The sequence below is a fragment of the Tasmannia lanceolata genome, unplaced genomic scaffold, assembly GCF_043159265.1.
Source record: "Tasmannia lanceolata isolate RefF3 unplaced genomic scaffold, GAP_Taslan_0.1 ptg000002l, whole genome shotgun sequence".
Lineage (NCBI taxonomy): Eukaryota > Viridiplantae > Streptophyta > Magnoliopsida > Canellales > Winteraceae > Tasmannia > Tasmannia lanceolata.
Genome location: NW_027518679.1, coordinates 21009785 through 21153963, shown reverse-complemented (window position 1 = coordinate 21153963; position 144179 = coordinate 21009785). Strand labels below are relative to the sequence as shown.

Genomic DNA, 144179 nt, shown 5'->3' with positions numbered 1-144179 from the left:
TCTGGGCCCAATCAATGGTATAACTTTTGATCTATCAGTTTAAGCCCGCAAATGCATCTGCAAAGTCCTTTTCAAAACAAACATAGTTTTTCAAAACCTTTTATAAACAGTTTTATCAAATTGGATGGGCAACCTTTTACTAAAGGGCTTCGCCTAGATCAAAACCGTAAATGCAATTCTTCTCCAAGAGAGGTGGTGGATTCCTTATTAAGCATCACTATTGATCCCATGGGTTTGCCCGACGACACATTACCACCCATTGGTAATCCAATTTGGATTACGATTAGATAGGCCAAAGCCATAAGACTTGCCCACGGATCAAAACAGCCCCATAAGGTCTAAGGATATATCTAAGGGTCCTGTCTAACAGAACAACCTTACCAAATCCTTGTCCACATGCTATTCCGTTAAGTGATCCATTCAGTGCGTCTAATAGAACAACCTTACCAATCATCACACTCGTTCCACTTGCTTGGGTCAACTACAGTAGTGACCGAGATATGCCACCCCAATGCATGTATGGAAGCAAGATTGATGGCGGTTGTGTACAGGTAGGAGGTATCTAACCTCGACCCCAACCATGAACATTATAGATATGTAAAGAACCAGAAGGCTGTATCTCTCTGCCACATAATCTCTATGTGCATGGCCTATCCTACGATGCTATGTAGGCACCCCATTTTTTAAGATCGGACTAATGATAGGTTGCCGCGATGATGACTCCTATGTTGATCCCCAAAGTTCTGTCTCCTTGAATGAATTGCTTATTTACCCTTTTTGGCATGGAAAATGAGTGATCCCCAATGAACCTTGTTGAAAAACTATCCCTTGCAACGCTAAACCTAGCAGAACCAGATTGCAAACAAGGGGTGCAACTCGAGTCAGGTTGGGTTGGGTTGGGGCTAACCTGACCCAACCCAAAGAACTCATTTTATCCAACCCAACCCGAGGAACAATTTTCTCAACCCGACCGAACCCAACCCGACCCGACTTCCATTTTGAATCATGTTCAGACTGCCATGAATTTCTTTTCCTGATAAATCAGAATCTCCAAGTGGGGATGAGGGTGAGATGGCTAAAGATCAGGAAAGAAGATCCTGGAACTTAGTGTCGCTTTGGCTAAAAATCAGGAACCAAAAAACTCTACTCAAAATCGGGATGACATTTTCCCTACTTTTAGCGCCGGAGACACTAGTCGTCTGGAATTTGTAGCAATTTCACCCTCATCTTCACTTGGAGATTCTGATTTATTAGGAAAAGAACTTCATAGCATGCCCAGAAGAAAAAAAATTCAACAAGGAAAGAGATGTGGAGATGAAGGTGAAGTCTTGATTGCAAAGCCCTTTACTTCCCGTAGGAGGAGGTGAAACCGTGGAGACGTGGAAACGAAGCTCTGGAGACGTGGAGATGTGGTGAAGTTAGGGTTTCGTGGATGAAGAAGTCAAGAAGAAAAAGATTTAGGGTTTCTACTTTTTAGGGTTTTCATTTTCTGATTTTTGGGGAAGACAAAAAGAGCCGAGCAGTATTTGTGACTTTCTCCAAAACTCTTAACTATTAAAAGTCTAAAAGTAAATGACTAAAAGTCTAAAACGTAAATATTACTAAAATTTGAAAAAAAAAACTTAGCAGAAAATGGTAGGGTTACAATTCAGGTCGGGTTGCCCGATACCCCAACACGACCTGACCCTGATTTTCAGTCGGGTTATAAATTCCCAACTAGCAACCCAACCCAACCCGAAAAAATTCAACCCAGCCAGCCCAAATATCGGGTTGAACCCGACCCTTATTGCAAACCAAGCCCCAAGCTTACCAATTTAAGATCCCAGAGATCGAACTTAGAAACCGGAAAATGCCCCAGACAATCCCCAGTTTCTAACTATTTTGACCACTTACGATTACAACCCAAGCTTTTAATTGTGAGTACCCTCCATAATCATATCCTACGATTATGGAACCTCTTCATAATTGTATCTTACAATTACGACATCTGGCTTAATCCTAACAGTAAAAAAAACTTTAGTTCCACTTCAAAAGTTGCAGATCTTCCTCTTTTTCTGCCCATATAAAACAATATCTAATCGACGCATTAGGAGAAGAAGCTTCCCGGGCTCCCGAGAGCACTTGTGTGGGCTACCCTTGACCCACTTTAGTGTTTTTTTGGAGTTTTTGGCAACCTTGGAGACCTCGATACCCTCCTGAAGTCTCTCTGGAACCTTAGAATCGGAGTGGCGCCCACCTTTGCAGCAGGGGAAATTAAGGAATTCCTCAATTCCTAGGTACTAACTGTTTCGCTTTGTTTTCGTCATTTTGTTAATTAGTTTGCTTCGTTCTTTTAATTAGTGTCGTAAGTCGAGTAGGTTGGGAGTATCTATAGGGTTGGGGATCCTTCGGCCCCAAATTCTATGGCAAAACCCCCCAATTTCACGTTAGAATGATGGCTTAATTGGGTCCTCCTTCCTCCCTGCCATCCCCTATCCCGGGTCCTACCATAGGCCGTGAGGGATAGGGTTTGGAGCTTCTATGCCCATTAGGGTAAGGAAAGTAGAGGTATCCCTAATTTTCTCGTGTTTTCTTCTATTCCAGGTCTCTCGATTTGACCGTGTTCCTGTGGACCCCGATCCGAGAGAGAACTGGGGGACGAGCCCCCGGCGGCCTCTGGATCATCCACGTGTGAAGGAGAGCTCTGGCAAGGAACTCTCGAAACGGATGCCACCCTCATAGCATAGCACGAGTGGCGATAAATGAGATGCCTCTTGATCCAAGGATGAATCCCCAAACCAGGATGTGCCTAAAATAACTCAGAGTCGCCATCCATGGATAGGCCATGGAACCCCAAAATCAAATCCTCTGTGCAATGGATAACCAGAAATATATATGCGTTTGTGCCTGGTTACGAATGGAGAAGGTCCGAAGAGCAACCCCAATTCGTCCGAGTGCATTCACTTGGTCTCTTATGCCATTTTCATTAACTTCAAAGAATTTTGGGCAAAATCATGTGAAATGGGAACAAAATATCCTCTCGAAGACATCTACCTAATCATGCATAACCAAGGGATAAAATAATAAACACACAAAATAAAATAAAAGAAGTGTCGCCTAAACACAGCTAGGTTATGAGTAACATACCTAACTGGTGTCTAAGTTCTGGTGGACAAGCACATGCATACTACAACTAAATGTATAAGGTGTACACAGAAAACTAAGAAAAACACAATAAAATACACAACATGACAATACAACAAATCCTAAGACTCTAAACGATTTAACCCGAGTCTTTGGATGGTCTGATGTTCATCCAAAGAAGCCTACGTATCCCCGCCTCCCCAAGAATCAGAGTCACGTAGTTCTTCGCACCTATTCTAAACTATGATGCCTAAGACATTTAGACCTCTATCATAGACTCGATCTAAAAGACCGGACTAGTTATTAAAGCTTTTTGTGCGATTATTTAAATTCCAGTGAATTGTGGATTTTAGGGTTTAATACTGAAGGGAAATAATTTAGCTCCAGTGTTTTGATAAAGGCGCCCTTAGTTGAGTCCTATTAGTGGCGCTGATATATTCCCTTTCTATTCCTCGGGCCACCCCCTATACCTCCACCACAAAATTTTATTACAAGCTAAGGTAGGTAACTCCTAAGTCTAAATTCTCTCAAATTACTATATTCCCCTTCTTCCCACCCATATTTTTCAAAAGAACTGTAAGGGTTCATCCTATGGTGAGGACCTTACGGTTCTTTTGAAAAATATGGGTGGACCAACCTTGTTCAATGATTTTAAACATATTAATTGTAGGGCCCACCAATTGTTCATGTTGTAGAGAGAGAGAGAGAGAGAGAGAGAGAGAGAGAGAGAGAGAGAGAGGTTTAGTAATGTTGTACTGGTTGTAGAATAGAAGGAGAGAAGGGAGAGGGGGGTGATCTATCACTGCCCTTAATAAAATGTACTCCTAAGACTCTCTCTCTCTCTCTCTCTCTCTCTCTCCTGCTCTGGCCTTGTGTTGCTTTGGGACGATCAGTTTTGCGACTGGCACTCTTAGTTAAAACACTTTCCAAGTCCTTGTTTGCACCCATTTTGGCCACTAGAGACTGAATCACTAGACGATGGCTTCTTCGGACCAAGTCAAAAGGATAACTGCTCACACCTGTTTCTGAGTTCGATCGGTCAAGAGGGACCGAGTTACTAAATGATGACCCAGTCGGGCTAGGTCAAAGGAATGACACGCCAGATGTCACTTGAGGAAGGTGGGGGGATGATGGAGGTGCATCCCTCAATAACGGGGTCCGTGTATCCCTTCTCAAGACAACCACCTTGGAGCAAGGAGGACATGCTTGTAGTGGAGCTTGAGATAAGCAGTTATCGGAAGGTCCGTCAAGAACGGGGTAATGGGGAGAGGTTACCTGAATAAAGCTATATAAGGAAATGTTCGTCTCTAGAGAAGAGGTCCTAGAAGCAACATCAAACATGTTTCGGCATTTATCTTTTATCATTTACTTTTCTGTACTGTCTTTAACTTTTCGTAGTTATAGAATCCCGGATTAAGGAAGTAATGAATCCATCTTCCCAAGTGAGTCTTTCTCTTTAATTCACTATACCTCGCATCGGCGTTTGCTTTCACTGTTTTGTCGGTTAGTTAGATCGAATGGTTGGTCAACCTTGAAAGTTGTTTGCGTGCTGCGTGCATCGGTGCTGCTGTTCACATTCTATGCACGTCGGTGTTTTAACCCCGCAAGTCGTTCACATTCTACGTGTGTCGATGTAGACACCCCATTTTGACCTAACCCTAAATTCGCAAAAATTGAATAAAGTTCCTGAAATTGATCCCTGAAATCCAATTTAAAATTCCCCAAACTTAACTTTCAAGTTTCTGAAACCGATTCCCGAAGTGTCTGAAACCGATCCCCGAGGTGCCCTGAAAACTGAGTCCCGAAATTTCTAAAAATTGCGGTCCAATTGCAAAAGAACCTGAAAAATCCGAAAATGACTGCTTTAAAATCATTTTTTTGAAATATTTTGAAAGCCTGAGTATTCCTAAACCCCATTGATATCCTCTGTTCAATCGCCCCGACCTTCCCTTTCATTTTTTCCAGAATTTACAAAAAAATTGCAAAATACCCTTGAGTTTTTGGTATTGGCACTCCTCTATTTGAACCCCCATGCTTCAATGTATATTGGCACAGTCGTATTTTGATATTCTCGCTAACCCAGCTTGTTTTGGGATTTAAAGAATTATCAAATGGTGTTTACATTTTTCCAAAGTACTCCACAAGTGAGAAAAGACAAGCAGGGAGAGAGTAACTATCAAAAAATGGTTGTGTCAATATCATTTCCCTAGAAAAAAAACAATTCGCTCTTCCCCTGTTCTTGCATAGACCACCCCCTCTAGCGTAGAAATCACGCTAAAAAGGGTTGTCCATGGAAGAAAGAGAAGGCAAATATATGATTTTTCTTTATAAAAGGGGGTGGGGTAGCCAAGCATGGGTGCCCATTAAAGCAAAAAAAGGGCAAATAGAGATGTTGATAAAAGAGTAAAATCTTCCTCTCAGAAGGGCATTTTTGGAAGCTTGCATTTCTTTCTTCACAAGCAATGAACATAGGCCATTGGATCAAAAGGGTGAGGTGTAGGGCTGGATTAAATTAGAACATTCTAGGTTTCTAGGGTTTCTAGGGTAGTATTAAAGCAAAGGAAAGAGATGGACGGTTGAGATCAACTATGAAAAAAAAAGCCCTAGCTACTTAACCCCCAAAAAAAGAGAGCTCGAGGAGGAGGCGATTCATTTTTCTGGTGGCTGAGAGAGAAAGAGAGGGAGCACCATAGCAAGAGGGAGAAGAGAAAAAAGGCAGCCGCCATCTTCGCCTCCTCCGGCCAGAATCCGGGAAGCCCATCCCACTCCGGCCGGACATTGAACTGAGCTACACACTCCCTCACCTTCTACACCTATATTCCCAAACCCTTTTTCAAAACCCATCATATCCCACGACCATCTCCATCTTCTCCGGCCAACCACCTCCACCATTAACCCATTTTCTTCCCTAAGCCACCACCGACCATCTTCTTCAACCTCTACCAACTTCGGCCAACCACCATCACCACCGACCATCTTCTTACAATCTATTTTAGCCCAAATCGCCATTAATTTCAGCCATTTCCCAAAACTCATCCATCATCATCTTCTGTTAAAAAAAAAACCTTGAAAAGCTAAAACAAAGTGGGAGAGACAAAGGGCAGAGAAGAGCATAGAGCGAGAGAGAGAGAGAGAGAGAGAGAGAGAGAGAACTGAATCCGGTCATTTTCTCTAGTAGATTTTTCCGAAATCCGGCAACTCTCGAGTTGATCTTGAGGATGTTGAAGGTGTGAAGCAACGGGTTTCATTCCTGTGGACCCCGATCCGAGGACGGTGCCGAGGGACGCGAGATCCCTCCTGCAATCCTTTAAGATCTCCACAACGTGAAGGAGAGCTCTACCAAGGAACTCTCGAAACTGTTGCCACCCTCACAGCATAGCATGAGTGGCGATATAAAAAGAAAGAGATACATCCTGATCCGGAGCCAGGGCTCGAAACCAAGATATATCTAGAAATAACTCAGAGTCGCCATCCATGGATGCGCCATGGAACCAAAACAAATGCTCTGTTTGCAATGGATAACCAGAGATACAAAAGGTCCGTGCCTGATGACGAATGGAGAAGGTCCGAAGAGCGCCCCCAATTCGCCCGAGTGCGAACACTTGGTCTCTTATGCCATTTATTATTAACCTCGAAGATTTTTGGCCAAAAATCATGTGAAATGGGAACAATCCTCAGGAGTCGTCTATCTAAGCATACATTTCCTGAGAATAAAAATAATAAGCACACAAAAAAAATAAATGGAAGAGGTGCCACCTAAATATTGCTAGGTTATGAGTGACATACCTAACTGGTGTCTAAGTTCTGGTGGACAAACACATACAAGCTACAGCTAAAGGTATAGGATCAGTACAAGAAAGTAAGAGAACATATCAAACATACAGTAACAACACCACAAATCCTAAAACTCTAAACGATTTAGCCCGAGTCCTCGGATGGTCTGATATTCATCTAAAGAAGCCTACGTATCCCCGCCTCCACGAGAATCAAGGCAACGTAGTTCTTCGCACCTATTCTAAACTAGGATGCCTAAGACACCTAGACCTCATCTTAGACTCGATCTAAAAGACCGGACTAATTATTAAAGCTTCTCGAACGATTATTTAAGTTCCAATGAATTGTAGATTTTAGGACACCCTATATGCCCTAACTAAATGCAAGTTAGCCCTAAGCTAATACAGGTGGTTCCTACAACCTATGTGTAACTAGGCTATATTTCATAAGGAAAACAAAAGGGTGACTAACGCATCCTATTCTAGTCATCAATCGGCGATGTGGATCGCCAACTGACCGGACGGAGGCGCTCCTAGCTAGGACAGACCCCTAACTCTAAAACAAACACACAACAAGCACACAACAAATCAAAGACAAACTCCTAACCTTAAAACTCTCTATCTAGGACAAACTCCTAACTCTAGAGGAAGATCTTGTTGAAAACAAGGTTTTGAATAAAAAGGGTTAAAACATTTATTTACAAAGTTTGGCTGGACTTGGGACATGAATCCCAAGCTGCACTACGTACCTCGTGGAAGAGGATCAAGCCAACGTAGTTCGAAACGAACTTTCCAACTACGCTACTAAAAACACTCAACACTTTAGATTTTTTTAAGGTTTTTTATGCTTTCAAATGTTTTTGACGTTTTAAATTTCTAATGTTTCTTTTTTTTTTGAGTTTTCAAATATTCCAATACTTTTGGACCTTAAAATGTTTTCACTCTTAAAGGGAACACGCAAGCAACACCACAAACTAGGGCAAAGCCCTAAATCTAAAGGGGAAACCCCGAACAAGCAACTAGCGTCTCAAAGAGACGAACCACAACACGAAAGATAGCGTCTCAAGAACAGAGAAAACAATCTAAGATCCCAAGCAGGGAAGGCTCTATATGACTGAGTTAGTCTCTAATGGAAAAACTCCTAACTAATAACACTAGGGAGGGAGTACAAATGAGTCAGAGACTCTCTAATAACACTGCCAAGTCAAAGACTCGCTCTAAAAGAGGAGGCAACTCAACATGAGGCTAGGTAAGCCTCCTAAAGGGGAAACTCTCTATATGAGACAAGGCTTGCCTCTGAGACAAATGACGTAAAGAAGGGTTCTGATGAGACTGGACAAGTCTCCTATATACAAAGGAGGGGAGCGCTACTTGGACTGAGCAAGTCCCCTAAGGATGGGCTTGGGCTAGCGCCTTCATCGCCCTAATCTGAGAGGGAGATTTTTGAAAACCCATGGAAAGATCAAATGCTGGAGACAATCCAAAACTCTGATGAGAATCACGCATACGGGAAGAGGCTCAGAAACAAGACTCAGATATCAACACAAAACTTGAGGGGAGAGCAGAAGAAGAAGAGAAGAGTGGGGCTCTGAGCGCGCGGGCTAATGTCCTTATAGAAACATGGGGATATAGACACCAATTTTCAAGAAAAGAGACATTTCCATCAAATATATGTTAAGAGCCTCAAATCCAAACCAAACTAAAGCTGCGAAAGTTAAGGAGAATTGTTTGGGAAGACAAGGTAACCATGGGACAACTCTCATACACTACTGATCATGACCATCATACCTTGAACAAAACACTCAACAACTGTAAGATCTAAAGACCATCAGGCATAGTTACTATCACAACATCATCACTATCGATCCTCAAGATGAACTTAATAAAGTAATATCCAGGAAAAATTATGATTTTTCAAAGAAAACAATCATAGACCAATCAGTGAAGGGAGACATGCGATCCATTTTTCATTCACTCACAGCATTTGGTGATAACAACATGCTTTTTATTTTTAGCTTTCAAAAGAAAAGGCATTCAACCCACTATGTTGTGAGGCCATTACAAATCCAAAACAAAAATATTTTTTTTTTCAGTAATATCATATCCGCATGGATTTTTTAAATCTTCCAAGAAAACAAAAATACAAATGATAGATCTAATAGGGGAATAACCATCCAAATGACAACACACCCTATCATCTGATAATTCAAACATTTATTCCTTCGATATGAGGTAAAGAAACGAGATCAAATAATGAACACAAACAAACCCTCGACATGGGGTCTCCTGTGAAATCAGATGATACTTGTATCATCTGATTTCCTACATCAATTAGGCATACATCACCTCACCCTCCATTCACCACATAAACTTATATTTTCTTCTTGCATTCAAAGATAAAATTAGCATCCAAACCCACGAATCAATGCCATATTTTGAGAGAATTAGAGCAAACAAATTTGCAGGTTTCAGCAATACAAGATGGTAGAAATGTTACCTGTTACCGATGTTACCGAAGGCTTCAGTTCAGACTCTTTTCGCCCAGATCCTCCTTTTCCATCCAGCCACGAACAAGGGCGATGATGAGAGAAATGAACAGATCTAATGTTTGGGGATTTGCAGAGATGGAGAAAAGTTTGGGTGGTTTTAATGGAGGTGGGCGGCCGGAGTTAATGGAGGAGGCTGAATTCCGGATGGAGGAAGAGAAAATGGCGACGATGAAAATGACAAGGGTTTGGATGATTAAACGAAGGAGAAAATGGCCATAGGGGAGGTGAGCATGGTCAGACCTCCGGCAAAGTTGCCGAAAAAATGGCTCTCTCAATCTCTCTTCCAGTGACTCAAACTCTAGCCGATCTCCCCTTAAAACATTTCTCCCTCCTGCAGATCTGATGGGGGTGAAGAAGAAGAGGCCGGATTCCGGCAATCCAACCAGAAAATATGGTGGTCGGTGGTGGGAGGGGGACAAAGGTGAAGTTGGAGAAGATGAATCAAGCTCTCTCTCTCTCTCTCTCTGTTTTTTTTTCCAGAAAATGGGTTTGATGGGGTCTGCCGGAGAAGGAGTGGCCGATGAAGGTGGGTTTTATGGGTTATTCAGATCTGAGAAACGGTGATCGGAAAAAATGGAAGATGGGTATGGATGCTCAGATCTGATTGTAGAGGAAAGAAAAGTGAAGTGGGTTTGAGGCGGAGATGGCGGCTGCAATGGTGATTGGATTCCGGTCGGAGGTGGAAGATGGAAGAAGGTGGTGGTGAATGGGTTTCAAAATGGGTGGCGAAAATTGGAGGAGAATGGTGGTTGGAGGTGGACAGATTTCGAGGGTTTGGTGATGGCTTGGTGGAGGAGAACAGAGGAGGTGGTGCGGCTGAGATGGTGGAGGTTGCAGGAGGGGAAGAAGATGGGTTTGAGGGGTCGAATTCCGAAGGGAACGGTTGGAGAAGATGAAGTGGCTGGCAGAAATGGTGGTTGAATCAGATGGGAATGGGTTGGGGTTTGGAAAATGGGTTTAGGGTGAAGATAAGAGATGGCTGAGAGAGGGGGTTGATGGAGATGGCCGGATTTAATGGTGTCCGGTTGGATTCCGGTGGGTTTCCCGGATCCCGATTGGGGGTTGGTCGGATGCGGCTGGTAAGGTGGAGGAGATGGAAGGAGTGGGTTTGGGTCAGTGGCTGAGAAGGAGGAGAAGAGAAGGGTTTGAAAGGGTGGAAATAGAGGTGATGGTTGGGTTGGTGGTCGGAGGTGACACGGCTTGCCGGAGACGAGGCCGGAGAAGAAGGCCGGCCGGAAACTCTTTCTCCTCTCTCTCTGTTTCTGTTTTCTCAGATAGAAAAACCCAAAAAATCCTCCCTCCTCTCTTATGCGGCTATGAAAACGAGGTCTCTCTCTTGGGGAGAAGAAAAAAATGAAGACCCCCTTTCTAGCCCTAATTCGTTGGATTATATAGGGAGATGATAAATTCGGGCCTTCTTTTCCCCTTAGGACAACCCCCTATACAATTGATGCACCCCCCTTTTACAAACTCATCTCCTCCATGCTTCGTTATTTGCACCCCTTCTTGGATAGTTTACCCTCCTTCAAAGCTTCTAAAAAAAAACATGATATATACTACCCCCCTTCTCAACAGACAGCCCCTCCAATGTATTCATAGCTACTCTTCTTACACTATTAAAGGGGTGGGCTTGATAGAAATTGGTTCCCTTCACCTTTGCTAAAAGAAATGATATTGGCACTACTACGCCTTGATAATAGCACTGACTCGACTCGTCTCTTCTCCCATTTTCCGCCTGTTCTACCTGAAATGCTTGGAAGTGGGAAAAGCTATGGGCAACCTTTTAGGCACTAAAAGCGAGTGCGGTCAACGGAGATTGATGGGGTTTTGGATCGTTCAGGCTCCACAAAGGCTTCAACTAGGGTCTGCAAATGGGCACATTCGAGTTTTTTCGCAATTTAAGGCTCAAATCTTCAAAAGATCTTGGACTTTGATTTCGAAAATTTATTCATCTATGGGGGAAAGGGTTCGGTCAAAATGGGGTGTCTACAATTCCCATTGTTTGTTGATCCGTGTGTAGATCTCCACCCACAAGGCAGATATATCAGGTAATTGCCTAATCCTTTCAGATCTAGATTTTGCATCACAATGTTTTGATAATTGCACCAAGTCGTCTTGTCTTTCTTGTTATTCTTGGAATTACCATGATCTTTGATGACTACTTGTTTTTACTTCCCATGGTAACAGGAAACAAAATAGTTTTGGTACAATTATAACATCACAATAGCACTGTCATTAGCACTATTGTCTTGACATTAACATTACCAAGGTTTAATAATTGCACATGATCATCTCGTCTTTTCATCTAAATTAGTTCTTTGTGTTTCGTTGCTTTGGAATGGGTTATCATGATAAAAGACAAGATAAGCTAGCATAATTTTCAAAACATGGTGGTGTTAATGTCATTTCCCTAAGGTATAGGAGGCTGATATTTGTATGATTCGATGGGTATACCTTGTTTTGATGAGTGCGCAAAACTCAGCTAATGTGTTCAAAAGAAAATAATTTGATATGGCTGTGCTGGTAATATTTCATGGAATGAGCTCAATAGGTAATTTCAGTTCTTCATGTAATCAGTAGGCTAAGAAAATAGCTTGATATATTCCTGCTATTGTCAATACGTGGGATGAATTTAATCTATGCAAATGCCAATCAAGTTGAGGGGGCTGATATCTATACTCTTCTCTTTAATAATGGCACTCTTGCTATCACTGTTCTCTTGTCCTTTCAATCGGTTCAAGAAGTCTATACCCTACTTAAAATGTCAAAAGAAAGTGTGTGAGCCCAGAGGCAGCAGAAAACGTAACCTGATCCTGTCAATGTGAATGTGTTGATCTCTTCCCTTTTCTTTGTGTAAACCATTTTAGTGGTTCTCTACGTGATCTTGGAGTGTCAAGTTGCGGAGCCCCTGTCAATGGTCCAATAGCCTATCCTCTCATTTAACTTTCTTTGATAAAGGAAATGGACACGTTTAATCAATCACTCAACCAGTTTTGTATCTCAACAGTTGCGTTGTTCCGCGTCATTATATGAATCGTGTTGTTCATTAGGTTTGGAATAGAGATTGAGTATAAAGTTATGCCTTTATTAAGTGTTGCAGTGCAGATATCAGCCACTACTAGTTGACATTGGTGCTACCCAATTTCAATGTTCGTATGAGGTTACCTTGTCCTTTTAACCTACAAATCTAATATAATCATAAAAAGATGGTACACCTCAATTTTCTTAAGGTTTCATTCATTCTTGGAAGCTTCCCTTCGGCTCAGGCTATGACGGAATGTTTCGTGAGCCAACCCCTTGCCCTTCCTATCATTTTTCCCATCTTAGGGTCTTCACAGGGTTTGAGGGGTTCCCTTTCTTTTCGGAACTATTCTTTGCACGTTCCTCGGGATCCTTTTCAAGTTTTGAGATTCCATCGATTTTGGGAAGACATCGTCGGGTTAAGGCGACGACGGACGGAAACCTCTTGAGCTAAAACCCCCTTTCAATCAAAGGGATAAAACAATAAAAATCTAAAAACATCAAAAATATTTTTCGAAAAAACTGTTTCGAACTACGTTGGCTTGATCTATTTCCATAGAGTACGTAGGTTGCTTAGGTCCACCCAAGTTCAGTCAAACTTTTTAAATAAAATCTTTTGAAACTTTACAAAACAAAAACAAAAATGGGCAAGGATGGTGACTGCCAGGTCACTCGGAGTCCCCTCTCATTCCATTTCCGATTTTGATCGTGGTTTTCTGGTTTTCATATGTTTTCCGACGTTTTATCGAGTTTTAGGATGGGCGATGACGTATCATGGCTCATTTACAGGGATTGTCCTCGATGAGCCCAACGATAGGTCATGATAATCGCGATACTTGCCCAATCTTCAGCGAATCAGGATCGCTGAGCTTGATTCCTTTAGAATCGCTCCCTGAGCCTATCGTATGTCCCCCTCTCTTTTCCCTGACATTTCTAGTCCTTTCATATCGTCGACTTTCTAATTTCTTTCTTTTCGTGCATCTTTTAGCGTGTTTGTCGTTAGTTCTTTTTATGTTACCTTTGGTTTGCTTACTTCTCTAGCACGTGATTGATTGCTATTTTCTTAACCTTATCTCTCGCATAGGTTCGCATGCTAGTGTGTTTACTTTACTGCTTCGGTTGCTTAGCTATAGCGTTTATTCATTTGTCTTATCCTGATTATTTAGATATAGCTCTTTACAGCTTTCCCTATCTCATTTTATTTGTCATTATTTGTTTAGTCATAGCTCTATATGTGCTTGTTTACTGCTTTCTTAGATGTGATGAATTAGGATTTGTTTGCTTCCTTTGCCTATCCTCGGGTCATGCATGCTTAGATAGACGTTTTCTCGGGGATGATTGTTCCCATTTCACATGAGTTTTGCCCAAAACTCTTCAAAGTTAATTAACAATGGCATAAGAGACTAAGTGCTTGCACTTGGGCGAATCGGGGGTGCTCTTCGGATCTTCCTCATTGGTCACCAGGCACGGACCTTTTGTATCTCTGGTTATTCGTTGCAATAGAGTATCTTATGGGGTTCCAGGGCCGACTCCCCTAGATGGCAACTCTGAGTTATTTTAGGTACGTCTTGGTTTCGAGGCTCCTGTCTCCAGATCAAGAGGTATCTCATACATATATCGCCACCCATGCTGTGAGTGACATCATTTCGAGAGTTCCTTGGTAGAGCTCTCCTTCACATTGTGGAGATCTTAGAGGATTGACGGGGATCTCGTATGTCCCTCACTCACTGTCCTCGGGATTGGGGTCCACAGGCTGGCTGATCCTGGTTAGGATATATGTATATATATTTATTATTATATTAGGGCTTGCGTCTTAGTTATTGCTTCCTTTTTATTCTAATCAATTATTCCTGTCTATCCATTTTTGGATTATGATCGGATCATTGGTTCCACATCATTATCTTTCTAGCCATGATCTATCTTCCCTGAGCCTGATCCTTTGATCGATCCTGATCAAATCGCATTCCACATGTCGATTGTGAGTCTATCTTGCCATTATTACTACTAGAATGTGTGTTCTTGCTGAGAGCCCTACTTTATCTTGACTATGACGGCGTACTCTTCATGTTTAGTTGCTGAGACCCTCCTGATACAGTTGTTATCCTGCCGGATTTTCTCCAAAAACCTTGAGCATAATCATTATCCTTTGGGTTTGTTGACAAACCATGTGCTCACCTTACCACATCTCCTAGTATAGCTGTCATGCTGCCGAATTTTCTCTAAATACCTCGAGTATGGTCATCATCCTTTTAGGCTTGTTAACAAACCACGTGCTTACCTTACCACATCTCCTAGTATAGCCGTCATGCTGCCGAATTTTATCTAAGAAACTTTGAGAGCAATCATTATCCTTTAGGGTTATTGATAAACCATGAGTTTACCTTACCACGACTCTTTTGTGAGGTTGTTATGCTGCCGAATTTTATCTAAGAACCTTGAAAGTAACAACTATCCTTTAGGGTTATTGATAAACCATGAGTTTACCATTCCATGATCCTTTAGTAAGGCCGTCATGCTGCCGGATTTTTTTATCTGAAACACCTTGAGTGTGATGGCTATTCTTTTAGGTGTGATAGGCCGTCATGACCCTTATCACGATTGTTATGCTGCTGGTTTTTTTTTTACCCTGGAAAGGGAGGCATTTGTATCGTCTATTGTTTCAACTTGCATGTAACATTGTCATATGATTACCTCTTACTAAAACACGAGTAAGTCTCGCCCGATCGCTTAATCATTGCTCCGCGAAAAGTTACCGCTCCTAAGCTTGTCTGGTCTCGTCAAACATCGACACTAAGTCGTTATTCTGATTCACCAATATCTTCTGATCCTGACCTAATGGTTGAGTCTACTGAGAATAGTTTCATGGCTGAAATGAGAGAAATGATGATGAACCTTACCGCACAGGTGTCGACCCTTCTGAAAAAGTGACACGTCTGGAGGGTCAAGCAAATGAGAGGTCTGCAACCTCCTGTGGTCCAGAATCCTTCAACTGGAGTCCATATCCCAGTCAGATCAGTGCAAGCTCCTGCCTATGATTACGATGATGAGCAGTACGCTGAGGAAAATCTTCTGCCATCTCCTGCTAGAGCTGGAAAAGAGAAGGAGTTGTCCGAGAAAGTAGACCAGTTGGCCCTCGAGCTTCTGAATTTGAAAAATCACAATCCAAGGAAAATAGACATGTCTGAATTCTCAATCTTCCTTAGAGTCACTCTCCCTCCCAAGTTCAAAATCCCTAACTTTACCAAGTATGACGGATCTGGGAGTCCTAGGAGTCACCTGAAGATGTACATCAATGCGCTTGAGCAGTACGGTCTGAATTCTCAATAGATGGCTAAATTGTTCCAAATGTCTCTATCAGGCGTGACGTGTAAATGGTTTCTGACTTTGAATTCAGCTTATACTAAGACTTGGGAGGACATTGTTGAAAATTTTATTGAACAATTCTCTTATGATGACGGAGTTGATGTCACTCGTCGAGATCTGAAAATGCTCAAGCAGCAGATCCATGAGCCGTTTAGTACTTTTGTTAAGAAGTAGAGGAGAAAAGCAGCTAAGATGACTAACCACCCATCTGAGGAAGACCAACTCAACATTATTGTCAAAAATATCTTCGGCCCTTATGCGCAGTATATGGCTACACAGTAATATCTAGATTTTAAGCATTTCATCCACACTGGGAACATGACAGAACCTGCTTTAGCACATGGTGTAGTTCATCCCTAAGCCTGCGGTGGAATTCCTTGGAAGCAATATATAACATAAACATTTGATCCCTTATTCGAATTTCGAGATCCCTAATTACAAGATTTCGATGGTGATCAAAATAAACACATAAGAGATATCCCGAACGGTAGTCTTTGCTTGATCTACTCCCTGCTTGGCTTTGTTTCTTCTCAAGAAACAAATGCCTCGTAAATCGGAGTGATGACCCCTCTTTGATGGCTTGGACAATAAAAGATTAGAGAAGAACACGTCTTCTCAAAGTGAAAAGTAATAACAACAAAGGAACTTCAAGTCTTTGTTTTAATAAATTTAAATTCCTAGTTGGGAAACAAGAGGGGGTGAATTGATTGTCTTTAAAGAATTTTACCTTTTAATTTTTTTTTCCAATCCTACCATTAAGTGATCCCAAGCCAGAACCATAGTGGGTAGATCAAAGCAATAGAGTGGGCCCACAGATAAATATGACCCCCTGGGTCTAAGTGAAAGTTGGTGGTCGATTCTCTACACACGGTAGAAGCTAGTTTGCTCGCAAAACAAAAAAAAATCAATTTCCACCAACCAAACCAAGATCCTAGTTACTAGATTCATATTGGTGATAAATTGAAAATACAAGAGTAAATGAAAAAATCAAAATTGATTATCCTCTCTTCATAATCTATGCTTGATCTATTTGGCTTCTACTACGTGCAAGGATGAAGGAGGAGGAAGAAGAACAACTTGAAATCTCAAAGGTTACTTGATTCTCCAAGAACCAAAAACAAACTTGAACTAGAACTAGAACTAGAACAAGCGCTAAACTAGAAGGGAGGGAGAGAGAGTTTTGGGAGAGAGGGGGCTGGACAAATTTCACTAGGGAGTGGAATGGCCCGTGGTGTGTCAAAATTCGTCTACCCTAGGTCCCTTTATATAGACCTCCTAGGGGACTTATTTTCCCTTTAGGAATCCCTCTGTATTTTTTAAATTATGTTCAAATAGAACTTCCCATAATGTTACTGATATAAGCACAATAAACGGTGAAAACGATTTTTGCTTACGATGGAAGTGTGTAGAAAAGCTTTCCAAATTCAAGTGGGTTTCTAAGTTCAAATACAACTCTCCTTTTCGTCTAGAATTCCCACCAATAGGAATTCACTAACCTTGTAGCCAATAGGATTTCACTTAAATCCCAACCAATAAGATTCAGGCATTAAGTACAAACACATGCACAATAAATCAATTAAGTCCCAGCCAATAGGATGTAGGCTTTTAACTTAAACCCCAGCCAAGAGGATTTAAGTATTTAGTGAGCACATGTTAATTAAACATAAACCCACCATATTATGGTGTGTCTCTTCTTCTAATAAAGTTGTGTGCACCCTATGTATGGTGCGTCTCCTTCCTGCATCACCTACAGCGGATCTAATACATTCCCCGTCTGCACTAAAGTTTGGAACTTGAATTTTCCAACAATCCTTTAAGTGTCTAGCGAGTTGTGAGTGGGATCGTCTTAGGGATCCAATGGTCATTCCTACAAGGCCCACCATGGGCCTCACTGCGATCTCATGCAATGTAGGAGAACTACGACCGCATTAGGCAAGTGGCCCACACCAAGACATTACTCTGAAGAAGACCATCGAATCTAAAAACTCAAAGCACATCCCATGTGCTTATCCTTCCTCCAATCCTGCATTTACCGAGTTGGGTCCTACGGGGGATGGACTTCAATTACCTATGGGCCCAATCAATGGTATAACTTCTGATCTATCAGTTTAAGCCCGCAAATGCATCTGCTAAGTCCTTTTCAAAACAAACTTAGTGTTTCAAAACCATTCATAAACAGTTTTATCAAATTGGATGGGCAACCTTTTACTAAAGGGCTTCGCCGAGATCGAAAGCGTAAATGCAATTCTTCTCCAAGAGAGGTGAAGGATTCCTTATTAAGCATCACTATTGATCCCATGGGTTTGCCCGACGACCCATTATTACCCATTGGTAATCCTATTGGGATTACGGTCAGATAGGCCAAGGCCATAAGACTTGCCCACGGATCAAAACAGCCCCATATGGCCTAAGGATAGGATATATCTTAGGGTCCTGTCTAACAGAACAACCTTAGCAAATCCTTGTCCACATGCTATTCTGTTAAGTGATCTGTTCAGTGCGTCTAATAGAACAACCTTACCAATCATCACACTCGTTCCACTTGCTTGGGTCAACTACAGTAGTGTAGACACCCCATTTTGCTCTGCTGTAATCAACAAAGAAGTTAGTGTTCTTGTTATCAGTCTTTTTCAGTGTTTCCCATTCCCGTGTCCGTCCCTTATGCTTTCTCAATCTTTCCAATCATTTTCGCATTGTTCCGTATTTTTCTTTTCGCTAAGTATTGAGAATGGTTATGCAGAAGAATCCAAGCCAGGGGAGAATTCGGACCCATTCGGTGGGCCCGCATTGAACATTTATTGAAATTTGGACCCGTTTGGTGGGCCCGCATTGAACATTTGTTTAGATTTGGATCAACGGGGGGCCCGCGCATTGTTTTAATGAAAAATGAGTGTTGAGCCTATTTCAATCTAATGCATAAAGATGTCCAGCAAATTGGACAATTCAGATTAAACCAAGGGAATGATTTGGGGTTTAACCCATGTTGGTTTTAGCTCAATCCAATAGTGGCTCGGATTATCCCATGAAAAATGATTTGTGGGCCCAACCCATTTGTATTGCGACACACTAATTGGGCGGATTGGCTCATCCAATGGCTGATTTGTGGGGTATGACCATCTGTGTTGTGACCCATCAATTTAGTAGTGCAGATCATCTTATGGAGCTAATTTCAAGGGTGCAACTCATTTGCGTGGCGGCTAAATTAAGTAGACTGTTTAGATCATTCCAAATGGGCTTCGTCCCAAGTTGGGCCACCATGTGTGGGCCTTATTCGAATATTCCCAAATGATGAGCTAATCGTTTGGGATTGGGTTTCCCAAATAGAATTCTGTCTTTAGATGGGAATAAGAAGTGACGAGGGCTCTCTCGGTTTGGGGGACAGAGGGTGGTTTTCTTTCTCACAGACAAAAAGAAAAGAAAAGAAAAGAGCCATTCTTTCTCTCTTCTCTGGTAATTCTCCTTCACTCTCATCCCTCTGTGGATCTCACGCTCTATCAATCCCTTTCACAGACTCTCTCTCTCAGTTTTTTCCATCCCTCTATCTATCACTCTCGCAGGATTCCCCTCCCTCCATTTTTCTGCCCATCTCCCCCATATCTTCTCCCTACAGCATATCTCTACCTCTCATCTACACCGAACCTTGAATAGCCCATTAAGAAAGAAAGGAAAAAGCAGCCAAAGAAAAAAAAAAAAAAAAAAGAACGAAAGAAGCAAAACAGAGTATCTCATACTCTGTTTCTGTTTTTTTTCTTTCACGGTCTCCCTTTCTGCATATTGCTTTATTCATTTCGGTTTCATCTCATCTCTCTCCCTCTCTCACTCGTGCATGTGGTGAAAAAATAACAGAGTGTTGTTTTTTTCGCACATATCACCCTCCCCATGGTTCCCTCTCCTTCTCTCACTCTGTTTTTCACATACTCTCACTCACCTTCTGTTCTCCCCCTCTCGTTTTGTTCCTTTGTTCTCATTCTCACTCTCCCACTATTTCTCCATTAATCTCACCCTCTTCAACCCACTCACATATAGAAGATTTAAAAAAAAGAAAAGAAAAAGAACAGAAACAGAGGATCATTTTTCTATCTCCACCTTATTTTTCTATCAAACACAATAGCCTTTCTACCTCTCTCTACCTCTCTTATACTCTTTATCTCACTCTCACCTTATCCATTAATCTTTCTATCTCTCTCTCTCTCTCTCTCTCTCGAATAATCTCCCTCCCTATCTCTATCTTCCCATTCACAGTGGAAACAACAAAGAAAAAAAAGCAAAAGAAAGAAAGAGAAGGAAAAGTATCAGATCGAGCGTCGGCGGGATTTTTTGGAGTTTTCGGTTCTTGGATTCGGCGAGGATCTCAATCACAGGTAGGTGTTCAATTATCAGATTTTTCCAGGATGATTTGGTATTTTTTTTATATTTTTCCATGATTTTTTAGCATTTATTTGAATTTAATTGAATATTAAATGTATGTGCTTAAAATCATGATCTGCATGGGTGTTTCAATTCTGTTTCGTCCCGAAATTTAATGCAATGATCTACTTACATAGACTAAAATAACTATCGGATCGGATCGGACATTGGATCAAAGGTTTTTTAGAATTTAAGTGAAGAGCGAAATTTTATTTAAAATAATGGCTGAGAAATTACGAAATTTGAAAAAATAGCCATCTCAGGATGATGTATTTTTTGGAATTTAAATTTTTTTTTGTGTTCATCATATCAGAACAAGATTAAAGGACGTTTTCCGGAGTCGTAATTTTCTCGAAAATCGTGTTTTAAAAATAGAAAAATCTTCAAAAACATCTTTTTGACGAAGAAAAATTAAATATATACTAAACAGATTCCAAAATTAATGAAATTTCGTGAAAAACATAATACGATGCTGATACATTCTTCCATGAATTTTAAATATTTTTGGACTTTGTTTGGTATATTATTTAATGCTTGCTTTGAAAATTATCAGATTTTGTGAGAATTTTTACTGACCTCAGATCCCCATTAAAATTCTCAAAATTTTTAAAGTAATCTTATATTTCATATTTCTTGCTGCTGTAAACGTTTCAAGTGATTTGGATCCTGTTTCATAAGGGATGTAGTATTAATTCATAATCTGGTCTTAAAATTAAAAAATCCGAAATTAGTAGTAAATAGCCTTTACAATTCATGAAAATCTCACAGCATACTATGTTTACTTATATCTTATTACTGTAGAAATTTCAATGAATTTAGATTTCTATTTCTAGTAGTTTCTGTGTTATTTTTGCAATCTGGTCTTATTATTGTTAAATCAAAATTAAATATGAGCTTAATGTAAAAATCTTCAAAACTCTTCCAGTAAGCTACATTCTATCACATCTTATTGCTTCAGAAATTTCAAATCATTTTGAATTCGTTTGCAACAATTTCACCTGTAAAATCACTCATATGTTTAAAATTGAGAAAATCCATTGAAAATTCGAAATTAATTAAAAATCATCATAAAGTTTCTAAAGAACCTTGATTTTTTGTCACATGTTCACACCTAAATTCATTGAAATCAAAATTTTAGGATTTTTAGATTTCCCTGGAAAAATGGCCAGTGCATCCATAATCGTATCCCTATTGCACTCGATCTTTGACAATTTGAATATTTAAGCTATAGCATGTTGTTGGCTCCGAGGTTACTGTCCACGGAAATCCTGAGATATGCCAAGTAATAAGATGCTATAACCTAAGTATTAAATTGCACAAGGAAAGAGCGCACGATTCCTCCCTTTGATGCCATTCAAGGCCGAAATTGGTGAACCCTAGAACCATTAGTATTCCTTAAATGTCCAGAAATCGAAAATCCTCGAAATCTGAAATTAATTAACTTCAAGAAGTGAAATCGATTCATCTCGTGTCTCTCGGAATCGTTGGATTACGGTTTCCGTCATAAGAACCATTAGAGCCCAATTTAGGAACACTGGTGTCGTGTCTTGTCCTAAGTTTTAGGGAGTCTTAGGTTTTAAGGAGCCCTAGAGTTAGGAGTCCAGCCTCATCACGGACGTTTGCTATGGATAGCAACCGTGCCATAGGTCTAGTTACACTAGTCACCTAATCTTTCCCTAGGACAAGCCTAGTAAACTAAGATGTAGGCTAACCTGCATTGGTCTAAGGAACGACTTGCATTTAGATAAGAATCATATAGCATCTTAGATGAAATCCTAGGATAATAAAATTCTCAACTTGAATTAAAATAATTTCTCTTAAAACTGTTGAAACAGTCAATCCCGTCTAGGTCGGTGTCTTAGTTGAGTTAAGCATAAGTAGCTTAGCTTAGGTGCACCGAACTACGTCGACTCTGATCCCAGTGAGGCTTGGGTACGTAGGCAGCTTGGATGTCTGATGGCATACCAACCGCGAGTCGGCTCCACAACGAATTGTGGGGTTTTGTACATTAATTTTCTTGTACATTCTTAATTAAATTATTTAGGATATTTCATGAAATTAGAATCTTAGGAGAACTTTCACTTAGATCGAATCCAGACAAATTAAGAAATCAAGATACACATTTAGGATTCACATTGAAACTAGATCATAGGATGCATGTCACGTAGTTAGCACACTAATATAGAGTTAAATGAGCCATTTAAAAGAAATTCAAAAGAGTTAACTTTTGGAATTGAAGACCGATTATCGGGCAGGAATGGTGCATGTGGTGGATAACTCCCCATACCTTCCATTCTTGTAACCAGGTAACGAGTCTAGATTTCTGGTTAATTATGGGTCATAGATCCCACATCTAGGTGGCGACTCTGTCAGTCTCTTTTGTGTGGAATTCGGATTGCCTTAGTGATCCCAAGTTCACATAAAAGACGAATTAAAATCAATAATAAAAGAGCACACGCCAATCGCGTGGGTACGAGAGACTAAGAGAGGGCGTGGCGGCTCGCGCCCCAACCCTCTCGCGGGGATCGGGTCCCACAGTTTGGCGACTCTGCTGGGACCACCTAACTTCATTACAATTCCAAAGGCTAATTCATTTGAAATTAATTTAAGTGGCTCATAAAAACTCTATGCTTTTTAGATTAGTTTGTATGCTTTATTTTCTCATCACATTTTACTCAAACTTAATCTAACAAAACCTGAAGGCATCATAGATTGTGCGAACTTATTGCACACACTTTCATCACTTGCATCTACACCCTTGCATCTCACGTGCACACACATCCTATTTTAGGAACCTGGAGTGTTATCTAGCATGGTTGACTGGGATTTCATCACCTGGTGCCTCTGTGCTAGAAAAGCATTCCACCCTTAGCCTAGTACCTTTATGGTACGTAAACGGATCTCTTGTTCACGTACTGATACGCCGGACACTGGTACAGTATATCGAACATGGATTCGCGCTAAGGGAACTCTTGGCCTTACCCCTAGATTAACCCACACATGCATGTAGAATACGAACACATGTGCATCACGTGTGTGAGCCTAGTTTAGGATATCTTACTCATTTGTGTCTATATTAGGCCGTGGTCCATCTTCCAATGGCTACGATCGGTCTTTAGGTACACAAACAAAGTCATGAGTCGAGATCCTCTCTCCACTCCGCTAGATTAGGATTAGGGTTTGATGCCTTCAGGTAACACTGTTAAAATGTGCGAAGATTAAAAACTTTCCCTTTGGGGTTAGGATATAAATCCCATCATTTTCAAGGATCTCATAGGATTAGTCATTCATGATCTATCCATTGAAAGCAATCTTATGATATCTCATCTAATCTTTTGATCTGCATCTTTCATTCTTCTGTCATACGATTCGATCGTATCTTCATGCCATCCTCTAACTGGCAGGAGCAGAATCTCACAATCTTTCGATTATGCAATCTCATGATCTGATCATCCCTGGTCCAGATGATCCAATCTTGCTTGTACCCTTGGTCTCTTCCTCCTCTAGGGGCTACCTTTTTCAAGATTATTTTGCTAAGTCCTTCAGAGTTCACTCTCATAATCCTTGAACTAGGGGCATTCCCCACGTGCTATCATGTCATCATTGTTGTGTTTATTTGTTTTAAGGAACCATCGCTTTACTTCCCATTCCTTATCTAGTCGTATCATGTCAACCATAGAAAGGAGAAATTCCTTGAATGTCAAGCTTACATCTCGTGTTTATTGTTTCTATGTCAGGATTGTTCACTGCTGAAAATCCAGGAAAGCTTCTTGGGTTTGAATCTATTCGTGGCCAGTGAAGGAGCTAATTCCCCATTTTCTTTGGAAGTCTCTCTATCCACTTTTTCCTACCTATGGCAGATTCTATGGAAAATTTTCAGCTCTTTCATGTCACAGAAACCCTGGCCCAGCTCGTCCAACAGATGAAGGAATTGAAGGAAGAAAATCAATTCATCAAAACTCAACTTACTGAGAAATTGGGTCCAACCACTGTTGTTTCTAAGGGCAAAAATCTGAGCCTCTCCATGGTTATGGGTTCGGAAGAACTAATTGTGAATCTCTCTAGACAAATGGCTGCGCTAACAGAAGAAGTTCATCAGATGAAGCAACAAATGCAAACCGGGTATTGTCAGTTCCAAGGTTCTGAACATTTCGCTGATAAAAATACCAAAGTCCAAGATGTTGTTACCGGAAACTCTGTCTCTCAGCACCAGCAGGATTCTTTTGGGCCCTTAATTCTTGATTATGACCAAGAGCCACCATCTGAAACTCCTAAAAGAGAATTCACTGATTTGCCTATCACACGATCTGGTATCCTGAAAGGGTTTAGGGAAAGGGAAAAGGGGATTAACTGGTCACAGGAGCTTATGGTAATCGATTATGATCAACCAAGACCTATACCTCAGCAAAAGCCAGGTAGGCAATTCGCCCCCTTCCCGCTTCCACCATCTGTTATATTGCAACAAGGGTTGGCTTCAGGCAATGTCTATTTACCTCGCATTAGGAATCCTCCCAATCCACTCCCCAGGACGTGGAAGGCAGATGAACACTGCGACTTTCACCAAGGATCAGGGCACACCACCGATCGGTGTATAACTTTGAGACATGTGATCCAAAAATTGATTGATGAGCGCAAGCTATCATTCCAGCAAACGCCAAATGTTGTGTGGAACCATGCCGCACCATCGCCGGATAAGGCTTAGACGCATCGAAGCTTGAGAAGCTCAACTCTAGCTGCAGTAGAACAGGAAGAATCCAAAATTGAAAGTATCAGCTATGATGATGATTTAGAACGAACCAGTCTTCGCCGAGCCTTCAACACCAGACAGTTGCGGCAGTTAAAGTTTTAGTCGTTTACTATTTTATGTTGAGTCAGTCATCATGGTCAGTACATTTGTTGAGTCTGGTCTTACAGTTCAAGGTCAATGCCTAGTCCAGGCAAGTTATCTTTTGATTTTCTATTTTAGAGTTGTGAATCTTGAGCATGTTCAAGATAGGTCATCAGATATAATAGCTTTTTCTTTAAATAAAATTTCAGTTCCAATAGTTCACTTATGTTTGTTTCTTAAGTATGCTTCTGATCTTAAAGTAAGACTCCCTCCTCAAATGAGGACAAAATTAACGAAACTCCACTTGAGTCACAGCAATTACTTGAACAAGAGGAGGAGCGTCAATCACAGCCTTTCAAAGATGAAATTGAAGTGGTAAACATTGGCACGGAAACTTTGATTCAGTGAATGCCGATTAAAAGTACATTACCCTCTGAAGAGTGTGAAGAATTGATAAAATTATTTCAAGAATAAGAAGATTGTCTAGAAAAGCTACAACCGATACCAGGGGCAAGACATAGATAGAAAGCTCAAGAGAATGAAGAAAGTGAGAGACACATGCTATACAAGGGGCATAGAGTGGAAACAACTTTCATATTTCCAATCAATGACCTTGGTTCTCAAATTCATAACATAAAGCCAACAAATTCAAGATAAGAAGTTCAAGAGCAAGCATTGAAAAGTGACAATCAGATATCAAGAGTTACAAATCCATAGATGGAGGATGTCAAAGAACAAGTTTCGCTCTATGAAAGTCGAAAGCACGTATTAGAATCTTGAAAGAAGAAGATCCATTATCTCTTACCTGGAAATGCTGTCAGTACCAGAGGGACTCTAGTAACCTAGATCGATTTCCAATCTGAACATCGGAAGGCCTCCTTTAGCCGAATAAATCCCAAAATCAGAACCCAACGTCAAAAGAATACCGGTTTGCAAACCCTTCGAGCCTGAATGAAATTTTCTTAAAAACCCATCAAACTAGGGGCATTCCCCCCGAACTACGCGAGACCTGATCCCTACATTGGGGTACGTAGGCAACTCGGTTAAACCGAGTTCGGTCAATTCAAAGGAAAAAGAAAAGAAATTCAATCCTTTCAGAAAAAAAAAGAGATGGACAAGTTCCAAAAGAAGAAAAGTCAATCATTTCAGAAAGAAAGAAGAAAAGAAAAATCAATTATCCTTCAAACAATTTATCTTCAAACTAGGGGCATTCGCCTTGAGCTACACACGACCTGATTCTTACCCTGGGATACGTAGGCAACCTGTTCACAGGTTCGGTCGAAATCTTTGTTTAACCTTAAGCCATTCTTTGAAAAGCCCTATCCTACCTATAAAGTCCTTCCGGTGTTCAGAATTAATGATATAGGTCCCGACACAAAAAAAAAAACCAGAAAAGAAAAAAAGAGCGGAGTTTGAAGATCTGCTAGACTGAAAACCTGAAAGGGCGGTCTAGGCAAAATTTAAGATCATTCCCCTGCTAAGTTGAAAACCCGAAAGGGCGGCTTAGGCAAAAGCTAAGGGGATAGCCTGCTGGATCGAAAACCTGGAAAGGCGGTTCAGGCAAAAGTTAAGGCTAGCACGGTCCGCCAAGTTAAAAACCCTGAAGATGTGACTTGGTCACGGTAAGAGAATCATTATAAGAAGGCTACAGCCGGTATCAAGACTGAAGAGCAACTGAAGTTCAAGCAAATTCGAATGACATCCTCAAAACTGGGGGCATTGAAGCTAAGCAATCTTAGGGGTCATAATTAGATCCTTGAGGCATTACTGTTTTAAGGAAAAAGTCCAGTGTTTACCGATTGAAAAAAACATTCCTCGAAAGGATAGACTTACCAAATAAAATTGGAACTAAGTCAGAAGCATTACTGTGTCTGTCAGTATAGTCAGTCAATCTTTGTTCACTCCTTCAGAGCTGCTCAATCCTTTGAGTATTGCTTTTTATCTAAGTTTTCTCTTTAGAAAGAGTCAATCGTCGTTCTTATGTCCAAATGATGCAACTGTCTTGGTGAAGGAGGCCTGGCCTCGGCAGCTCCCTGCGATCGTATGAAAGAGCTCGATAATCTAGTAGAACAGCGTCATTTCAAAGAAGATCAATTCAGAAAAATTCAGAAGTAGAAGCATCAGAAAGCCCAGCTTCCGTAAAAAGATCATACCCCAAGAAGGCATCTTAAGCTTGGAAGAGCCTCAGATGCAATGGTGGTTGAGCCAATTTCTCAGAAAGATGAACCATTAAAACTCAGAATCTCCTTCCAGTTAGTTAAATACTATCCTTGTCAAGAAATGTTTATCTAAACACCTGTCAAGAGGCAAAATTCCATTTTTCCATAATTATATCCAAGAGAGCCGTTGTTCTAGATTACCAATTTCAAGTATCTTGTTCAAGGTTTCAGTTATCAAAATCCCCAGAAGACAAGACCAGCAGTCTCTTTGCGAAAAATCTTGCTGAAGTTTCATGAAAGTGTTCCTAATCCAATCTCGTTAGTAATGGTTCTTCGTTCATAAGGTTGGTCATCTCATCATTCGTCAAAATCCAGACAAATTAAGAAATCAAGATACACATTTAGGATTCACATTGAAACTAGATCATAGGATGCATGTCACGTAGTTAGCACACTAACATAGAGTTAAATGAGCCATTTAAAAAAAAAATCAAAAGAGTTAACTTTTGGAATTGAAGACCGATTATCGGGCATGAATGGTGCATGTGATGGATAACTCCCCATACCTTCCATTCTTGTAACCAGGTAACGAGTCTAGATTTCTGGTTAATTATGGGTCCTAGATCCCACATCTAGGCGGCAACTCTGCCAGTCTCTTTTGTGTGGAATTTGGATTGCCTTAGTGATCCCAAGTTCACATAAAGGACGAATTAAAATCAATAATAAAAGAGCACACGCCAATCGCGTGAGTACGAGAGACCAAGAGAGCGCGTGGTGGCTCGCGCCCCACCCCACAAGTAGTGACCTAGATATGCCACCCCAATGCATGTATGGAGGCAAGATTGATGGCGGTTGTGTACAGATACGACGTATCTAACCTCGACCCCAACCGTGAACATTATAGATCTGCAAAGAACTAGAAGGCCATATCTCTATGCCACACAATCTCTATGTTCATGGCCTATCCTACGATGTTATGTAGGCACCCCATTTTTAAGATCGGACTAATGATAGGTTGCCGCGATGATGACTCCTATGTTGATCCCCAAAGTTCTGTCTCCTTGAATGAATTGCTTATTTATACTTTTTGGCAAGGAAAACGAGTGATCCCCAATGAACCTTGTGAACTGAAAAACTATCCCTTGCAACGCTAAACTAGCAGAACCAAATTGCAAACAAGGGATGCAACTCGAGTCAGGTTGGGTCGGGTTGAGGCTAATCTGACCCAACCCAAAGAACCCATTTTTCCAACCCAACCGGAGGAACAATTTTCTCAACCCGACCGAACCCAACCCAACCCGACCCGACTTCCATTTTGAATCATGTTTAGACTGCCATGAATTTCTTTTCCTGATAAATCAGAATCTCCAAGTAGAGATGAGGGTGAGATGGCTAAAAATCAGGAAAGAAGATCCCGAAACCTAGTGTCGTTTTGGCTAAAAATTAGGAACAAAAAAACTCTACTCAAAATCGGGATGACCTTTTCCCTACTTTTAGCACCGGAGACATTAGTCATGTGGAATTTGTAGCAATTTCACGCTCATCTTCACTTGGAGATTCTGATTTATAAGGAAAAAAAATTCATAGCAACCAAACGTGCCCAAAAGAAAAAAAACTTCAACAAGGAAAGAGACGTGGAGATGAAGGTGAAGTCTTGATTGCAAATCCCTTTACTTACCGTAGGAGGAGGTGAAGCCGTGGAGACGTGGAAACGAAGCTCTGGAGACATGGAGAAGTGGTGAAGTTAGGGTTTCGTGGATGAAGAAGGAAAGAAGAAAAAGATTTAGGGTTTCTACTTTTTAGGGTTTTCTTTTTCTGATTTTTGGGAAAGACAAAAAATGCCGAGCAGTATTTGTGACTTTCTCCAAAACTCTTAACTATTAAAAGTCTAAAAGTAAATGACTAAAAGTCTAAAACCGTAAATATTACTAAAATTTGAAAAAAAAAACTTAGCTGAAGATGGTAGGGTTACAATTCTGGTCGGGTTGCCCGATACCCCAACCCGACCCGACTGCGATTTTCAGTCAGGTTATAAATTCCCAACCAACAACCCAACCAGAAAAAATTCAACCCAGCCAGCCCAAAAACCGGGTTGAACCCGACCCTTATTGCAAACCAAGCCCCGAGCTTACCATTGTAAGATCCCAGAGATCGAACCTAGAAACCAGAAAATGCCCCAGAAAATCCCCAGTTTCTAACTATTCTGACCACTTACGATTACAACCCAAGCTTTTAATTGTGAGTACCCTCCATAATCATATCCTAAGATTATGGAACCTCTTCATAATTGTATCTTACAATTACGACATCTGGCTTAATCGTAACAGTAAAAAAACTTTAGTTCCACTTCAAAAGTTGTAGATCTTCCTCTTTTTCTGCCCATATAAAACAATATCTAATCAACACATTAGGAGAAGAAGCTTCCTGGGGCTCCCGAGAGCACTTGTGTGGGCTACCCTTGACCCACTTTAGTGTTTTTGTGGAGTTTTTAGCAAGCTTGGAGACCTCGGTACCCTCCTAAAGTCTCTCCGGAACCTTAGGAATCGGAGTGGCGCCCACCTTTGTAGGAGGGGAAGTTAAGGGATTCCTCAATCCCTAGGTACTAACTGTTTCGCTTTGTTTTCGTCGTTTTGTTATTTAGTTTACTTCGTTCTTTTAATTAGTGTCGTAAGTAGAGTAGGTTGGGGGTATCTATAGGGTTGGGGATCCTTCGACCCCAAATTCTATGGCAAAAGCCCCAAATTTTGCCCTAGAATGATGGCTTAATCGGGCCCTCCTTCTTCCTTGCCATCCCCTATCCCGGGTCCTACCATAGGCCGTGAGGGATAGGGTTTGGAGCTTATATGCCCATTAGGGTAAGGAAAGTAGAGGTATCCCTGATTTTCTCGTGTTTTCTTGTATTCCAGGTCTCTCTGTTTAACCATGTTCCTCCTTCCCCCTTGCCCTCCTCTATCCCGGATCCCACCATAGGCCACGGAGGACAGAGTGCGGAGCTTTCATGCCCATTAGCGTAAGGAGAAGAGAGGTATCCCGCAATTATTTGTATTTTTGTTTCCTATATCCAAACTCTTCTCCGGTTTTCTGAAATGAGTTACAGACAAAACTTACGACTTTTAGTAGTCGTAGACATTACGATTAACTATTTAATCGCAAGCTACTATTATGCCCCTTAATCATAACAGAGGGAAATTCTCGTACAGTCTAGTTTTCATTAAGCCGACCAATTTGAACCAAGAGACTGGGTAATCCCGGGCATGAGTGTGGACCCCGATCCGGGAGAGAGGTGAGGGACGAGCCCCCAGCGGCCTCTTGGATCATCCACACGTGAAGGAGAGCTCTACCAAGGAACTCTCGAAATAAAACAAAACTCAGAGTCGCCATCCATGGTATACGGCCATGGATCCTAAAAAAATATGCTCTGTATACCATGGATAACCAGAAATGAATGGGTTCGTGCCTGATTACGAATGGAGAAGGTCCGAAAAGCGCCTCCAATTCGTCCGAGTGCAAGCACTTGGTCTCTTATGCCATTTGTTATTAGATTCTAAAGAATTTTGGGTCAAATCATATGAAATGGGAACAATCCTCAGGAGTCGTCTACCTAAGGATGCATTTCCTGATAATAGAAATAATAAGCATACAAAAGATAAATAGAAGAAGTGTGCCACCTAAGAATAGCTAGATTATGAGTGACATTCCTAATGAGTGTCTAAGTTTTGCTGAACAAACACATGCACGCTACAGCTAAAAGTATAGGATCTGTACAAGAAAGTAAGAAAATACAACAAAACACACAACATAATTCAACTCTATACACAGCTTGATAAGACAAATCCTAAAACTCTAATGCAGGACTTGACTCGGACCAAGATGGCCGTCCATCCCAGCTGCTCTACGTATCCCGGCCTCGGGAAGAATCGGAGTCAACGTAGTTCGATGACCTATTCTAAACTACAATGCCTAACCATCTAGAACCGCTATCCTAGACTCGATCCACTAGACTCGACTGATTTTTAAAGCTTTTTGTATCATTGCTTAAGTTCATGTGAATTGTAATTTTTAGGACTTTCTATATGCTCTAACTAATGCAAGTTGGTTAGCCTTAAGCTAATGCAGGTGGGCCTTATATCCTATGTATATCCAGGCTATGCAACCTAATGAAAACCATGGGCTGACTATATGCTTCCTAGTCTAGCCATCAGTTCGACTAAATATCTAACCGATCGACTCGAGGCCTCCTAACTCTAGGGACACTCACACGACAGGACACACCATATCAATACAAATCAGGACAGCTTCCTAACACTAAAACACCTTAAACAGCTAGGACATACTCCTAACTCTAGGGAAAGATATTTTCGAAAAGGTTTTGAAGAATTTTATACTTTTTGAAGGTTTAAAATGTTTTTATTTTTAAAAGGTTTGGCTGGACCTGAGATGTGGATCTCAAGCTGCACTACGTACCCTATGGAAAGGGATCAAGCCAACGTAGTTCAGAAAATATTCCGAGATAAAGACACTAAACAAGTACACAAGGGTGATTCATAAACAAGTAAACTAGTGTGGTCACAAACAGGTACACCAGCGTGGCCACAAACAAATAAACTAGCATGATCACAAACAAGTGAAATGTCAATCAGATAAAACATGGCTAAAAGATGTGACATCCCTAAAACAAATGAGACAACCTTTTTCCAAAAGAAGAAGGCAAGCAAGATAATAAGACTGAGATAGCCCTATACTATGATAGAAAATTTTCTAAAAGATTTAGAGAATCTTCTAAAAGAAAATAAAATAGAGGGGAACGCTATATGGACTACGCTAGTCCCCTAATAATGGGCTTGGGATGACTCCTTCATCGCCCTTGCATTGAGAGGGCTAATGGTTTCAAGGGTGTCTAAAAGAATGTCTAAAAGACTAGGCAAGTCTCTATAGAGAGAAGAAGAAAGAAAGGGGTACTACCGGGACTAAGTAAGTCCCCCTAAAGGATGGGCTTGGGCTAACGCCTTCATCGCCCTTCAAAATTATAAAGAAGAAATATTAAATGAAGCAAAGCAATTAAAAAAATGCAATACATATTTTTGTTAGAATTAGAACATACATAACTTGATTGAAGAAAATTGGTTTTATCAATCAAATCTAAGAACTAGTGTAAGTATGATAAGATAAACAAAACAACATATACTTTGAGCAATACATTTCCTTAGAAATAATAATTCACAAAGATCAAATTATATGTACTACCGTGTGAAATATGATGAAGAATTAGCACTTAATGGCTGCATATATGAATATTCAACTAGGAAAACTAATTTAAGTAAGCAGTCATAACGAAAAGTTTCTATTGCAGAAGATAACTTTACCATGAAACAAACTCTCATATTACTTTACTAGATATAATAAGTTCCTCTTGACCCTTCACAATTTCCAAGAGGAGACAAATGAACCAAATAAGTAGTCAACACCTCAATACTATACTCAAACTCTTACCAGACAATAATCAAATTGACCGAGTAAACCTATAATTTGTACAGAAGACCTCAAATTTAATATAAGATTCTGTACTTACCTCCTCCCAAATTCCAATTTATACAAAGCAGTATTAAATGATTCAATGACCATGATAAGGCTAATTTCTTGAGGGACTTCCAACTATCTATATGATTACAAGACTATGCATACTGAGAATATTTAAATTAAAAAAATAAATCAACAGAGTTTGGATTTGTTTAAACTGTTATCAAAACAAAACAAAAAAAATACTATCATAGGCCTCAACTTCAATTCATGGCACAACCAAACCGTACTGACCACCATGAAAATTTTATACACAAGCATAACAGTACTTTTACCCATCAATAAAAGGATAAGTTACCATGAGTACCACCTTAAAAAATGAATTGCTATGGGTGTCATCAAGTTTTAATAAAACAAGGGTTGTTATAGACATCACCATAACCGAATTAACAAAAGGGGGGCTGCTATGAGCATTGCCATATTTCACAACACAATGAGGGCTGCTATTGTCACAAAGGTATGGGGGCTATCAATATCAAAATGTGAGGGCTGCTGCTATCAAGGGGATGGCTGCCAATATCAAAATGTGAGGGCTGCTACTATCAAGGGGATGGCTGCCAATATCAAAATGTGAGGGCTGCTACTATCAAGGGGAGTGAGGGCTGCCATTTTCAAAATGTGAGGGCTGCCATTTTCAAAATGTGAGGGCTGCTACTATCAAGGGGAGTGAGGGCTGCCATTTTCAGAATGTGAGGGCTGCTACTATCAAGGGGAGTGAGGGCGGCCAATATATATATAAAAAATGTGGAGGCTATCATAAACTAGTTTCTAAAATAGGCCAAGTCTGCACAATCAATGGAACCTAGTAATACAAGTGGACATTTGGGTAAAAATAGTGATAACCACAGGAATTACATTGAGATAAGAAAAAAACTAATTATAAGTGTTGTCTAAGACTTTTAAGTAAAACAAAAAATGCAAACAGCGTGGGTACACAACCCATATCGACATGTTATATTCAACAAGCTTAAATCAACCACTAAACTAATGTGTCATGGGGAAACAATATCAATCGTTATTTCATTCCAACATTCACAGAGAGCATCAGATTTTACCAACCATTTTAAGAAAATATATCAAAAATAAAATAGTTCAACACTTTCATACTAATTTTCATCGGCAATACATGTTAACAAATAATCATCTGAATCTCTAGTGTTTCATTTTAAATTCAGAAATTACATTGAATCAAAGGATCATATTCTCCTCAACTATATCATTCGATAAGAACGATGTCGTGACGTCCTCCAACTTTATCGTATCCTTGCCATACAGTAAAGTCGTCTCCAGGCTGTCATACGAATCAAGAAGTGCAGTAAGAAGTAGTAGGGCCTTGTCTTCTTCCTTCAACTTTCCATCAACTTTGTAGAGCTGATCCACAAGCCCGTTGAACACCGTGATGTGTTCCAGAAGATCACCGCCTTCCTGCATCTTCAACTCGTACAATTGTCGCTTCAGATTGTGGGACATGATCCCGCGAGAGGGGCGTGGGCGCAAGCCGCCGCGCTCTCTCTCTTGGTCTCTCGTACCCACGCGATTGGCGTGTGCATTTTAATTATTGATTTGAATTTGTCTTTCCTGTAAACTTGGGATCACTAAGGCAATCCGAATTCCACACGAAAGAGACTGACAGAGTCGCCACCTAGATGTGGGATCTAGGACCCGTAATTAACCAGAAATCTAGACTCGCTACCTGGTTACGAGAATGGAAGGTATGGGGAGTTATCCACCACATGCACCATTCCTGCCCGATAATCGGTCTTCGATTCCAAAAGCTAACTCTTTTAAATTTATTTTAAATGGCTCATTCAACTCTATGTTAATGTGCGAACTAAGTGACATGCATCCTAGAATCTAATTTCAATGTGAATCCTAGATGTGTATCTTGATTTATTAATTTGTCTGGATTCATTCTAAGTGAAAGTTCTCCTAGAATTCTAATTTCATGGAAAACCCTAACTGATTTGATTAAGTATTTACAAGAAAATTAATATACAAAACACCACAATTTGTTGTGGTGCCGACTCGCGGGTGGTATGCCGTCAGACATCCAAGCTGCCTACGTACCCAAGCCTCACTGGGATCAGAGTCGACGTAGTTCGGTGCACCTAAGCTAAGCTACTTATGCCTAACTCAACTAGGACACCGACTTAGACGGATTTGACTGTTTCAACAGTTTTGAAAGTAGTTATTTAATTCAAGTTGAGGATTTTATTATCTTAGGATTTCATCTAAGATGCTATATGATTCTTATCTGAATGCAAGTTGTCCCTTAGACTAATGCAGGTTTTGCCTACATCCTAGTTTACTAGGCTTGTCCTAAGGAAAGATCGGGTGACTAGTGTAACTAGACCTATGGTACGGTTGCTATTCATAGCAAGCGTCCGTGATGAGGCTGGACTCCTAACTCTAGGACTCCCTAAAACCTAGGACACGGCACGACACCAGTGTTCCTAAATTGGGCTCTAATGGTTCTTAGATTGGAAACCATAATCCAATGGTTCCGAAAGACACAAGATAAATCGATTTAAGTTCTCGAGGTTAATGAGTTTCAGATTTCGAAGATTTTCAGTTTCTAGACATTTAAGGATTACCAATGGTTCTAGGGTTCACCAATTTCGGCCTTGAATGGCATCCAAAGGAGGGAATCGTGCGCTCTTTCCTTGTGCAATTTAATACTTAGGTTATAGCATCTTATTGCCTGGCAGAATCTCAGGATTTCCGTGGACACTAACCTCGGAGCCAACAACATGCTATAACTTAAATATTCAAATTGTCAAAGATCAAGTTGCAATTGGGATACGATTATGGATGCACGGGCCATTTTTCCAGGAAAATCTAAAGATCCTAAAATTTCTGTTTCAATGGATTAAGGAGTGAACATGTGACAGAATTTTAAAGTTCTTTAGGAATTTTTATATGATTTTCAATTAATTTCGAATTTTCCATGGATTTTATCAATTTTAAGCATATGAGCGGTTTTACAAGTGAAATTGTTGCAAATAAATTCGAAATGATTTGAAATTTCTACAGCAGCAAGATGAAAATGTATGTAGCTTACAGGATGAGTTTTGCATATTTTTACATTAAATTCACATTTAATCTTGATTAAACCATTAAATGTCCAGATTGCACAATTAACACATAAACTAGTAGAAATATAACTCTAAATTCTATGAAATTTCTACAGAAATACTATATGAATCAAAATAGCATGCAGTGAGATTTTCATGAATTTTAGAAATTATTTACTACCAATTTCGGATTTTACAATTTCCAGACCAGATTATAAATTAACACTACATCCCATATTAAAACAGATCCAAATCACACGAAAATTTTACAGTAACAAGTAATAGGGAAGATAAGACTACTGTAAAAATTTTATGAATTTTAATGATGATCTGATGTTAGTAAAAATTCTCCTAAAATCTGATAAGTTTCAAAGAAAATATTAAATAATATACCAAATAAACTCCAAAAATCTTTACAAATTCATGGTAAAATGAATCAGTAACATATTATTTTCCCACGAAATTTCATTAATTTTAGAATCTGTTTGGTATATAATTTAATTTTTCTTCGTCAAAAGATGTTTTTTGAAGAGTTTTCCATTTTTAAAACACAATTTGCGGAAAAAATCAGAAAAATTCGGAAAAATACAGAAATATTTTGAGAACAATGCACCTACCTGTGGTCAAGATCTCCGCCCAATCCAAAAAAATATAAAAAATCCTGCCGCCGCCGATCCGCTCCGCCGTCTTTCGCTTTCTCTGGAGTGTTTAGAGGGAGTGATTGAGGGAGTGAAGAGATAATGGAAGAAGAATATTAGGGAGAGGGATGGAAGAATATATTGAGGAAAGGGATTGGAGGGAGTGATTAGAAGAGATAATGGAAGAGAAAGAGATAATGGAAGATAAATTTTCTTTTTTTTTTCCCCTCCCCCTTATGGATGGGAAGGGAGATATATATAGGGAGAGAAAGAGAGAGAGAGAGATATGTTGGTGGAGAGCTCATCATGTTGTCCCTCTTAGTGGAGAATCCATCATTATTGTTCTTAGTGGAGGGCCCATCATGTTTCTTAGTGGAGAGTCCATCATTATTGCTCTTAGTGGAGGGCCCATCATGTTTCTTAGTGGAGAGTCCATCATTATTGCTCTTAGTGGAGGGCCCATCATGTTTCTTAGTGGAGAGTCCATCATTATTGCTCTTAGTGGAGGGCCCATCATGTTTCTTAGTGGAGAGTCCATCATTATTGCTCTTAGTGGAGGGCCCATCATGTTTCTTAGTGGAGAGCTACCATCATTGCTCTTCATAAGAGGCCTCACAAGAGGCCCCACTGAGGCCCCACAATGTGGGCCCTCGGTTGATTCGATTTTAAACAAATGTTCAATGCGGGCCCACCAAACGAGTCCAAATTTAATCAAAATGCATCATGCGGCCCCACCAAATGGGTCCAACTTTCTCGATCCAAATTTAATCGAAGCACCCAATGCGGGCCCACCAAACGGGTCCCAATTCTCTCTGGTTTAGATTTTTCTGAATAATCCTTCTCAACATTTAGCGGGAAAATACGAAACACGACGGAAACGACTAAAAATATTTAGAAAGGTAACAAACGGATGCGGGAAAGAAAGACATTGGAAAACCGACGGAAAACAAACCCTAATTTCTTTATCGATTAAGGTAGAGCAAAATGGGGTGTCTACAGATGCCCCTCTTTGGTAGAGATGACGTAGTCATCGAATACCAAAGTCAAAATGACAGAGCCATTTTGCGTAGCTTTAATCGACAAAAGACTCTACACAAACGGAACTTAGACGCAAACATTTACTACCTAATGCAAGGCCCTAAATGAAATCCTAGAATTAGAACATAATAAGAAATCCTGATGCGGTGCCGTTCACAAACGGGCAACGAGAGAATGAGATACCACTTTCGAATGGATTCCGAACAGAAAGAACAAAGATCGTTCTCAAGCGGTTTTTTTTTTTTTTTTTTTTTTTAAAAGAAAATGAGACATCTTTCACAAGCGGGCTCAAGGAGGATAAGAGACCATGAAATACCGTATTTGTACGGATTTCAAGGGAATGAGACATCATAGTTGTATGATGTTCAAAGGGGATAAGAGACCATAGTTGTATGGACTCGAAGAAAATGAAAATACCGTATTTGTACGGATTCCAAGGGAATGAGACATCATAGTTGTATGATGTTCAAAGGGGATAAGAGACCATAGTTGTATGGACTCGAAGAGAATGAAATACCGTATTTGTACGGATTCCAAGGGAATGAGACATCATAGTTGTATGATATTCAAAGGGGATAAGAGACCATAGTTGTATGGACTCAAAGAAAAGAGGCACCGTTCTCAAACGGGCTTGAAGAATTTAGAGATTTTTCATGAGCTTGAATTTGACGTAGGAAAGGATTTTTTTTTTTTTTTTTTTTTTTTTTTTTGAATTGGGGATTGGATTTGATGATTTTTTTTTTTTTTTTTAATTTTATTTTTGGGAAATGAGACACCATAGTTGTATGATGTTCAAAGGGGATAAGAGACCATAGTTGTATGGACTCGAAGAGAATGAAATACCGTATTTGTACGGATTCCAAGGGAATGAGACATCATAGTTGTATGATATTCAAAGGGGATAAGAGACCATAGTCGTATGGACTCGGAGAGAATGAAATACCGTATTTGTACGGATTCCAAGGAAATGAGACATCACATTTGTGTGATGGTCAAAGGGGATAAGAGACCATAGTTGTATGGACTCGAAGAGAATGAAATACCGTATTTGTACGGATTCTAAGGGAATGAGACATCATAGTTGTATGATGTTCAAAGGGGATAGGAGACCATAGTCGTATGGACTCGGAGAGAATGAAATATCGTATTTGTACGGATTCCAAGGGAATGAGACATCATAGTTGCATGATGTTCAAAGAGGATAAGAGACCATAGTTGTATGGACTCGGAGAGAATGAAATACCGTATTTGTACGGATTCCAAGGAAATGAGACCATAGTTGTATGGACTCGGAGAGAATGAAATACCGTATTTGTACGAATTCCAAGGGAATGAGACATCATAGTTGTATGATGTTCAAAGGGGATAGGAGACCATAGTCGTATGGACTCGGAGAGAATGAAATACCGTATTTGTACGGATTCCAAGGGAATGAGACATCATAGTTGCATGATGTTCAAAGAGGATAAGAGACCATAGTTGTATGGACTCGGAGAGAATGAAATACCGTATTTGTACGGATTCCAAGGAAATGAGACCATAGTTGTATGGACTCGGAGAGAATGAAATACCGTATTTGTACGAATTCCAAGGGAATGAGACATCATAGTTGTATGATGTTCAAAGGGGATAGGAGACCATAGTTGTATGAACTCGGAGAGAATGAAATCTCGTATTTGTACGGATTCCAAGGAAATGAGACATCATAGTTGTATGATGTTCAAAAGGGGATATGAGACCATAGTCGTATGGACTCGGAGAAAAGAGGCACCGTTCTCAAACGGGCTCGAAGAATTTAGAGATTTTTCATGAGCTTGAATTTGACGTAGAATTGGATTAGATGAATTTTGGATTTGTTTTTTTTTTTTTGAATTTTGGATTTTTTTTTTAAAACTCAATGAAATCGAGGATATTATAGATCGTGCCCAGTAAAGATATTGGAAACCAAGACTTTGGTAAATGATGAGACGACCAACCTTATGAACGAAGAACCATTAGTAACAAGAATGGATTATGAACATTTTTATGAAACTTCAACAAGATTTTTCTCAAAGAGACTGCTTGTCTTGTCTTCTAGGGATTTTGATAACTGAAACCTTGAACAAGACATTTGAGATTGGTAATTTAGAACAACGGCTCTCTTGGATATTAACATGGCTTGACAGGTGTTTAGATAAACATTTCTTGACCAGGATAACTAACCGGAAGGAAATTCTGAATTTTAATGGTTCATCTTTCTGAGAAATTGGCTCAACCACCATTGCATCTGAGGTTCTTCCAAGCTTAAGGTGCCTTCCTGGGGTATGATCTTTTTACGGAAGCTGGGCTTTCTGATGTTTCCACTTCTGAATTTTTCTGAGCTGATCTTTTTTGAAATGAAGTTGTTTGACTAAATTCTCGAGCTCTTTCAGGTACAATTGAAGGGAGCTGCCTAGGCCGGGCCTCCTTCACCAAGACAGTTGCATCATTTTGGACACAAGGACGACGATTGACTCTTTTTAAAGAGAAAACTTAGATAAAAGACACTACTCAAAGGATTGAGGAGCTCTGAAGGAATGAACATAGAATAACAACGATTGATTAACTACACTGACAGACACAGTAATGCTTCTGACTTAGTTAACGTTTTATTTGGTAAGTCTATCCTTTCAAGGAATATTTTTTTCAATTGGTAAACACTGGACTTTTTCCTTAAAACAGTAATGCCTCAATGATTTAATTACAACTCCTAGGATTGCTTAGCTCCAATGCCCCCAGTTTTGAGGATGTCACTTGAATTTGTTTGAACTTCAATTGATCTTCAGTCCTGATACCGGCTGTAACCTTCTTATAAATTTGCTTGAACTTCAGTTGATCTTCAGTCTTGATACTGGCTGTAGCCTTCTTATAACGATTCTCTTACCGTGACCAAGTCACCTCTTCAGGGTTTTTAACTTGGCGGACCGTGGTAGCCTTAACTTTTGCCTGAACCGTCTTTCTAGGTTTTCGATTCAGCAGGCTATCCCCTTAGCTTTTGCCTAAGCCGCCCTTTCGGGTTTTCAACTTAACAGGGGAATGATCTTAAATTTTGCCTAAACCGCCCTTTCAGGTTTTCAGTATAGCAGATCTTCAAACTCCATTTTTTTTTATTCATCATCATTTTTTTTTTTTCGGGACCTAGATCATTAGTTCTGAACACCGGAAGGACTTTATAGGTAGGATAGGGCTTTTCAAAGAATGGCTTAAGGTTCAACAAAGATTTCGACCGAACCTGTGAATAGGTTGCCTACATATCCCAAGGTAGGAATCAGGTCGTGTATAGTTCAGGGCGAATGCCCCTAGTTTGAAGATAAATTGTTCGAAAGTTTATTGATTTTTCTTTTTTTTTCTTCTTTCTGGAATAATTGACTTCTCTTCTTTAGGAACTTGTCCCCTTTTTTTTTCTGAAAGGATTGAATTTCTTTTTTTCTTTTTTTTTGATTGAATTGCTTTTCTTTTTTGAATTGACCGAACTCAGTTTAACCGAGCTGCCTACGTACCCCAGTGTAGGGATCAGGTCTCGCGTAGTTCGGGGCGAATGCCCCTAGTTTGATGGGTTTTCAAGAAAATTTCATTTAGGCTCGAAGGGTTTGCAAACCAGTATTCTTTTGACGTTGGGTTCTGATTTTGGGATTTATTCGGCCAAAGGAGGCCTTCCGATGTTCAGATTGGGAGTCGATCTAGTTTACTAGAGTCCCTCTGGTACTGATTATTTATTTTTTTATTTTCTTTTTCTTTTTTTTTACGGAGTTTGACGGCATTTCCAGGTAAGAGATAATAAATCTTCTTCTTTCAAGATTCTAATACGTGCCTTCGACTTTCATAGAGCGAAACTTGTTCTTCGACATCCTCCATCTATGGATTTGTAACTCTTGATATCTGATGATCACTTTTCAATGCTTGCTCTTGAACTTCTTATCTCGAATTTGATGGCTTCATGTTATGAATTTGAGAACCAAGGTCATTGATTGGAAATATGAAAGTTGTTTCCACTCCATGCCCCTTGCATAGCATATGATATTCACTTCATTCTTTCTTGAACCTTCTATCTGGGTCTTTCTCTTGGCATTAATGGTAACACTTACCGGACCATCTTTTTATCCTCAAAATGGGTTTACCAATTCTTCACACTTTTCAGAGGGTAATGTATTTTCAATCGGCATTTACTGGATCAAGGTTTCAGTGCCAGTGTTTACCACTTTAATTTCATCTTTGAAAGGCTGAGATTGGCGCTCCTCCTCTTGTTCAAGTAATTGTTGTGACTCAAGTGGAGTTTCGCCAATTTTGTCCTCATTTGAGGAGGGAGTCTTACTTTAAGATCAGAAGCATACTTAAGAAACAGACACAAGTGAACTATTGAAACTTGAAATTTTATTTAAAGGAAAGGCTATTCCATCTGACGACCTATCCTGAACATGCTCAGGATTCACAACTCTGAATAAAGAGAAAAGCAAACGATAACTTGCCTGGACTAGGCATTAACCTTGAACTGTAAAACCGGACTCAACAATTGTACTGACCATGGTGACTGACTCAACATAAAATAGTAAATGACTAAAACTTTAACTGCTGCAACTGTCTAGCTTTGGAGGCTCGGCGAAAGCTGGCTCATAAATGGTACTTTCAACTTCTGATTCTTTTCATTGCAACCGGACCTGTGCCCCTTTGAGCCTTCAGTTATTTAAGCATTGCGAACGGCTGGCGGCAGTACTGCATGATTTGGTAATGGGTTATTGGTAGCAACGGGACTTGGCTCAAACACAAGGCTTTTATTGTCGAGCAACCTCTGGATTCTGAATTTTAGGGCAATGCAATTATCAGTGAGATGGCCAGAATTTCTATGGTATTCGCAGTGTTGATCTGTTCGCCAATTTGCTGGTAAAGGAGTAGGAAGAGCCCTAATGTCGGGTAGGATTATGCGACCTGAGGCTAAACACTCCTTGAGTATCTCAGATGGCGGAAGAGGGAGAGGGGTAAATTCTGTCTGGGCCTGTGGCCGAGGTGTGACAGCAGGTTGGGTATAACCCATCACCATGGGGTTCTGAGGTTTTGAAGGCTGAGGCTTGGAGCGGGAAAGGTTATTAATTTCAGCTGATGGAGGCTTCCTGAATTCTTTGGTATTCGGGTTACTTCGGTTGAACACACCTTGAGCCATAGCCTCCTCTATTTGGGTGCCTGCCACGATAAAGTGTTTGAAGTCCGGATAATACTACAACGACATGTGATACTGGAGCTGGGGGAAAATATTTTTCATGATTATTTGGACCTGCTCTTCCTCAGAAGGGCGCTCCATCATCTGAGCTGCTATTCTCCTCCATCTTTTCACAAAGGTCAGAAAGGATTCCCTCAAGTCTTGCTTTGTCCTTTCCAAATCCTTTCTGGTGATTTCTGTCACGTCATCATATTTGAATTGCCTGATAAACTGCTCGCCGATATCCTTCCATGTCCTGTAACGAGTCTTGTCCAAGACCATGAACCACCTCCTGGCAACCTTGGTTAGGGAAACCGGGAACAATTGAGCCATTTGCTCAGAAGATAAGCCTTGAGGCTGACACATGATGGTGAACATTTGCAAATGTGTGATTGGACAACCCACACCATCATATTTATCAAAGTCCGGCATTTGAAAATTGGCTGGGAGACGGATTTCTGGGAACAGTGTGAGGTCACTTGGATTGAAACCACCCTGGTCCTGAAACTGAATGTCCTGAACCTTCCTGGTAAGACTTTCTAATTTCTCCATAACTACTTTATCAACCATGGACTGAGAAGGCCTGCTGCGATCTTCGCTGTACTGCTCTTTTTCAAAATCTTCTTCAGTTTTGTCAGGGATAGGAATGAACACTGGCTGGGCAGGTGCGGCTGAAGTAACTGTATGGTGCATGGACCCTTTATCTTTGGACAACGATGGCCCCAACTTTTCAGAAAGCTGGGCCTTGATAACTTGGTTCTCTTCTTTGAGTTCTTGAAGCTGCCGGAGAATCAAGGTGAGAGTATCGGTAATAGCAGCGGGTGGAAGACTACTGTTCTGGTTTTCTGCCATTGGGGAGGATGAGGATGGGAAAGAAGGAGATGCTGGGGTCCTCAGAGAAGGTGGCGGGGAGACAGATTTCCTCTGCAATCGAGAAGAGATCCGAACCCAAGGAATAGTAGGGTTAGCTATGGTGTTTAGTGCCCTGTCATGGAAATAATGAACACGAGGTATATGAGCTTGACATTCATGGAGTGTTTCTTCTCAATGACTGAAAAATATTACACATTTAAGCAAGTAATTGGGACAATAGAATGAATCCAAATGATGAGGGGAATGCCCTTAGTTCAAGGATTATGAGAGTAAACTCTGAAGGATTTAGCAGAAATATTCTTGAAAAAGGTAGCCCCTAGAGGAGGAAGAGATCAAGGGTACAGGCAAGATTGGATCATCAAGATTGCACGATCAAATGATTGAGACACAATTTCCGCCAATGAAGACACAATCGAATCCCACAAGAGACGAATGATAGACACATGATCAAAATGTGAGATTGCATAGGATTACTTTCAACGGGTAGATCAAGAATAACTAATCCTATGAGATCTTTGGAAATGATGGGATTTATATCCTAACCCCAAAGGAAAAGTTTTTAGTCTTCGCACATTTTAACAGTGTTACCTGAAGGCATCAACCCTAATCCTAATCTAGCGGAGTTGAGAGAGGATCTCGACTCATGACTTTGTTTGTGTACCTAGGACCGATCGTAGCCATTGGAAGATGGACTACGGCCTAATCTAGACACAAATGGGTAAGATATCCTAAACTAGGCTCACACATGTGGTGCACATGTGTTCGTATACTGCATGCATGTGTGGGTTAATCTAGGGGTAAGGCCAAGAGTCCCCTTAGCGCGAATCCATGTTCGATATACTGTACCAGTGTCCGGCGTATCAGTACGTGAACAAGAGATCCGTTTACGCACCATAAAGGTACTAGGCTAAGGGTGGAATGCTTCTCTAGCACAGAGGCACCAGGTGATGAAATCCCAGTCAACCATGCTAGATAACACTCCGGGTTCCTAAAATAGGACGTGTGTGCATGTGAAATGCAAGGGTTTAGATGCAAGTGATGTAAGTGTGTGCAATAAGTTCGCGCAATCTATGATGCCTTCAGGTTTTGTTAAATTAAGTTCGAGTAAAATATGATGAGAAAATAAAACGAGACAAACTAATCTAACAAGTATAGAGTTTTTATGAGCCAGTTAAATTAAATTCAAATGAATTATCTTTTGAAATTTTAATGAAGTTAGGTGGTCCCCAGCAGAGTCGCCAGACTGTGGGACATGATCCCGCGAGAGGGGCGTGGGCGCGAGCCGCCGCGCTCTCTCTCTTGGTCTCTCGTACCCACGCGATTGGCGTGTGCATTTTAATTATTGATTTGAATTTGTCTTTCCTGTAAACTTGGGATCACTAAGGCAATCCGAATTCCACACGAAAGAGACTGACAGAGTCGCCACCTAGATGTGGGATCTAGGACCCGTAATTAACCAGAAATCTAGACTCGCTACCTGGTTACGAGAATGGAAGGTATGGGGAGTTATCCACCACATGCACCATTCCTGCCCGATAATCGGTCTTCGATTCCAAAAGCTAACTCTTTTAAATTTATTTTAAATGGCTCATTCAACTCTATGTTAATGTGCGAACTAAGTGACATGCATCCTAGAATCTAATTTCAATGTGAATCCTAGATGTGTATCTTGATTTATTAATTTGTCTGGATTCATTCTAAGTGAAAGTTCTCCTAGAATTCTAATTTCATGGAAAACCCTAACTGATTTGATTAAGTATTTACAAGAAAATTAATATACAAAACACCACAATTTGTTGTGGTGCCGACTCGCGGGTGGTATGCCGTCAGACATCCAAGCTGCCTACGTACCCAAGCCTCACTGGGATCAGAGTCGACGTAGTTCGGTGCACCTAAGCTAAGCTACTTATGCCTAACTCAACTAGGACACCGACTTAGACGGATTTGACTGTTTCAACAGTTTTGAAAGTAGTTATTTAATTCAAGTTGAGGATTTTATTATCTTAGGATTTCATCTAAGATGCTATATGATTCTTATCTGAATGCAAGTTGTCCCTTAGACTAATGCAGGTTTTGCCTACATCCTAGTTTACTAGGCTTGTCCTAAGGAAAGATCGGGTGACTAGTGTAACTAGACCTATGGTACGGTTGCTATTCATAGCAAGCGTCCGTGATGAGGCTGGACTCCTAACTCTAGGACTCCCTAAAACCTAGGACACGGCACGACACCAGTGTTCCTAAATTGGGCTCTAATGGTTCTTAGATTGGAAACCATAATCCAATGGTTCCGAAAGACACAAGATAAATCGATTTAAGTTCTCGAGGTTAATGAGTTTCAGATTTCGAAGATTTTCAGTTTCTAGACATTTAAGGATTACCAATGGTTCTAGGGTTCACCAATTTCGGCCTTGAATGGCATCCAAAGGAGGGAATCGTGCGCTCTTTCCTTGTGCAATTTAATACTTAGGTTATAGCATCTTATTGCCTGGCAGAATCTCAGGATTTCCGTGGACACTAACCTCGGAGCCAACAACATGCTATAACTTAAATATTCAAATTGTCAAAGATCAAGTTGCAATTGGGATACGATTATGGATGCACGGGCCATTTTTCCAGGAAAATCTAAAGATCCTAAAATTTCTGTTTCAATGGATTAAGGAGTGAACATGTGACAGAATTTTAAAGTTCTTTAGGAATTTTTATATGATTTTCAATTAATTTCGAATTTTCCATGGATTTTATCAATTTTAAGCATATGAGCGGTTTTACAAGTGAAATTGTTGCAAATAAATTCGAAATGATTTGAAATTTCTACAGCAGCAAGATGAAAATGTATGTAGCTTACAGGATGAGTTTTACATATTTTTACATTAAATTCACATTTAATCTTGATTAAACCATTAAATGTCCAGATTGCACAATTAACACATAAACTAGTAGAAATATAACTCTAAATTCTATGAAATTTCTACAGAAATACTATATGAATCAAAATAGCATGCAGTGACATTTTCATGAATTTTAGAAATTATTTACTACCAATTTCGGATTTTACAATTTCCAGACCAGATTATAAATTAACACTACATCCCATATTAAAACAGATCCAAATCACACGAAAATTTTACAGTAACAAGTAATAGGGAAGATAAGACTACTGTAAAAAGTTTATGAATTTTAATGATGATCTGATGTTAGTAAAAATTCTCCTAAAATCTGATAAGTTTCAAAGAAAATATTAAATAATATACCAAATAAACTCCAAAAATCTTTACAAATTCATGGTAAAATGAATCAGTAACATATTATTTTCCCACGAAATTTCATTAATTTTAGAATCTGTTTGGTATATAATTTAATTTTTCTTCGCCAAAAGATGTTTTTTGAAGAGTTTTCCATTTTTAAAACACAATTTGCGGAAAAAATCAGAAAAATTCGGAAAAATACAGAAATATTTTGAGAACAATGCACCTACCTGTGGTCAAGATCTCCGCCCAATCCAAAAAAATATAAAAAATCCTGCCGCCGCCGATCCGCTCCGCCGTCTTTCGCTTTCTCTGGAGTGTTTAGAGGGAGTGATTGAGGGAGTGAAGAGATAATGGAAGAAGAATATTAGGGAGAGGGATGGAAGAATATATTGAGGAAAGGGATTGGAGGGAGTGATTAGAAGAGATAATGGAAGAGAAAGAGATAATGGAAGATAAATTTTCTTTTTTTTTTTCCCCTCCCCCTTATGGATGGGAAGGGAGATATATATAGGGAGAGAAAGAGAGAGAGAGAGATATGTTGGTGGAGAGCTCATCATGTTGTCCCTCTTAGTGGAGAATCCATCATTATTGTTCTTAGTGGAGGGCCCATCATGTTTCTTAGTGGAGAGTCCATCATTATTGCTCTTAGTGGAGGGCCCATCATGTTTCTTAGTGGAGAGTCCATCATTATTGCTCTTAGTGGAGGGCCCATCATGTTTCTTAGTGGAGAGTCCATCATTATTGCTCTTAGTGGAGGGCCCATCATGTTTCTTAGTGGAGAGTCCATCATTATTGCTCTTAGTGGAGGGCCCATCATGTTTCTTAGTGGAGAGCTACCATCATTGCTCTTCATAAGAGGCCTCACAAGAGGCCCCACTGAGGCCCCACAATGTGGGCCCTCGGTTGATTCGATTTTAAACAAATGTTCAATGCGGGCCCACCAAACGAGTCCAAATTTAATCAAAATGCATCATGCGGCCCCACCAAATGGGTCCAACTTTCTCGATCCAAATTTAATCGAAGCACCCAATGCGGGCCCACCAAACGGGTCTCAATTCTCTCTGGTTTAGATTTTTCTGAATAATCCTTCTCAACATTTAGCGGGAAAATACGAAACACGACGGAAACGACTAAAAATATTTAGAAAGGTAACAAACGGATGCGGGAAAGAAAGACATTGGAAAACCGACGGAAAACAAACCCTAATTTCTTTATCGATTAAGGTAGAGCAAAATGGGGTGTCTACACAGATACAACCGGTTGGCCAAGCTTTTTGACATATAAAGTTTTTCCAACTTCTCCCATAATTTAGGCGCATCTTCTTCTTCTATAATGTTAAACATAATGCTATCTACAAGACATAGTCGAATTGTGCTGACCGCCTTCGACTCTATGTCTTCCCACTCGGCACCTGTCATCTTCTCCAGCTTCACATCCTTTCCCTTCAACGCTTAGCTAATCCCTGTTGATCTAGGATGTCCTTCACCATCATCTTCCATAGGGTGAAACTCCCCTTTCCGTCAAATCTGTCGATGTTGAACTGGGTAGAACTCGATTTTAAAGCCATCTCATATTACTTTGCACTTCTCGGTGTAGCCCTCCACCTCGAACAAGAATCTTCTTTGACAATCTTTCCAACCCCAAAAATCACTTTAACCGCGATCCAACCACAACACCCACGATCATTCCACCTGGCCTCGACGATCACTCCACCTGAGCTCTGATACCACTTGTTGAGAAAATCTGCCGGGCAAATCCGATTCGATCGTTCACAAATTAAATGGAAAAGTAAAATAAACACAAGCTAGCCACAAGATGAACACCAAGATTTTACGTGGTTCGGCAAAGCCTACTCCACGGGAGAGAAACACAATCTTCCACTATGAGAAAAACAAAATACAAGGATTACAATGGATTAATCTCAAACCCACAAACCCGCAACCCTTTCCTTGCTCTCTCAAACCCAAGACCGTACAAGAGTAACCCAAGAGAAACCCACAAGAGAATATCCCAAGAGACAACCCGAGAAGAAATCCCAAGAAGAGCCCAAGAAGAAACCCAAAGAATAATCTTCTTCTCCTTCTCTATTTTCCTCTATTCCTCTTTCTCTCTCTTTTTCTCTTCCCCTTGAGGCAGCCGAGACACCCCAACACTCTCTTGTCACCCCCTAAGAGAGAAAAACCCTTTCTCTCTATACTAGGGTTTTCCAAAAACCCCAAAATGCAATTTCTATTCTATGCCTCTTGCCTTCCCACCCAAGTAACCCACGATGGGTGGGAAATAAGGCAACTTTCCCAACCCTTTTCTTGCGCTACGGCCTAAGAATTGTCTCAATGCAATGTAGTGGGCCGCTCAACAGAGGGAACAACACCCAATTCATCCAAGAACTTGTGTAACCATACTGCCTCCTTCGCCACATCTGATGTAACGATGTACTCTGCCTCAGCCATGGAATCCATCGTGGTTTCTTGCTTTCAGTTCCTCCAGCACACTGCCCTATTAACCAAGGTAAACATAAAGCCAGAACAGGACTTCACATCATCCACATCAGACTGAAAGTCGAAATAAGTATAGCCATAAACGACCAAGTCATCTCCACCAAATACCAAACAATAATATTCATTCTCTTCAAGTACTTGAAAATATGCTTCATAGTTCAATGCTCAGGACCTGGGTTTGCCAGATATTTGCTCACTGAGCCAACACCGTAATAGATACCTGGCCTAGTACATGGCATGGGACACATAAGGATACCCACAGCTGAGACATAGGTCATAACACTCATCTACCGCTTGTCCTCAAATGTCTTAGGAGACATCTTCTTAGAAATCTTGACTCGATGCCGAAAGGGAAAAAACCCCTTCTTGGAATCTACCATGCTGAAATGAGCCAATATCTTATCGATATAGCTTCCCTGTGAAAGACCTAGCTTCCCATCCTTCCTCCCTAAACACTTTAAGGCATATATATATGAGGAAACTGTTGGTGAGCTTAAGCGCACCAAACTTATGGTGCGCTTAAGCTCCCCAATCACATGGGGGCCCACTTTTCTGTTGTGATCCAAACCATTCATTTGCAAGGCCTTATGAATCTGCCCATTTTTTGTCTTCCACAAATGGAGGGGTTAGGATGATCCTATGGAGCTGATTTTTGGTACACCCCCCATCTATGTAAGGGACTTTCAAATGAATGCTTTGGATCATCCTAACAAAGTGGGCCCCCATGTAATTGGGCGCTTAAGCTCACCATAAGTTTGGTGAGCTTAAGCGCACCAACAGTTTCCTCATATATATACACACACACACACACACACACACACACACACACACTAGGAAACACAAAAGAAAACTTCTAAAATCTCTCCAATTCATCAAAATCCTAAAACCTCTAAATTATCTCTAAATTCCTAACATCTCTCTGACTCTCCTAAAATATCTAGAAGTATCCAAGCTACTTTTGGAAGACTACTCCTACTAAAATTCGTCCCAATAAAATAAAAAAAGGTCAAATAAATCAAACACTAGCGATCAACGTGGGCCGTTGATTTAGACGTCGTGTCTCGGACGATCCAATTAATGTTCTGATGATCTTCGTGATCGTGCGAGATGCACCTGCATCATTTGTTCGTGTGGAGCTGATTTTTTGGGCACACCCTATCTATGTGAGGGCCAATCAAATGAATGCTTTGGATCACCCAAACAATGTGGCCCCCACTATTTTAAGCTAGTGTGGAGATAACTTATCTACACTAGTGTGTAGAAACTGTTCTCTCTCTCTCTCTCTCTCTCTCTCTCTCTCTCTCTCTCTCTATATATATATATATATATATATATATATATATATCGGAAAAGTGTTGCTACTCGGTCTTGTAGCTAAGCTTATCTACTCGGTCGGGTTAAATACAGTGGGGGCCCACATTGTTTGGGTGATCCAAACCATTCATTTGAAAGTCCCTTATCTAAATAGGGTGTCCGTAAAAAATCAGACCCACAGGATGATCCTAGCCCATCCAACAGTGGAGGGAAAAATGGGCAGATTTGTGGACAAACTATGTATGTCTATTTTTTCCCATTTTTCCCTCTACTATCGGATGGGTTAGGATGATCATATGGATTTGATTTTTTGCGGACACCCTATCTAGGTAGGGGACTTTCAAATGAATGGGGCTTTCAAATGAATGGTTAGGATCGCCCAAACAATGTGGGCCCCCACTGTATTTTACCCGACCGAGTAGATAAGCTTAGCTATAAGACCGAGTAGCAACACTTTTTCGTGTATATATATATAAAGAGAGAGAGAGAGAGAACAGTTTCTACACACTAGTGTAGATAAGTTATCTACACGCTAGCTTAAAATATAGTGGGGGCCACATTGTTTGGGTGATCCAAAGCATTCATTTGATTGGCCTCACATAGATAGGGTGTGCCCAAAAAATCACCTCCATATGATCATCCCAACACTACGATTTATGGAGGTAAAATGGACGTGTATATATATATATATATATATATATATATATATATATATAGAGAGAGAGAGAGAGAGAGAGAGAGAGAGAGAGAGAGAAAACGGTTCCTTCACATATGTGTAGAGAGTTCTCTACACACTAGCTTAAAATACAGTGGGGGCCCACATTGTTTGGGTGATCCAAGCCATCCATTTTAAAGGCCCTCACATAGATAGGGTGTCTACAAAAAATCAGATCCATAGGATCATCCCAACCCTACGATTTGTGGAGGTAAAATGGATGTCTTTAAACCTTCACAAATTAGTCCATTTTTTGCCTCCACAGTTTGAATGGTTAGGATGATCCTATGGATCTGATTTTTTGTGGACACCCTATCTATGTGAGGGCCTTAAAAATGAATGGTTTGGATCACCCAAATAATGTGGCCCCCACTGTATTTTAAGGTAGTGTGTAGATAACTTATCTACACATGTGTGTAGGAACCGTTCTCTCATATATATATATATATATATATATATATATAGACACACACACACACACACTAGTAAAGCACCCCACGCGATGCGCGGGCTAGAAAAAACTTAATAGTTATAAAAAGATGTCTTACTACCATTCTTTAACAAAAAAAAAGGAAATGCATTGATTATCATTATTTCAATCGGACATATATAATAGAAAGAACTTTTGATTGAAAGAGGTTAAAAGGTAGCAAGGCACACGATCATACCATAACAAAGTCTCTTAAATGGCAATCTGAAAGCAAAGATGGAAGAAAAAATGTGACTAAACTACTGGAAGCCAATTTTATCCCTTAAAAACAAATACTTCGAATTCATTTAATAAACAGAATCAGGTTCTATTTTTTTCAGTGAAACATATGACTTTCTCAATCAGTTTGCATGGCATGAATAGCGTCGGTCTTCTTGATAAAAAACAAAGTACCAAGCTTGCTAGCTTCATATTACATAGTACATTATAAAATACAAAAGTGAAGCAATATTTGTAAATAGTTAAGAATCGGAATTAGATAAAAGAATTAGAGTAATTAAGTAAATGAGGCTCATTTCAACACTACCCAAAATGGATATATGGAGTTTCTCTATAGATCGGAGGGCTAGGATCATCCTATGGAAAAGATTTTTGGGGAACAACCTATTTACATTGTGGCCATCAAATGGACGGTTTGGATCATCCTGTGGTGTGGGCTGTATAGTCCATTTTGAACAAAATTGGGTGAATATTGTAGTAGAAAGGGGTGGATTTATCACCGCTCAATGCCAAAAACTTCCACTTCAAAAATCATCTCCATAGGATGGTCCTAACTGTCTGATCTATAGAGGTTTGATTATATGGAGTTTCTCTATAGATCGGAGGGCTAGGATCATCCTATGGAAAGCAATTTTGGGGCACAACCTTTTTAAAATGTGGCCATCAAACAGACGGTTTGGATCATCCTATGGTGTGGGCTGTATAGGGGTGAATATTGTAGTGCAAGGGGGGTGAATTTATCACTGCCCAATGCCAAAAAATTCCACAACATTTATATGAAGTGGGCCCACAGAGCATATAAGGTCGGAGATATGCAGAGAGAGGGAGAGAGCCGCAAATGTTGACTTTCCATTCAAATTTTATATTAAATATTGGGATTTCCTAGCATCCATCGCGGAAGGCATTTGGTGGATGGTCTGTTGAAGGTGAGGGCAGCCACTAAGGCTAACTTTTCAGCAGATTTTGACTTCATATATGAGGTGGATGCTCTCACCTGCAAATGCCTTCTGCCATAGACACTAGCAAATCCCTTGCAAGGATGGACAAAACTTCATTTCGTCCTTTAGAAGGGGATATGGCCTATGGGGAATCATTTTGAAGATAAAATAGGGTTATTCATGGCATTTTCGCCCGAAATTCCTCCCTGTCAAGCTAATAGAATTTTCAAAAAAGTAAAAAACAATTCAGAATTTTCGTATCCTTATTATATAGTAGATATAGTAGATATAAGATGCTTCTCCCAAGTCCTTCACAGCGAAGTGACTAGACGACCATATTTTTATTCCTGACAACATTGCAATGTCATTCCCAATGAGTAGAATGTCATCCATATATAGTACTAAAAATATGACGACGCTCCCACTAACCTTCTTGTAAATACAAGCATTGTCCATGTTTTGAGAGAAGCCAAACTCTTTGATTGGCTCGTCAAAATGGAGGTTCCAACTGTGTGGCACTTGCTTTAGTCCATAAATGTACCTTAACAACTTGAAAAATTTCTGACTACCTTCTCCAACAGCGACAAAACCATATCTCTGGACCATATAAACATCTTCCAAAATGTTTCCATTCAAGAAGGTGGTTTTTACATCCATTTGCTAGATCTCGTAATCAGAATGCGCAGCTATTGCTAATAAAATCCTGATAAACTTAAGCATGGCTGTTAGATTTATTAAATAACCGCAAGTGCACGGATTGTGTAAATACGGGTCGAACTCAGGGAAGAGAAATCTAGCTGTCAATCCTATTCTTGTACCGATTAGAATACTAGCTATGATATAATGTTGCCTGAAATGGACTCAGGATTTCCGTGGACTTGACCTCGGAGCCAACACTATATATAAGCGTATATTCTAATGAATCTAAGAATCAAATTTAACTAAGATCTTTTTTATTTAAAATCCTAATTTAGGCAAAGTGTACCAAGGTTCTAATGATCTCTTTTAACTATTTATCTAATTTAATTAGAAAACCAAAATTCTAAGGGCCTAAGTAAATTGGAAAATTGCAAAAGTAGTTTGGAATAGTGTAAAAACCTTAATTCAATATAAAAGATTACTTGTGGTTAGAATCCACCATGGGTTTGGATTAAATTGATTAATTAAAACAACTCTTGAATTTGGCTGAAAATTCGATTAACTAGTCAATAAGGAATAAGATCAAAGGGATGCCATTCCTTATAAGTAATTAATCAAATCCACTCTCCAATTTACATTGATTATATAGATTTTTATATTTGTTAATCAACAATCATTCATACGAAAGGGAAAAGCCAATGGCATGAATGATTGGGATTTTCCAAACACAAAATCCTACACAATTTTTCAATTGAGTAGATTGATTTAATTATAAATATTTCTCCTTCCCCATGGCTTCAACTAAACCCTAAGTAATTAGGATTTAGTTATTCATGAAGAAGTGAAGAAAAACAAAAATAAAAGAGATAGATGGGAGAAAAATTGCCATATAGAACTTGAAAGGAAATGAAACAAAAGTAAATTACTTCTTCACTAACTTGAATTGAAACAAAATTACATCAAATTGAACTTAAAATAAATAACAAAAATTAAATAGAACTTAGTCTTTTTCTCCTCCAACTTTGGCCAAATCCTCCTCTTCAAGCTTTAGTGTCACCTTGGAATGAACGGTGGATGATTGATCCTTGGTTGAGAATAGAAAAGAAAAAAGAGCATGAAAAAGAACAAAATAGAACAAGAAAACTTAAGAGAGAGAGCTTGAGAGTGGTGGAGAAGTAGAGAGAAATAAAAGAGAGAAAATAATGTCTTCTTTTCTCCAATATGTAGCTTTCTTCCCCTTCTATTTTTATCTCCAAGGAAAGACACAATCTTGGCATCTTTTTGTATTTTTGGAAATCACCACCTGTAGTTGGCAATTTTGTAACTCTGAGTATTTGTTGATAATGAAAAACTTCCTCCTTTCTTTCTTCACAATTTCAGCAACTTGGTACTCTCTCTTGGTAATTTTGAGCAACTTTTGTTGACTTTTCTTCCTCCTCATACGTAAGAATGAGTTTTGGCAACTTTCTTTCTTCCTTTGTGGGTCCCACCTATATTATAATGGAATCAAGTAAATTAGTAACCACATGTGTATAAAACAAGTATGCATATAATGACAAAAATAAAAATAAAAATGAGAGAATAGCAAATGGGTCCCACATGTATTGTTTCTATATATCAACTCTTTCTAAAATCAGTGCGTGGGTGCAAAATGTTGCCAAGATGCCACTTCTCATAGTCGGTGCAAAACTTTCCAAAACCCCATGTCGGTCCCACATAATTGCATGTATATGCATCATGGACGTTTTTAGGAAGATTGTAAAAACAGTAGTCTTGCTTTCTTTTTAATCGTTGGATGGCAACAATTACAATTGCTCAAAAATATATTCATACGGTAGCTGCTGCCATGTTGGGGAATTTAAGAAGTAGTTGTTTCTACCTTTGGTAAGGACACTTCTTGATAGGAATAGTAATGGGAATTGGGAATGGAAAGGTTCACTACATTGTATTGTATTTGAGATGGCAACTACTAATTTTAAAGTAACCTTATATGAGCTCCCTTGTTTTGACCGACACCATCTACTTATGCACATTGGCAGGCCCACTTTTGTTTGCCACGTCTCCAAGTTATGCAATTCCTCTACCAAAGTCTAAGTAGAATGATCTAAATCACTCATTTGCAGGGCCATGCCTAAACTCACTGTAATAAATGAGGTGGAGAAAGGTGAGAGAGAGGATGGGTTACATGTGTCGTCATGACCTCATGGCTTCAAGATTTAAAATAGAGAGCCCCAAACAAATTATTATGGGTGGGTCCCCTCAATGATGACCGATGGATTTTCCACCCTTCTCTATAGAGAACCCTCAAATGGGTCCCACTTGTTGAGCATATGTTGATCAGCACAGGAATAAGCTCCATCCGAAAATCACCTCCTTGGAACAATCCAGACCATCCATTTGTTAACTCACTATGTAAATTTAGTGCACCCATAACCCATTCCAATAATATAATCTGGTCCATCCAAATTGTGGATCTTGAGATGACTTAGTCGAGGCCCCGATCATTTCCATTGGCTGATTTGAACCAACCAATTGATGGGCGAAATTGTGGATTGGTCATAGTCCCTAAATCATTTTCATGGGCTGATCTTAACCATCCGTTAGATTGGGCCACAATATTAATGAGCCAACCCAAATTATTTCTATGTGGTGATCTGAACCATTCAGATAGTGGGTTGGAATCTAAATTGGATTGTCCCTCTAATCTATTCCCCATAAATTGATCTGAGCCGTACAAATGATGATCCACAGTTGTATTTGACTCATAGTTGTTCTCACACTTCAATTTTCCTTTGAAATGTCATCTTTTTAGCTCCATTTTCTATGAAAATCCATAAATAACCCTGAAACACCAAAAAAATGAGAAAATACCTTAGTAGCACTACTTTAAATGACAAAATATCCATGTTTTATATCACTGTCATTCACACATAAATGTGTTCATCAATGGCCACAGGCGAAAAGGTTTCCTCATAGTCTATTTCAGCCTTCAAACTATAACCTTTCTCCACGAGTTAAACTATTCACACATGTACCTTAAAAAATAATGAAGTTTCCACTTTTAATAAAATTATTTTTATTGAAAGTAACTGAATAACCATAACAATAAAGTTTCAAAATAGAAATCAAATTCCTTCTTATATAAGGTATCAAAAGACAATCTTTTAAAAGTAAAAATTTACCTCCAGAGAATGTCAACTCCAAATCTCCTACAGTTAGCACAGGAACCATTACATCCATGCCAACTTGCAGGTAGAGCTCCCCTTCAGTCAACCATCTACTCTCCTTCAACCCTTGCAAAAAGTTGCAGACATGTGAGGTGGCACTAGCATCCAAATACTAAAAGAAAGTAGGATAAATCATATTAGTCTCAGCAACAAGAAATTCTGACATACCTTCCTAAGGCTTACCATTCTGCTTGGTTTCAAAATAGGCCTTGTCGTTGCTCTTCCAATGCTCGTTCTTGTTGCAATCAAAGCAGCCTTTGTTGTTGATCTGGGACTTCTTCTTAAAGCCTCCTTTCTTAGTCACACCCTAGACGTTTTGTTGGAGCGTCTGCCTTTCCTCTTGGGCGCATTTGGAACCTTTTCTTCTACAATGAAGGTAGACTTGCGGTTCTTTCTCAGCAGATTTTCAGCCCATTGAAGCATGTTTAGCAGCTCTGACATTGGTCATTTCCAATTTGTTCATGTTATAGTTCACACACAAACGCACTGAAGGAGTCAAGCAGAGATCCAACTATAATAAATATGTCTGAGGTTCCGGTCAAGGTGGCACCTAACACATCGAGCTCATTCAGGTAACCCATCATCTTGAGCATGTGTTCCCTGACAGGGGCACCCTCCACCGACATCAAGTCCTTCATAGTCAATTGCTTATCAGTATGGCTTTGCTCCCCGAACATCTCCTTGATGTTCATCATAATATCCGAGGCATAAACCATTCCCCGGTGTTGCTGTTGCAACACGTTGGTCATGGATGTCGGGATATAAGATTTAGCCATATCATCGTCCCCATACCATTTAATGGCATTGTCCTTTTCCTTTTGCGAGGCCTCGGGATTTGAGGTTACGGGTGCTGGTGTGGTTAAGACATAGTTGACCTCTGCTATGTCGGTACGTTTGGGAGGTACCTTTTCCAGTCCAGGTAACTGGAACCAAAAAGTTTATTATCATATAAGATTCTAGCTAATGGGTTGAAGGCTGCGATATTATTAATCTCCATGCAAAGAAAATCGAGGCATAAGCAATTGAACCACTATCTTTATTTCATGACATATAACCAACGGGTTTCGGTTTTCAACCTCATTGATACCACCCATTGATGTCCCATCCAGGAGACCCTCTAACTATTGGATCAAGAGAAAATCCAATTTTCTCTAATGGGCATCGGAAACCTATTCATGCAACATTGGCCATCGGCTTTTGTCTTAGACCATACTTGCCTCGAATAAGTGGGTTCATCTAACCCATCATGTCCAACATGATCTTCGATTTGGATTCAGCCTCAAAGCATTGTCATGTATCGATCCTATGGGCATGAACACCCTTTGCTCGGTTAAGTTTCACCCTCTATCTCGGAAACATACAGAGGTATACAGTGGCTTCCGCTACAGCATATGACCATTGAGCTCTCCACAATATTCCATATCCACGTAGGAATTTGGTCGTTACTCTAGCCAAAATTAGAGACCAGCTTCTGCTACGGCATATGACCGCCTCTTCCTTTTGATTAGCCACCAACCAAATGACTGTAGAAGGCCATGAGGGCCGTTCCTTTCGATCGGGTCCCATTTTACAACTTAATATACATATAGAGGGTTTTTAGGAAGATTAAACAATTTATTAAAAAACACGACATGCTTTTATATTCATCCCTTGAAATATAAAACGTGCTTCCATCCATCCATAAATCCATAAACATAAATAGTGCATCCTATCTTAGGCATCTTGGATTAGCAGGGGACTCCCACTGTCTATGCTGAAAAATCTGCACCCTCGTAATTCTATTTTGCCAAAGTAGGTTGTGATAATGGGCAAAGAATAAAATTAGGGAAATCTATCGACCACATGGTGAATTTTCTAAAGGTTTAGTGTGATCCAATTACACTACAAAACCGTGCCTAATAAACTGATCAAATGCTAAGTCCACAGTCCTGAATCGCCAAGTCCGCCGATCCCATTGCGGCGCATCTAATGCCTTCGGGCGATTCCACCGTTGATTGTCCTCCATTTCGGGTCCTGCATCCAATGCCTCGAGCCAAACGGAAAATAAAAGATTCTAATCTAGTTTAGATGATCTATACATCAAGTCCAATATCCATGGGAAATTCGATCATCCACACAACCGCCTAGAAGGAGTACATCAAGCAGGAATAAAAGAATCAATTCAATACACTGCGAATCAGTTTAAAGTCCATACAAACCAGAGACTGAGGTCTAGAACTCTAGATGTCCTTTCATGTCCAATATCCACGGTGCACAACAATCCCTTACAACAATCCCTTATAACACTCTTTACTTTACTAAACACTTTTATAATTGGCTAATGATAACATTTTTGCTAAGTGAAATGATATCAACTCTACGATGTTTTAATAGTTGCACGGTCCCAGCTTGTCTTGTCTTTTCTTTTTTAGTTGGCTTGTAAGATGTTTGGGGTAGTATAAGTGATCAAGGGATGGTAGCTCATATCACGGAGGGAACTTTGCACAGAGTTCCATTACTATTAATGGGTGGCTCAGGAATTTTTTTATGGGCAGATGTATCTCAGGCAATTCAGTCTCATGATTCTTCATTATCTGCATATGTTTAATGAAAGCTCTTTATATACTAAAAGACAAGATATTTTAGTGGAAATATCAAAACATAGTAGTGCTGATATCATTTCCCTTTTGCCAATTATAATATTCTTTAACAACTCATTGGAGAAGTGTAATAAATGCTAGACTTCCATTATTAAAAAAATGTAATGCTAAAATCAAATCCCCTATAGAAAATGTTTGGTAAAATGAGGAGTGGCGCTATCAAAACAAGGAAGTTCGGATATCATTTCCTTATTAAGAAGGGCACTACCATGTTTTTATTGTTTTTTTTTTTTATTAGTAATCGGAGTTAGGCAGACCCCAAAACCAGATAACAGGAAGGCGACGAAATTACAGTCTAAAGTAGAGAGTTCCTTCATCATCCTCTTTAACATAGTCAATGAGAGGATGAGGAAGGGACAACCCCAGCAAACAGGAACCCTTTAAAGGGCAGTCAGCTTTTGAAAGGAAATCTGCTGGACGGTTTGCTCTCTCCAAATGTGGGACACCCTCCATGATTCAAATCTAGAGAGGGTATTTTGAAGATGAGCTAGAGCTTGCCTCCTTCTCCACGGACAAAGGAATATGCCTTTGATAACATTTACCGCCAAGAGTGAGTCGGATTCAATCCAAAGATGCTTGATGTCGAAGGAGGAGGAGGCCAATGAGACACCATGAAAGATGGCCTCAAGCTCCAATTCCTGGATTGCCATTAAATCCATATCCTTTGAGAATAAGGCTAGAACAGAACTTTCTGAGTTACGAAGAAGTCCACCAATGGAGGCTAAGGAATTCGCCAAAGAAGCATCACAGTTGAGTTTGATACACCATGGCGGTGGACGCTCCCACCTACAGCTCCTGGCGGGCTTTTTAGTGTTGAACAGGGGAAGATCAAAAGCCTTCGAGAAGGCCAAATCTCTGCAACTATTATGGCTATCGAGCCCAAGGAAAATGCACCTGCTTCTGATGATATGCTGGATATTATTGAGAATCACTTGCTTATGCATACTGGCACCTCCATATATCCTGTTATTTCTTTCTAGCCAAATATGATAAATTGAGGAAGTAAAAGCTACTCGGATAGCAGTTGAGAGTTGATTTGAACCAGGGTGAGTGGTTCTCATCCATTCCTCTTCAACCAGGAGCTTTCTTTTTGGGTTTCTTCTGTGATTGAATTGCCTCAGCACATTTCTCCATATCCAGGCCGAGAAAGAACAGTTGAAGAACAAATGATCAATACTTTCAGGTTCAGCAGAACACAATGGGCATCTGGTTGCTCTAGCTGGGCCAAGGAAGGATAGCCTATCACGAGTGCTGAGTTTTTTATGGAGGGCTAACCAAGATATAAAACTCATTTTGGGGATGTGCCCCTTGAACTAGATGGAAGAGGTCCAAACTAATTTAGTTCGGTGTTCTCTAATGCCATTCCAGGCACTTTTCAAAGAGAAAGAACCATCAGAGGTATCTTTCCAAATGGGTTCATCTTCAATATATGGAATAATCAGGGCTTTCTCGAGGATCCGGTTGATGGAGGGGAGCCTATGCAACATGATAGGATCCCAGGTTCCTTTGTGGAGAACTTGATGAACTGAAGTCCGAGGATGAATAGCGTTTAGCTCTATTCCTTCAGGGTACTGATCTAAGATAGGTCCATCTAGGTGCCAGGGCTGAGTCCAGAAATCGATACCCTGTCCTTCGCCAATGATATAACAGATGGACTTCTTTGCTGCCTCTCTGCAATTAAAAACTATCCGAGCTCCCCAAGACATTTTGCTGGGATAGTTAATTGTCCAGAAATTCCTCTTCTTTACATACTTATGATGGAACCAAGAAACCCAGAGGGAATTCTTCTTCTTGATTAAGCTCCATATCTGCTTCATATTGGCAGCTTGATTTAGGTCCATTAACTTGCGTAACCCCAATCCTCCTTCAGCCTTTGGGGAGCAGATTGTGTCCCAAGCAATTGGGTGATATGATTTCTGAAGGGAAGGACCAGCCCATATGAAATTTCTGAAAAAAATTTCTATCTTCTCCAGAATACCAGCAGGAAGGTGAAAAGATGCTGCCCAAAAAAGGTGAAAAGAGTTTAGAATGGATTTAGTGAGCTCGACTCTTCCAGCTCTAGATAGGAGTTTGTTGGACCAAGCAGCAATTCTCTTATGGATCTTGCTAATGAGGGGAGCACAATCAGCTGTAGTGAGCCTTGAAGTGATGAGAGGAAGGCCTAAATATTTGATGGGGAGATGGCCTTGAGGTATGTTGAGAGAGTCTTTGATGGCCCCCTACTGCTGATATCTCCTTCAGAGAAAAAAACCTCACTTTTGTTTAAATTTACTTCCAAACCAGAGCACTGCTTGAAACGATTGAAACAATCCTTGATTCCCTTCACCGAACTAGCAGAAGCATCTGCAAACAAGAGAACATCATCTGCAAATAACAGGTGAGTGATGGAAAGGTTACCTTTAGAAAAGGGAGACTTGATCAAGTTCTGGGTAGCAGCTTCTTCGATAATGACTGAAAGCATTTCCATACATATACAGAATAAAAGAGGGGACAAAGGATCCCCTTGCCTTATACCATTTGAGGAGGTGAAGTACCCACAGGGTGAACCATTCACTAGAACCGAAAAGGAAGCTGTCTGGATGCATTGTTCGATCCACCCGCACCAAATATGGTTGAAACCAATCTTCCTCATGAATTGTATAAGAGCTTGATGGTTAACATTATCAAAAGCTTTTTTAATATCCATTTTGAGACACATGACAGGAGCTTTAGATTTCAGATGAAAGTTGTGAACCAGATCTTGAGCAAGAAGAATGTTGTCCTGAATGGCTCTGTTTTTTATGAAAGCTAATTGATGAGGACTGACTATATTGTCCATTACCTCCTTTAGTCTCGAAGCTAAAATCTTGGTGATGATTTTGTACAGATAGTTGCAGAGGGATATCGGGCGGTACATATCCGGGGAGGACGCTTCATGGGATTTTGGAATTAGGGAGATATAAGTAGAGTTCAGACCAAATGGCATTTTCCCAGCGTGGAAAAAGTAGGAGATAGCATCAGATATATCATCCCCTATCAGGTACCAGAAAGCTTTGAAAAAATTTCCATTAAACCCATCCGGCCCAGGGGCCTTACTACCATCAGTGCATCGAATGGTCTCTTCAATTTCTTCACGAGAAACTTGCCTTGAAAGGGAAGAAGCTTGATTAGAAGTGAGGAACCTTTTAGGATCAGGGGTGATAGGCTCCAATAGCACTCTCTGCTTGTTGAGAAGAGCATCGTAATACTGAACCAGAGTGTCTTTAATGGATTCTGGATCAGTGGATATGAAACCTTCAGAGTTGACTAGAGCATGGATGCCATTGCAATTTCTTCTGGACTTCATGGCTGAGTGGAAAAAGGAAGAGTTTGTGTCACCAAGGTTTAGCCAGGATATTCTGGCCTTCTGCCTGTAAAGAGATTCCTCGTACTTTGCTATCTGAAGTAGTTTTCAGTAGCTTTTTTCTCTTCAGCTCTTAACTCTGGATTTTTGGGGTCTTCTATTAGCTTGGATTGGATGCTGTTAAGATTATTTTTTGCTAGAGGAAGTTGAATATCAACCCGGCCAAAGACATTTGCATTCTAAATCTTGATGCACCGTTTAACTTCTTTCAGCTTTCTGGTAACCCTGAATAACGGATTTCCTTTGAACTTGGAGGCCCAAGCTTTCTCCACCACTTCGTACAAGGACAGATCTTCCAACCACATATCATGAAACTTGAATGGTTTTCGGTCATGGGAGTTTGGTTCGAGAGTTTGAATGATAATGGGGCAATGATCAGATAACCCAGGATTTTTAAAATTTGCCAAAGAGAGGGGGTAACTGCATAGCCATTCTTCATTAACCAAAGCACGATCCAGCTTCCTAAGTTTCAGATTTTTCGGGGCAGATTTGTTTGTCCAGGAGAAGGTGTGCCCCAGGGCCTTGAGATCCGAAAGATAGCAATCAAAGATACAAGAGTTGAAATCTTCGATGTCGCCTTGTATCGGACCAGGCCCACCATATCTTTCTTCACAGAATCGAACAATATTAAAGTCACCTGCTACCACCCAGGGCTTGTTTATTGAAGAGGCTACAACTCTCAGGTCATCCCAGAGGATTCTTTTGTCGCTTCCAGCATTTTTAGCATAAACCATGGTAACAGAGATTCTGATACCCGAATGAAAGTAAACAATGTCCCCATGGATATGCTGAAGGGAGTCATTATGAACTATGAAATTAATTTGAGATGGATTCCACAGAATCCAGATACGGCCTCTATCAGTGTGGTGATAGTTGGCATACCTGGACCATCCCTCTGCAATTTCATTTGAGTATTCTTCGAACATGTCTTCTGTGGCTTTGGTTTCTAGAAGGCAAATGAAGGAGAGCCTTTCTTCATGCAAAAGACTTTTGATGTCTCCTCTTCTTCTCTTCGAGCAGAGCCCCCTAACATTCCAACATCCTATCTTGATCATTGGGAATGGTTGATGCAATGGGGGCATTCTGAGATGCAGAGACAGAATCCTTCAAGTCAGAGCTTTCATATTGCAAGCTGTGATCCTTGGAAGAGTTTTTTTGATTTGTGATTAGGCCTGGGGACCAGTTTTTTCGCAAATTTTTGAATCTTTGAGAATCTTTCAAAACAGAATCCTCTTCTGAATTTTCCATTTCTCCTTTGCCAGATTTCTCTCCTTCATCCTCACTAATCACTAGTTCATCTACTTCCCCTTCGTCAGGAAGCATAATTTCATTTTCTTCGTCCTCTTCCGATTCTAATTCTTCATCACCTTCATCCTCTTCTAATTGTAAAGCAGAGAACGGGTTGTGGGTGGTCATCTCTTGAAGAACAATGGCTTTTTCAGGATTGACACTCTGGGTGGGATTAGGGTTATTCATTGAATCAGAATTTTTGGAGGGAGAGGCTTGATTTTGGGTGATTTTTTGTATGGGCCTCCATTTTTTTTTCTCTACAACGGCCTTCTTTAAATTGGGAACTTGTTGGGGGCAGGATGAAGGGGTGTGGCTAAAAGTTTTGCACAGGAAACAGGATTGGGGTTTCCAGTCATACTCGATTGGCTGAGAGGTGAGATCAAAAGAAGTTTTGATGGGAATGAAATCAGGTAAAGGAGCTCCAGCTTCAACCTCGACGCACATTCTTGCAAAACTTAGCCTAGATTCGTCTGCTGTTTGGCTATCCATGAAGAGGGGAGTTCCTATGCCGCTGGCGATTTTGCTTAAAATTCTGAGAGTCCAGAATTTAAGATGAAGGCATGGTAGCCTGATCCAGATAGGGATGGATTTCAGGTTTTCTTTTTCTATTAGCATGTCCTTTGCCCATTTCCGGAGAATCAGAGGCCTTCCTCCATAGGAATGAGACGGAGCTTCAAGAACTTGAGAGCAGTCTTCCTGGTTGGAGAATTTAAAGAGGAAAAAACCATTACTCATAGCAAAAAGCAGCAAATCTCCTTTCAAACTCCATTTCCGCGCTAAATGATCCCTCAGCGCCAGATAGTAAGGTCTTCTTCCCAAGAAATATCCCACAAGACAATTTTCCCATTTTATTTCAGCTTCTTCGACTTCCTGGTCTTCAACTTCAATGACTATCTTTCCTTCTTCATTTTGATTTGGGGGTAGGAGATTTAGTTTAATGGGTTTGCAGGATTTTGGTTTGGAGAAAAGAGTATTCCAGGGTTTGGATGGAACATTTGATTCCTGATTTGGGAAAGATTGATTTTGAGAGGGCATCTTAGAAGGATTTTGAAATGAGGGGTCCCTCCCAGAACGGGAAGCCTTAATGGAAGCAGATCCTACAACTTCGCCAAAAGCATCTAGAGGAGAGGAGGGATGTTTTTATTGTTGCACAAACCCAGCTTGTATTTTTTTAATTGGTTGCTGAGTGTAATAACCTTCCAGTTTATGACAATTGTGTGCTCAGGCCTAAAAAGGATCAACCCCATCAAAAGAAAGAATGGAGGAAAGTTCATAAGCCTGCTCATGAGACCACCATTGAAGAGACTACTGTTCCAGCACAGCCCTCAGAAAATGCTGTCAGACCTCCACGTGCCCTTGGCAATCACTTTACCCACCCGACCCCCATGCCTCTTGTTCAGCTCATTTCAGAAATTCAGCTTCATTGCAACAGATTTGATGTTATTGGAGATCCCGATGCCACCACTGATGTTGATAAAGATTATTCGATGCAGAATGGCTGTGATGACCTCAATGTTACTCCCACGCCTAGCTTGGATCATGGGGTATGGAAAAAAGTTCAGAAACGGAAAAGCAAAAGCAATTCGGTCTTCTGCCTTCTTTCCACCCCTTCTTTCGGGTTCCCTTCCTGCCCAAAGCTTTCCCTTGGGAGGAGTTTGTAAATCCTCTAGGAGGCCTCGAGGTGCTTGTTTTGTGGCTGTCATCTGCTGCTTGGCCCACTTGGGAGGCTGTTTGGAGCTACTGTCCTCTTGCTTTCTCCAAATTTGGTTTGATGGAGAGCCTTTCGTTTGGCTGCTATTTTCCTCTGGGTTTTGGCACTTTTCTCCCTGGAGAATGTTGTTCTGATGTTTTTTGTGTTAGCCTTTTGTAGCTAGTTTGCATTTTCTTTTCTCCCTGGTTTGCTTGTTTCTTGTTGGTGTTTGGGTCCCTTCTTTGGGATCTCTTGATGTTGTGCCTCTCTGCATGTAGAGGGTGTGCTTTCTGATAAATTTAGGAGATTTCACTAATTGTTGGATGTAATTACTGTAATCAAAGGGTGCTTATATAAAGCACTTACATGATAAGCTAGAAGGGAAATCAAGATAATTATGGAAGGGAACGAATCCTAATCAAATCTACCTAATTAAATCTACTTTCCTAATCTTTCTTGCTTGCCTCTTCTCATCCACTCACCTAATTTATCTAGTCTCCTCATTTAGCCAACTTACCCAATCTACCTCCAAGATAATCAAACGGTGAGATCTTAACCCAATCCAACCGTTGGAACCCACATATTCTAACATGCCCCCTCAAACGTATATGGATTGAAGTTGATGGTGAAGACTGATGTTGCTGCCAATGATCACCAAAGATGGTTGTCGAAGAAGACGCCGCTTGTTGATGTGTCTCAAAGAGGGTTTAAAAAAAAAAACCATTGGATCAATAGATCAAAACCTCAATGGGCTAGACAAGACTCAAGCCTCGATGGGCGAGTAAGATTGGGTCACTACGGACCGATGTCGGAATTGGCAAGAATAGGCCTCGATGGGCATGACAACATGGGTTGGTTTTAAAATACCAATCTTCATGGGAGTTTCAAATTACTCTCTCAGGCGCGAACCTCGAGGAGAGAGGCCCCTCAACTGAGTAGAGCTCCTATTTCAGGCACGCACCTCGAAGAGGTACCTCCACTGAAATGGATTAGGGAATTAAAGAGAGAAAAAAATGGAAGTATAGAGATGGGCGACGAATAATAGCGGAAAAGCTAACAGCACATAAAAAAAGCCAATGACTTTACAGATTTAAATGGTGCATGAATAGGAGGGTGCAAATACCAAAATTTAGGAGATAGATTGAAGAGATGGGGTGCATTGAAAACAGAGAAAAAGTTAGCCGTGTCTACACCATAGGCTTCTGTGTTCCGTGGGCATCCCTCATCTTCTCTTCATGATGTTGGAATTCAAGGCTTGATATTTGGACAAAACATTGAGGACTTCATTCTCTTTCCATGAGGCCGATCAAATGAACCTAAGGGGAGATGGCTGCAAGTGCAGTGAAGGCATGGATGAAAACCCATGGATGGAACATGGGAAAGTAGAGATGAAAATGAGGCAAACACAAAGGAAGCGAATTTTAAGAGTTGGGATTTAGATTTGCAGGGGCTGTTTTTGCAGCGGATAAATTGGCCCAGCGGACGGCCGAGTTAGCCGTCCGTCGGAAAACGGAACTGCGAAAGCTGTGGTCAAGGACGGATCGGATCGTCCTGCTTTGATACCATGATAAATTTAGGAGATTTCACTAATTGTTGGATGCAATTACAGTAATCAAAGGGTGCTTATATAAAGCACTTACATGGTAAGCTTAGAAGGGAAATCAAGATAATTATGGAAGGGAAGGAATCCTAATCAAATCTACCTAATTAAATCTACTTTCCTAATCTTTCTCGATTGCCTCTTCTTATCCACTCGCCTAATTTATCTAGTCTCCTAATTTAGCCAACTTACACAATCTACCTCCAAGATGATCCAACGGTGAGATCTTAACCCAATCCAACCGTTGGATCCCACATATTCTAACACTTTCGAGTTTCACGTGTATCTTTCTTCGATTTATAAATTTGGTACGGGTCCGGCCTAACCCCAGCTTACCCATCAAAAAAAAAAAAAAAACCTTCCAGCTTAAATAATAAAAGAAAAGATGAGTTAGTGCAATTGTCAAAACAAGGTAGGGCCAAACCACAGAAGAAATCTCATGTAAAAGGGTATAATCGTCATAAAATAATATTTTAGCGCCGAACCAAAGAAGAAATCCCATGTAAAAGGGTATAATCATCTTAAGAGCAATGATAGATACAAGGGAGCCCATGCATAAAGAGCCAAAAAATGGCTCTGGATTGGATCCACGTCATCAAATGTAACTGATTTTACTTTTTCAACCAATTTTAAATTGTAATTGAAAATGACATTGATCCAATGAAGAGCCATTTTTTGGCTCTTTATGCAAGGGCTCCCTTTATCTATCATTGCTCTCATCTTAAAATAATATTTTACTTTGACTATTGATATTGGCACTATCATGTTTTGATATTTAAAGTGACTCATCTTGTCTTTTATTATTAAGTCAGCTTTCAAAGGCTATTGCAATTCTAAAAAAGAATTGAGAAACTAATTAGAACCCTAAATCCTAAACCCGAAACCGTAAAAGGCTACTGCAATTCTGAAAAAGAATTGAGAAGCTAATTCAAAATAAAAGACGGGGATGGTATTTTCAGTCCCTGCAGTACGCATGCGCCCCCTTTTAATGTGACTCTACGTCAAAAAGCATTAAAGGTGCCCACTGTTCACGCTAAATCACGTTATAAGGGGGGGCGCATGTGTAGTGCAGGGGTGAAAATATCATCTCATTAAAAGACAAGGTAAATCTGTGCACGTATCAAAACATGGTAGTGCCAATATCAACACCTTCTTTTTATTTTGGTATTTATTTGCTTACACGGTGCTCCTCAGCACTAAGGAAGAAAATTTAGGGTATTTCTAGATCGATAAATAGAGAGAGAGAGAGAGTCGGGGCAAAGTGAAAAAAGAGAGGGCGTTATCAGCGGGGCGCATGTGTGCTGCAGGGGGGTGAAAATATCATCTCCCTAAAAGACAAGCTAAATTTGTGCAAATATCAAAACATGGTAGTGCCAATATCAATACCCTTTTTCTTATTTTGGTATTTATTTGCTTACACGGTGCTCCTCCGCACTACAGAAGAAAATTTAGGGTATTTCTAGATAGATAAATAGAGAGAGAGAGAGTCGGGGCAAAGTGAAAAAAGAGAGGGCGTTGGGGCAAAGGGAAAGAGAGAATAATAAGGGTTCTCGTCATAAGCAGAAGTAGAGAAGGCTTTTAGTTTATGTTATTCGAAATTTGAGAGACCCGTTGGTTCCCGCCATGGCCGCTCAGGTGGTGGACAATCCTCCCTCCCTCGCTCAATTACAGAAGACTAAAACCCTCATCTGTGCCCTCAATCTCATCTCAAGAAACCTCCCTCTCCCTCCCGAGATCTTCGATACCATCTTCTCCATCTACAATAATACCGATTCTGACGAGGACGCTGACATTTATCAAGACCCCGCTCCCGAAAATCCCCTCCCCGAGGATCCGGTACGTGATTTTTTGCTAGTTTTTGTTTCTCTTTTGCTTGAATTGGGGTTTTCTTGGGTTTTTATGCCTTAGATTGGGTATTTTTTTTTATTGTGTATTGTTTACTGTTATGTGTGTTTTGGGTGGTTCTTGATGTGGAATATTTCATGTGCTTGGTGATGTTTCGGAAGCCAAAGAACCCATAACCTAAGCATCCCAACATGGAAAGCTTTGTTTTCCAATGATTTGGGTGGATCGGGTTTAGATTTGGACTCTGCAAGAAGAAGACCTAAAGGAGTCCTATTTAAGGATAGGGAAGGTTTTTCATAACTAACCAACATGCTCTCGTGGCCTAGTGGATATGATACTCAGAATGCGTCTAGTTTGTATAGTTCTAAAGTTATAGGATCTGTTTTTTTTTTTTTTGAAGTTCTTTGATTCACTCTAGGTGAGGCTTCGCGGACTGAGAAACAAGTAGCAAGCCATGAACGTTAGCGAATGGAATGCTTTGAATTGATGGATTACTTCTCGGGTCTTCCTTTTTATTTTTTATTTCCTTTTTCTCCTTCCTAGGTTTGTGAAATATATTCAAGTATTTTGATTTTATTTTATTTTCAAGGTGTTCTCCTCCCGCGAAAGATTTTCTTGAATGAGAAAAACTCGTCAAAACCGTTATATGGTTGGGAGCATAGTTAGCAAAAATGACGTTTTTTAAAAACCGTTTAAAACTCGTTTTATGGTTTGCTGTTTAAAACTTTTATTGTGAGAAAAAACTCCGTTTTTTAGGAAAACATTTTAAACACTTATTTTCGCCAAGTTTCCAACTTTCCCCTACTATGTTTTGTAAATTACAAAATATTAAATGCATTTTTCCGTGTTTTTGTTTTTTGACTATGTTTTTTTTTAACAAAAACAGTATTAAACTTGAATTTTTGCCGTCCCGTTTTATTGCCGAATCACGTTTTGCTAACTATGGTTGGGAGATCGTATATTGATTCTCTTATATACATGTACAATGAGTTTCTAGAATTACATTTACAAGGTTTGGCAACTAAGCTATTTAGGAAAGAAGCCGATTACATTACGGTAAAGCCATTTAGGAAACTTCCAATTATGCTTACACGGTTTAGTAATTAGGAAACTTCCAATTACGCTTACACGGTTTAGTAAGCACGCCATTTAGGAAACTGCAGCCAATTAGGACACAAGAATGGAAGTCAATCATTTTGGGAATCCAGCCATAATAAGGAAGCTTTAATTAGCAAGGTGGATGAGTGAATTAGTATCCATGAAACCCGTCTGTAAAGCGCAAAATGACAACTTGTAATGACGACATGAGATTCACGGCCATGAATCTCATAATGGCGACACGAGATTCATGGCATGAATCTCATAATACTCCCCCTCAAGTTGGTGCGTGAAGATCTCGAACGCCCAACTTGGAAATTAAATTGTGAAATTGATCACTTCTGAGTGCCATAGGGAAAATATCAGCAAACTAAAACTGAGAGGGGACATAGGCAGTAGAAAGCGCATCCGACTGTAGTCGCTTGCGGACAATGTGGCAAATGATATCGATATGCTTGGTACGTTCATGAAAGACGGGGTTAGCGACAATGTGTAGAGCTGCTTAATTGTCACAATACAATCGCATGGGAGACGAATTAGGAACACCCAGGTCTTGAAGAAGTGCTTTGAGTCATACTAACTCTCAAGTGGCAGATGCTATGGATCGATATTTAGCAGCAGCAGATCAGGCGATTGTGGTCTGCTTCTTGGACTTCCAAGATAAGGGGCTGTCACCAAGAAATGTAATGTAACCCGTGATTGAGCGTTGGTTACCTGTACAATGAGCCCAATCAGAATCTGAAAGGCGGAAAATTGCAAGGAACTTTTTGCAGCGAAGAAAATCCCTTGACCTGGAGAGAATTTGAGATATCTCAGTACATGTATAGCAACGTCCATGTGAGGTTTCCTTGGATTTTGCATGAATTGGTTGAGAGTATTAACAGAAAAGGTAATATCCGGACGCGTAGCGCTGAAATAGTGTTTGGCTTTGTTTGACTCTCTTCCTCCGTGAGTTTCTTCTGTTATCCTTTGTACTTTTTTCTTACTATGTTTCCCTTGTTTTGTATCTTGACCATCTCGGTCTTTTTTGCATTAAATTGGCGATCATTCAAAAAAGAAAAGAAAAGATGGGTAGTGCAAAAGTTCTCCGGTATCTGAAATGAGGCGGGGATTTTGTTCCATGGGAAAGGATACCAGTTTGGCTCCAAGGAGTCCAGCTTCAAAGAGAATGTCCAAGGCATATTTGTGTTGGTTGATGGAGATGCCGTCGATGCTGCGTGCGACTTCTTTGCTGTTAAAATACTTGCTTCTGCCTAAATCCTTGATATGGAACCCAAAGTGGAGAAAGGATATAGTGCTCTACATAGAGGAAGGATCATTGCCTGTGATGATGATGTCATCGATGTAGACAAGGGTGGCAGTGTAGCTAGAGCCTGCAGACTTGGTGGAGAGAGAGAGAGAGAGAGAGAGAGAGAGAGAGAGAGAGAGAGAGCCTTAAGAGCATGGGATACGGTGGAGAACCAATTTCAAGAGGCTTCTTTTAGTCCATAAAGGGATTTATGAAGTCGACATACTCGAGTCTCCTCCTTTTGGCTAAATCTAGGTGGTAGCCGCATATAGACTTCCTCATGTAAATCTCCGCGCAGAAAGGCATTGTTAACGTGTAATTGATGGAGATGCCAACCATGAATAGCCGCTATAGCAAGAAGACAACGCATGGTTACTAATTTAGCAACAGGTGCAAAGGTATCACTACAGTCCAATCCTTCTTGTCGAGTATATCCTTTTGCCACCAATTGTGCTTTATAACGATCAATTGTGCCATCTGCCTTACGTTTGATCTTGTAGACCCATTTGCACCCAATTAGAGTTTTGCCAGGTGGAAGAGGTTGCAAAGACCAAGTACGGTTTTGTTCCAAAGCTTTGATGTCATACCTGTCCACTTTTGCCTCCACAAATTGAAGGGTTGGGATGATCCTATGTAGCTGATTTTTTGGCACACCCCATCTATAAGCGGGCCCATCAAATGAATGCTTTGGATCACCCAAACAATGTGTCCCCCATTGTATTTTAAGCCCACGGAGTAGATAAGTTATCTACTCCGGGAGTAGGAATTCTTCTCTCTCTCTCTCTCTCTATATATATATATATATATATATATATATATATATATATATCAACTCAACTCAACTCAACAAACCCTTTGTCCCAAACTAGTTGGTGTCGTTTCTCTCTCTCTCTCTCTCTCTCTCTATATATATATATATATATATATATATTTAAATTTTAAATTTTGAAAATTTATTTTATTTAAAAATTACCAAATTTGAATCCGTCACTTTTTTTTACCGAATCCTACTTTTGGGGGTTTGCCGAATCCGACACCTCGAATCCGTGTCGGATCCCGACACGCGAATCCGAATCCATGCAACACTGACTGCCCCTTATGGCTTAAGAAGACTCTTTAAAGCACCCTTAAAACTTAAGTTATTTGGGTGTAAAAGTACTACTCCCTATGTCTTAAAAAGACTCGTAACCCAACTAACAGTCCTAGTTAAAAAAAAGCTTCCTAATATAGCACCAACTCAAAAAGAAACTTAACTGGGACACCTTACTTTATTAAAATAAAGAATAAACCAAATTATAAACTTTCTAAACTAGGCTTAATTCTAGACTTTGACTAGCCATTTAGGAAGCTATCCAATTGATTTCATTCTTAAACAAGTAACATGGACTCTTAACAATTAAAACAAACATCCAAAAAAAAAAAAACAACAACCTTGTGACATTCTCAAGTGGCCCACTAGGGTGTAGCCACGGGGGCACCTCTTAGTCTCTTACACATTTATTGGCCGGAATCACTTGAATTCCTTTCTCTTGATGTAGATGGTTCCCCATCATTCTCTCCCGCTTGAAATGGATCGATCCCATCGAGTTCATATGCTGATCTACTTCGAAAGAAGATTTATGTTGATCATTAATTAAAGTTCATACCTCACACTTCCAATGGGCACCTCTTTGATTAATTATGACCTCATCTCTAGATAGTGAATATGGATAGCACAAACTCAAAACTCCACGCAATAAACCAAAAGTTTGGGAAATCCAACATTGTCACATTGTTGACACACGATCAATCTTCTGTATCTCTTGGCTTCAATTTATGTCACTTAGGAACTGTTACTTGAGCTTTCAATTGCGCCTCAAGCCGCTTTATTTTATTCGATTATTCTCAAGAATAATGCACCTCGTCGAACATACCCCATCCCTTCCATAGAGATCCTACTCCTCTTGGAGACGTTATGAACCAAAACTCCCATACCAAACTGATGTAGGACGGATCTATGGAAGGGAGACTGGACAGCTAACACAATCTCTCTATGGGTTTAGGTTTAAATCTGGGTTAAATAGACTGAAATGATTTATATGGTTTAGGACTGTTGTACAGATCTGAATATATCTGTAATTTCGGGGTAGTTGGGGGACCATAGACAATACAATCAATACGTTCTTCAGAAGAAGCTCTCTTGGGAACCATAGACTCCATGACTCCCACAATAAAACTCACTTCGATGCAAATCTGATGCAAGTACGCATTTGATACTTAAATTTACAGCCACAAACTTTTGAATAATCCTACGATTAATTAATTTTATTTATTGGAAATTTATTATTTTAATTTCAGATCAACGATCTCACCCCAAAATTTTTTTAATCTCAAAAAATCAGTGATTCAGCTTCCTTCAAATTTCAGATTTCACAATTTCAGAACCTTATCCTTTGATCCAAGAATAAATCAAGATTTAGGATTCACACAAATGATCGCATTCTAGAAATTTTAGAAGATGCAGAACTTGTGGCTGAGAAGCAAAGGCTGTAAGTGGTTGAGAACCCTGTAATCAGGGAGTCCAAGAGAAGGCTCAGAACACAAAACAATAAAAGTGAGCAATCCCCAAAAATACAGGTTCAAAACACCACAAGTGGTGAAAGAACTCAATCGAAAGACAGACTTAGGATTTGATCAAGAGTAATCCTGATAGGAACTGATTGGCATTCAAGATAAAAATGGATTTCGGATACAAGAATGTTGATCCTGCATATAAATTCTTCGAAAGTATCTTCTAATCTTACTCAAGATGAAGTGGTGAGAAATGAGAGCAGCAACAAAAAAACAAGAGTTGGAGTGGAAATTAAAGATAGAAAAGTAATATGCTGCTGTAAATTGCAGAAAACCAGAAAACACCTTCAATATTTATTCATAAATTCATCTCCTAGTGTTGCACAACTCTAGGTGTTACCGTGTTAGCCAATGAAGAGGTCCTAAATCTCCAAAAGTCCCCTCAAAATCTTGGGTTTTACGACTTTCCTAAACCCACTGAGGCATTTTGAGGATGGTTTTCTTCTCAAACAGGTAACTCTTGAGGTCTGTCGAATAGATCAAAAACAAAATTCAAATAATGCTCAAAATTATCTCCATCCAAATAAAAAAGGTTTTTTTTTCTTCCTTCAGGGGATTTTTTTTTTTTTTAGTGTGGGGGGGGGGGGCTGTTCTCGACTGCTTGTGACCCCATGTAGATCTTCTGCTGATGTCAACAAGCTCATGGATGAAGACATGATGACAAGATGGGTGCGTTCGGCATTCTTTCATTTTGAATGTTCTTTTGTAACGGGTTCTGATGGTTTTCGGGTGTTGCTTTTGTATTTCTGCATCAATGGCTATGAAAGAGAACTTTGTTGGATTGTTAGATCTCCTGGTTATCGAGGACACCTGTGAAATGTTTTTTTTTTTGAAAGACACCTGCGAAATGTTGAAATGCAGATTATAATCGAGAAAAGTGTATCTACTCGATCGAATGGATAACTTATCTACTTTGTCGGCTTAAAATACAGTGGGGGCCCACATTGTTTGGGTGATGCAAACCATTCATTTGATTTGCATGTAGATCTTCTGCTGATGTCAACAAGCTCATGGATGAAGACATGATAACAAGATGGGTGCGTTCGGCATTCTTTCATTTTGAATGTTCTTTTGTAACAGGTTCTGATGGTTTTCGGGTGTTGCTGTTGTATTTCTGCATCAATGGCTATGAAAGAGAACTTTGTTGGATTGTTAGATCTCCTGGTTATCGAGGACACCGCGAAATGTTTTTTTTTTTTTGAAAGGACACCTGCGAAATGTTGAAATGCAGATTATAATCGAGAAAAAGTGTATCTACTCGATCGAGTGGATAACTTATCTACTCTGTCGGCTTAAAATACAGTGGGGGCCCACATTGTTTGGGTGATCCAAACCATTCATTTGATGGGCCCTCACATAGGTAGGGTGTTCCAAAAAATCAGCACCATTGGATCATCCCAACCCTTCGATTTGTGGAGGTTAAAATGGACGGGTATAAACCTTCACAAATCTGTCCATTTTTTACCTCCACAGCTTGAAGGGTTGGGATGATCCTAAGGAGCTGATTTTTTTGGCACACCCTATCTTGTGAGGGCCTATCAAATGAATGCTTTGGATCATCCAAACAATGTGGGCCCACTGTGTTTCTGGCTGACACAATAGATAAGTTATCTACTTGATCGAGTAGATACAGTTTTCTCAATATAATTAGGTTATTTCCTTGTTTGAAGGTATTTATGACTGTAATTCGAGGAGGGATGTTAGAGATTTTGTAGTGGTGCTTAGTACTGTGTTATCAGTTAAGTAAATTTAAGAGGAAAGTGTTCCCAAGCTATGGCTTAGATAAGCTTATCTAAGCTATAGCTCAAAAACACGTGGCCCCACATTTTTTGGGGATCCAAATTCCAAAGCATTCATTTGGAAGGCCCTTCCATGGATAGGGTGTGTACCAAAAATAAACCCTATAGGATCATCCTAACCTTGCCATCTGTTGAGGGAAAAAATGGGCAGAAACATGGACACACAGTGTCTGTCCATTTTCCACTCCAGCTTTGATTGGGTTAGGATGATCCTATATGGCTGATTTTTGGTACACACCCTATCCATGGAAGGGCCTTCTAAATGAATGCTTTGGATCCCCCAAAAAATGTGGGGCCACATGTGTTTTTAAGCTATAGCTTAGATAAGCGTAAATAAGCTATAGCTTAGGAACACTTTCCTCTAAATTTAATTTTCATTTGTATAATGATGATTTCCAATTATAAGTTGTGGACCTTTGGTAGCCCTGTAGTCATTGCTTTTTGTTGGTCATTGCTTTTTGCTGGATTGTAGGGCTTGATAGGATTCTCACAATTGATCATCTTATCGAGCAGAATGGGGGGCATATGCTAGACAAGTGCATCATTATTGCTCTTCAGACGATTCAGTGGATCATTTGCTTCCTAGCTTCCATGTTTCTTCTAATCTTTGGTGTTCATTTTCTCTCTCTTTTTCTTAGGGTGTGGTGTTGCGTAGATTGATTTCTCTTATTACTATGAGTATGGGCCATGGTTCCTTTCATTAATATTAAATCAATTTGTATCTAAAGCGATAGTATCGCTATAATACCCAACGTGATATTTCTCATCTTCTATTGTAAGTTTTGATTATTTAGAAATACAACTCAACTCAACTCAACTCAACTAAGCCTTCGTCCCAAACTAGTTGGGGTCGGCTAATGAATCCTTTAGAAACTTTTCATGAAGAAAGGTGAAAGGATCTACCCGGCTCAAATTGACTAAGTCTAATCCTGACTCTAGTTGGGATTTGTCTACATGGATCATTTTCTTCCATTCCATCCTATCCATGGTCATGTTCTCTGTTATGTTCCTAGCCCTCAAGTCTTTCCTCACTGTTTCTAACCAGGCTGTTTTCAGTCTGCCCCTACCCCTTTTTTACTCCATCAACTTGGCACGAGTCACTCCTTCTCATTGGAGCATCCAAAGGCCTACGTTGGATATGCCCTAACCATCTTAAGCGGTGCTCTCTCAACTTCTCCCCAATTGGTGCCACCCCAACTATTTTTAAATCCACATTTTTTTAAATTTCTAAAATTTTAAAGTTGATTTTAGGACTTGGATTTTTTTGCGAGGAGTCTAATTTTGTAAAATTTAAGTTGTGACTTAATTAGCATACTAAACTAATTCAGTTTAGTATTCGGTTTATTTTTTTAAAACTATTATTGTTATTTTTTTGTGAGAACTTCCTATACTACTTCAGTTTAATATCCAGTTTTATTTTTTAAAGTATTATTAGTTATTTTATTTTTTCATGAGAACTTCCTAATACTATCCGGAGAGCAATGTCCAAATTTTGAAATCATCTCTATAAATACCCTAGTTGACACAATATGGAGAACAATATTTGTCCCTTTGGGGTCAAGTACTTCAAAAGCCAAGCTTGTTGCCTAGGTTGTGGACCTCTTGGAATAAGAAAAATGATGCGACATTTAGGGGAACAAGTAAGTCTCTATACATGAAAGGAAATGATAAAGAGTCACATTATCCGAAAGCCATGCGTACGTAAGGAATTTTAAAGCAAAGGTTTTAAGACTGAGAGCGATGGTTAGAAGGCGATTTTAAAGAGTATCGTGGCTTGTAAAAAAGGTGCTTGAGATATGTGATGGATTCATTCTGGAAAATCCAATGCGGGGGTTTGGTGGTATAGTTAATGATCACTTGAGGAAGGGGTGGTTTGTATGCTTTCCTCCTTCACACGTTACTGAGATTGCTTTAAGGGAAGGGGTTGACATTACTTTTGTACCTTTTACAAGTTCCTTTCTTGATTGAGGAGATTCTTTAAATGTGATCATGGATGAGTACAAGGCATATTTTTCCAATTGTAGATCTTGTTTTATTTTTATTTTTAAAGTGACTGTTGTATTCATACCATGAAATATACATGGGGCCCAGTAGTCCCTCTAGAAATTACATAGTATGATGATCCTGGAGCATACTCTTGGATCCAAAAAGAAAAAAACATAAAAGACTGTATACAAACCAAGGTTGCCAGGGCGGGAATCGAAAGCGGGAATCGAAGGCTCCGGGGATGGTTGGGAGCGGGAATCGTGGGTTTGCCGCCGGGGAATTGGGATTCGCCGGGGAATCGTGAGGAATCGCCTGGGAATCACGGTTCCCATAAAGTGGGAATTGGGGTTCCCATAAATTGGGAATCGGGGTTCCGACGAATCTGAACCCCGATTCCCAATTTTTGGGGATTTGAACCGATTCCCGAATCGGATCCGCGTTTCGGGGAATCGCGATTCCCCAGTCCAGGGAACGAATCTTGCTTCCTTGATACAAACTTCCTCCAACATCTAGTAGAACTCCATCGACATCTAAACTTCCTTGCATATCAATTCTTCCCAGCAACCTTCCACTATGCCTTCGAAAAACATCCAACAACAGAAACACCATATAGCCCCCACATCATCCATTTAAATAAAGAAACCAAGGAGTTAATATGCCTTGAAATGCGTCAAGAACCTAAAGCGTTTTTTCATCCACCGTGGTAAATTAGAACACTCATGCGTAGGAATGGTTATCTAGGAGAGAAAATCTCCCACGAGCAGCGCAGGACATTGTCCCTCAGGCACGCTTTGATAGACCTACTTACCCATCCTTCATTTTCTAGAAATTTTTTTAAGCATGGGCCTCTAGCCCCTCACAAGATTCCACACCCTTTCACCAACCAGAAAACGCCATAGCCTACCATAAACAAAGCAATATCCCGGGAACTTCCTACCATCAAACAGGGTCAAACCAGCATATTTACAAAAAGATCCCCCCTTCATTTCCTGAGAGCTTTGAGATCTCGACTCCCACGACTAGGGTCTTACCTTTCTTCTCGTCCGCATCTCTTTTTTCAATATAAAAAAACATTCTTTTTGTCTCCTCCACATCTTCCTTATAGTCTATACCCAGTACATCTCCTGATCTCCCATCTTGGCCATCTCAAATTCTTCAGAATAGGCTTGCTCTTCTTCCTCTAAGGTAGTCTTCCCCTCATGCGATTACGATTGGATTTGCTCTACTTCCTCCTATATGCTTTTTTCTACATCTCCTGAGGCTCCCTTCTCTTCCTCTTAGAGTTGGTGCTCCGCCCTTCGAAGACAATCCTTGACTTTTCCACTAAGATCCATGTCCATCGAGTCTCTCGACATAATAGATTCCATGTCCGAGATAGCAGATTCCTCCTCCTTCTGATGGCCCTCTCCATCCCCACCCGCCTCCTTAAGCACCTTATGCTCCTCTTCCAAACGCTTCTGAAAGAGCGACAATTTATAGATCGGTACACATACCTCCTCAATCGATCTCTTTCCTGTCAGTTGAAATAACTCATCCTCTTTGCCTTTTGCCTCCTCTTCAAACTTTTTCCACTGGGCAATCTCGCTTTTAGTTGCCGACCCGAGATTTGCCCTTTTCTTTTCATATCCACTCTTCTTGAAAGTCTTGTTTTTCTCCACCCCCAAACCATCAACTCTAGTAGCTTTACCCTTCCCCTTATAATCGATTTTGCCATCATCACTCGAGGAAGAAGAATCCCCACTGCTAAAATTTCTCTAGCATCGTTAGGATTCTGGCGAAGATGTCTTTCTTTTTCTTCTCTCTTCTGTTTATAGAGCGCCTTGCCGATTTGCTCTTATAGTGGGAGAAACCACCTTTAGTAGCCTCTAGGGTTGAGGACCTGCGATAATGACTCCCATAATGATGGTAGCCGTGCCTGGGGTTTCCTTTTCCCATACGGAAACTTTTCGCATTCTTATTGAGGTCAACACGTTTCCTATCAGGATATCGCCTCTCTGGATCTCTCTTGTTCAAATTCCAATACTGCTTTTTGAAGCTAATTAATTCCTTTGTACCCTTCGAGGCAATAGGCGCCTTATTGTCTTTTCCTCCTTCCCCTCGGTTCTGGAAGTCCTTTACGGTGGTGCCACTTGTCCGTGCATTATAAGCGTATTGCTTATGCATCTTAACTAGCCGACCTTCTTCTGCTCGAGGTCTCAACATACTGGCCAATGACGTCTCAGGCTGGTATGGTCTTGGTTCAAATATGAATTTGGCCTCTGGCAACGGTCGAATTTCTTTTTCTTGGCCGTACGAGAGAACTGTTTTTCCTTTTCTTTTCTTTTCATGAAAAGATTTTTCCTCCGGTTGCAGTTCACCAGAATACCGCTGGTCTTCGTCACCTTGAATGCTTTCGTTGCCCATAGTGACATTAATATCCGAGGAATGTTCTTCATTAATGCCATTGTCCTCAAGCACAACCTTAACATCCACTAAATAGCTTTTCCCTTCTATCTTCAAGCTAATAAATGGTGGCGAATTTTTCCAATAATTGGTGAGGACTTTTACAGATGCAAAGGCCAAGCAATGGTCATGGTCCCTGGATAATTTAACTTGTAGGACCCGGCCAAAGTATTTTCCCATAGCTTTGAGCGATGGAGATGTCCATGCATGTAGAGGAATATCATAAAATCTAATCCATATAGTCTTCGCTTCTGTATTGAAAGCTGGGTTCCATGTTTGGAGGGAAGATACATGACCCCCAAAAGCGTCTCCTCCACGGCGTAGGATCCGAAATGCTTGGGCTTCTGAGTCAGAGCAGAATAAGACCTCCATTCCACTGGGCTGATCTTAAAAGGTTTCAGGGGATTTGGAATTTCCCAAGATTTTTTGGCCCATTCCCAGACCACAGCAAGGTTCCATGAGTTGCCTTTCATACAACCCACTAGACATCTCTTTAGGACTATTTTACGCTCCACCTCTGTTGTTAAAATCTTACGATTTGAATCTTATAATTCAAATCGATTCGTGGGTTGAATGATTCAAATCGGACGAAGAATATTTTTTCGTGGAAATCTTACGATTCAAGTACGATTCGACTTTGAATCGTGTGATATTTACGATTCCGTCTGTTTTGAATTTTTAGAACTGATTGTGATTTCAAAATGAAAATCATTTCAAAATGCTTTGTTTACTGCTGACATTTCTTTGTATGATGATTTTTTTTTGAAATGGTTTTTTGTATGATGATTATTATATATTTGAGTATATACTTTGTTTACTGTTGTGATAAATTATATAATGGTTTATTATATGATGAATATAGTTTGTGCTTTGTTTAGTAAGTAATTTATTGTGATGAATATGGTTTGTGCTTCGGATTACTAATCATGGAATTTTATATTTAATTTAATAGTTTCAAATGGAAATTAGATAATTACTCACTTTATTCTTATTTTTTTACCCTTTTTTATTTTTTAAATATTTTTTCTAATTTATATATATAAATTTGAAAAAATCTCACAATTTACGATTCGATACTATTCGAACCCTTACGATTCGATTCCGATTTTCAGAACCTTGCGGGATATGAATTTCCGGAAATCTGCTATAGATTCCTGCACTTCGAGCTCCCTCCTCCCTGCTAGGGTCCAGAGAACCACCCTTTCCAGGGGGTCCTAAATTTATGCTCATATTACGCTTTCGACAATAGTGGCGCTGATCGAAATTGTAATATCGACTCATAGCAATGCCAATCACGATCTGTTCGCAGTGAGGGGATAGTCCTTCTATTTCCTTCATACCATTTATCGGCTGCTCTCCAGTTGCCTATTGGACTGGTACGTTCCAGATCAACCCTTTCGTACCCATGGTTATGCCACGACGAGGTTTGGGACAATGCTTTAATCGTTTTTCCTTTTTCCAATCAGTATAAGACGTTTTCTGCAGCAATCCTTCTGCAGTTTCAGTGCTTGAAGGGCATCTAGAACTGAGTATCCGGCGTCAATAAGATCTAGATATACATCCTTCAGTCCCTCTATTCCATACCCACAACTTTGCTAGAGTTTCCCAAGTAGGCCACACCCGGAGATCCCCTGGCGGTGACCAAAGTAGCCCCGCACCGTCATTCAGGCTATATCAAAAGAGGTGAGGGTAGCTCATCTTGGTTGGATGCCAGCCATGCTAGTTCGACTGCGTTTTAAACTGCATCCGCATTTTGAAACCATTTGTAGATCCTGTTGAAGTGGTATTTTTTTATCGAAATTTCACTGAAATTTCACTGAGACCCTAATTTGGTCATGCAGTCTCGGGAAGGGTTTTACGTGCTAAATCAGTCTATAATGATCATTGGAACAGATCAAAGCATATATATCTACATAATCTATCACATGATGATTTGAGCATTAAACAATCCCCTAGCCACCCAAGGAATAGATCTAGTACAAAAAATAAGATATTACAAGAACAAATTCCTGTAATCAACAATTCATAAATCTAATCAAGGGAAATGGAAGAGAGAATAAGAGATTTACTTACTAGAAGGAAAATCTCTGAGATCCACCCCAGCCCCGCTTGAAATCCATGTTTCAGAGGATACAGCCAAGATGAGCTCTCTCTCTCTCTCTCTCTCTCTCTCTCTCTCTCTCTCCAAAGTAAAATAGAATCTAAAAATCCCTCAAATTTGTAGGTCTTTAACAGCCTCCCTCTATAAAACTGTACATAACATTGGATGGATGGAAAACATAACCCTCACTTATGCCTCGTCCTTTAACATAAATCAATGCCTTTTTTTGTCCAACTAACATAACCTTTAATTAAGAGAAAAAGACTAACTAAACTTAACAAAAAAGAAGCCTCCCTAAGCTAATTTAAGTGTTACATGGGCTCTTTGGTGCGCCATGGCGCCCATGCATGCCTGTCATCGGTGGGCCATGGCTCACGATGCATCATTTGGCGATGGATTTTTTGTGTAAGGAGTGATGTGGTCTAAGTTGGAAGTTGGAAACAATTTTCCAGTTCTTGATGTGATGGTCTATTGCTTATTTTCAAGGAGGTATTTCTTTTCTCTAAATTCAGTTAGAGTCTAATTTGGAGTCTATTCTTTATTTAAGACGGTTTGAAGAAGGCTGAGTTAGAAGTTGGACAGCGTCCTTTTTGTATTGTTTCTTATGTTGTTATGGCCAGCTTGGTCATATTTTCTTTTTCTTCGGTGTTTCCTTAGCGAAATCAGAGGGAGAGAAGGAGGGAGGGAGGGGGGTGGGTTGCGATTAGTGGCACGGGGATGGTTAAGTGCAATGGGAGCAAAGAAGGTATTCTAGATTTCTCAGCATTAAAGCAATCTGTCGTTGGAATTAAGATTGTAGATTCATGTATTTCTCAATCCCTTCCCTCTTTCAATCTTTGTCTTTACTTCCTAATAAAGTCTCTCTTTCAGAAAAAAAAAATGTAGTAATAATTAGCTTTCTCTAATTTGCTTTTTCAACAAAGCCCATGGATGTCTTGTTTGATGGGTGATTTGATATCTGTTTTCTGCTCATGTATGCAGAGGGACTGTGGGGTTTTGGATGGAGAGGGCTTGATAACAGAACTTGAGCATGCACTGCTGAAGCAACGGCCTGTTTGCATGTCAGGTTTGGCATTGAGCAAAACAGAGGAAAGTCGTTTTGAGAGCCACATTCAGCATCGTCTCACTGAGCTCGAAGGTTACTATTTTCCATTATGAACCTTAGTCGTAGTTTTACTTATTTATTGAATAGGTTGTATGAAACATGTTCTCTTTGCATCTCACTGGCTATATTGATTGTCTTTACTTATGTTTTACAATTTTCGTATTGTACTTCTTCCTTATTGACACCAAAGCTTTCTTTTGGATCTTATTCTATTTTATATTGTGGTTTATGATGGTTGCGCTAATAACACCAAAGCTAATAACCAGATGTTGCTCAGGAATGACAACTAATATATGGGGATGTTAATTATAGTAAAGCAGTCGACCCTTTTAGCCCTACATAGAAGTAACATACTTAGATAAATCATCATATATTGTGCAACATATAACTTCTGTATTTACATTTTACTATGAGATTGTATACTAATATACTTCAATGGAAGCACTATATGCTTGGAATCTGGACTCCTTGATGGACGCAAAAGCGATACTCACAATGTAGTAGGAGATTATACATTAATATCCGTGGGAGGCTGCCTGGAATGGTAAGGAGCCTCAAATCTATCTTTAGAGAGATTCTAGAGGCAGTAACAGACTAACGGGGTCATATGCTCTAATATTTTACCATTAAAAGAAAGAAAGAAGGGCCATATGCTGGAATATGTTTGGAGTATTGAAGAGGCTTTTTATTGTCTGCGGATATTGTTGTTATGTAAAGACTAAAGAATCTCACAATTTTGTAATTGTGTAAAGACTATAGAATCTCTTAAAGATGACCGCCCATAATGATATAGAATAGGGAACAGGAGAAGAGAATCCTAAACTCATTTCAATGTTTAATTAATTTAAAAAATACTATGTGATCAAATGACCAAAACACCCGCCAAGTCTCATGATTCGACTGTCTTCAGCACTCCCCCTCAAGCTGATGTGTTTTATGGATCAACTTCAGTTTTTTAATCAAATAATGATGATGATTGGATATGAGAGTTTTTATATGGTGCCCGACCGTCATGTACCATGCTAGTGACACCGCCCTTGATATTTGATCCAACAGCAGACCACTTTTTAAGAGGCTGCTGTTGGATCAAATATCAAGGATGGTACTTCCACCGTACCACCTACAAGGGACTTGACGTTCGTCCACCATATAATTTCTCTGGATATGAAACCCTATGTGGATACTTCTTAGACTTGTTCTATACCAGACATAGTTGGGGTAAATTTTACCATCTTCTATCGTCTCACCTAAAAATGGTAATCTATCTTGATGTAAGTGCGGAGGACTCGATTTTTTAGATAGTTCGATGGCACTCTGATTATCACAATAAAGAACATGTGTTCTTGATCTCAAACTAACTCTTGTGAGAGATTTCTCAGCCATGTAAGTTCTACTGTAGTGTTTGCCATGGACATATATTCTTCCTATGTACTCGATCTGTTTACATTCCTTTGCCTTTTGATGCTCCCTGAGATTAGACAATCATTAAGTAGAATACAAGATTTTGGGAAAATGGGGTTGCGTTGATGGACCTTTGAGATGGGCCCCTGGTACTCCACATGACTGGAAATAAGTATTCTTTGATATTGTCTTGGTAGCACAATAAGAGCTCTTTTGTGTTGAAAGGTTGAACAATGACTAGAGATAGAAAGAGACTGAGTACAAGCACTGCTAACAAAAGGAGAAGTGCTAGGTCTAGATCCATAGAGGACCAAAGGTTTCTCAGTCGGCTTGGCCATTGGGCCACCCCAGCTGACGTTGTGGATGATGCTTGGGAAGAGGTTCACAATTGGAACAAAAGGAGGTTCGAGAGGGCGGTAGAGTAGAGACAAATATGAAAATTGGGAGATTCGGCTTGCAGCAGACGTGCCTTCTGCAACTTGGAATAACACGTCGCTTGCTGGAGGTGATGGAAATATTGGAGCGAGGTGAACAGCGAGGTGGGCATTCGAAGTTCGGTCTCAGGGGCTGTAGGGTCTTGATGGTGGTGGTTTTGGTTGGAACTGAGTCTGTGATGGAGGCTTCTGGTGCCCAGATAGAGCACTTGAAGGTCTGATAGGGAAGTTTTATTCAGCAGGGGAGGATCCTTTAGAGATGCGATCTCCGGTGGAAGACCGACAAAGGGTGTCGATTCTGGTGCGGGCAGGGGCAAGATGTCGTCCTACACTTGGTGCATGAGCTGCCAGCTCCTTTGTTGGAAGCTAAGAGTCTTGAGAGGTGGCTCGTGCAGTCTAGCATTCGAGGCCAGGTAGCAGTGGTGGGCGTTAGTCCTCGGTCCGGAAGTGATGGGGGCAGAAGAGTGCTCATATGAGCTGCTTCAGAAGCCAGGATGTGAATTTTCTTCTATGAATATGTGGAGCAAGTTCTATGGGGTTCTGACAAGAACAAATTTGTGGAAGATCCGTGGAATGCTGACTAACGCTTGGTCGGTGGTGACTTTCTCTAGAATAGGAGGAATACTTGGGGAAGCTGTTTCTCTGGATTCCTCTTGCTACAAGGCTTCGGCCGGAAGATTGCGAGACTCTGTGTTAAGGTCTCAAAGTCCCTTTACTTGGATGTTGACATCAAAGGATCGACCTTCTGCTGGTGGCATTGGTTAAAGGACCCGCAAGATAAGGTGTCTGGGGTTTGAAGAGGTTCGTGAGGAGGGGTTCGAGCGTGTTTCTTGGTGCTGGTGGTGGCTTCAGTGATTGAGTCTGAAGCTATTGTTTTTCTCGTGGAGAGCAAGGGTCCGGAGTTCAGGGATGATTACATGGCTGGAGAGATGGCGAGTCCTGTGAGTTGCGCTATCACTCAGCGTCAGGTGGAGGGTTCTCTCTGCTATGATGAGAGAGGTAGAGTTGCGTCACCGAGGCAACCACAACTCTTGGGTGTCCTGTGTTGACTAGAGCAGCTGATGTGTCGGTCAGTCCAGTGTTTGTGCCGAGGCGGGGAGGCAAACTGTTTTTTTTTGCTGCTGTTTTGTTAGGCATCGCCTATGCTAACTGGACCGAGTAATGAGACACGACAACAATCGACTTCTGTCCACTTAGGCTATATAGGTCACTTTCTTCTGGCCCTCCTCTCTCTAATGGTTGTGGATGGAGCTCTAGGCGTCCTATTTGTGGTGGCTCGGGAGAGATGCACAAGGGTTTTTGGTGGGTCGGGCGGATCATGTCATGGGGATTTCCCTGGTCGTTTTCAGTCTCTAGGCGAGTCTAAGGTTGAGGCAACTCACCGTGTTGGACACGGTGTTGAGTTGAACGGAGGAGAGTTAGAGCCAAGTCTAAATGTGGTCTGCTCGTCTACGACTCAGCCATATGATTCAAAAAGGCCCATTGAGGGGTGATTTGGAGCAGCTGGATGGTGACTCCACTACTTGGGTTTCAAGTGATGTCCTTGTCTACCCTTCCTCGATGTCTTCTCCTTCGGCTGGTGGTAGCTCCTTAATGACGAAAGTTGTTGCTTCTTCCTCAAACGGGAGTCTTATCAGAGTGCCCCCAGTGTCAATTGTGATCCGTGGAGTGCCATGCTTCAACTATTTGCAGTGCCCATTTCCATCTAGAGTAGATGCAAAGATTAAGATATGGACATAATAAGCTGTGGTTTTCTTGTCGATTGTTCTTTTTGCCTTTTTACTTCCAGAGGGTGCACCTATTAGTGCACCTATTAGTCTAGTACTAGTAGATAGAATGAACAAATACAATGGATGATAAATCTATTCTTACAAAATCCACCCTTCACACACATGGCATGATCAACAAATGCAATGGATGATGAATTGGTGACCGGTAGATAGGATAGTGCTTATAATCAAGTATTATTTCCCATTATAAGCTGCTGTTTTCTCTTTCTTTGCTGGGGACATCTCATTCTGTTTTGCAGATGCCTTGTATTCTAACATTATATAGGACCCTGGGGACATCTTTGCTGGGGACATCTCACTGCTTCAACTATTTGCAGTGCCCATTTCCATCTAGAGTAGATGCAAAGATTAAGATATGGACATAATAAGCTGTGGTTTTCTTGTCGATTGTTCTTTTTGCCTTTTTACTTCCAGAGGGTGCACCTATTAGTCTAGTACTAGTAGATAGAATGAACAAATACAATGGATGATAAATCTATTCTCCATATAAAATCCACCCTTCACACACATGGCATGATCAACAAATGCAATGGATTATGAATTGGTGACCGGTAGATAGGATAGTGCTTATAATCAAGTATTATTTCCCATTATAAGCTGCTGTTTTCTCTTTCTTTGCTGGGGACATCTCATTCTGTTGTGCAGATGCCTTGTATTCTAGCATTATATAGGACCCTGACGGACAAATGTGCTCGGCGCAGACGCGGGTCGAGCTACGCGGTTAGCTCGCTGGGGATGCCGGGGGCAATGTGCCCGGCTGGAGTTTTCCCCGGAAGGAAAATTTGATTTTCGGATTTACATTGAAGAGTATTTCGGTAAATGTCTTCATGTAGTGGCATTGATATATAAGCCACATGTTAGGGTTACGGGATGAGAGCTTTTTTTTTTTCCTAGCCAAGAAGAAAAGAGTTTGTAACCCTAAACCGAAATTGTGAAAATCTTCCCCCGTGGACGTAGGCACTGCCGAACCACGTAAATCTTGTGTGATTGTGTTCTTGCATCGTTTCTTGACGTTTTTGCTACACATCGGGTTCGATCCATGGTCGGGGATGTATTTCTCCTTTTTTCTACACATTCTAAGCACTTTCTTTTTCATTGTACTCTCACGCTTATCGTTCGAATTGTTATTGCTCACAAAAAAAAAAAAAACACATCTCATTCTAAGCACTTTTTTTTCGTATTGTATTGTCACGCTTATCTCCTGAATTATTGTTGTCGCTCAAACTTAAAAAAACACATAAGTGAGCAGCAAAAGGCAACCCAATAAGATGTAATGCTGGGACGCTTCCTGTCTCCTACCTAGGTTTACCCTTAGGGTTTGGCGTACCGTCGGCTGCCCAATGGGACCCGGTAGTAGAAAGAATTGAGACGGAACTAGCAACGTGGAAGAAGAAGTACATCTCTCTTGGGGGGAGAATAACATTAATAAAAGCGTCACTCTCTAACATGCTGGTGTATTTCATGTCTTTGTTCAAAATTCCGGTCAAGGTAGCATTGACAATCGAAAGACTGCAGCGGAATTTCCTATGGGATGGATATGGTAAGTCAAAGAAGATGAGGCATCTAATTAGTTGGGAGAAGGTCACACAATCCAAATGGAATGGAGGCCTGGGTATTGGCAAACTCAAAGTGCGGAATAAATCATTACTTGGAAAATGGCTATGGAGGTATGGTATCGAGAAGTCGGCACTATGGCAACGGATTACAGGATTGAAATATAGATCTGAATGGGGGATTGGAACATTAAGAAGCCATCGGGAGGGAAGGGATCGGGAGCTTGGAAATATATCTGTTCTGTTAAAGAAGAATTTGAGCAAAAAATACACGACAAAGTGGGTAAAGGTACGAATGTACGTTTCTGGTTAGATCACTGGTGTGGTCAGTCATTGCTAAACATGGAATTTCCAAGGCTATTCAGAATTGCCTTATTCCCTGAAGCAACGGTTGCTGATTACCTAGTTAGAGCGGGTCAGGGAGGCAGAGGCTTTTGGGATATTCGCTTGCGTCGGAACCTTAAGGAGGAGGAAATCCAAGACCTACAGAGGTTTCTATCGATTGTAGAGTCGACATATTGCTCACAATTTAAGGAAGATGAATGAATCTGGATCCCGGCATTCAATGGGGATTTCACAGCAAAGTCTTTCTTCACGGTTTTAAATGCTGGGCATCAATCCCCAATGAGGTGTATCTGGAAATCTCTAGCTCCCCCGAGGGTGGTGGCTTTTGGGTGGACTTTGATACATAGGAAAATCAACACCTGTGATCGCTTAAAGAAAAGACAATTCAGTCTAGCAAATATGTGCGTTCTTTGCCAGCAAGATGAGGAAACTTGGATCACCTCATGCTGCATTGTCCATATTCATCTCATCCGTGGGTAAGAGCGATTGGAGCCTTCAGGATTTCTTGGGTTTGCCCTGCGTCTATTAGCTCCCTCTTCCTCGGATGGCGCTCGGGTCCTTTCAGTGACATGGGACGAAAGCTTTGGGCAACCTTTCCGTATGCCATAGTTTGGAATATCTGGAAGGAATGCAGCAAACAAATTTTTGAGGAAAAAAGTAGAACTTCTAGTTGATTGGCATTGGACATCAAAGTGGAACTGGTCTCATGGACAAAGTCTAAGAAACAAATTCCTTATGAGATGGGAGATCTTATAAGGAACTAGTGGTCGGTTATATGGCACAGAACCAAGCCTAAACCCAAATGGATGCCTCCACCAATGGGGTGGCTGAAACTTAATTTTGATGGATGCTCCCTTGGCAATCCAGGAAAGGCCGGGATAGGGGGAGTCATTAGAAATTCTTCGGCTTCGACGGTTATGACGTATTCTGGACCATCTGGTATTTGTGATGCTAACAAGGCGGAAATCAGAGCCTTGCTATTCGGATTGTGGTGGGCTTTTGAGCACAACCAGCGACCCTTAATAGTGGAAGGTGACTCCACAAACGTGGTAGCTTGGGCCTCTGAGTTATCAAAGGGTCCTTGAAAATTGCAGGAAGTTGTTGCGGAAATATTGGATCTGATACGGGTACTCGATCCGAGTATTGAACATTGTAGGCGATCGACGAATGAAGTGGCTGATAGCCTAGCTAAGGCTGGAGCAAACAGGGAAGATTTTGAAATAATATCATATTTGTAATCATTCCTCTTACCTAGGGAAGGAGCGAGTAGTTCGGATTAACGAACTGTCACATTCTACTTTTTGCTTATTGTATTAGCCTCGGGAATGCCCGGGTTTCCAATGAATATTTTGTAAAAGCAGGCTGGGACTTCTGGTCTCAAATGCTTATTCAATATTAATGGAATACGTCACTTTTGAAAAAAAAGGGAACCAAATAGAGAGTTGGGTTTGGGAAGGTAATCCATGTCAAGGCAGTTTTGGGATTGCTTTATGGTGGTCTATTGTTTACTACCGATGGAGTATTCCTGTGGCATTTAAGGGTCTATAAATTCATTTCCACAATCCAGCCATTGTTAATCACTGGATGATACATATTCATGTTGGCCCTTGCTTCCTTTAGTTAGATCTTTCGCAATATCGTTGCATGCCATGAACTTTAATTTAGTGGTGGAGTATTTGACTACACACAAAGACTAGGCTTCTAATATCCGTAGTGCATAAAATCATTTGAAAGGCTAGCTAATCAAATGGTTTTAGATCCTAAATGGCTTAGAAAGAGATACCATCCCCGCAGTTCTTTCCCTGGTTTATATATATATAGTTTTTTAAAGAAAAAACCCAGAATTTATCTAGGAACCCGTGACAATAACTTAAATTTTATTGATATTAAGTAAAAGATACCAGAGGTGGACATGCCACCTTGCCTCAAAACCCCAAAAACAGGAAAGAAATCACTTAGACTGAAATTAGAATTCCCAATACATCACACTGTAAACCCCCCTTGTAGAACTAGGGTGATCTTTCCATTCCCGTAAGACCTTATTACATTTCATATCATAGGCGAAATTAGCAAGAGAATTTGCTACATGGTTTCCTTATCTATATTGATGGGTAAATCTTGGCTTGATCTCAACAATGAGACCTTTAAATCTTGCCAATAATAACCTATAGACCATGGAGGCTCTTTTATTGGCATTGATCATCTCAATCTAAAACTTACTAATCCAAACCTCAGAGAAACCCCAGGAATTAAATATCTAAGGTCATCTAAAATGTCTCCCAATACAGCCTGCAAGTTAGTACCAACTTCATAAAAATGAGAAAAAGCAAAGATAAATCTTAACTATATGATCTCTAAAGATACCTCCACCACGATGAATTGTCTTGTGACGCACCATCTGTGTTTAATTTTATTTCCAATCTCTTTGGCTTCAGCCATAAACTTCTAATATTGTAGGATTCATATCCTTCTTTGCAATTATATCAAGTTACCAAGACCCAACAAATCCCAGTAGGAGCACTCTGAAGATGGAGAAACAGACCTTGCAAGCATGTTGCCCCGAGCCGTAATTTCTTTAACAATTATATTGGAAGTTTTAGAAGCACCTTTCATATGCCGCTTAGATATCTCCTTCCAAAATTTCCAGCTGATGAGGGTTGGAATAACCTTCAGTAAGAAGTCAAACGTTGAATTTTTCCTCTTAGATAACTTAAACCATCGAAGGAGCCTTGCGTTGATTTGTTGATTTTGAATAAGAGAAACATTTAATATATTTGCAAAATGACTCCATACATCTCTTCTTAAATCTCTCTCAACAAACAAAAGATCAAAGTCTTCTTCCTTCACCTCCTCACAACAATTACATTTAGATTTAATAGGAATAAACATATCCTTAATCCCACGGTCCACAAGAATTCCTCTTATAAAGATTCTTCTTTGAAGGCAAATTACCTTAATTGGCAAGTGCTTCAATATATATATATATATATATATATATATATAGCAGAAGAGAAAAGGAGAGAATTTTTTGAATTTCTCCCAAAATTCTATGAGAATTACACATTAGTTTTTTTTGACTTTTTTCAACAAAGGCACCCATTCAACCGACATATTTTCAATCCTACCACCTTTTTGCTTTTTAACAAAGGCACTCATTGAAGCCACATAATTTCAATCCTACCCCCCTCCTTTATGCTTTTTTAATTAAAAATCTATAGGGTGATCTTAACCATCCGATTGAAGAGGAACAACATATTATGGAAACATCTATAGATTGGAGGGCTAGGATCAGGCTATGGAAATGATTTTTGGGGCACAACCTATTTATGTTGTGTTCCATCACATGGATGGTTTGGGTCAACCTATGATGTGTCCGTACAGTTCTTTGTCAGCCCGTGCATCGCACGATGTTTTTTACTAGTATATATATATATATATATATATATATATATATATATAGAGAGAGAGAGAGAGAGAGAGAGAGAGAGAGAGAGAGAGAGAGAGAGAGAGAGAGAGAGAGTTGCTGCGCTCGAGCACAGAAACAGGGTGGGGCCACATTTTGGGTGGGATCCAAAGCATTCATTTGATGGACCCTTTCATGGGTAGGGTGTCCACCAAAAATCAGCTCCATTGGATCACCTTAGGGTGTCCATTTGTGGGCAAAAAATGGACAGATTTGTGGACAAACAGTATCTGTCCATTTTTGGCCCCACAAATGGACACCCATTGGTGATCCGATGGAGCTGATTTTTGGTAGGCCCCTCATCCATGATGGGGCCATCCAAATGAATGGTTGGGATGATCCTATGGAGCTGATTTTTTGTGGACACCCTATCTATGTGAGGGCCAATCAAATGAATGGTTTGGATCACCCAAACAATATGCCCTCCACTGTATTTTAAGCTAGTGTGTAGATAACATATCTAAACTTGTGTGTAGAAACTGTTTTCTATATATATATATATATATAGTCAGTCAGTTAGTTCGACGGAGGTGGAGCAATCTTCTTATTTCTACTTCTGATTTTATAGTGCAATTAAAAGAAGAACTCTGCCATTTACATATGATCTTAGTGTGTTCCGTGTGGTTAATTGATGGTGTGGTTTTTGCCTTTTGTTTATAAAGTGCCCAGTTCTACTTACATTCTGATATTTCAACCACATTTTAATGCCTGGTTCATTGATTCTTTCCCTAGAGCGAATTGCAACACTTGAAGAATAAAGTTGTTTCTTTGTGTTTTCTTTTCATGATAGCTTAAAGCTATATATTACCAAAGGAAGCTTGATTATGTTGCCAGCTCTTGTTATCTCATTTTTTTTTCCAGAGCTGATATTAATTAAATAATGAATCAGAGTTGCCTTCGAGTAGAGGCGAGGACTTACAAATGAAGTGTTTGCTTGAGCTATATGGGCTAAAGGTAACATTATAGTCAATACTTTGAAATTTCAGTTAATCATATGTTCATTTGCATAACAAGGCTATGTTTGTCATTATCAAGCATCAAAACTTGCTAGCTTTCTGAAGCACTGATTTGCTATTAGTTAGTTAAACTTTTGTTTTTACCTATTCTATTTCCTTTGCTTTTCTGTTACTCCCATTTCATTTGAATTTATAAGTTGGTTAAGTGAAAATTCCTCGTGGTTATTTCCTTGATAGTGATTGTTGTAAGCTATGTATGACAATACTAATTGAACCTTGGGCAGAATATCCACTTATTGATTGAAAAATGCGAGAACATCAGTGCTCGAATGATCATGCTGAGAGAAGTTATTTTTTGTTTTACTTGTATCTTGGGTCACATGGCCTTTTTATTTGTTTTGTCCACTTATTCTATTGTCTTCAGTAAGTTACTTTTGTAATTTGTTAATGAATTATCTTATAAAAGACTAGTGTGAAGGGAGGATAATTGAGTTTTAAGTCTTTTCCATTAGTATATTGTTCTCCCTCTTATTCTTTTTTTTTTCTCTTTAACTCGAAACTAGAGCAGAGTCAAACCCCAGCTTCCAGTGATAGGTGATCAGACTTCCTTGTTGCCCATGAGCGCACGAAACACATTGAGGTAGATTGTCATTTTATTCGTCAGATAATCCGGAAAGGAGAAATATGCACTGTGTTTACTCCTTCAGTGGACCAGCTAGCTGATATGTTTACAAAGCCATTAAGCAAGGCTAAATTGAGTGATATTTGTAACAAGCTAGGAATGTATGATATATACATTCCAGCTTGAGCGGGAATGTTAGAATATGTAATATGCCTAAGGGCATAATTGACTTTTTACTCTATATTCCTTTAGTATAAATACATGAGTGAGGGGGAGATCTCTCCAACTCATTCATTCTTCTCCACCTCTTTCTCTCAACACCCTTAAAACTTTAGATCACTCCTAATAGTGTTTTACATAAAGAAAGTATAATATATATGTACTTAGGGCATAAAATCTTAAAAAGAAAGATCAAAACAAGGTTCTTGATTTAAAAGAAAATCAAATAATCAAGAAAATATAACTAGAAACCCTAATTAGACCAAATCAAGATCAAAGAAAAGCAAATACACCCAATTCGAACAATAAATACAAAAAATAGGATTTTCACGCACTTACTCGAAGACGAAAATCAATCCGAAGATCAAACCATGTAATCTGTACAAGTTTGCTTTCCGATTGATACATAGAGCATTCCCTCTCATTTCACATTCAAATCCTAAGGCAAGTGATTGTTGACTCATATAATAATGGTTTCAAAAATGATTTTAATATTATAATTCTATTTCATATGATGATGTTCTTGTCTTCCATTGCCTATAATTTCGAACTGCTAAAATAACTGTTGGAAATAACTGTCTTGTGATATTGGATTTATTGGCCGTATACTTTAGTATACAAGGAATTTGCTTGCTGTATATTTATGTACGATGATTTGGCCGTATACTTCGGTATACGAGGAGTTTACTTGTCGTATACTTATACGATGATTTGGCCATATACTTCAGTATACGAGGAGTTTGCTTGTCGTATACTTATATACGATGATTTGGCCATAAGCTTCGGTATACGAGGAGTTTGCTTGACATATATTTACATACGATGATTTGGCTGTATACTTTGGTATACTAGGAGTTTGCTGGCCGTATATTTACATATACAATGACTAGGATTTGTGTTATATTTCTGCATGTGTCATGAATGGTGATATTTCTTTTATTTGCAGTCATATTGTTACTCTTGTTATTATATCTATCAATTAACTGTCTTGCCAATGTTGGTTCATTGTTCATAAGAGATGTTATTATAATATAAACTCATTTTTGTTTACTCTTATTGTGTGAGCCAGTAAAGGATCTTGCTATTGACTCAGTTACCTCCCTACAGGTTTTGTAGCTGAAGAGGTCGGAGCATTTGCAAATGAACACACATAATCAACACCTTAGGATGCAGATGAGCAATCGTAGGATTTTGGAATGACGCATGTCGTCATATCCAGTAGTTGTTTTTACTTTATTTGTCAGACACTGAGTTTTAGTTTCATGGGTTGGTTATAATTATATTAGTGGAGGTTTTTTTAGACATGATGTAGTCGGTAGTTTATAAATTTCAAAAAGAAATATAATTAGTATTTTATAGTTGTTAGTCAGCTTCTTTCCCTTTGGGGTAGTGATTCGGATTTTGGGATTTTGGAAAAAGGAAAAAAAAAAATTGTCTAAAAATTTGCCCCAAATCTGGGTCGTTACAGAGGAACTCCAGAGTCTTTGACGGCACCGCTAAAGTTTTGCACTTTTTATTCATTAAGGTGATTGCATTGTCTATTGCTTTGGTGCGAGTCCTTCTCGCCTTTCGGTTCGTTTCTGTTTTCGATCTTTGGGAGAGTTGGAAGGGGATATGTTTCAGTGTGGAAAAGCACCCTCAGATTGTTCAATTTTTTTTTTTGGAAGTTAACAGAAATATTATTAAAAATAAGCGAGGGGACAAGATGTCCCAGTACAAAGGTGTTTTAAGCTATACAACAGATCAACTCCTGCAAGAAGGCCATAGCCTCTGAAAATATTACATTGGCAGACATTAAGCTTAACTTTGATGGATCTAGCTTGGGGAATCCCGGCCCAGCTGGTATTGCAGGTATTCTTAGAGACTCTAGTGGAAGTGTTATTTGGGCCTTCTCTGGTCCTATTGCGGTAGCATATGCGAGTGAAGTGGAGGTTAGAGCTGTATGCCAAGGTATAAAGTACTTGGATGCTCTTCAATTGAATCAGGTAATTGTGGAAGGTGATGCTAATAATGTTATCAAGTGGCTTTGCTGATCGGTTGCCCCTCCGTGGAGATTTGCCTTCTTATTTGATGAGATTTTTGACCGGCTGCACGGGTCGTCTATTATTTTCAAATTTTGAGGGCGAGCCTTGGCGCAACGGCAAGGTTACTCCATTGTGACCTGGTGGTCACGGGTTCGAGTCACGGAAACAGCCTCTCTGCAAAGGAGTTGTAAGGCTGCGTACATGTAGCCCTCCCCAGACCCCGCAATGGCAGGAGCATCGTGCACTAGGCTGCCCATTTTTAGAAGATCCGCTAGCAGTGTGGCAGATAAGTTTTCTAGGGAGGGAGTAGAGAAATTAGGTTTGTAGAGCTTTGATTTTCTTCCTCGATATTTTCTTTTCTCATGTATCTTTCTATTTCTCTGTTTTTGGCTTGTTGTATTCTATGGTGGACCACCTTGGTCTTCCTTTTTATCATATGATGAATTTGATACCATTCAAAAATAAATAAAAAATAGTGAAAGATATTTTTAATTTGAGATTTGTCAGTTGTCCAAACATTGTAGATGATGTGACTGCAAGATAAACGAGCGAAAAAGGGAGAATTAAAATTGCCTGAAGTCACTGCCAATCTTTGAAAAAACGTGTGGAAAACTGATTCTCCCATGCTATTTTGACGAGATTTGGAGAATCGCGCTCTGCGGATCATGTTTGCCGAACACGGTTTTTTGTTTTCCTCATTCACCACCCAGACAAACGAAAGAATTATGACGGAGAATTGTTGCTGAATGCAACCCTAGTTGCTATAAAAATTTGATTACCATTCACATTGTTATGCGCTCTGATGCGTGGGGTGCTCTCTGATTGTTTCTGTGTTGGAATATTGATAATATTGAGCTGCTTGGGTTTATTTTATAAAAACTTGAGATGAAGAGTCTAACATCTTTAAGATCTTTCACAAAATAATTCAAAATCAGTTCAAGAGCAATATCATATTGGGAGTGAGTGTACTTCAAATGTCCTCTAGAATTATTTATTGGTCATCTACTTAAGGTCACTAGATCGCTCCTTCTATGAATGAATGTCCCAAAATATACTGAGATGCAGTTCTCCTAACTGTATCCCATGTTTTTAATGCTCTATCTCTTCTAAGTTATTAAACATCACGATCCATTGTTTACAATTTTCTGTCTAGTGTTTGGATGGGTTTTCTTTGCTCTTGGCAATGGTACATATAGATTAGGAGTTCTAAGTATTAAATGTACATTCCATGGTTATTCTAGTTCCCAATTGGGTACATCTGTTACTGTCCAAAGACAAGAAAACTGTTTCATGAGTGTTTTCCTTGTTTTTCATCTCTTGGAAAAACTTTCACCGCTCCAAATTCTGAAAGCAACTGTACTTCATTTTGTGTTCCTCTTCAAATGATTTCTGATATTGATGTCAGAACCCTAAGTCTCTGTTTGGATGCCCTATATCTTGGCTGTTCTAGGGATTTGCATGGGTTTTAAAACCATGTCAGCAAAATGCATCATTTAGATGCCAAACAAAGACTGCAACGCAGGAAGATTACCTGGTATGTCAGACAATGGTCAGGTGATTTGGTTTTCCTGTTGCTTCCCTGCAAAAGACCACAAAATCAGAGATTTTTAGGCAAATCCTGGGGATTCACCATCTCTCTCTCTCTCTCTCTCTCTCTCTCTCTCTCTCTCTCTCTCACACACACACACACACACACACACACACACACACAGAGGGCAATGCTCATTTTCTTCGAGCCCCTATAGAGATTGGCCGATGAACCAAAAGCTTCTGATGCTCTGGCGATCTGGATGGATCGCCACCTTGGTTTCTTTCGTGTGGCAGATACTCCTTTCCCCTCCTCTGGAGCGGAAAGGAAGTTACTCTATTGTTGATTTCGCCGATTGATGCATGGCCTTTCTTCACGTGATTGCTGTTGCAATTCCGGGAACATGATTCATTGTTTGCTTTCAGATTTGGGTTTGTTAGATTAGAGGAATGTGAAAGGCTATTTGATTGATGGTCCAGAGAAATCGACGAAGGTGATGGGAGGATCTCTGGTGTTATTTGATATAATTTGATCAATGATTAGAATTTATTGAGGTTTAATGTGTTAATTTGAAAGAAATATAATTTTTTTAATTTTTTGAGAAACTATCAGTAAATTTTCAGAATTTCTGCTGATCGTAATTTTGGAGCAGCAACTGTGATGTCCATGTTTTTGTCTTTTGCTTTAATTTTCTCTTGTGGTGATTACTAAAATTATGGCATGTTTTCCTTCATCATCTAAATCACAGGCTAAAAAGGACATACCATTGGGGTGGATTTCTCTATTTTACGTAACTTTATTTTTATTTATCACTTCTGTTTGAGACTTTTTATAATTTTATTTCTCAAATTTTTATCTAGATTTTTTGTTGTTGAAATAAGCAATTCTTTCCTATCCTGTCATATGTTGTCCTTTGTATTGATCTGTCCTTGTAAGCAACAATATTTTTTGTACCAGCTAGCAGGATTACAAAGGAAGGTGCGCTCTGATGTGAGTTCAGAATATTGGCTTCGTGAGAAATGTGCATATCCTGATAGACAACTTTTTGACTGGGGAATGATGCGGCTGCCCTTAATGCTGTATGGTTTGGGGGATTATTTCGCGGGACCCGATGATTGGCAGCGCAAGAAAAGGGACGCAGAGGTTTTTAGTAACATTTTCAATAGGTTTTTTTATTCTGAATTATTCCAAAAATTCACATATTGAATCTTATTAGCCCATTCTTTGTTTACTTTTGCTCTGTTTCTGATGTTAAGAATCTTCTTGTTGCAGAGGCTGTCAAGGTTAGAAGACGAGGAAAAGAACCGCATGGAAACCAGAAAGAGGAAATTTTTTGCAGAAATTCTTAATGCAGCACGTGAGTTTCAATTGCAAGGACAAGCTGCTTTGAAACGCAGAAAACAGAGGAATGATGGGATCCAGGTGTGACTTCTTTTTCCTTGTACACATTATTGGGTTATGTCATCAATTGAATTGTAACATTATTGGGTTATGTCATCAATTGAATTGTAAATCTTAAACATCTCGTCCTTCAATTTTTTCATTCGTGTGATGGTTGTGAGTGACTATTTAAATATAACTTGACATGGTGTGGATGTTGTGTTTTATTCAGTCAGATCACAAACAAGGTTTGAAATTTCGGTCGAAATTCGGTTAAAAAAACAATTTTCGTTAATTGCCGAAATTTCGGAAATTTTGGCATATAAATGTAAATTTTGGGAAGGAAATTTAAAAAATTACATACGCCAACATTTCTGAAATTCCAAAATTTCGGAAATTTCGGCCGACACTGAATTAATGTACTTTCGGTGTCGGCCTAGCCGAAATCCGAAATTTCGGTATTTCGGCCGAAATTTAAAACCATGATCACAAACTCTCGTCTTTCCCCATATATAAGGGTTTCTAATCAAAGTTCTGATATCCTACAGGCTTGGCATGCAAGACAAAGGCAACGCGCTACACGGGCTGAAAAGCTGAGGTTCCAAGCATTGAAAGCCGATGATCAAGAAGCATACATGCGGATGGTTGAAGAGAGCAAGAATGAACGTTTAACTATGCTTCTTCAGAAAACCAATGACCTTCTTGTTGGTCTTGGAGCAGCTGTGCAGAGGCAAAAAGATGCACAGCACACTGATGGCATTGAGACTTTGAAATTCCCAAAAGCTGAAAATCCATCACAATTATCGCTTTCTAATAAAACAACTCCTGTGGATTTGCTTCCAGATGAAGATATGGATGTGGATGCTATCAATTCTGATCAGCATGTCAAGGCTAGTGATTTACTTGAAGGCCAGCGACAATATAACTCTGCTATTCATTCAATTCAGGAAAAGGTAAAGATCAGAGCCTCAAAATATGCTGCCTTTATTTTCTTGGCCTTCACTTTGTTGTTGGAGTATGAATTACTCTTACTTTTAGTGTATATCAATTTAGAGTTAAGCATGCTTGCTTGGAGATACTGGATTTTGTTAGTAAACTCCACATTTGGTTAAGCTTTTAAGTTCTCACTTATTCATATGGCATCTTCTCTTAGGTGAGAAACTTGGCTCTCTGCAATGACTGGATGAGGTCATGAGGGGTATCTAATCAAGATCTTTATTTCTATAACCGTATCTTGGTTAAGAGTTATCAAAAGATACTGAATTACGTTACAGCACTTTGTAAACTCCGCATTTCTTTAATGTTTTTTTCACGACATGACATTTTCTGCGGGTGAATATTGTGTTTCTGTTGTCCATTGTGGACTTGAAATGGAATAAATTTTCATCATTTTTCAATCTCTGGCAATATGCTGAGCTCAAAATCTGTTTGCATCTAGCTAGGACATTCGGCTGCTGCTTCTGCCAAGCTTGATGTGTTTGGCGTCAGCTGCATCTGCTTATGCCTAGCTATATGTGACCAGGGTCATTTGGAATCAGCTTTTGTTACGTGACATATGGGGAATGCTTTTGTTATCTCACAAAATTAATACTAGTAACATAAATACATCACCTTTTCTTTTGTTTCATATCGGAATTGCAGCATTGATGCAGGCACTTAGCAGAATTATTTGTTTGATTTATGTTGCAAACACAAAGCTTTCTTTAACATTGCTACCAAATCATTCATCAAAACCCAAATGTTCCTTTTTTTGACACGTGAATTTTGGGCGATCTAGGTCCACCTGCATTTGTTCTGTTTCCAGATCTATTACGATCTGTAGTATTTCAGTAACTGAATTTACACTAGTATATGGAATCTTAAATGAATTCTGAATTCAATAGGTGACTGAGCAACCAGCCATGCTCCAAGGTGGAGAATTGAGGCCTTACCAGTTGGAAGGACTCCAGTGGATGCTTTCTTTGTTCAACAACAATCTGAATGGCATTTTGGCTGATGAGATGGGGTTAGGGAAGACCATTCAAACAATAGCATTGATTGCATATCTAATGGAGAATAAGGGCGTAAGTGGTCCCCACTTGATTGTTGCTCCGAAAGCTGTATTGCCAAATTGGGTTCATGAATTCTCAACTTGGGCTCCTAGGTATGCTGGGTATTTCTTTTAAAATATGCAAATTTTTTTATACTTATCATCTTTATCATGTTCCCAATTCACTTTTAATGTTCATTTTGGTCTAGTATTGTGGCCATTCTATATGATGGGCGTTTAGAGGAAAGAAAAGTGATGAGGGAAGACTATTATGGAGAGGGGAAATTTAATGTGATAATCACCCACTATGATCTTATCATGCGAGACAAAGCATTTCTAAAGAAAATTCATTGGCAGTACATGATTGTTGATGAAGGGCATCGATTGAAAAACAGTGAATGTGCTCTTGCAAAAGCAATTGAGAGGTATGCTACTTGCCGATTATCTCTTTGATAGTGTAGTCACATTTTCTGATGCTGTATGTTCCATTGATTAGTTTTGAAATATTCTTTCTCCACATATTCTGTAGGATTTGGTAAATATTTTTTTCTAATGGCCCTTTGAATGGTATTTACATCCATGTCATCTTTTCTACTCGTTGATCATCTCCTTTGCTAAGAAGACATTTGTGCGTGGGTTGTCTAATGTTTGTTTCATTGCCTTTCACCTTTTTTTGATGGGCGAAAAAATGGCGGCATAGACAAATGAAAGTGTTATTTCACTTTGATTGTCAAATGTAACTTTACAAGCCCCTATTAGCCATGCATTATTTTAGTGGTGTCGTGGATCCATTTGATAAGATCAAATTTGGCTGCGTAACCTAATTATCTTCTTTATAATCTTCTATACGAATTATGATAATGTGTCTTTTCTTTTTTATTGTATTGATTTTGTTTGCAAGTAATGTGGTTAAAACAGCTAAAATAGGTCAGTGGACCAACTCCCCTAGGCAGTTAAGGGGTCGCCAAATAACTATAACATACATTTTTTTCATATTTGTTTGCGTTATTATTTATAAGTTTATACACAGACATATTTTATAAAGAGTAATAATTTATTTACATTGTTACTAAATATGTTTACACTGTTAATTCTGCTATAAGTTGAGAGAGAGAGAGAGAGAGAGAGAGAGAGAGAGAGAGAGAGAGAGATTGGTTGCAGTATTCTGATGATTATAACTTTACTCATCACTTGTATAACGACAAAAACACAACTAACTATATAATTGCCATTAATGATAGATACATCATAATATCTAAGTGTTATTTCTAACACCCCCCCCCCCCCTCCCCCCCCCCTCTCCTAGATGATCTATCTCTTAACATGTATAGGTTGCTAGACAAATGAAAGTGATGATCACTTGTGAGGCTTTTAGTGAAGATATCTGCTACTGGGTCCATGCTTGGGAGAAAAAGAAGAGCTTTCACCACTTTGGACTCTTTCTCTGAAGAAATAAAAGTCAATCTCTATATGTTTTGTTTTGGCATGAAAAATTGGATTTGTGATAATTTAATTGCAGTTTGACTGTCAAATATAACTTGACAAGCCCCTTTGAAAGCATACGTACCTCTTGGAATAGTTTCATGTCCAAATCAAGTCCGAAGTAACAAAATCCATGGCTCTATATTCTGCTTGCTCGCTGGATCTTGCAATCCTGCCAATTTTACTTCATTCCTCTGACTTGAACAATATAAAAGACCATGATTCGAAGTTCCTTACCTCATGATTCTTTTGCAACTTGTGAGTGTTCTTTCCTCAGATTATGCATATACTAACATACCCGATTCACCACATAGGTGATGTCTGGTCCACTATTTTAAATTTTCATTGAAATCAACACAAAATGACGAAAATGTTTCCATTTCCGTTCTAAAAGGAATGCACAAGCAAACCAAAAAAATGCAAGTCTATTCATTACATTATTTCTGCCGAAACTTGAAAACACGTTGGTTTTTTTTTTTTGAATAGTAGCAGCTTATATTAATGAAAGAGCCGACCGAGATGGTCAAATACAAACAATACTGTTAGCCAAGAGGCAGGATACAATATAGAAAAGAACATCGAAAGAGAAAGGGTACATTAAGGAGGAAGATCATCAAAGAGGGATAGAGCTTCCTTAGATACTCCCTCCCGCGCAAGTCTATCGTCGCTATCATTAACCGATCTCCGAACATGACGGAAGACAGGAAGAGAAGATCCAATGCCGTCCGAAATTTCATCGAAAAATCTGTCAAATCTCCATGGACGCGATGAACTTCCCATCAACCAACGAATGACATTGAGGGAATCTCCTTCAACTATTAAGTTTTCAAACATCTCCCGGGCCAACAAAATTATGCCTTGATGAAGAGCTCGCATTTCTGCCTCCGTAGCATCCGCAACACCAATTGGCCCGGCAAAGGCCCAAACAACCGCACCCGAATCATCTCGGAGTACCCCCCCCAATCCCAGAAGGACTGGGATTACCAAGATTAGAACCATCAAAGTTAAGCTTTAGGGCCTGTTTGGATTGCAAGAAAAACATTTATGAGAGAAATTTCTTGAGATTTTTTTTTCCTTTCCATGGTTTTCCAAACAATTCTAAAAATTACTTTTCAACTGTTTGGATTACCAAGATTGAAAAGGAAAATATTTTTCAAAAAAAACTTTTTTTGTGTTTGGTTAATTTTTTTAAAAAGAAAATATTTTTTTGTTATGGGCCCACCTAATATGGTCCCGCCAATGATTAAAACGGCTACAGCAAGCCCAAAGATGTGCAGAAATGGTGGCTCAACCCCATTTCCTTGCAATCCAAACATGCCCACCCCTCTACGCCTAAGATCTTTACAAATATACAAATATCGCCTAAGATATTTACAAATATACAAATATGATCCCCATCCCTCGACACCCAATATCTGAATATTGGTAATCCACCTGCTCAATGGCAAATATACAAAAATATACAAGGGAATTGCTAGCGTCCATCGTAAAAGGCATTTCGTGGCTGGTCTGGCATGCCCACCTCGTGAATGGAGACAACAACTTTTGTCTCCATTCATGATGTGGCTGGTCTGACATGCAACAGACCAGCTGCAAAATGCCTTATGCAATGGACCCTAGCAAATCCCAATATACAAATATGATCTTTACTGAGACCCACTTGGGAGTAAAAAACCAACTGTTTGATTGTAGTTCAAAGCCATGATTGGGGCACTTTGAATAACCTGATAAGGCTAATTCACAGTAATAAATGCATAGATATTCCAACCATATAACCACCTGCACAATGGCAATCAATCCACAATTAAGACCTAAGACCATCTTGAGATAAAACAAACTGTCTAGCTCATCCACCTAAACTGCAGATAAAACCCCAAAAAGTCTATAATTCACTTTGATGTGTTTCCTTCCTTTTTCTAATATCAAAACAAACCGAGTACCCATATCAAAACAGAATTTAAAATCTAATTATAAACCACAACAGCTTAAGAAGTCAAATTGTTGGAAACTTCAAACCAAAGGAAGTCAGTATAGATATGCTACATGTCCAAAAGTATAGAAATGCTAAGAACATCCAAGCATCAAAACTAAAATGCTACACTTCCAAAAGTAAACTACTATAAGTCCAAACAAAAAAAGACTAATGTAGAAGATGAGGGGGTATCCTTGCCCCTCAAGCATCAAGTAAGCACTTCACAAAATCTAACTCTCTTCATCATCTGGGAGGTTCAGAAACCACATTGCTGTATCCTCATCCGCCATTAAGACTTGTCGAGCTCTATTTCGGAATGATGCATCAACATTGGGAATTTTTCTAACCTCCTCAAGTACCCTTTTCACAAGCCGCTCCTTATGAGTTCCTAGTTCTCTGACAGCATTTGTCAATTCAGTTATTGTTTCAGCGATGTATTCACTAGTGTTCTTTCTTTTCTTTTTAGCTTGTGTGGATGGGTCTAATGTTGTAGATAGCAATCTCCTCAGTCCAACCGAAGAACTATTACCCATAAATGAGTCGTCCATGCTACCCTCTACTCCTAGACCATCATCATCTTCATGAGTTGTTTCATTATTTATACTAAGGTCCTCTATGTTTTGGACCCTATCATCAGCATTCACCTCTGTGCCAGTTTTGGATCCACGACCATCAGCTAAATCATCGCCAATAATAATAATTAACTCGTCGAAGTTTGGCACACTATTCTTCCTGTAGAATTTTGCTTCGGGATGAGCCTCCAAATAAATGAAGTTATATTAATTTTTTTTTGAAAAATGCTGAACTTCAGGCGCACACTCCATATAAAATCTCCTTGTGCTGTACAGTACAGAGGTGAATGGAAGAGCAGAGTGATAATCTATGATGATCTCATTCACAAACTATAAAGTATAAACGAAGTTATATTAAATTTAATTCCATTAATTTATACAAATTATAACTAGCACATCTATGACTTTTAAAAAACAGTATTGTACCTTAAGATAGTCATCCCATACGTGTTTGTCGGCTGTAACCATCTTACACACATCATCCCAACCAGATCCGCTAAGCTGCAGTAATTCTTTGATGATACCGTAGTGTTTTTCAAGGTTTTTAGTCGATTCTTGCAGTATTCAACCTTGATGTCATTCCTATTGCAAGAGTTGTTCAACTCTTGAACCACCAAATTCCATACCTCGGGTCTAAAAGAGGCGTTGTCTCCTCTTTTTCCTAGCTGCACTTGACGAACTAGTGCTTCGCATAGGTTAGCGTCCATGTCAGTTGACCATGTAAAACTTTTTTTCTGAACGTTAGAACCTTCGCCAGCCATTTCTGATAGATAAAAGAATGAAGATCAACCATAAATAACATAAAACTAAACAACTAACATCAAATAAATTAGATACACTCATTTAAACCAACAAAAAAGTTGCATAATGTAACTAGAAATGAGTTATAATTTATAGAGCTAGAATGTTCAAAGTAAACAACATACTACTAGAGAAATGGGTTTTCATAAGCCATAAGCCACGCAGACATACAACTAGGAGAAAAAAAAGAGTGCATGTAGCCTCCACTCATACAAGTTCATAAGAAAAAAACATAACTATAGATGCCTCTACTTGAAAATTGATTTCCTTTTACATTCAAACCAATGCCACAATCTAGTGCATCGTAAGGAATACTTCTTGGAACTCAAAAAATATAGTCTATTGCATCACAAGGAGAACTATAACCGTCTATTATAATCAGCCCACATTCTTTCAGCAATGGTATCCCGATACCGTGACCACCTAACTCTTTCTTCCCTTCTCGATCTTGAAGAACCGGTTCGGCTCCGACTAGTGATGTCTTCTTCCTCCACCTCCTCCTCCTCTGCTTCATCATTATTTAATTCAATAGTACTATTTTCGATAGGATCATAGCCACCCATGGTCTTGATAAAATTATGAAGAACACACCATGCTATAACTATCTTCACTTGTGTGGCATATGAGTCGCCTGATGCGGTCCTTAATATAGCAAAACACATTTTCAAAGTCCCAAATGCCTGTTCGATGACATTCTGCAAAGATGAGTGTAGATAGTTGAACAACTCTTCTTTTTTCCTAATGGGACCTCCAGTCCTATAGTCCTTCAAGTGGTAACGAATACCTCTATAAGGAGCAAGAAATCCAGGCATATTTGCATAGCCCGCATCGACAAGATAATATTTCCCTACACCAACAAAGATTGAATGTCATTATGTAGCAAAATATAAAATTAGATATAAAATACATATGAGACACACACACACATATCATATACCTGTAGGGACTATAAGTTTGTCCTCTCTTGTGAGTGCTGAATGTAGTACTCGAGCATCTGCCGCAGATCCTTCCCAACCGGCTAAAACATACTGAAACATCTGATCGAATGAACAAGCAGCCATAACATTCTGTGAGATGAATCCCTTTCTATTACGGTATGCAGCTTTCTTATTGAAACTAACTTTTGCAGGGATATATGTCCCATCTATGGCGCCAATACAATCCTATAGTTTTTCATCAGAAAATCAATATTAATATAAAATAGTCTGATAAATTTTAATAATAGCATAGGTAGGAGTTGTGGTTACCTTAAAGTAGTTCTTAAATCTTTCATTTCCACTAATTTCTGGAGTGTGTCAAGACCCGGAAGTTTCACAAAATCTGAATAGAGTGATACAATTGCATTTAAGACTCGATGGAAGTGACGACTAACATGCTCATTTGAATGACAAAAGTTGTGTGAAACTTTTTGATTCGTCAGATTGTGACCAATAGTGTGTAAAAACATGACTACTTGTTCCTTGAGAATCATCTTTCGAGTATCACTTATCTTCCCTTTCTGTTGTAGGATGTCACATAGACGAAAGAAAGCAACATGTCCCATTCATAATTGATTATGACAATCTCTGTTACTTTGGAGGATAATATGTTTATAATATTCATAAGCTCGAACTCTTGAATTACAGAAACGTACTCTCTCAACTTGAACTAACTGATGTCGCCAACTGAACAATGCACCAATAATTGCACAAATTACTGTGATTTGTTTATCGGTTGTAATCGCACTATCCATATTCAACAAATCACCTTCGAGTACAAACAATACAGTAGAAAGCTCATAAGATCAAATGAAGAATATCTTGTAAAATAACTAATAATCCCAAGAAAAAGCCAAAATCATCACTATCCATGTAGTCTCATCTTGTTCCGTCCCAAGAAAGCAAAAATATCACCAAAAGCATACGATTGTGTCCAATAGTTCACAAAACGAAAAAAAAATCAGATCCTAAAGCCCATATGATAGGCACATTAAAAGTCTGTAAAAAAACAACTTTCACAAATCATTTAAAGCATATGCAGCTAAGATCTTTCAAAGCCTTATCACTAGCGAAAGAAGACATACTTGATATTATTTCAAGTGATGTCCCTGCATCACTTGGCTTTGAAATTAGCAGAAGTTGAGAACAAAAATAAATTGGAACACCATGGGAACATTTCCACGAATACCCAAATTACAATTAGGCCTTTTCAATTTGCAGTTTATGCGTAAACCCAAATCTATAAAAGACACAAGTTGCAATTTGGCTGTTTGTACATCTAGATCTGAAATATATCATAAGCATCTAACAAACAATCTAGTTTAGATATGAGGCTATGTCAAGTCTACCAGAAACATATGCAGGTCCAGATTTTCACCAAATTCTCCAAAAAAAAATTCAATATTTTCATTTATTCATTTCTTTTTATGTTTATTGACAAGAGAAAATGGCCTGAGATAATAGAACTAAAGCATCATTAAGTAGAGAAAATAGACACAGACATCAGATCCCAAAAAAAAACAAAGAGAACTGCAAAGATCAAGCCATTTGTGAACAGATCTGATCCATATATGAAAGTCACAATTCAGATCATAACAAATCAAAGAACACAATTTGTACCCACCCAAATTCCTGAAAAAATAATTTCATATCAAGAGAGAACACAAAAAACAAAACTAAAAGACCAGATCCAAAAAAACAAAAACCCAAATGTAATCTCCCCTACAAGAACAATTCACATTCCAGATCAACAAAAGTAAATTAAAAGAATTAATGTATCAAATTTTGAGATCAGCATTACCTTCTAGATTGCTCACTTCCTCTATTCTCTCCCAAATGATCAGAACAAAAAAAGAAGAGAAAAGAGAGACAATTGGAGGGTCTCTAGATCTTTTTCCTCATTCTTTTCAATCATCCTTTCAAAAACTTAATCTTTTCATTTCCATGTATCATGCTATAAGGAGTACAATTTCATTTTTAAAGACCAGTTCATCTATCGAATAGATGAGCATCCAATAAGGAACCAAACCTAATAAGCCCAATGTATCACTAACTCATCAAAAAAAGAAAGAAAAATACCCCCAAAATTATCTCAAGCAAGAATTCAAAAACCTCTTAAAGACCAGATAGTAAGAACAAAGATTCCCAACTGTAGCAATTCAAGTCAACGAAAAAAGCAAAACAAGAAAAATACTAATAAAATGCACAAACCTCTCTCTTATCCAAAACCCTAATCACAAACTCTCACAAAAACAAATCCCCCTTTTAACTCAACCAAACAAAAAATGATCCAAAAACATAGAGATCTGATGAATAGCTAAGAGAAACATTACGTGCAAAAAAAGCCCTAGAAAATCATCATCTGAAACCCTAACTATACCTTCAATAGAGATTTGAGCAAAAAAAAACCGAAAAATGATCCAAAAAACGTAGAGATCCAGGCTAATAGAAACCCTAGAAAATATGAAAAACCTAGACTATGGGATAGAAATACTTTGATTTGAGCTATTCGAAGAATAAGGAGAAGAAGAGCTTTATAATTAGGAATCTCACCAGAGAATGACCGGACGAAGGTTGCAGAGATCGCCGGAGAATGATCGGCGGCGAAAACCCTAGCTCTGAGCCACGGAAGAGAGAGGCGAGTGGAGAGAATGAAAGAGATAAAATGTCTTTTGAAGCTTTAAAACCCTCGGCTGATGCCTTTTGCTTGGGTTAGAAAATAAAATAACAGGTTTTAAAATGGAAAATTTTGGATGGAAAAGTTCCATATTTTTCTCATGTTAGAAATTTTTTTCAGGTAGAAAATCTCTCTCATGGCAATCAAAACACAAGAAAATCAAGAAGTCCTGAAAAGTTTTTTCTTTTTCAAACTTTTCCTAACTTTTCTTGCAATCCAAACAGGCCCTTAGGAAGCGCGCTTCGTCAACACTTTTTGCCTACTTTCCTCACAATTACAGATCTCCATCCATCCATACCAAAGGTCATATGAAGATACAAATTTGAAAGGGGGAAGAGTTCTCGCCCAAGAGGTAGTTAGAACCACTAATTTGACATACAAGAAGTAGTGACTTTTTGCGACTCTGTCAAAAACTCTTGCATTCCTCTCTTTCCACAAGACTTCCCACTTCGACAACATTTTTTGTCTACTTTCCTCACCATTACAGATCTCCATCCATCCATACCAAAGGTCATATGAAGATATAAATTTGAAAGGGGGAAGAGTTCTCGCCCAAGAGATAGTTAGAGCCACTATTTTGACATATAAGAAGTAGTGACTTTTTGCGACTCCGTAAAAAACTCTTTCATTCCTCTCTTTCCACAAGACCCATAATGTAGCTAAGAAGGACATATTCCATAGAATTTTTCCTTTCCTCTTCCATGGAACTAAGGGCCAACACTGAAATCACATCGGTTTTAGTTTGAAATTTCAGTGAATAGTCTTCAAAATCATGAAAACATATAGAAACATATGCTAATGATGGAAATTTGTGACGAAACTTCAGGAAGGGCGGCCCAGTGCACAAGGCTCCCGCCATTGCGGGGTCTGGGGAGGGCTAGATGTAAGCAGCCTTATCCCTGCTTTGCAGAGAGGCTGCTTCCGTGACTTGAACCTGTGACCACCAAGTCACAATGGAGCAACTTATATCAATAGAAAACTTCAGGAAATGCTAGAAAATTATTTATTTTTGTTAGAATATGTGGGATCCAACGGTTGGATTGGGTTAAGATTTCACCGTTGGATCATCTTGGAGGTAGATTGGGTAAGTTGGCTAAATGAAGCAACTAGATACATTAGCCAAGTGGATTAGAAGAGGCAAGCAAGAGAGATTAGGTTAGATTAGAATATTCTAGTGTTATCTCTTTCCATAGTTGTCTTGATTTATTTCTATGTTTATCATGTAAGTGCTCTTTATAAGCACCATCAATTGTCTTTGTAATTTATCTAAGATATTCAAGAATTAGTGAAATCCTTAAAATTCTTCATGGTATCAGAGCGGGTTGATCGGACCTCTCATTTCACTTGAAACCCTACAATCTCTCCTTGTTGTTGGACCTCTCAACACCATGTTCTGGATTTGCCTCTTCCGCTAATCACGATGCCGTTCCTCCGGCCAAAGTTTCTGTCGCTTCCAAGCTCCCGCGGGCTGCCCGCTTGGAGTCTATTTCTGAGTGTACCATGGCTTCTGGCCATTGTTGGAAGATGAAAATGGAGTTAGGAAAGAAGGCCACCTTTTTGGGAGAGTGATTAAGAGGGCTTCTGCAAAGGGATGCCATCTTGAAAGAAGGCATTTAATGCCAACAGAGATACGTTTTGATTGTTTTTGGCTTTGGAAAAGGCATTAAAAGAGTGTGAGAAATAAGATCCCACCATTTTTCTCAAAACACCCTTCCATTGTCTTTCACAAAAATAAGGGATAACTTTGCTTCCAGCACCCACTTCTATCTCCAAAACTTTTCACTTTTCTTTGCATTTTAAAAGCTCCTCATTTTCTTGCAAACATGGCATCTTCCTGTCTTTGAATTAGTATGACATCAAGGGAATTAGTATGCCTAACAGTACCCTTCATCTTGGATCGACATACCTTCTTTTTGTCCTTAACTCCACTACCAAAATTGATGGTGGCAGCCTCTCTTTCTAATTTCTCAGATATTCTCAACTGCATTTTTACAATTCCTTCAAAATGCCTCACACCTCATCTTACGTGGCATACCCCAAAATTGATAATCACACCATCATATTTGATATGTGCACACTCCTTTTCTTGACTTTCTCAAAGTTAAGTGTTGTTGCCATCATTAAAGTAGTCGTTTGTTGTCGCTTCTTCTTTTTTTCTTTTCCATCTCTTTTCTTTGTCTTATTTCAATTGAGGTACCTCTTTGAGGTGCGTGCCTGAAATTGATTTCTCTACTCAGTTGAGGGGCCTCGATTATTTGAGGTTCGTGCCTGAGAGTCAAATTCCAAGAGGATCGGTATTTGCTGACCCATTATTTCTTGCCCATTGTGGCCCTTTCTCTCTCACGAGGCTCATTTTTTGCCCATTCCGGCAGTGGTCCATTGTGACCCAATTCTTGCCCATTCCGGCATTGGTCCATAGTGACCCATATTTACTCACCCATCAAGGCTTGAGTATTATCTAGCCCTATTGAGGCTATGATCTATTGGCTTTTTTAAGCCCTCTTCGTGACAAAAAGTCAAGCGACATCTTCTTCGGCAACCATCGTCAATGATCATTGGCAGCAACATCAGTCTTCATCAAAGGATTTCGTCATCGATTTCTGGAAGTGTGCATAAAATCGGTCGATTTTGATTACATTTGTAATTTGGGGAATTCTATTGTATTGGGAATTTTTTCATTATTTTCAAACGTATATCGATTTTCAATCCATATACGTTTGAGGGGGCATGTTAGAATATGTGGGATCCAACGGTTGGATTGGGTTAAGATTTCACCGTTGGATCATCTTGGAGGTAGATTGGGTAAGTTGGCTAAATGAAGCAACTAGATACATTAGCCAAGTGGATTAGAAGAGGCAAGCAAGAGAGATTAGGAAAGTAGATTTGATTAGGTTAGATTATAATATTCTAGTGTTATCTCTTTCCATAGTTGTCTTGATTTATTTCTATGTTTATCATGTAAGTGCTCTTTATAAGCACCATCAATTGTCTTTGTAATTTATCTAAGATATTCAAGAATTAGTGAAATCCTTAAAATTCTTCAATTTTATTTAAAATATGAAAAAATTAATTTATTATATAAAAATTCTAAAAAATGATATTTAAAAATAAAATAATTAGAATTGACAAGAAACTTATATAAATAACACAACTCATACTATTGCAGTATTATATACTATATTTTATAAATATACTTAATTTTTTGTACTTCTATTAAAAATTTAAAAAAATCATTACACTTTTACAAAAACTAAGAAAATCAAGGCATGCGTAGAAACAGGGTTTTTTCTCAAAGTAATATGCACAATGTTGTAGATACCGACGTACCGTAGCAATGTAGAATTTCAGATCCTACTTCTAAGTAGGATAATATTGTATTCAGGTGTTTCATTTTAGTGATATTTCATACTCAAAATCGAAGTAATTGCACAATGTTGTAGATACCCTATGTTGCATGGATTCTTTGCCCCCCAATGCCGAATCCGTGTCGATACGTCTCTGCATCTGAATCGGACATGGATTCACGTGGGACACACCTGGATTCTTGTCGTAGCCGTGTCCCGCACGAATCCTGTTTTTTTTGGTGAATCCGATTCATCGTCGTCTCTTTTGAAATGCGAATCCTATATATTTTCCCTTTAAACGTATTTTCTTCTTAAATTTTTTATATATGAAAGCACAACCCGTACTCTTTAAATAAAAACCCTCGTGCCTCGACCCTCAAACATCCTTCAACTCTCTTAATAGAAAAACTCACCTCAACCCTCTAACCCCAGAATAAAAATTACCGAATCCGAATCCTACTTTTGAGGGTTTGCCGAATCCGACACTTCGAATCGTGTCGGATCCCGACACGCGAATCCTAATCCATGCAACACTGTAGATACCAAATGCATTTCAGATCGTGCTACTTAATTAGTTATTAGTTATCATTTGAATGAAATAATTTCTTTCTTTCTATAATATGTTTTCTATTACATAATAAGATGAGAGGTAAATCTCCTAATTTAGTGTTTCGTCATGTGCAGTTATCGTATTCGACGTAGACTTCTTTTGACTGGCACTCCAATACAGAATAGTTTGCAGGAGTTGTGGTCCTTGCTTAATTTTCTCCTACCTAGCATTTTTAATTCGGTGGAGAATTTTGAGGACTGGTTTAATGCACCCTTTGCAGATCGCTGTGATGTTTCTCTTACTGATGAAGAAGAATTATTGATTATTCGCCGTTTGCATCATGTTAGTGTGGGACCTACTTATACCGTATGCTTTAATTATTTTGTTGAATTCAGCTCCATTTTTAATATCTTCTTGGGATTCTCAGGTTATAAGGCCATTTTTACTCAGGAGGAAGAAGGATGAGGTGGAGAAGTTCCTTCCTGGGAAAACACAAGTCATACTAAAATGTGATTTATCAGCTTGGCAGAAAGCATACTATCAGCAAGTCACAGACATTGGAAGAGTCGGATTGGATTCTGGTATTTTACGTCTGATCCATCCATCTATTGTCATTTTTCAACTAAAGTGTTCTCATTGGAATTTATGCCATAATCTTTTGGCAGGATTCTGCTTTATCTTGCTCTAAATTGGAGCTATCTGTCTACCATCATTCTGCAATATAAAATAATTTGCTTTTGTCAAAATTAGGCCTCCATTCTGTCTCCTCTATTGACTTATTGAAGCTCTGTCTGCTTGCTTTGTTTGAATTAACTACATTGTAAATTTATTCATTGGTAGTCATATAGCCTACACCAGCTAAACTAAGTTCAGCAGAACAAAATTTTGTCATCAATCTGCTATCTAGACATGTTGTTTTATCCCTATTAATTGAGAAGGAAATGAATGTGACACCCCCAAACCATTTTGGTAAGAGATCTTTCATTGCTTGTCCTGCCAGATTCATGACTTCCTGAGTATGGGATATTTCAGTTTGGTACTTCTGTGTTGATTTTGAAACTTGAAAACATAGTTGTTCTACTCGTCTTTGAATAATCTTGAGACGAATGCTGATGTAACCTTGTAAAAGGGATAAACATAGATAGAAGAAAAGGATCATAGTTACTCTCGGTGGAGTTGAGCTCTATCCGTAAGTGATTGGCCTAGCCTTCGCAAGCCGGTTTACATTTATATAATCATAAAAGATACAGGGGCAAGCTTTTTAAGCGGGTGCCTCTTTTTTTGGTTCCCAATCTTCAAGGCCAGATCATGCTGGTATGGTTGGTAGATCATTGGGTGAAAATATGTGCTCAAACTTGCACAAACCTCTCAGCCCCTCTTAAACCTTTGATCTCAGGTCTCCTTCGTTGGCTGCAAGAACCCTTAAGATCAGCCAACAGCAAGCCTTGTTCTCACCCCTTCCTTGTTGTTTTTCCCACAACACAGAACCACTTGCTGCCTTGCGCAAAACAGCCTCATACCCCCTAACCGAAAACCCATCCAAACAACAACCCTCAATCCTCATCCCAACCAACACCCATCATCCCAAGAACCACCATACTTTTCTCACTCGTATATCCTCTATTATAGCCACTCAAACCTTGTTGTAACCAAGAACCTAACAGCCCCTACCTCCTTTCCAACCGATTCTTGAAACCCATAGAATTTCCCAATCTTTATCCGATCACCTCTTCCCTTTACCCACCTCATTATTCTTAACTACCTTTCTTCAATCTTTAACTAGCTAACCAAACTTAGTCGACTGTTAGAAGGGTTTTCACCCCCGGGCAAAATTGCTATGCGCAGTGGAACTAGAAATCACATAGAATAAAAATTCTCCATCAATTTTGCCTTGGCACAACGGTAAGGTTACTACATTGTGACTTGGTGGTCACGGTTTCGAGTCACGGAAACAGCCTCTCTGCAAAGCAGGGGTAAGGCTGCGTACATCTAGCTCTCCCCAAACCCCACAATGGCGGGAGTCTCGTGCATTGGGCTGCCCTTAACCTAGGATCCTAGGGTCTAGATGACTGGATGATGATTTAAATAAATACATAGAGTAAGAAAAATGCCTCACCTACAGCTGCAATGATATCGTTTGCGTGATCTACTCCTCGAATAGCCACGATCGTCCTGAACGCTGCGGACCCACAAGTTGAACTGATGGATTCCTTTGATTTCCACAAAGGGAAATAGAACAACTCTTGTTCTAATATAGGTGCTGATCAATATTAGAACCCAATAAGGGAAATTTGAAAATCTCTAATGGAGCTTTTGATTTTTGTTCTCAAACAACTAGAACTAGAAGGGAAAAACGAGAGAGAGAGAGAGAGAGAGAGAGAGAGAGAGAGAGAGAGAGAGAGAGAGAGAGAGAGAGAGCTTCGGTTTTTTTGCTTGTGGGAGAGATGAACAAATTTCCAGCCCAAGAGAGATGTGAAAAACGTCCCATTGGGATATATATAAAGCTCATATTTCTATTTTCAAGTTTCCAAAGATTTTTCCAACTTGCTTTTTCAAAAATAGAAAACTAGCTTTTATAAAAGAAACAAATTCAATAGGAAACCTTTTTAGAAGGAATGAAGTGGACGAATTTCTACCAGGGTGGCAGGGTGGGGGCGTTTTTCCTTTTTCAAAAACATTGTCTTTTTATTTGATTCCAAATAAAATCCCAAAATTATCTCCACTACTTTTTCTCTCTAATTAAATATCCACTTTCCCTATTTTATTTCTAAAGAGATATTACTCAAGCTTTGATTTAATTTAGAAAAGAAATCAAATCAAATTAAAAAGACAAATGGACATTTTTGCATGGGACCCACCTAGATTTGAATTTCGCCAAAAATGTTCTCTTCTAAATCCTTTTTCCAATTTTGTAATTTAAATAAAATCTATATTTTATTAAATCACAAAATCTTCTCCCATCCAACGGAACAAAAACTCCATCCATATTTTCATTAATTCCCAAAATACCCCTTAGCTAATAATGAACTATTTAGGTATTCCAAATGTGTCATATGGCGTTTATACACCAGTAGAACTATGCATATCTTTTCTCTTCTATCAATGCAACGAATCTAGTTCGTCCGTGCAATCCAGTAAATGCGGGACCCTTATCCAAAAGGATATAAATGGGTTGTTCGAGTTATGAGTGGGATCTTAGCAAGGATTCGACGGTCGATCCTGCAGAGCCTAATGATGGGCCCCACTATGATCTTACTACATAGTTAAAACTACAATCGCATTGGATCAGTGGCCTCCATCGAGATGTAACCCTGAGATGACCGCCAAATCATCATGCCCCTAATCACATCTAATATGTACAAGTCCTTTTTCCTTCCCACATCTATTAAGTTGGGTCCTACGGGGGGTGGACATGTACTACACCCTGGGCCCATTCATGGTATACCTTCTAGTCAAGTAGTTCGGGGCCTGCAAATGCATTCGCTAAATCAGTTCAAAAACATGCAATCCTTTTAGAAAAGCATTTGATAAACCATTTATCAAATCCGCCTGGCCAGGCTATTTTATAGGCCTACTGCTATAACCGAAACTGTAGATGATATCCCCATAATTAGGGGCGGAGAGTTCCATGTTGGATATCCCTATTAGCCTTGTGGGTTTGCCCAAGGTTCCAGTACTACCTTTAGGTCACACATAGAAGGACTAGTGCTAGATAAACCAAGATTCTAGGCCGAGCCCATAGACCAATATGGCCCCTCAGGTCAAGGACATGTAAAGGGTCCTGTCTGGTAGAATGGCCTTACTAACTCTTGTCCACATACTATTCTAGTGTGATCCTATTCTGTGTGCGATCCCATCTTGACACCCATTCTTCTTGCTTAGGGTCCACTACTCAAGTGACCGAGCTAAGCCACTCCACGACTCGTGCATGTAGGCAAGATTGGTGCTGGTTGTGTATAGGAGGAGATGTCCAATCTCAACCCCAACCATGAACTTTTAAGGTCTGCAAAGAATTGGGATACCATATCTCCCTACGATCTGTGAATCCTTGAGCATGTAATTCCTATTGCTACCTAAGGACAAATATGTGTCAAATAATAAGCACATTACACATATTCAATTAGATAATCCCCAATAAATGTCATGGAGTGAAACCTCTATAAATACTTAAATGACAAGACATGTAAAATGTACTGGCTTTTAGCCACTAACTCTAACATCGACCACCTTGTTTAAACCAAGAACCTACAACCCCTACTTCCTTTCCAGCCGATTCTTGAAAAACCGATAGAATTTCCTAATCTTTATCTGATTACCCCTTACCTTTACCCACCTCTTAATTCTTAACAACCTTTCTTCAGCCATTATCCGCCTAACCAACCCAAGGACTTCCCTTTCTGGAAACTTGTAACCAACTTCCACGTTAACAAACACCCCATTATTTCATGCTATAACCTAACCTTTCCTTCCTTTAATTCCAATGATTCAATTCCATCGACCCTTTCAACAATTCCAACTATCATTTTCTCCCATTTTCCATAGTTTTTCCTTTCCTCTTCCCTTTCTTTTGCCTAAAATAACACCTTTACCGTACCCTTAACCTCGGCACCTTAATCAGATCTTCTGCTATTGCTACTCTGTGTTACATTGCCCACCACTTATGACCCCAAATCATTTTCCTAAACCCATTTAGACACATGGCCCATCAATTAGACGAAAATCTATTAGCCTACTCACCTAAACCCATTGCGCACACACTTTATAGCCAAACCCTACCGCATACCCTCTTAACAATATAACCCCTCCAACAACCCTAAGAGAGGGGAGATCGATTGAAAGAAAAATAAAATAAAAACCCTCCTCCTCCTCCTCTCTCTCTCTCTCTCTCTCTCTCTCTCTCTCTCTCTCTCTCACGTGGCATGGGAGCTCCTCTACCCCCTCTCTCTTCTTTTTTTCTCCTGCCTCACGTTCTACTCTTGGTGGACGATGCAAGGCCAAAGGCAATATACCCCCTCCAAGGTATGTCAACTCTCCCCTCCCTCTCTCTTCCCTTTCTCCTCCCCCTTCACTCTCGTTCCTCTCTTTTCCTTTCCCCCTTTCATCTAGTCATCTTCTGCTTACCATTCTATCTCTCTACTTACTCACTTTTCTTCTCTGCTTCCCTTATCTCTTTCTCCTCCTTTTTCCTTTCCCATTAACCTCCATTTTCTTCATCTTCCCTTTTCCTTCTCCTTTCCCCCTTTTCATCTTCTCCTCCTCTATTCCCCAACCATTCCCTAACTTCCTTGCCGCCCACCATCATCCTACTCCAAACTAGTTACCTTTCTTTCTGCCATTTAGTGACTATTTAGGGACTGATCTGAACAAATTTCAGATCTATACCTGATCTGCTATTCTTTTTGTTGCATGCGGTTTGAGACAAACCTGGTTTCTTTTATAGTAGGTTTGAGTTATCATGGATCTATTATATGGCACTTTGCTTGGATAGACCAAGTTCTTAATGATGTTTGAACCATACTTACCAGGGTGGGAAATGAATTCGGGAAACGAAACGTGAAACGGAAACGGGAAACGCATGAAAACAAATACCGGGGTAATGAGAAATGAGAAACGAGAAACAATCGTACGAAAAACGTCTTAGGAAATGATGTGTTTTTCCAAAATTATTTTCGTAAGTTCCACACATGTTTCCTACACATTTCATATGAACTTTCTACGAGTGTTGCATACGTTTATCACGCGTTTACACATTATTTACATAAGTTTTCCATATGTTTCCCATGTGTTTCAGAAACATTTCTCCAATTTTGTATCATATTTTGGAAACGTTTCCGAAACGTATTTCCCTTATTTTAGGCCGCGAGAAACTCGTTTTATGGGAAACGGGTCTCCCACACGCCCAAGGAGTTTCCGGCAACTATGGTTTGAACTCTACAGTCATAAATTTTGATGATTGATCTAGTTGTGATTAGCTACCATGTTTGTTTAAATTGTTTGGAAATGTATCCTTGTTTCCCTAATTCAATCAATCCTCGGCAATGCTCCTAAATTTTCACCGATCTGATTTGCAAACCCTACATTTGTACTCTACAGTTATAAATTTCTATGAATGATCTAGTCGTGATTGGCTACCATGTTTTGTTTAAGGAAAATGATATGGAGACCTAGAGTACCACCTACAATGGGACCTGCAATGAGAATATGCCACCGGTTAAAGAAAAATTTACTTTTTGGTGATTTCCCTAAACTTAAGGGATTGCTCAAGTCACTAGTGATGTTGTGGCATGGAACAATTTGATCAGTCCACTTTTAGGTCCTACTCTCGGTTTCCCTAGCATTACTCTTGTTTTTAATTGTGTGGAAATGTATGCTTGCTGCCCTAATTCAATCAATCCTCATTAATGCTCCTAAAAGTTCACCGGATCTGATTTGCAACCCCTGCATTTGGATTATACACGTGGTTCAAACTAAGAGATTTAACCAAGAATAATTCCAAGAAAACAAAAAAATAGTATTAAAATAATAGGGAAGAGAGAGAGTCAATTAGATGGACTATCAAAGTCCAGCACATAATGTTTCAAATCCGAGTCGATATTCCTTGAAGATTGGAAGCCGTAAGAGACAACCAAGTTCCTTTCAATAAATAAAAAGACAAACTTGTAATACATGACCCCTGCCCCTCCCTCCTCTCTCCTTTCATATCACTTAGAAAACCACCTAACTTTATGAAATGGGAAGAGACTAAAATACAATTTTTTAAAGAATAAATAAAGTATCTTTTTAATGTAACTCTAGGGTTATAAAAGTAAATCCCTAAACTCATAAGATTCTAAAATTCAAAGGAAAAAAAATAGAAAGAAGCACCCTCGTCCCATGGGCTCCTTTAGTGCGTGATGGTCCTACACATGCATCGATGTTCCCCGGTTGGAAAAGAACTTGTCCCCAAGTTTAGTTGCTCCATGATGCTTGTCTCTTCGTCATGGTACTCGTATAGAAAGAAACACTGAAGATGTTGGATGTCTCTATATCCTCTTGAGAGTCAATCACATAAGCATTATCTCAATAATTTTCAATATTATGAATGATCTAACCTTATTATTTAGCTTCTTGTATGTGCCCACTGAAAATCTCTCCTTCCATGAGTAGACCATAACTAAATCACCTTCTTGAAGCTCTGGATGCCTTATATTCATGTTGGCTTGGATCTTGTATTTGGAGTTGCTCTGCTCTAGCTTCTTGCGCATCTATTCATGATTTTCTCTAATGTGTCCACCATCTCCTTTGCATCATCATCAGCCTTCCGTGTAATCAGCAACAACACTATTAAGAAGGTTGTTTGTGTTCCTCCCATAAGCTGCCTCAAAGGGACTTCCCTGTAGGTCTGTTGCACTATAATAATATTCGAACTCTCGATGAGGTAGTGCTGCATCTTCATTACCACCTCTAGTCTTGAGGTGTTCGGGACTGATGACGAAAAAATTGCCGGGGGACTGGACTTGCCCTAAATGTGGAACCACAATTTCAGATGGCGAAAAAATTGCCGATGGTTTCTGACAGTAACACCTTTGTCGTCTCCATCACCAATCTAAGGACGAGAATGGGGGCTGGGCTGATTCAGGGGTGGTAGCAACCAGTTTTGAGGAAGGAATTCCAGTCCTTTCATATCTGGTAAGGAAGTGGGTGAACGTACACAACTTCTAAATGCCTGTTTAATTGGAAGGATAAAGATGAAGGATTGGATACTAGATGACCTGTGGAAATGGGCAAAATGGTTCTGAGACATTCCTACCCTAACCAAGCCCAATATTCTCGCTCAAAATGAGGTGCTTTTCATGTTTGAAAACGTGGAGTTGGCTTCCAGGATTTTGAAGATGCGGGGTGAGGCCTATGGTAATTATCTCACCTCTCTATCTGCGTGGAATCCAGAATATCAACAAGGGGCGAAGGCTATTTGGGTTAAATGTTTTGGAATTCCTCTTCATGCATGGGCAACATCGACTGTGGAGGCTTTGGGGAATCTTTTTGGACCGGTTCTGGAAATAAAAATGGAAGGAAACCATGGTTATTTTATGAGATATGTATTGGAAAAAAATTATATCCATTTCAAAAAAATTATATGAGATATGTATTGGAAAAATTTACACAACTGACTGGTAGCTATCCAAGCCCTTTATCCATCTTCAGATTCAGAATAATAGCTTCAAGATATGCCTGGAAATTTGTGATCCTCCGGGATTGAAAAGATCAAAGCCTCCGGTCCCTGTAAATAAAATCAGGGAAGCTTCCCTTAGAGCAGAAGAGCTACTGACGACATCCACGCCGGCTTCGGGGCTGTCGTTTGCGGGCTCTAACATGAGTCAGCCTATCTTTCAGTGGAGGAGCGGGATAGATCCTGGGCCTTCTTTGGTCATCCAAGACAGGATGGTAGAAGGTGGGAGAACCGTTGATCTTCCATCCATCTGGCCACCTCCAATGCATCGATCAGTCCACCCTGACCCTGGTAATCCTTGGGGGATCCACAAGAAGTGTTGAAATTTCAAATCGCAAATATCGGGTGGAAATTTCAAGGCTAGGTTTGCTAGTACTGATAAAGGAGCCGTTGTGGGTAAGCATCAAAATCAAGAGGAAATGGATAAATCCTTATCTATTAAGTCGGCCCCACCTCCTAAAGTCATATCCAATGTACAAGTGGAACATCCTTGGAGAAGCAAATTGAGGCTCCATAAACCAGCATTATTGACTCAAGCTACATCACGACTAAAGGATAAAAGGAATCGAGCACTGGGCATCCTGAAAAAGCATACAAATGGGTTTACCCTTGATGGAATAATCATCAAATCCCAACAATCAAATCGAAACATTTCGAAAAAGAGGAAGTTGCTCCGACGAATAATTAGAGGCCAATTGTGAGATAGGATCCTTGAAAAGATTACTTTCAGGAATGAGGGAGCAAGGTGAACAAAAAGCTATTGCCCATCTGATCGGCCCAAGGATATTTTCGCCAGTTTTGATCCTGGGAGAATTCTCCTCCTTATTAAATCCCCCCAGCTGTGTGATGTCCTCGGTTGGTTGGATGGTTGAGCCATTGAGTGGTTCAACCCCCCCCCCCCCCCCCCCCCCCAATTGAGGCTGGAGTGCTCGGCAATTTGATGACTTCGGGAATTAGGGGGAACGATGGAGATCACAAATCTTGATATATTAGCCCTACCTTGGGGCTGGAGCAAATATAACATAATGGGAATTATTATGCAAATAGACTACGTTGGGTGTATTCTTCGGAGGATTAACTTTGTAATGCCATCAGGATACTCCAATTCAGGATGCTTAGGATGTTGGGAAGTGGGAAAAAAAAGTGAGAGAGGGGGAGAGGAAGCGTTTGGGTTAAATTGAAAACATTTAATTATTCGCCAAGTGGCGCCTGCTTGATGCATGGTGTTTAGACACCGTATCTTTGGAATTGATATCATGACGGCGGCACAATCCTTGGAACTGACGTCTGTCATGAATACCGCTCTGGGAAGATATAAAGTCGATTGCTGTAGTTTGCGTGTTGCAGAAAATAGTCAGGTTTAAATAAAAATGGAGCATGTAAATGGTGTTCGACATCCCTCCACCCCCATGAACGACCGCTCTCCTAATTCCACAAGGATGGAGGATTGCCAAAATCGGATGGAGGACTTAGAGCTGTTAAGGGCGATGGTTTTGATGAAGATAAGGCCTCTTGGGTATCTCCAACGCCAAGGGAGATTGTCAGGGGCATCATCAAAAGACAATGGAAGAACTTCAAGGAGGACAGTCAGAATGTGGAGGAGCTTGTTCTTCTGACAGGGACACGTAATATAAAGGAGATTTGTATACCACTATACAAACTCCCTTCTTTCCAGAATCATTTGGCGGATGAGAAAAGAGTGCGGCGCCTTCATTGGGAGGCCAATAAATTGGTATGTACTAGAAAGCTGGAGGAATTAGTCTGGTTAAAAAGGGAACCAAAGGAAGAGGTAGTGGATGCCATTATCTTCATCCCAAACTGGTTGATAGAATTAGTTGTTTTTTAGGAGACCTTTCGGGGATGTGAGGTAGGGGTCTTTTGGGAAATCCTATTGGCTTTCCTGTTGGCCATGGGATTAATCCATCCTGGCTTTTCTGACGTTATGTTTTGAGGGAGTACTGGTCCCCAATCTCTGTAATTATTCTATTATTAATAGAACTGTCTTCTTTCAAAAAAAAAAAAAATCTTCACTTCCTCTTTTGACTTCCTACTGTGTTCTTAATAAGATCGCTAAGGCTACAGTTCACGATCTCGGCTTGGCCGTCTGTTCAAGGGCTTATATGCACTACTATATTGATGTTGTGTGACTGTCCTCCACAATGTCCTCCGAAAGTGACCGATGAACTTTGTATCCTGTTTGTTGGTTTTGTCATATATCTAGGGTGATTTGCCCAACTATATTGTAGTTGCGTGCCCATCCACAAAGTTTTGCAAAAGTGACTGGGGAAATTTGTGTTGATCCAATGTGATCATCTTGTGGGCAACCTGTGTAAATTCACCGCCGTGATAAAAAGCAAGGTTTTAGGTTTCAGTTTTGGTATGCATTTCAGTCATAATGAAAATCAAAACATGTCAATTTCGGATGGAAATTTCAATAGATATATTGTAAATTCACAAAAACATATAGAAACATTGGCAAATGATAAACATTTAAGATGAAACTTCAAGGGATGCTGGAATAAGAGCAAAGACACTTAGAAATCATCACAAAAGCTGGAAAAATGCCCATAACGGTTTACCAATATCAAGCACCTTGTGATATGTGCTATCACACATCTTATAATTAAGTGCGCACAACATTTCATATGCAATTCATATTTAAATAATTCTTTAACACAAAATGGTATAGTATACCACTAATACACTACATGGCAAAGAAAGATATTCTTCTTTTTTAAAAGGATTTTGTGATATTTTGTTAAAAATTATAACAAAAATAAAAAATAGGGACAAAATATAAAATAAATTTTATGTATAATAGTGCATGGTTAAATCTGCACATGGCGCAGACTGTTTCTTCGATCATCATCATGAACAAATTTCTTTCCATAAGAATTTTGAAGTCTAGGCCTGTAGGCAGCCATTGAAATGCAGGGAAAACCTACTTACGCACCCAACATCTGAATATTGCGTAATGGATGTTGAGAATGTGACAACTCATGTATGTCTCCATGATCTTTGATACTACCATTCTTCTAAACGGGCGAAGAATCCATGTTGGACATGTCTCGGATTCCAATACTTAAGGATTCTCTAAGACACTTCTAGATCTCTCTTATCTTTTTCTTTTTTTTCTGAATACTTCAACCACAACTTTACAATTACTGCATGTTTTGAGTTTTACCCATCCTAATATTAAGTTTCTTAAATGGAAATAAAATATAATATCTACTTAAGTTTAACCTATTAATATTTTGAATAAATTACTTATTATATTCATATTAGTATATAAAAAATAAAATTTTGAAATTGATTAAAATATTTTGGTGAATCCACGAATCGTCTCTTTTGAGGTTTGTGATTCCGACACTCGATACCGATGTCGATTCCGACACTCGTATCCGTAATGATGCAACATAGTATGCCACCATACCATACTTCATCATTAGAGTTACTTGCAAGCCATGGATGCGAAAATGTGCTAACATTCGATTGGGGAAGTGAACACGAATTATGTTAGTATGAAAACGGGTGAAGGTTAAATAGGCAATGAAAAGCAAATCAAGATTTTGTAAAGTTTGTTTTTAATACCTTAATCTGCTCCTTGACTCTGTCTGGTTTTGCAAAGCTCGTAATCAAACATCTGGTGAAGCATATTTTTTGTAAACGAGCTGTCGTCATAACCCATCTTGTGAAGCATATTTTTTTGTAAAGGGGTGATACCCGAGGATTTGACATGGAGATATAAGGGAGGGTTAGGTGAAAGAAGAGGAAGGGGAAGAAAACGGTTCATTTTATAGCTCAGTAGGTAGGTGTTGCAAATATTATAATGTTGTAGTTTTAAATGGGGCTTTATAAATAGAAGATAATACTTCAAAATGATCTCAACCTTTTATCAAATTGATAGTGTACTCAAACCTTTAATCAAATTGATCTTTGTACTTTTGAAATTGTCTGAGCATTTAATGAACTTTTTGTCATCTTAAAAACTGACTTGAAAACGAGCAAGAGTTGTCGAGTAGATTTTAAACTCCATTCCATTTTTTGAGACATACACTATCTATTCATTGACTTTATCATAAATTTTCGGTTTAAACTTGTACAATCTAGAGTCACTGTCATCATATTTATCTATTTAATTTCTAGATGCGTATAGTATGAGAATCATATCCAACTTTTATCCTTCAGCCCCTATCTGTTTGTCTTATTTGTTAGTCATTTTTATACTGCTAAGACAAATAACATGCAGGACCTGGAAAGTCAAAGAGTCTTCAGAATTTGTCTATGCAACTGAGAAAGTGCTGCAATCATCCATACCTGTTCGTGGGAGAATATAACGTGTGGCGTAAGGAGGAGATCATCAGATCATCAGGAAAATTCGAGCTACTTGATCGCTTACTTCCTAAACTGCAAAAATCCGGGCACAGAGTTTTGCTTTTCTCCCAAATGACCCGCCTTATGGACATTCTAGAAATCTATTTACAGTTACATGACTTCAAATATCTTAGATTGGATGGATCAACTAAAACCGAAGAACGAGGAACTTTACTCAAACAGTTCAATGCACCAGACTCCCCTTTCTTTATGTTTCTATTGAGCACTCGAGCTGGAGGCCTTGGTCTCAATTTACAAACTGCAGATACTGTTATCATCTTTGATAGTGATTGGAACCCACAAATGGATCAACAGGCAGAGGACCGTGCCCATCGTATAGGACAAAAGAAGGAAGTGCGTGTTTTTGTTCTAGTTAGTGTTGGGTCAATCGAAGAGGAAATACTGGAACGGGCTAAACAGAAAATGGGCATTGATGCTAAGGTCATACAGGCAGGGCTGTTCAATACAACTTCCACAGGTTTGTTGTTTTCTATGATCTTTCATGAGTTGATTTCGCTTGAGAAACACATGTTTTCAAATCTTTTTAGAACTTGAAAAGAAAGAAAGAGAAATGCCTGTTCAGTACAACTTCCACAGATTGTTGTTTTCTATGATCTTTCAAGAGTTGATTTCGCTTGAGAAACGTCTGCAAATCAGTTTTGGAACTACGAAAAGAAAGAAAAAGAAATCCCTGTCCAATACAACTGCCACAAGTTTCTTGTCTTCTATGATCTTTCAAGAGTTGATTTCGCTTGAGAAACACGTCTTTTCGAATCATTTTTAGCACTAAAAAAAGAAGGGTATAGAAAGTGGTAATTATGGTCATGGTTTAAAATTTCAGTTTTGGCCGGCGAAATTAAAAAAAAACAAATTTCAGCTTTTACTGCCGAAATCTAAGCAATTTCGGCCGACATTTCAGGAAAAAATGGAAATTTTGAAAAAACGGAATTTGTACTTTCGGTGTCGGCCCCGGCCCCGGCCCATATCCGAAATTTCAGTATTTCGGCTGAAATTTTAAACCATGATTATGGTTATATTTCTGATAATTGTCGTTAGGGATTTGCTAGCGTCCATCGCAAAAGGCATTTTGCGGATGATCTGTTGCATGTCAGAGCAGCCACATAGGCTCACCTTTCAGCAGATCTTGTCTTCATTCACGAGGTGGCTGCTCTGACATGCAACAGACCATATGCGAAATGCCTTTTGCGATGGACGCCAGCAAATCCCTTGTAGTTACTATATTGTTGTTTGCTTGATAACTGGTTCTGGGACCATTTTTGGGGTTATAGAACACAGTCGAATGAAGGCTTGTTGATTGTTCTCTACAGCTCAGGACAGGAGACAGATGTTGCAGGAGATCATGCGTAGGGGTACAAACTCGCTTGGGACGGATGTTCCAAGTGAGAGAGAAATAAACCGGCTTGCAGCCCGAACAGAAGAAGAATACTGGCTGTTCGAGAAGATGGATGATGAGAGGAGACAAAGGGAAAACTATCGATCGAGGCTTATGGAGGAACATGAGGTCCCTGACTGGGCATATACTGTTCCCAACAAGGGAGATAAGACCAAAGGGGACCAAGACAAAGATCCCTCAAACACTCAAATAACAGGAAAACGGCGCAGAAAAGAGGTGGTATATACTGATCTACTTAGTGACGTACAGTGGCTGAAGGCTGTGGAAGGGGGAGAAGACTTATCCAAGGTTGTGAAAGGCAAGAGACGAGATCATCTTCCCGAGGCCAATGAATCAACAAGTGATAATGCGGGAGAGGCAAAAATGTCGGAAGTACAGAATGAAAATGAATCTGTTGCGAGTGAAGCCATTAGCGAGGATTTCTTGAACCAAACACCCAAAACCCACAAGTCCGCCCCCTTACTGTTCAACAATGAAGCTCAAGGCATTGAGGGTAGTACTTGGCATGGCAACATTTTTACGTGGAAGACCCACAAGAGGAAGAGGTCATCAAACCATAGTGGGACTCCAAGTTCATCTGATGTAAGAGGACACCCTTCTAACAGAGCAAATGGGGGATGGTTTTGAGCACTGAACATTGAGGGATATTTGTATGAACTTGGTCTGCTATTGTTGTAAATTTAGTTACCAATAGCTTGTCTGCACTCCTACTTGGGTCCTGAGTGATGGTGCAGAACGTAAAATGGTGTATTTTTTACTGTTTAGCTCCAGCTTAACCATTATTATTTAATTCAGATAACGCTAGTTGTAAAATAAATAAGATTCAATGACTCCTGGTTCATCATGATGGGTCAGTTTGGTTGACCCATCCACCCCATTAGTTTTGTAGGTTATAGGTAGGATTATGGTTATGGTTATAGTTATGATTAGTGGAGGTTTTCAAATTGATGGCTAGCAATTATTTGGGTTATGGCTATGGTTAGGGTATGGGTTATGGTTTGTCAGGAACACCTAATCTATATGAGGAACACCTAATCTATATGAGGTTCTATAGAATGAATGGGTTGGATGAGTGAAGCTACATGGAGATGGTGTTTTATAGAGGGTTGCTCACCCTGCGCGATACCTCAGAAATCTCACCCTATATATATATATATATATATATATATATATATATATATATATATATATATATGAGCATGCATTTGCTACGCTTGAGCACAGAAATAGGGTGGGGCCACATTTTGGGTGGGATCCAAAGCATTCATTTGATGGGCCCTTTCATGGGTAGGGTGTCCACCAAAAATTAGTTTCATTGGATCACCTTAGGGTGTCCATTTGTGGGGCCAAAATGGACAGATTTGTGGACAAAATGTATCTGTCCATTTTTTGCCCCACAAATGGACACCCATTGGTGATGCAATGGAGCTGATTTTTGGTAGGCCCCCCATCCATGATGGGGCCTTCCAAATGAATGCTTAGGATCACCCCCCCAATGTCCCCACTCCCTGTTTATGTGCTCGAGAGCAGCAACCCTTCTCTCTCTCTCTCTCTCTCTCTCTCTCTCTCTCGATATATATATATATATATATATATATATATATATATATATATATATATATATATATATATATATATATGAGAAAACGGTTCCTACACATATGTGTAGAGAGTTCTCTACACACTAGCTTAAAATACAGTGGGGGCCCACATTGTTTGGGTGATCCAAGCTATCCATTTTAAAGACCCTCACATAGATAGGGTGTCTACAAAAAAATCAGATCCATAGGATCATCCTAACCATTCGAACTGTGGAGGCAAAAAATGGACTAATTTGTGAAGGTTTAAAGACATCCATTTTACCTCCACAAATCGTAGGGTTGGGATGATCTTATGGATCTGATTTTTTGTAGACACGCTATCTATGTGAGGGCATTTAAAATGGATGGCTTGGATCACCCAAACAATGTGGGCCCCCAGTGTATTTTAAGCTAGTGTGTAGAGAACTCTCTACACATATGTGTAGGAACCGTTTTCTCACACACACACACACACACACACACACATATATATATATATATATATATATATATATATATATATATATATATATATATATGAGAGAACATTTCCTACACACTTGTGTAGGTAAGTTACCTACACACTAGCTTAAAATACAGTGGAGGCCCACATTGTTTGGGTGATCCAAACCATTCATTTGAATGATCCTCACATAGATAGGGTGTCCACAAAAAATCAGATCCATAGGATCATCCTAACCATTTGAACTGTGGAGGCAAAAAATGGACTAATTTGTGAAGGTTTATACACGTCCATTTTACCTCCACAAATCGTAGGGTTGGGATGATCCTATGGATCTGATTTTTTGTGGACACCCTATCTATGTGAGGACCATTCAAATGAATTGTTTGGATCACCCAAACAATGTGGGCCCCCACTGTATTTTAAGCTAGTGTGTAGGTAACTTACCTACACAAGTGTGTAGGAAATGTTCTCTCTCTCTCTCTCTCTCTCTCTCTCTCTCTCTCTATATATATATATATATATATATATATATATATATATATATATGAGAAAACGGTTCCTACACATATGTGTAGAGAGTTCTCTACACACTAGCTTAAAATACAGTGGGGGCCCACATTGTTTGGGTGATCCAAGCCATCCATTTTAAAGACCCTCACATAGATAGGGTGTCTACAAAAAACAAGATCTATAGGATCATCCCAACCCTACGATTTGTGGAGGTAAAATGGATGTCTTTAAACTTTCACAAATTAGTCCATTCTTTTCCTCTACAGTTCGAATTGTTAGGATGATCCTATGGATCTGATTTTTTGTGGACACCCTATCTATGTGAGGGCCTTAAAAATGAATGGTTTGGATCACCCAAATAATGTGGCCCCCACTGTATTTTAAGCTAGTGTGTAGATAACTTATCTACACATATGTGTAGGAACCGTTTTCTTTATATATATATATATATATATATATATATATATATATATATATATATATATATATATATATATATATATATATATAGAGAGAGAGAGAGAGAGAGAGAGAGAGAGGAAAGTGTTCCTAATCTATAGCTTATCTAAGCTATAGCTCATAAACAAATGTGGCCCCACATTTTTTTGGGGATTCAAAGCATTCATTTGGAAGGCCCTTCCATGGATAGGGTGTGTACCAAAAATCAACCCTATAGGATCATCCTAACCCAATCAAAGGTGGAGTGGAAAATGGACAGAGACACTGTGTGTCCATGTTTGACTCATCCAACCCATTCATTTTATAGCACCTCACATAAATATGATGTGTTGGGTTTAACTCCAGCCCAATAAGGGCTTATTTGGAATTTGTTTTAACTAGAGGGACAATATGGTCTTTCTATACCTAAAGCATATCTCTAAGTGTAGCCCTAATCTTTGCAACACTAGAACAACAAAAATAAAAGAAAAAAGAAGTGAAATTCGCAGGAAATAGGGTTTTTGCGCAGCAGTGATCAAACCAAAGATCGGAGGTCGATCTGTGGTCCGATTGAGCTGATTTTTGGACAGCAGGTTCGTGACATCTTGATCTACATTTTGAACGGTTGAATTGTGATTTGGAGTTTTCTAAATCAGGTTTCTAAGTCGTTTACGGATAGCAGATTTTGGGTGAGATCTTCACCATTTTTTTCACCTTTTTTCTTCTTGTTTGGAGTTGATATTATTGCTCTATCTTCACTCATATTTGTAGATTCCATTGTTGTTGGAATTGGGGATGTTTATCCCATTGATGTTGTTGAGAATTAGGTTTTGTACCTAAAGTATTATAATGGAGATTTGGGTGGACTCCGAGAAAGGTCCCGTGGTTTTTATCCTTCACGTTGAAGGAGTTTTCCACGTAAAAATTCTCTTGTGTTGATTGTGGTTGTTTGTTGATATTTTTGTGGTTAGTATATTTTCATTGTTTGTGTTCAATCGTTTTCTCACAGGTTCAATCAAAGCGGGAAAGGATTTTTTTCCCAACATGATGCTCCTAAGAAACCATCTCCATACCATAATCCTAACCATCCGATCTATAGGAGCGTAATTTCTAGCCATCCATTTTAAACCTCCACAAATCATAACCCTAACCATAAACCATAACCATAACCATAACTATAACCTATAAAACTAATGGGTTGGATGACTAAACCAACTATGGGATATATGGTTTGTGAGCTCTAGCTCATAAACTATATATATATATATATGAGGAAAATAATTGTGAGCTTGAAGCTCATATAGCTTATATGAGCTTGAGGACCCAAACACATGGGTCCCACATTTTTTGTGGTGATCCAAACCATTCATTTGCAAGGCCCCATCATAGATAAGTGTGTACAAAAAATCAGCTCCATTAGATCATCCTATCCACTCCAAAAGCGGAGCGCAAAAATGGGCAGATTTGTGGCAAACGGTGTCTGTCCATTTTGCCCTCCACTTTTGGATGGGTTAGGATGATCCTATGGAGCTGATTTTTTATACACACCATATCTATGTAAAGGCATTTCAAATGAATGCTTTGGATCATCCTAACAATGTGGGCCCACATGTGTTTGGGCCCTCAAGCTCATATAAGCTATATGAGCTTCAAGCTCACAATCATTTTCCTCTCTCTCTCTCTCTCTCTCTCTCTATATATATATATATATATATATATATATATAGAAAAGGGTTTCTACGCTCGAGTGCAGAAGCAAGGATGGGCAACATTTGGGGGGATCCAAAGCATTCATTTGATGGGCCCTTTCATGGATAAGGTGTCCACCAAAAATTAGCTCCATTGGATCGCCATAGGGTGTCCATTTGTGGGGTGAAAATGGGCAGATTTGTGGACAAATAGTATCTATCCATTTCCTCCCCCACAAATGGACACTCTAAGATGGTCCAATGGAGCTGATTTTTGGTACACCCCCCATCCATGATGGGGCCTATCAAATGAATGCTTAGGATCACCCCCCCCAATGCGGCCCCACCCCTGTTTCATGCACTCGAGCGCAGATAAGCTATCTGCGCTAGAGCGCGGGAACTATATATATATATATATATATATACTAGTAAAAAATCTCGTGCGATGCACTGGCCAACAAAGAACTGTACGGACCACATCATAGGTTGATCCAAACCGTCCATGTGATGGAACACAACATAAATAGGTTGTGCCCCAAAAATCATTTCCATTGGCTGGTCCTAGGCCTCCAATCTATAGAGGTTTCCATAATATGTTGTTTCTCTTAAATCGGATGGTTAAGATCACGCTATAGATTTTTTATTATAAAAGCATAAAGGAGTGGGGTAGGATTGAAATTATGTGGCTTTAATGGGTGCCTTTGTTAAAAAGCATAAAGGAGTGGGTAGAATTGAAAATATGTGGGTTGAATGGGTGCCTTTGTTAAAAAAAGTCAAAAAAAGTGATGTGTAATTATATTAGAATTTTGGGAGAAATTCAAATAATTCTCTTATTTTCTCTTCTGCTATATATATATATATATATATATATATATATATATATATATATATATATATATATATATATATGTATGAGGAAAGTGAAGCTACACCGCCGGTGTAGCTAACTTAGCTACACGGCCGGCTTAAAATACAATGGGCCACATTGTTTTGGTGATCCAAAGAATTCATTTGATTGGCCCTCACATAGATAGGGTGTCCACCAAAAATCAGCTCCATAGGATCATCCCAACCCTACGATTTGTGGGGGCAAAAATGAACGTGTAAAAACCTTCACAAATTTGTCCATTTTTGCCTCCACAGTTTAAAGGGTTGGGATGATCCTATGGAGCTGATTTTTGGTGGACACCCTATCTATGTGAGGGCCAATTAAATGAATGGTTTGGATCACCAAAACAATGTGGGCCCATTGTATTTTAAGCCGGTGGTGTAGCTTCACTTTCCTCTCTCTCTCTCTCTCTCTCTCTCTCTCTCTCTCTCTATATATATATATATATATATATATATATATATATATATATATATATATAAGGGAAACATTTTCTGAGCGATACCTCAGATAAGTTATTTGAGCAAGAGCTCAAAAAATCATGTGGGCCCACATTGTTTGGATAATCCAAAGCATTCATTTGATTGGCCCTTACATAGATAGGGTGTGCCCAAAAAATCAGCTCCATAGGATCATCCTAACCCTTTGATTTTTGGAGGTTAAAAATTGACAGATTTGTGGAGGTTTATACCCATCCACTTTAACCTCCACAAATCGAAGGATTAGGATAATCCTGTGACCAGATTTTTTGTGCACACTATCTATCTTTGGACTATCCAAATGAATGCTTTGGATCATCTAAACAATGTGGGCCCATATGTTTTTTTGAGCTCTTGCTCTGATAACTTATCTGAGGTATCGTGCAGAAAACATTTCCCCATATATATATATATATATATATATATATATATATATATATATATATATATATATATAAAGAGAGAGAGAGAGAGAGAGAGAGAGAGAGAGAGAGAGAGGAAAGTGTAGCTACACACTCATGTAGCTAGCTACATACTCGTGCTTAAAATACAGTGGGCCCCCACTGTTTGGGTGATGCAAACCATTCATTTGAGGGGCCCTCACATAGATAGGTTGTGCCCAAAAAAGCAGCTCCATAGGATCATCCCAACCCTACGATTTGTAGAGGCAAAAATGGACGTGTAAAAACCTTCACAAATCTGTCCATTTTTGCCTCCACAGTTTGAAGGGTTGGGATGATCCTATGGAGCTGATTTTTTAGGCACACCTTATCAATGTGAGGGCCTATCAAATGCATGGTTTGGATCACCCAAACAATGTGGGCCAACTGTATTTTAAGCCGTCGGTGTAGCTAAGTTAGCTACACGAGTGTGTAGCTTCACTTTCCTCATACATATATATATATATATATATATATATATATATATATATATATATATGAGGAAATTGTTGGTGAGCTAGCTTGCCCAATCACACGGGTCCCACATTTTGGGGAGTGATCCAAACCATTCATTTGCAAGGCCTTATCATATATATATATATATATATATATATATATATATATATATATATATATATATATATATAGAGAGAGAGAGAGAGAGAGAGAGAGAGAGAGAGGCAATGGTTTGTGTGCAGCTATAGCTATCTGTGCATGGCTGCACAAACCATATGGGGGGGGGATCCAAAGCATTCATTTGGAAGGCCCTTCCATGGATAGGGTGTGTACCAAAAATCAGCCTTATAGGATCATCCTAACCCAATCAAAGTTGGAGGGGAAAATGGACAGACACAGTTTCTGCCAATTTTTTCCCTCCACAAATGGCAGGGTTAGGATGATCCTAAAGAACTGATTTTTGGTACACACCCTATCCATGGAAGGGCCTTCCAAATGAATGCTTTGGATCCCCCCAAAAATGTGCCCTCCCTTCCCATGGTTTGTGCAGCCATGCACATATAGTATATCTGTGCAGCTGCACACAAACCATTTCCTCATATATATATATATATGAGAAAAGTGTTTCTAGTCTGCCGACTAGAGATCATTCTCAAGTCTGGTGACCAAAAAACATGGGTCTCGCCCTGACATATAGAGGGTGTCCACAAAAAATCAGCTCCATAGGATCATCCCAACCCTATGATTTGTGGAGCTTAAAATGGACGGCTATAAACCGGCACAAATCTGTCCATTTTTTAGCTCCACAAATGGAAGGGTTAAGATGATCCTATGAAGCTGATTTTTTGTGGACACCCTATCTATGATGAGGCCTATCAAATGAATGCTTTAGATCCCCATAAAAAATGTGGGACCCAAGTGTTTTTGGTCGCCAGACTAGAGAATGATCTCTAGTCAGCAAACTAGAAACACTTATCTCTCTCTCTCTCTCTCTCTCTCTCTCTATATATATATATATATATATATATATATATATATATATATATATATATATATAGCTTCTCTAGTCCGCCGACCAAAAAACACAGTGGTCCCACATTATTTGGATAATCCAAAACATTCATTTGATAGGCTCTCGCATAGATAGGGTGTGCCCAAAAAATCAGCTGCATAGGATCATCCTAACCCTTTGATTTGTGGAGGTTAAAAATGGACAGATTTGTGGAGTATATAAGCGTCCATTTTAACCTTCATAAATCGAAGGGTTAGGATGATCCTATGGAGATGATTTTTTAGGCACATCATATCTATGTCAGGGCCCATCAAATGAAAGCTTTGGATCATCAAAACAACGTGGGCTCACTGTGTTTTTAACCTCCACTGTCAATTTTTAACCTCCACAAATTGAAGGGCTAGGATGATCCTATGGAGCCGATTTTTTGGGCACACCATATCTATGCTAGGGCCCATCAAATGAATGCTTTGGATCATCCAAACAACATGGGCCCACTGTGTTTTTAGTCGGCGGACTAGAGAAGGTTCTCTAGTCGGCCGACTAGAAAAACTTTCCTCACACACACACACACACACACACACACACACACACACACACACACATATATATATAGGAATAAGATTGTACGCTCGACCGTACCTAAAGTTAGGTACGGTAAAGTGCCAAATCACATGGGTCCCACATTTTTGGTGAGCATCTAAACCATTCATTTGCAAGGCTCCATCATAGATAGGGTGCATACCACAAATCAGCTCCATAGGATCATCCTAACCCATCCATTTGTGGAGGCCAAAATGGACAGATAGTGTTTGTCCACAAATCTGCCCATTTTGGCCTCCAGTTTTGGAGGGGTTAGGATGATTCAATGGTGCTGATTTTTGGTATGCACCCTATCTATGATGGGGCCTTGCAAATGAATGGTTTAGATGCCCACCAAAAATGGGGGACCCATGTGATTTGGCACTCTACCGTACCTAAAGTTAGGTACGGTCGAGCTTACAATCCTTTTCCTCATATATATATATATATATATATATATATATATATATGAGAAGACGGTTCCTACACATATGTGTAGAGAGTTCTCTACACACTAGCTTAAAATACAGTGGGGGCCCACATTGTTTGGGTGATCCAAGCCATCCATTTTAAAGGCCCTCACATAGATAGGGTGTCTACAAAAAATCAGATCCATAGGATCATCCCAACCCTACGATTTGTGGAGGTAAATTGGATGTCTTTAAACCTTCACAAATTAGTCTATTTTTTGCCTCCACAGTTCGAATGGTTAGGATGATCCTATGGATTTGATTTTTTGTGGACATCCTATCTATGTGAGGGCCTTAAAAATGAATGGTTTGGATCACCCAAATAATGTGGCCCCCACTGTATTTTAAGCTAGTGTGTAGATAACTTATCTACACATATGTGTAGGAACCGTTTTCTCATATATATATATATATAGAGAGAACATTTCCTACACACTTGTGTAGGTAAGTTACCTACACACTACCTTAAAATACAGTGGGGGCCCACATTGTTTGGGTGATCCAAACCATTCATTTGAATGGTCCTCACATAGATAGGGTGTCCACAAAATATCAGATCCATAGGATCATCCTAACCATTCAAACTATGGAGGCAAAAAATGGACTAATTTGTGAAGGTTTATACACGTCCATTTTACCTCCACAAATCGTAGGGTTGGGATGATCCTATAGATCTGATTTTTTGTGGACACCCTATCTATGTGAGGACCATTCAAATGAATTGTTTGGATCACCCAAACAATGTGGCCCCCACTGTATTTTAAGGTAGTGTGTAGGTAACTTACCTACACAAGTGTGTAGGAAATGTTCTCTCATATATATATATATATATATATATATATAGAGAGAGAGAGAGAGAGAGAACGGTTCCTACACACATGTGTAGATTAGTTATCTACACACTAGCTTAAAATACAGTGGGGGCCACATTATTTGGGTGATCCAAACCATTCATTTTTAAGGCCCTCTCATAGATAGGGTGTCCACAAAAAATCAGATCCATAGGATCATCCTAACCATTCGAACTTTGGAGGCAAAAAATGAACTAATTTATGAAGGTTTAAAGACATCCATTTTATCTCCACAAATCGTAGGGTTGGGATAATCCTATGAATCTGATTTTTTGTAGACACCCTATCTATGTGAGGGCCTTTAAAATGGATGGCTTGGATCACCCAAACAATGTGGGCCCCCACTGTATTTTAAGCTAGTGTGTAGAGAAGTCTCTACACATGTGTAGGAACCGTTCTCTCTCTCTCTCTCTCTCTCTCTCTCTCTATATATATATATATATATATATATATATATATATATATATATATATATAAAACCTTTACAGGAGAGAATCACGACGAAAGAATGAATTGATTTAATTATCATACTTGATTTGTGTTTTTAGAATTTTTTAAGGCCAATCAACAAAACCTACCCCTCAAAAGAATGAATCGCATTGAAAAGAAACAAGGTATTTTACTTACCACACCCAATGTATATTTTGTGGTTGTTTGAAGGGGCAAATTAGTATTGCCCAAGCAAGTGGATCCTTTTAATCAAGTTTTGTACAAAAGTTGACATGGAGTTTGGAGTTTTTGCAAAGAGGAGTGCTAGCAAAATGTCTCAAGAAAAATGACAGAAATTACCCTATCTCATAAAATAACTAAAGTAAACAACCAAAAGGCCATTACCATATAAAATGATCAAAACACCATTACCTTATAGAAAATTACCAAAAAAATAACCTTATTTGCTTGAAAATAACAAACACCTTAAAAAATGACCAAAATAGTCTTCTCACAAATGACCAAAATACCCGTTCCTCATAATTAACGGCCAAAAAGAAAATGACCAAAGTACCCCTATCTCATGAAATATGGTATTTTGGTTATTTATTTTATGAGATAGGCATATTTTGGTAATTTCAATGAAATAGGTTATTTTGGCCATTTTCTGCAAGATATGGTAATTTTCACGGGACGGGTATTTTGGCTATTTTATGAGTTAGGGGTAATTTGGTCATTTTCTGAGTAAGGATTTTCTGTCGATGGTATTTTCTGGATGTATTATAGGAATGCAAAAGTAGTAATATTCATTGGACTAGTTTCTATATTGCTTGTGAGTTTTATCTATAAACTCTTGTCATTCAGCTACAACTACAAGAGACTGTCGAAGATACTGGAATCCACCACCTGAATAAATTTGGTATCACATCTCAATTTTTAAAGTATGTGAATATGAGAGAGAGAGAGAGAGAGAGAGAGAGAGAGTAATAGCCCACCAAGAATATTGTAAAATATTTGAGCAAAGTAAAAATGGTACTGAGAAACACATGAAATATGCAAATCCTGCAGCTTTACTCGTATGATAGTTGAATGATTCAAATCACCAACAACACTCCTAATATTGACATGGGTACTATAAATAGACGTAGATCTGTCATTTATGAAAGATTCCTTTAAAATTAACACATTCTTATTGTCATAACAGGGAGGGTTTTTAAGAAACTTCCAACATTGGCATTCTTCCTAGAAGCTCTATTTTTTTTTTTTTTTATTTACTAATACTCCAACTTTTCAGCAGTATATTAACACCTCTCACCTTAAGTCATGTGATGATACATTGTCTCGAAAAAAAGGAATGATATGGACCGTTCAATCCATCCGAACCATCCATTCAATCTGGCCCAGCATGGTTGAAAAACAGATCCTAACCATTAGATCAGCGGCCAGTTGATGACTGAACAAGAAAAGGCTCATCTTCTTCTCAGATGCCAACTTCCCATATACGTACAGTAACGCAGGGAGCGAGCTTTTCAACAAAAGAAGCATAGAAGAGAAGAGAACGACCAATGGAAAAGGTTTCAAAGACATTTTTCATTTTTGTTACCTAAAAAAAGAACCCCATTAATGTATTCAACTTCATCAGTGTTGTCCGATATCATATCATAGAGACAAACACTAAAAATCAAATGTATGAAAAACGCCAAATAACCCACGAAAATCAAAGTGGTTGTCAAACCCAAGTTAGAGTTGATCTTTTGCAGAGAGCTACTCCGGCGTCGGATCTCTTCCTCCGGCGAAGGCTGTCATTCTGCAGAGGACGAATCTGTGGATAAATCTATGAAGGCTAAGGGACTAGGGGGCCGCGGTGATCTTCTTCGTCGCCGTATAATGGGTGGCAGGTAAGCGCTTCGGAGAGATTCGGAGTTGGGTGGTAGCGGACTGGGAGGTCTTCCCAGGATTCCCGAAGTTGCTTGGTCTCCCCACCTATTGCTCGCCATTTCCGTCTCGAACTCTTCTCTCTCCGAGCTTGTTATCGAAGTTTCCGTCGTGGAGGTTTCTACGTTGTACACATCAGGTTCATCGTATTCCTCTTCTGTTCCTTCCGGTCCTTCGTCTTCTGTATTTTCCGATTCGGAGTCATTATCCATTTCCGTGTCTTCCTGGGTATTGGAATCGGAATCGGGTGGAGTAATTCGGTCTTCTGGTCTGCACATGTTTTCTGTAAGTCGGAGGTGTAGTACCTACTGTTCAGCGCGGTGAGGATTGCCGCTTATATTAATGGAGGAATTTGTCAAGAATATGAACTCAAATGGGCCAGCGAGGAATTCGGGGCGGCAAACTTTTCAACCCCGTCCCTGGAAAAACAACCGGTATCCCTTGGCAAAAGAGTTCCTATCTGGGAGGAAAATCCATCAGGAGGTTTGGAAAGTTAAACTTAGTAAAAGAGACGAGAGATTAGTCCGGGTGGCTCAAAGAAGGAAAGAAAACAATTTAGGGGACTGGAAATGTTCTAAGTGCAAGTATATCAACTTTAGAAGACGGGTGGAATGTTACCGGTGTCGGAAAGTTTGGTCGGGTTTTGACATCGATTTACCCGCTTCCTTTGCAAGGACCGCCCCGGTTCTCTTCTCTAAGGAAAAAATGTCAGAACCCACGTCTAAGGTGTTGGCTAGTGTGAAGGAGTCCAAATTCAGAGGGGCGCTCTCCACCGCAGAGAACAATGAGAAGGGTTTTGTTAACTGTGATGATGCGCCAGATGCTTACGAAGCTTTATGTCCAGAAGAAATTTGGGCGGAATCAATCACTTTAGATTCCCAGTTCAGTGTCGGGAACACTCTCTGGGGAAAGATTAAAGAAGGAATTTCTCTCGAAGCAACGGAGATTCAAAGATGGATGGAAAGGACTTCAGGTACCACAGGAAGTTTGCAGATTACCAAGGTGGCTCCTCGGGAGTTTGCGATTACCTCCTCTCTCATACTATTATTGGACTCGAATAAGGGTGAATGGGCAAAAGCTGAAGATAGTCCTTTCGAAAGGATTTCTGGATGGAAGGAGAGATTTCCAGGGAGGTTTATATCTTCGTGGTGGTCGATTACAGGTCTGCCCCCTCACGCTTGGTCGGTGGTAAATTTCAGAAAAGTGGGATGCAGGATCGGAAGAGTGCTAGCTACAGACGGGTCGTGTGAAAAGGGTAATGGGTATGAGAAAGCTTTGATATTATTAATGGTATCTCAGTCAGCTCCCGATGTCATCAAACTTCCGGTGTGTATAGACGAAACTGTATTTTGGGTGACAACAGAACGTTGTTATACTCGTCCTTTGCTAAATGACGTTCGGGAATCGGAGGAAGTGGCCGAGATGTTTGTTCAATCGTCGTCTGCTTCGTTAGACAAGAATGGCGGAGGTTCGTCGGAGAAGAGGAGTGCGCAGTATAGCAAACCAGGCGGAGAAAATCTTCCTTGCGCCTTTTCTTCTTCTAGTAAGCAATGTGACGTGTCCTCTGTACTTGAAGGTAGCTTCAGCTATAAAGGGATAGTATTCGGCGATTTGATAGCTGAGAAGATGGCCATGCAGAGGGATAACGTGGAGGGAGATCTCTCGCCTACAGTACGGCGAGTGTCAGAGGTAGATTTCTCGAAAGAGGCGGAGTCGCTTATCCCCTTGATTCTTATTGAAGATCCTCAGCCGTTGGATGAGCAAGAAGTGCAGCCGGATCCTCTGCCACCGGATTTGATGGGCCCATCCTCTCAGTTTTTTTCTCCTCCTGTCTCGGCGATCTGTGGATCAAGCCGTTCAATCCTTCCGATCGAATCCCCTCCGTTGGGAAGAATTGTGGTTTCTAGATCGTTGGACCTTTTTAACCTATGTTGTTTGGAGGCCCCAAGCCCACGTGATCTGATGGACTTTATGGATATTTCGGCCCATGGGCTCTCTTTAGACTATTCGAGCGGGTGTGCAAGCATGGTAGATTCCCAATCGCACTTGAAAGTTCCTTCAATCTATTCACCCTCGCTTCTAGTAAATTGGTCGGTGCAAGCCAAGGGACTAACACCCTTTCCATCACCTACTGTGGGGACACGAGGGGAAGGAAGGAACATGGGCGCATCTAATTTTATCTCCAATCTCTTGGACGAGTTTGCAGAAGCCTCTGGGGGAGCTAGCAACATCGATACGGGCGTTCAGGTTGATGTGTTAGTGCCAAAGGGGAGGCAAGGTCAGCTAATGTTGCAAAATGGGGAGGAGAATGAGGTGTATCCTTCTTCAAATTCTCTTTCCAAGTGGAGCGATCAGAAGGAGTGTTGGGTGGATAGCGGTGGGGAGGAGCTAAGTGACCACGAAGACTCCTTTTGGTCAGAAGACAGGAGTAATAATTTGGCAGTGGTTATTCCTCAAGATGTCGATCCAAAACCCATTTCTTGGGTGGATCCTAAAACTCAGATACTGGAGGTTTTTGTTAACCACATTATTTCTACAAGCAGGGCCTTGGGCCTATCTTACTCTGGATCCGAGGATCAGTTAATTGATTTGTTCCGGGTTGTAGAGGGAAGAGAGTTAGATCAGCGTATGTCATCTGACCCATCCAGCATAGAGGGGATCAAGAAGTTGTTGCGGGAACTAGCTAAACTTAAATCTGATGTTAACTATGAAGGGCCGCATGGTAGTAAACCTACATTTTCAAATAGGAGAAATAGTAGAAGAGGAGGTCAAAGGGGTCTGGTACCTATTCAATCGGTGTGTCCATGAAGATAATTTCTTGGAATGTGAATGGGTTGGGGTCTTTGGAAAAAAAGGCCCAAGTCAAAGCAGTTGTAAAAGAAAATAAACCGGTGGTAGTATGCATTCAAGAAACAAAATTGGGGGGGGTGAATAGATCTCTAATTCAGAGCTTAGGTGCGAACGCGAACTGGGAATTCGTGGCCTTGGACGCCATTGGGGCTGCAGGGGGCGTTCTTGTGATGTGGGATCAATCACGGTGGGAAGTTCAAGATTCGTGGTTAGGCGAGTATTCAATTTCAATAGTTTTAAGGCAAGTCGGGGAACCTATTTTGGTAACTTTCACAGGCATTTACGGCCCAACAGTGCGGAATGACAAGGTCAAGTTATGGGATGAATTAACCGAAGTCAGGAATAAGTGGGGTCATCCGTGGTGTTTGGGGGGGGATTTTAATGAAGTCAGATGGGTGGAAGAAAGGATGGGGTGTAGGAGATCCAATCAACAGATGGGTAACTTCTCAGACTTTATAGCTAGGAATGACCTGATTGATATACCTATGTCGGGGGCCAAATTCACATGGTCAAGGAATGCCAGGAAGAGTCGGATTGATCGCTTTTTGTTTTGCTCAGAGTGGTTATCCATCTTTCCAGACTCCTATCAAAAGGCTCTTATTCATTCAGTATCGGATCACTGCCCCCTATTGTTGGATCCGAGATTGGGCTCTTGGGGTTCGTCACCGTTTAGATTCGACTTGGCTTGGCTGGAAATTCCTAGGATGGCGGAGTTGATGGGGGGCTGGTGGGTAGCTCACCAGGCAAGTGGGGCGGCGGACGTGGTCATAGGAGAAAAGCTCAGAGCGGTAAAAAAGAAACTCAAATAATGGAACTCTAATAGACTGGGGGAACGAACAGGAAGGAAATTGTGGTTATTAGATCGGATTCGTAAGATCTCTGTTTCGGATGAGGAGGGGACTGTTGCAGAGGAAGAGTTATTAGAGTTGGGTCGTTATAAGGACGAACACAGAAGTATTCTATTGCAGGATGAAATATCTTGGAGGCAGAAATCAAGAGCTTTATGGCTAAAGGAGGGGGATAAAAACACTGCTTATTTTCACTGCATCGCTAGTGCGAGGAGGAGAAATAATCATATAGCAGCGCTTGAGGTTGACGGTGTCCCTTCATACAATCGGGGTGTCATCACCAAGGAAATTCTGGATTTCTTCAGGTCTCTATATTCCTCGGAAGTATTGGTGAGACCTGTTTTA

General features: G+C 39.6%; 2 protein-coding genes and 1 pseudogene across 2 annotated transcripts; 1 reads left to right on the top strand and 2 right to left on the bottom strand.

Annotated features, from left to right (window-relative positions):
• Positions 1-63120: 63120 nt before the first annotated feature.
• Positions 63121-63867, bottom strand: LOC143889425 (uncharacterized). Its single transcript, XM_077393628.1, has one exon. The coding sequence runs from the start codon at positions 63865-63867 to the stop codon at positions 63121-63123; it is 747 nt and encodes a 248-aa protein (XP_077249743.1).
• A 5122-nt stretch (positions 63868-68989) lies between these two features.
• Positions 68990-128776, top strand: ATCHR12 (SNF2/Brahma-type chromatin-remodeling protein CHR12). The gene is made up of 12 exons (XM_077390874.1): positions 68990-69357; positions 83672-83828; positions 93671-93735; positions 99088-99273; positions 99403-99552; positions 100059-100463; positions 101394-101653; positions 101749-101964; positions 114049-114256; positions 114342-114495; positions 126373-126975; positions 127826-128776. Exons 1-12 carry the CDS (start codon positions 69145-69147, stop codon positions 128536-128538), a joined length of 3330 nt encoding a protein of 1109 aa, XP_077246989.1. The 5' UTR covers positions 68990-69144; the 3' UTR covers positions 128539-128776.
• Positions 106726-108098, bottom strand: LOC143881826 (uncharacterized; annotated as a pseudogene).
• Positions 128777-144179: the final 15403 nt, after the last annotated feature.

Coding starts and splice junctions, on each gene's coding strand:
- LOC143889425 (XM_077393628.1), bottom strand. CDS start 63,867: ATGTTCGAAGAATACTCAAATGAAATTGCAGAGGGATGGTCCAGGTAT.
- ATCHR12 (XM_077390874.1), top strand. CDS start 69,145: ATGGCCGCTCAGGTGGTGGACAATCCTCCCTCCCTCGCTCAATTACAG. Junction 99,274..99,402: donor GCAAGAAAAGGGACGCAGAG/GTTTTTAGTAAC, acceptor TTCTTGTTGCAG/AGGCTGTCAAGGTTAGAAGA. Junction 114,496..126,372: donor AAGAGTCGGATTGGATTCTG/GTATTTTACGTC, acceptor AATAACATGCAG/GACCTGGAAAGTCAAAGAGT.